Source organism: Diabrotica virgifera, chromosome 1 (genome assembly GCF_917563875.1).
Source record: "Diabrotica virgifera virgifera chromosome 1, PGI_DIABVI_V3a".
Lineage (NCBI taxonomy): Eukaryota > Metazoa > Arthropoda > Insecta > Coleoptera > Chrysomelidae > Diabrotica > Diabrotica virgifera.
In genome coordinates, this window is record NC_065443.1 from 139,293,092 (window position 1) to 139,437,270 (window position 144,179).

At 33.0% G+C, this 144,179-nt stretch overlaps 2 protein-coding genes across 4 annotated transcripts in view; one reads left to right on the forward strand and one right to left on the reverse strand.

The window, feature by feature from the left end:
* Window positions 1-17,562, forward strand: part of LOC114339816 (kinesin-like protein KIF14) — an 18,604-nt gene extending 1,042 nt beyond the window's left edge. The window contains exons 2-3 of the mRNA XM_028290499.2: window positions 1,837-2,474; window positions 14,934-17,562. Coding sequence (XP_028146300.1) covers window positions 1,837-2,474; window positions 14,934-15,872 — 1,577 coding nt within the window. The 3' untranslated portion in view covers window positions 15,873-17,562. The remainder of the gene's footprint in view (window positions 1-1,836; window positions 2,475-14,933) is intronic.
* Window positions 17,563-39,576: 22,014 nt separating this feature from the next.
* LOC114333152 (probable histone-lysine N-methyltransferase CG1716) lies at window positions 39,577-119,337 on the reverse strand. Of its 3 annotated transcripts, none has more exons than XM_050645024.1 (19): window positions 119,076-119,337; window positions 118,664-119,023; window positions 117,835-118,039; window positions 115,715-115,780; window positions 108,478-110,359; window positions 105,754-105,882; window positions 105,085-105,230; window positions 100,437-100,590; window positions 97,091-97,272; window positions 93,820-93,995; window positions 91,614-91,864; window positions 91,128-91,550; window positions 86,295-86,575; window positions 84,647-85,038; window positions 78,235-78,433; window positions 78,154-78,171; window positions 74,801-75,180; window positions 51,124-51,468; window positions 39,577-44,621 (listed from the first exon to the last, which is right to left on the reverse strand). In XM_050645024.1, exons 2-19 carry the CDS (start codon window positions 118,979-118,981, stop codon window positions 44,454-44,456), a joined length of 5,715 nt encoding a protein of 1,904 aa, XP_050500981.1. In that variant the 5' UTR covers window positions 118,982-119,023; window positions 119,076-119,337; the 3' UTR covers window positions 39,577-44,453. The 3 variants fall into 3 exon arrangements, with proteins under 3 accessions (XP_050500981.1, XP_050500973.1, XP_050500988.1); XM_050645016.1 differs by having other exon boundaries at window positions 119,070-119,282; XM_050645031.1 differs by lacking the exon at window positions 78,154-78,171 and having other exon boundaries at window positions 119,070-119,282.
* Between the last annotated feature and the right edge of the window lie 24,842 nt (window positions 119,338-144,179).

Below are 144,179 nucleotides of genomic sequence, written 5' to 3' on the forward strand. Positions count from 1 at the left end.
TTAAAGAAATCAAATTAAATAAATAAAATAAACTTTACTTACCTACTTACTTTTTCGTATCTGGATCCAACTACAGTTTTTCTGCCCAGTATCGGGCTACATTTACTTTGTCCAATCATCAGGTATTCTCTCCTCCTGCTATATTTTGTTTATTAGTACATACAGGATTTCTTCCGATGTTTCTCTATCTGCTTTCCCTCTTTTCAGCTGTTGTATTGCTATACTTACTTCTTTTTTTTGTGAATTCCGATTCGGTGAAGCTTAGTTCTTCCTTTATTTCTTCATTTTCCGTTTCGTGTTCTATTATTCTGTTGGCATATACTTCTCTAAAATGTTCGACCCATCTCTCAGCTATTTCCTTTTCATTCTTCAATATTTTCCCGTTTTTGTCTTTTATATGCTCAACATTCATTTTTCCACACGAGCTTAGTTTTTTCGTCGTTTTATGTAGAGTTCTTATGTTGTTTTTTGCTGCTGTTTCTGCTTCTATTAACAGTTCTTCGTTATATTGTCTGTTGTCGTTTCTCGCACTTTTTTTAACTTCTTTATCTTTCTCTCTTCATTTGTTCCTTATCTCTTAGATCATTTTTTAGCATTTTACATTTAAGTAGTCTTCTTTCTTTTATTTTTTCCCACATGCTTCTCGATAGCCATAGTTTATTACTTCTTTTTTGTGTTCCTATTGTTTCTTTTGCTGCTTGTGTAACAAGGTAATTAGGCCACCATTTCAGTTCTCGTTATAGAGGGAGTCTACTGTATAATCAAATTCCCTTCTACCCTATTGGTGTCGGGATACAATTAGAATAAACAAAATTAAATTAGTAACTAACTTATTAGCTAATCATACTCAAAAACCTCAACTATTTTCTTAAGATTTCTTGTAGATATTCAAATAACTCGTAAACTATTGCTGTGCTCACTGACAGTTCTTAAAATTCTTGCAATGAATTCATTTTGAACATACTATGTACATAGTTTGTAGTATCAAATAGAATGTTGAAAATCTGTGTTACAAGTTCTTTTAGTATTAACATTGAAACTTATTAAACTTAGTAACTGTATCTTGAACATGTTGATTTATAGTCTTATGAAACATAAACCTGCTTCAAACCTTCTATGATAGAGTAATCTTATTAGGTACAGAAATTATATCTTCATAATATGTGTATTGCTGTCCAATAAAACCAATTTTGTAAGCATGTGCCCTCAAAAATTTATTTTGAACTCTCTTGCTGCTGTAGATGTCACTATGATCTGAAGGAGGCCAAATGAGAGAACTATACTCCAAAACTGATCAAACTAAACTAAAGTAAAACATTTTTAAAGTTTGTACTGAAAACTGATTACAATTTCTAAGAATAAATTCCAACATCTTTAAAGCCTTAGTTGAAGTTTCATTAATGTGGTATTTAAAAGTTAATTTAGAATAAAAATTTATATCCAAATCTTTAATTTTATTACTTGACTCTAAAGGTACATTATTTATACAATAACAATAATTTACAAACTCCATTGATCTATCAAAAATAATTTTAAAGCATTTTGTATATGTAAGTATTGCATATTTACCTCACACCAACTACTTAGCTAAACTTTTAAAATCATTTTGTAATGAATGCTTTTACAACATTCAGTTTCCTATCTCTGGAAACAACCAAATCCAAAAATACATTTCTCTCATTTTATATAGAACTAGATTGATAAATTTTAAATAACCAATATATTAGAGAATGGGAAAGATCTTTTAGCTTTTTCCTACTTTTTCCAACTGATATGCTTGTTTCTCTTCAGAACTTTCTACAATATTATAAAATATTAATATTTAATATTTTTTAGGTAAAAGCTTCAGCATGATGGGCAAAGACATGTGCGAAGCTACTGATATGGATTGCCAAGTGTTTTCCGGCATCACACCAAGATTTTGTAAAGATATTTTTAACAGAATTGCTCAACTAGATAAAAACTCAATATGTACTGTAGAAGTTAGTTATTTTGAAATATATAATGAAAAGATCCACGACTTGCTTTCCTGCTCATCTACTGCAAATAAACAGCCTTTAAAAGTCCGAGAACATCCAGAATTGGGACCGTATGTAGTTGACTTAAGTGTGCAAGTTGTAAAATCCTACAAGGAATTAAGGCATTGGCTTTTAGTAGGTAACCGCAATAGAGCTACGGCAGCTACAACAATGAATGAAAAATCATCCAGATCACACAGTATTTTCTCCATTGAACTCTGTTTATCTGACGATAAAAACGGAGAGAGCGCCAGTCGAAAGAGTAGAATAAGCCTAGTTGATTTAGCTGGAAGTGAACGCTTGGGTAATTCACATGGTGCCGAAGGAAGAATTAGAGAAGGCGTATGCATTAACAAATCTTTATTGACATTAGGAAAAGTTATTTCTGCTTTAGCCGACCAAAAGAAAAATCAATTTGTACCTTATAGGGAATCAGTTTTAACATGGTTACTCAAGGTAAGATTTTTATTTAATAAAATAATATTATTTGTGTAAAAGTATGGCAAGAGCTGTTACGTTTGAATTTTTAACATATTTAATGTTGTTCTAAAAGTTTTCTGTATTTTTTCTCCCATCTGAGTCCAATTATTGCAGGTTTCTGGCACTCATGTCTCTGTTTCCAATTAGTCTGTGGTCTTCCCCTCTTCTGACGCTCAGTTCAGTTTTTGTTATTATTATTGGAAGTTTCTTTAATTATTTCAGATACTACTACTACCTATCTGTTTATAGGCCCTCTTCTATGGCCCTTTCTCTCAGCCCTTTGTTTATTCCTTCGCTCTAACTTTTTGTCGGTCTACCTCGTTTTCTCTTTCCTTTTGGTTGCCATTTTAATATTTCTTTTGGTATTCGTTGTTCATCCATTCTTTGTATATGTCCGAACCAGAAAAGTTGTTTTGTTGTTAGGTCATCTGTGATTGTCCGTTTGATTCCTATATTTCTCTAATGCGTTCGTTGGTAATCCTTTCTTTTCTAGATCTTCCTACGGCTCTTCTCCAAAAATCCATTTCCGTTGCTCTCAGCGTTGCCAGTGTTCTTTCTTTCAGTGGCCATACCTCACAGCTGTATAAAGTGATACTTTTTACTATAGTCATTATTTCAGATAAAAACTTCTAATTTTTTATCAGTCTTTCGAGACACTTCTAGATTTTACTTGATCATTTCAGAAGTTTTATTGGGCGTTTCTTTGATTATTTCCATGACTGTCTCATCTACTGATTGATGGCTGATGGCCATGTCCCTGCGATCCCTGGATGAGCTTTTTGAAACTTCAGAAATCTTCATTTTAGCAGTATCATCGACCAAACATGCATTTTTAAAACAAGATGGAGCCGTCGAAACACATTTATAACCAAAGACTGGATGGAGTGAGTAGAACAGGTAGGCCCAGAGAACGATTTAACACCTTATGAGACAAATAGACCTCATATTAGACTAACGGTTAACTGCATCGACTGTGTTGTAACATACTGTGGTAAAGGTTCACTATGGGACATACAGGGTTGCGAAAAAGTCTGGCAAAACGTTATTTTCTCAGAAACCGCTAAAACGATTTTTATAGATTTTGGTGGGTAAGAGTCTTTTAGTGCGGCGGATATCATAGTGGTAATTACATTGTTGTCAAATAATTCGTTTTTCTGGAAATGTACTGAACTTTCTTATTTCAAATGGAACACCCTGTATATTTTTTAAGTTTTGGAATCCTTAAGGCTATGGGTACATAATTCGCAAATATTTTACGTGTATCCCTACTTTTTCTGTCTTTACACGGCAAATTACGTGTAGTAAAATTCACACTGGTGTGGATATGTAAACATTACTAGAATGTCATTCTACTTGAAAATGTCATAATTAATTTAAAGAGATGGCTTTTGAATGTTCTTGGATAACTATTATTTTTATAATTGCAAATTATTAATTCAGTTAATAAATGTGATAATTTTTTCACTAACTATGTTTTCAGTGATTGTAATAATTTATTTGTACAACAAAAACTAATAATCAATGGAGAAAAGAGGAAAAGTGTTAAAGTGATTTTTTAATAATATGTTGTTATTTTGGAACGCTTACAATTTCGAACATCTCTAACAACAAAATACTTGGATCACAGGATATATCTGATGTATTCTCTGCTTGGATCTTCCACAAATAATACACAATAAATAACTTTTTATTAAGTTCACGTCTTAAATCAATTATTTATCAAATACACTATATATCAATAATATTTAATCAATTTCTCAAAATATTCCCGATGCAATGTCAAATATTTAAAATTGTCACTGATTGTCAGTATCTGACTGACAATATATGCTGACAATATTATATTCGGTTGAGTGCGTTGTAAGACAAAGACAGATTTGGAAAATATTACCACGGCATTGTGTTCATTTTTTTCAAATCCTGAAAAAACCAATAAATATTTTTGAAAAATTTAAACGCAGAATGAAAGACTAAATTATTACCGAGGGCCGAAAGTCCCTTAGAATAAATAAAAAGTTTATTTTGAATGAGATATTTGAAATTAAAAATCACACTAAATTTTCTCTTAGTTTTTTCACCCCTGTAACTTATTAAAATAAACATTATAGAAGTTCTCAGGGACTTTCGGCCATCGCTAATAACGTAATCTTTCATTCTGCGTTTAAATTTTTCAAAAATACTTATTAGTTTTCTTAGGATTTGAAAAAAATGAATCCCCATTTGAATAGCATTGCAGCCGAAAATACGTACCGATCCTCTTAAGGGATACTGATTATTTTTCATATGATATTCCCTATATGAAAATGTCATAATTTCGGAGTTATTGCTACATTTAAAAAAAAAATTTAAACAATTTATAAAAATCAATTTTTTCGGCCTGGGTAGACATTATTTTAGGTTCTTTAGATCATTGGGAACAAAAAAGGTCTTCTGTAATTTTTCTCTAAAATTAATCGTTTTCGAGTCATAAACAATTTAATACTGAAAAAAACTATTTTTTTAGACAGCAATCTTAAATGGTCCCTCCATATCGATTTGTTACGGAAGAAACTCTCTTCAACTTGCTATGCTATAAGATCTGTTTCGAATGAACTCAATTTAGCATCTTCCAAAATAACATATTTTTCTTTGTTCGAGTCACATCTTCGTTATGGTCTTCCTTTTTGGGGTTCTGGTACAGCTGCCCAATTCGATGTTATTTTCAAATTACAAAAAAGAGCAATAAGATATCTGTTTGGCCTCAGAAGAACAACACATTGCAGAAGTTATTTCAAAGATCACGGAATTTTAACGCTTCCATCTTTGTATATTTTAGAAACTGTTTGCTTAATTCGTAAACATCTACATGTCTTTCCACCAAGACCTAATCATGACTACTTCACGAGAAATTCTACGTTTGACGTCTTTTTGCCGACCCCGTCCTCGGAGTTAGTAAAGAAATCAATATTATATTCCGCAAAAAAAATGTACAACCATCTCCCCCTACAACTAAAATCTGCACCATCTTTCCACAAATTCCGTAAACTGACAAAAGCCTACCTGTCTGAAAGACCGTATTATTCAGTAGAAGATTTTTTTAGTCCATAACTAAGAAATTACAGTACCCTTTGCACAAGTAGTATTTTTATTATTTTGTTATCTATATTTGGGTGTCATATGCAGCAGCTTAACTTTTTAACTTTTAAACCTTTTTTATTAATTATTAGGTACACTATGCATTTGCAATTTATTTAAATTTTTGCAATTGATTATTTCTGTTTTAACTTCATTATTATTATTATTATTTAAATATATTGACGATTTATGTAATTTTAGTAAATTGGATTGTTACTGTTTTGTTTTTTGACTATTTATAAGCTTTGTCGATAAAATTGTAAAATTTTTCATGGCAATAAAGCATATTTCTATTCTATTCTAAAAAACGAAAAATGACGATTTTAAAGGTTCAAAAACACAAGTAAAAAAAATAATTTTTGAAATTACAAACTACTTAAATTCAAGATCAAACCTTCTTCTATCAGATACCTTTAAGAATTTTTGACTCGTTTTATTCTAAAATATTGTTTTTTTAATTATTAATGAAGCTCATAAAAGAGAACGGGCGAGCAAATGCCTTATGCATTAACAACTAAAAAATAATATTTTAAAATGAAACAAGACCAAACTGCTTATCGGTAACTGATAATAAGGTTCAAACTTGAATTTAGGCACTTTCATAGTTTTAAAAATAATATTTTTTACTTGTGTTTTTGAACCTAGAAAATCGTCATTTTTCAACGGAAACGATTCAGATAAAAATTACAAGAGACCTTTTTTGTTCACAATGATCCAATGAACCTAAAATAATGTCTACCCGGGACGAAAAAATTGATTTTTATAAATTGTTTAAATTTTTTCAACGAAAACATTTCGTTTATAAATTTGCAAAAGTCTGTGTGTTATTGCGTTGCCGCTCCTGCAATACTTAGAGCAGATGTATCGATGGATTCTTATGTAGTTTTGTCTTCTGAATCCAAATCTGAAAACGGCATTTCGATATCTCTAACTGTCTTCGAGATAATCGACCCCAAAATCTAAAATGTGACGTCACAATCCGGTTATTTCCTACCACGCACTAAACGTCAGCTGAAATCTTTGATTAGGAAGTAGGCTACTTTTTAATCTGAATTTGTTAAGCAAAGCAAATGTTATTATTTACATTTGAGTTTGACACTTCGTCAATGTCAAACTAAATTTTAAATTATTTAGCTATTAATAAAATATAAATGACATTTTATAGTGAATTTAATTATTATATAAAATAATATGTGTAATAAATGTATAAAAATACAATTTGAGTATATTTTGAAAGCAATAATACATAATATACTATATTAATAATGAATCAGTAGAAACGATTATATTTAAATTTGGTTAATTATAACTCCACTCGACCAGCGCACGACCACACAACTCAAAACACAAGTACGCAAATACGGTTGCGTGAAGCGTGGCGCAAAGCCGTGGAATTTACGAGACTCGCTCGGTCTGTTGATCCAAGTAAATTTCATCAGTAAAAAGTATCTTTTGTTAAAAAGGCAATATCCTAAGTGTCTACTATATACTAGTTCATGTTGTTTTATTAGTATGCTTTGATATTGTAAATAACTTCAATAATTGTCATTAGATTGTCTAGTTTATAAATTCTTAAAATACATTTTAAATTCAAGATCCTGAACTTTATTTAACTTCTGCTGCGCAGAATAGTATTATAAGATACTAATAATACTAATAGGTTATGGGCCGCTCCAGTTAGAAGAATATTTTGCAGCAAGAAAAAACTTAAAGATTTGTTTTTTGTATGATGGCTGAAAATGATCATTCGGGACTTGGAAGTGTTGAAAAACTCAGAGGCAGAGAAAATTACAGTACCTGGAAATTCCAAATGACTGCTCTCCTGAAGTATGATGGTTTATGGTATTGTATTCAGCCAGAGATTCAACCAGCTGGTAATAATACTAATGATGGTAATAATGTTGTTAATTTAGACAATCCAGCAAAAAAGCGTCACGAGGAGAAAGCACTTTCAAAAATAATACTTTCTCTGGATAAGAGTACATATCCTCATGTAATGCAATGCAAAACAGCTGTAGAGACATGGCTTGCACTTGAAAAAGCATTTGAGGATAAAGGTCTTCATCGTCGACTTCGTTTACTACGAAATTTATGTTCAATTAAACTGTCCAATTTTAGTACAATGGAAGATTATGTAAACGAAGCGATTGACTTATCTCAGCAACTATCTTCTATTGGAAAACCGATGGATGATGAATTTTTGGGTGTAATCATGCTGCAGGGTCTCACAGAAGCATATGACCCAATGGTAATGGCTCTGGAAAATTCAAATGTTGACATTACAGCTGATTTTGTGAAAACTAAACTTTTGCAGGACAAAAAATGGCAAAAAGGTAAACGTGAAGAAGACAATGCACTCTCGGCGCAGAAATTTAAAAAAGTGCCACATTGTTGGGGTTGCGGTTTCAAAGGACATTACAAAAGTCAATGTACTAAGAAGAATATGGACAAATCGCCAGAAAGAAGTAAATCTCAAAGCAAAAGTAACAAAAAAGGTGGTACAACATGTTTCGCTGCATTTGGTATCAACATGAAAGACGATATATGGTATGTTGACAGCGGTGCATCTTCACACATGACCGGAAAATACGAAATTTTAACAGATATTACCAACAAAAATTCTGGTCAAGAGATTGTGGTGGCAAATGACTCCAGGCTTACAGTAAAAGGAACTGGTAATGCTACAGTTACACTGAGAGAAAGTCGACAAGAAAAATTGATACAAAACGTTAGGTATGTACCAAACCTATCGGTAAATCTCTTATCAGTAAACGCCTTAGTAAGCAATGGTTGGTCTATAGTATTTGACATCAACGGATGCAGACTTTTTCACAATCAAAAGATAGCAGTGAAGAAGAGACCTGAAGCCACAGCAACAAATCTCGATGGATTGTATAAACTTAATACAATGGCTAAGGAAAAAGTTAACATTGCTAAACCTCAAAATTCACAGATGTTATGGCATAAAAGATTGGGTCATTTAAACCATTTTAGCATGGATCTATTAAAAAATGGTATGGCAACTGGTATACACTATGAAAAACAAGAAACACCTGAGCTTTGCGAAAGCTGTATTAAGGCAAAGCATGCCAGAAAACCATTTCCTAAAAATCCAAACAAAGAAGTTGCTAAAAATAAACTCAATTTGGTTCATTCAGATCTAGCTGGACCTATGGAGGTTCCATCATATGCTGGTTCAAAATATTTGTTTACCCTTATCGATGACCATACAAGAAAAGCATTTTGTTATTTTTTGAAGTCAAAGGACGAGGTTCCTGAGAAGTTTCAAGAATTTTGTGCAGAAGTCGAAACTGAAACTGAAAGAAAAATTAAAGTTTTAAGAAGCGACAATGGTGGTGAGTACTGCAATGCTCGTATGAACAAGTTTTTAAAAAGCAAAGGCATCAAACATGAACTTACTGTGCCATATTGTCCTGAACAGAATGGTGTTGCCGAAAGATTCAACCGCACTATTTTCGAAAAAGTACGTTCGATGCTGTTCGAGGTAAATGCTGAAAAACAAATGTGGGCGGAAGCTGCTAACACAGCAGTATATTTATTAAACAGATCACCAACCAAGAAACTGAAAGGTAAAACTCCAGAAGAAAAATGGTCTGGAAACAAAGTTGACCTTACAATTCTACGTATCTTTGGATGTTATGCATATGCTCATGTTCCAAAAATAAAGCGGAAGAAACTCGACCAGAAGAGTAAAGAAAAAATCTTTGTTGGGTATTCAGAAACATCTGCCGGATACAGACTGCTAGATCCTGTTACACACAAAATTGAAATTGCACGAGATGTTGTATTTTTGGAAGAAAAAATTGGAGTTGCAATGGTTCCAAAGTTGTCTGAAGTTGAAACAGATGAATCTGCTGATCCTGAAACTGTTACAATCCAAGAAAACAATCAAGTTTCAATTCGTCCAAGTACTAGTAAGAGTGTGAATGAGAATGATTGTGGCGAGAATGAAGCGAATGATTGTTTGGAAGTAAGTAATGTAGAGAGTTTCAATGATTTTGAGAGAGATATGACTGAAAGTGTGCATGAAAGTGTAAACGAAAATGATGTAAATACTAGAAAGCAAAAGGTAGATGATACATGTAGTTCGCGATATCCGAAAAGAGATAGACGAATGCCAAAAATGTATGATGATTTTGCAGTTGATAATGAGAGAGTTAGTTATGCAATGCCTTGCCTTCCTATTGATGATTTAGAACCCACAACTGTTTCAGAAGCGTTATCAGGTTCGAGAAGTTTTGAATGGATTAAAGCTATCGAAAAAGAGATGAATGCGTTCAAAATTAACAACACTTGGGAACTAGTAGATAAGCCTTCTAACAAAAACATTGTAAAAAACAAATGGGTTTTTAAAATAAAAAGGGATCAGAATGGTGACATTTTAGCTTATAAAGCTCGTTTAGTAGCCAAAGGCTTTACTCAAAAACATGGCATAGATTATAACGAGACTTTTTCACCTGTTATTCGTTACAGTAATTTAAGGTTTTTACTTGCATTGACTGCTGAACTAAATCTAGAAGCAGATCACATGGATGTAGAAACAGCTTTCTTAAATGGTAACATTGATCAAGAAATTTATATGTCTCAACCTGAAGGTTTTGAAGTGCCCGGTTTTGAAAACAAAGTTTGCAAATTAAATAAAGCAATATATGGGTTAAAACAATCTTCTAGGCTTTGGTATGAAAAGGCAACACAAGTTCTTCAAAAATTAGGTTACAAACAATCTAAAATTGAACCTTGTATTTTTGTAAAAATTTCTGATAAAATGCTAGTTATCATAGCATTATATGTTGATGATTTTTTCATTTTTTACAATGATGTGAGTGAGGTAAAATTTCTAAAATCAGAACTACAAATACATTTTCGTATGAAGGACTTAGGGCCAATTTCATATTGTTTGGGAATGAAAGTTGAGCGAAATAGAAAGCAAAACGAGTTGAAACTTAGTCAAGATCAGTATGTTGTGAAATTGCTTGAAAAATTTCAAATGACTGATTGTAAGACTGTTAGTACACCCCTTGAACAAAATCAAAAACTTTCGTTTGAGAGAGAATATCATGAAGTACCTTTTCAGCAGTTAAAGATATTTTAACAAAAGCTTTAGGTACTCAAAAGCACAAGTTTATATATAATAAACTTAGTTTAAAAGTATAGGTGACCTTAGGTATTGAGGGAGAATGTTAAAAAGGCAATATCCTAAGTGTCTACTATATACTAGTTCATGTTGTTTTATTAGTATGCTTTGATATTGTAAATAACTTCAATAATTGTCATTAGATTGTCTAGTTTATAAATTCTTAAAATACATTTTAAATTCAAGATCCTGAACTTTATTTAACTTCTGCTGCGCAGAATAGTATTATAAGATACTAATAATACTAATATCTTTATCATGTATGTATTATTTATTTTACAATATTGGAAAATTGTTATTAAAAATATGGTTTGGAATAAAAAAGTATGTTCTGATACAGTCGAACCCGCTTATTGGAATAGCCTTTGTACCAGGCAAAAATATTCTTATAACCGGGATATTCTAATAACCGATCATTGGTGGCTAGTCGAAATAAGTGTACCGAATATACGTAATAATATTATTTACATACTATGCCAATGTGTAGTTTTACATACTATGCCAATATGTATATCATATATGTACACCTACATAATCAGTATATGTAAATGGTTTTAGGTCTTTTTACGTCAATAATACAGTAGTGTAACTACTACTTATCTATGTATGTGTTAAATACCAAATTACATTATATTATATATGTGAATGAATACAGTACCAGTAGGTAATTAATATAAAATGTATGCAATATGTAGATAATATGTAAATATTTTCTTATTAAAATGCATATAACAAAATTACTTATTTTTTCTTGAGAAATTATCGGTAATTATAGCTTTTTGTTGTTAATCCGTGCGGTCATCCTTAATCCATTGGTTGAATGGAACTTTTATTGGCGGCAAGAAATGGATGAATTGAATTTAACAAAGCCATAAGCCTCTCTGGGTGAATTCTAAATAAACTGCTTCTAACAATTTTATAGCAGGCAACAGTGCCTTTGTGTAGACAAATAAAAATTACTTTATGACCCATGCATTTGTCGGCTAAAAATCGAATTGGTACTCGTAACAAAGTAATAAATATTTATTACCCTAATAATATCTAATCCATAATCCTTGACGACTGACCATAATAACCAAACATAATTTAAATTTTTAGTAAAATTGTAAAAAAAAATAGTCGTTGACCTGCAAAATATGCTAATAAGCGGTATTATCTAACCTATTCCAATAAAAGGATAAATTTATTAAGGAGTAAATGGAAACGTTTCGGGAACTCGAATTTATATTCCATAAACCGGGATATTCCTATAACAGGGATTCTAATAAGCGGGTTCGACTGTATATGAAATTACATCCTTCTAATGGAAAAAAATATTTGACGAATTTTCTCAAATTATGGATACCAACATCATTTTCATTTATAACTCTTGTATTTTTAATTTGACGAAGAAAAGTTATTCTTCATAAAAATCTCTTCTTGGTCTAAAATTTATGATGCAACCATCACGAATCAAATTTTATTAATTTTATACGAGGTATGTAAAAAAATATGAATTTCGAGTAAAGTATCTTTATAGTTCACAACATTTAAATTAGAATGATATACTTGCACATTAAAACATAATTTTTAATTCTAAACAGCTTTTCGTAATAGCAGTTTTCTATATTATGAATTTAAATACGTATATAAACAAAGTTTTCGTTATGATAATGCTCGCATTTTCAGCTTGTTTTTAATAAATGCAGCAATAACTCAGAAATTATGGCATTTATGTATAGGGAATATTATATGAAAAATAATCAGCATCCCTTAGGAATTCTAAAACGCAAAACATATAAAGGGTGTTCCATTTGAAATAAGAAAGTTCATTATATTTCCAGAAAACGGAAGATGTGACAACAATGTAATTACCACTATAATATCGACCGTATTAAAAGACCCTGACCCACCAAAATCCATAAAAATCGTTCTAGCGGTTTCCGAGAAATTACCGTGTTGCCAGACTTTCTCGCAACCCTGTATAGGCCTCATAATGCGCTCAATGTAAGTTTATAAATATCTCTAAACGCAGCCAAGGTGTTAAGGTCCATGTGGAAGACAACTTTCGAGTGTTGAGTACAAAATTGGAAAACCAAAGCAAAATATAGAAAGGAATGGAATCTGAAACTAGAACAGGCCAAGACCCACTGTGGATTGTAGAGCCAATGATTATTGTCATCCCCTTCAGTTATATTTATTATTTCATGGTTCATCAGTCCTCTATATTGTCCTTGTTCTGTTTTTATTGGGTATATATTTGGTGTAATGTGTAAAGTATATATCTTGTCATTGCTCTAAAACTTTAACTGTCAAGAATTTAGATTAGTTTATAGTGCAGTAACTGAAGGTTTTCACATTCGATTTCGTTGAACCTTCATCGATTTTCATGAAAATTGGTTAGTAGTTAGAGGATACCTCAAGGAACCTCAAGAGGATACCCCTTCCCAGGGGTGAAAATTATTTTATTAAAGATAATACCACTAATCGATAGAGGGACAAATTATAAGCAAAATTTGTTATATAAAGTTATTATTATAAATCAATACTTTTTGAGTTATTAAAGATCAAAGATTTTATTTTTTCGTAAAAATTGCATGTTTTAAAGCTGTTTTTCACGTATAACTCAAAAACTATAAGCTTTTACAAAATTGTTATTACCAAAATTAAAGATAATACAAAATTTAATGCAATCCTCACATGAAGAACTAAACTAATGTTAATTCAAAGTGGGTTATGGGTAATTGAATGTATATTTTTTTTGACGAGTACTCAAATCTAAGTATTCAATCTTAAATACCGGGAAAACTATGCATTTTATAAAATATACCTGATAAACACTTGTCAAAGAACTTCGGAATACCTATCAAATGAACTCCAGAAGAAGTTAATAACATTAAAATTACGCAAGTTATGATGAGAATAAGAGAACCCTTTCGAATTTTTTAGGAAAAAGTGAAAAATAAAACATACGACATTTCCACAAAAATTAAAATTTATAGCAATCCTTACTATTATTCCTTTATATTAGCATAAGTAATAGTTTCAACAATTTTTGAAAACTATTTTTGAAAAAAAGGTGAAATTTTAAAAAAATCAGAATTTTTAAAATTATCGTAATTTTCATTTTCTTTTGATAGTAACTCCAATAATACTCAATATACGTAAAAAATGATAAATAACCAAATTTTAGTTTCTGTATTGAATATTTGACCAGTTTTACTATTTCTGTAGGATAAAAAAATAACCGAGATAGAAACGTTTAAAGCTTAAATTTTACTGCAAGAACCATGTAATCGGGGCCATTTAACCTTTTATTTTAAAAAAAGTGAAGGGATTTAAAGATTAAATTCAAAATGGTTTAATAGCCCTTGGGACCAACTTTCAAATGGCTTTTAGATGAACCTGATATCGTAAAAATTAACGGAGTTATTAAAAAAAAAACACACATAATAACATTTTTTGGAAAAATTGTTAAAAGATAAATTTTGAAAAATTTTTGGAGCATAAATTTTAATTCAATCAACTTGTTCGGGGACTCAGTTGATAGATATTTCTAAGTAGTTTGACAAATGTTTAATAAGTGTATGTTATAAAATGCATCATTTTCCCGTCATTTAAACTTGAATACTTAGATTTGGGTACTCGCCGAAAAAAATATACATTCAATTACATATAACTCACTTTTAGTTAAAACTAGAAGGTTTTTCTAGTAAGGAGTTTATTTAATTTTTTATTAGTTTTAATTTTGGTAATAATCACTTTTTTGTTAAAACTTATAGTTTTTGAGTTATTTATCAAAAATCGATTAAAAACATGCATTTTTATAAAGATTAAAATCTTTGAACTTTAATAACTCAAAAAGTTTTGATTTATTTTAATAACTTTATATAACAAATTTTGCTTAGAATTTGTCCCTCCATCGAAGTATGGGGTCATTTTTAAGAAAATAATTTTCACCCCCGAGAAGGAGTGGCATCCACCCCCCAGGGTAAAAGCGAAAGTTGGTACAACGTCAACTTTATTCCTTAAAACATCCTCTAACCACTCACCAATTTTTATGCAAATCGATGGAGGTTCAACGAAATCGGAGGTAATAGCTCATATCCACCTTCAGTGACTACACTATTAGTCCTATTCCCGCTTGTTTATTGTATTTTATTTAAAATAATGAACTGCGTTTTTAGGAAAGTCTTGGAGGCAATTCATTAACCACGATGTTAGCAACGATAAGTCCTTCCAGCACACATCTAGATGAAACCTTAGCCACGCTCAGATACGCTTGCCAAGCTAGATCAATAGTAAACAGAGCTAGAGTTAACGAGAATCCACACGATCGTCTAATACGAGAACTGCGTTCGGAAGTTGAAAGACTGCGAGCCTTGCGACAAGACTTTGAGCGCAGTTCGCTATCTTCCTCTTCTCTTACTTCGTGTAATGATGCCCACGACGAAGAGCTAGAAGGGCTTAGAAAGAAACTAAGTGATTCAGAAAAACATTTAGAGGATGCCCAAAAGAACTGGGAGAAGAGGTTTTTAGAAACCAAAAAAACGCAGCTGAAGGAATTAGCTGAGGCCGAAAAGTACAAAGCTGAGCTCGAGTCGAAGGTTCGAGTTATGAAAAGAGTTGATGATAATGTAAAACTGTCGCCGTATAGGACTAACTTTCTTGAAGAATTGGAATGTGTACTGACTGATGAAACGGACGTCGTGGTAGATAATATCATGTTGGACGTTTTAACTGACTGGTGTTGTAGAAACGGATTGACTTGCACCTTTTCGTCAGATACTTTGATAATAAAGGATCCTGTGAAGAATAGGCACACGCATATATTAATTAACTCAATAGATATGAACGGGCATGAAAATGTTAGCGACTTTGTAGATAGTCTGACATGGACTAACACTAAGAACTCCACTAAGAAGATTAGTAAGAATGAGGTGATGTCATCCATGAATCAGATTTATCAAGCTTTAGCCACCTTACAGCCTCCAGAAAGCGAAAATAATTTGTGCCTGTTGTTTGCCAAAGTTAACAAGACCTTACAAAGTTTTGAAGCTGCGTTATTAAATAACGCTAAGAGTAACGTAGGACAAAAAGTTGTAACCTTCGATGCAGATATTTGAAGGATAAATTTGATACATTTATGAACTACAAAACTAAAAGTCAAACAATTAGGAATGGAGGTCGTAGATTTAATGACGTCATAACCCACCGGTACAAACTTGACTGCAAACAAATTCAACAAATTTTTCCTCATATATTTTAGTTTTTTTGTTACTGTCAAGTTTAACAGGATAACGCTGTTGCATTGCCAAATAAAAAACATATTTTTTTTTTTTTTTTTTTTTTTTTTGTAAGCATTTATTAGCAATCAGAATTACATATTCTATAAGCTAATTTGATAACAAGTACAATAACATATATCAATGTATTATTGTACATCACATATAAAACATATATGCATTTTCCAAAGCAGCTACCGGCTATACTGTTTCTCTTTGTCTTTAAGAGTGTGAAACAAAGATAACTAACTATCTGTACTATGTGTCAAACTGACATTGTCCTATAGAAGGTTATGTAAGATTTTTGTTTGTTTGTTTTTTTTATTTTATGGCCTTTTGGGAGCTGTGCCCATTTAGCCAGCAACATTTCTTAAAATTAACGCCTAACTAAACCTACCATACAACAAAACTATTACGAACCTAATCGGCTAATCAAGGATAGGGGAAAGTGAAGTTGGTTAAAATATAAACTAAATAAATGAAATATAATTTGAAAACAATAATTTGACACTATATTTAACCTCCAATATTATGACAGACGTCAGTTACCATTTACAATTTCACCAAATATTATAATGACGTCATCTAATCCCGTCACTAATTCTAGCCAATGAAATGCTCGCTGTAATAGGAATGGCATGTCAAAAAAAAAGAATGTGTGTGTACTTTGTACGCACAAGTCTTCTACTTTAAAATGTATAATACATGCCTGAATTGCCGATATAAATGAGTCAGATTAAATAAATTATTAGAAGAATTTTTTACTAAGCAACAACATTTTTGTTTATTTAGTATTATTTTGTATTTTGACAACGACACCCGACTTGGGCGTCGAAACGTTAATAAATTCATTTTTTTGGTAAAATTGTGGCTTATTTTCCATTTAAAATAGTTCATTTTAAACAGTTTATTTTTATTTTATTAAACTAATTTTAATACTTACCACTTTCCAAAAATTAAAAAAAAAGGCAGCTATTGTCCGCATTTGAACCCAGGACCTCTCGATCTCTAGTCGAATGCTGTACCAATGACGCTATGAAGGCTGTGTTTACACGGTTTCTCGGACATTATGACAAATCACGGTAACAAATAGACGAAGTGAAGTATTAAAAATATAAAAATGTTTTAATAATATGTATTATCTTACTCCCGAGGAAGACAAATCCAAAGATACAAAAATTATAATATATTTACTAAAAAACTAATATACTTTTTCCACACCTTTTTTGGACTGATAGATACATAACTTAAAAGATTTAGCAACGAATAACATACTGTCTCTGTGCGCATGCGCACAGAATAATAAAAATTCACTCTCTATCGCGCCTAAAGAAGTATAACTTCAAAAATCTCATTATTCCCTATATATTTTTTCAAATTTAGAATATGACAACAATGTGAAAATTACGTGCATTCCTTATTGTTTGACTTTTCCTTATAGCGATATTATTTATGTTTTATATTTTTAATGTTTGTAATAAAATAAATTTTGTAAATCATATACAATAAAGTGTATATTTTTGGTTACAAATTCAAGCGTTTTATTTTAGTAGGATTTTGACTATAGACCAAGGCTGATCTGTTTTGAGGTGACATTCTGATGTTTGCAGAAAAATTTGTGTGGTAATAATAATTAGTCCAAATTTCAAAGACAAAAAACGTAGACAAAAGGGACGAATAATAACAAACTTTTACTGGAATCAAAGAACACAAATTGTAATAGATATCGAACACGAACACAGTCCAGAAATTGAAATCAAGAGAGAAGTTAGACAAGGATGTATTATGTCTCCATTACTCTTTAATGTATATAGTGAAGCCATTTTTGAAATAGTCCATTCTTTCACGGTTTTTGCTCTAAATTTTAAAGAACCGCTTGGATTGACATGAAATTTGGCATACGCATAGCTTACATGTCAAAGAAAAAAAGTGATATTGTGCCGACGTGTGCTTTTGCCCTGGGGGTGACTTTCGCCCCCTCTTGGGGGTGAAAAAATATATGTCCAAAACAACTCCGGAAATGGGTAAACTGACTAATTTTAAGTAACTTTTGTTCTATAGAGCTTTTTCACCAAGTCAATACTTTTCGAGTTATTTGCGAGTGAATATGTTCATTTTTCAACAAAATAACCACATTTTTAGACGGTTTTTCGCAAATAACTCAAAAAGTAAGTATTTTGCCAAAAAAACCGTTCTTAGCAAAAATATAGCCTATAAAAAAGTAAAAAAAATGGTGTACGCGTTAGGTCTCTGGATCTCGTAGAACCAGAGTTATAGCCAATGAAATATAGATTCATATTCACCAAATTTCAAATAGAATATTTCGACGTGAAATATCCAAAAAATTAAGCACTTTTTGGGGAAAACCCATTTTAACTTTTTTAAAGTGTTTAAAAAAAGCTTTATTTCTGTTTTTACGAAAAGTTTCTAGCATTAAATTTAAGCAAGTTACGCTCAAAATAAAGTTGGTCCCTTTTGTTTTTGCAAAAAAAAAAATCGGGTAGACCACCCCCTAATTAGCAACTTAAATGAAATTAATCGTTGCCGCTCCATAAATTATTTTACTTATATTGTGTTTATATGGTCTGTAAGTTTCATCGATTCAAAGTGTTTATTTTTGAAAAAATTTGGTTTCAAAGTAAAATTTTTAAAAATTTAAATTTTGAAAAATATGCTTTTTTTCAAAATAACTTAAAAATTGTTAGAGATACCAAAAGTCTCGAAATACAAAAAAAGTCAGATTTGCATTTCTGAATATCATTTATTTTTTTGTTTTTCTGTTAGACAAAAATTGATCAAGATTTGGTGTTTCTAAATTTGCATACATTCGTGATCAGTGACTCGTTCAACCCCTTTTAACTACAGCCGTTTCAATAATAAGGACTTTGAACCGATGAAACTTACAGATCATATAAACAATATATACACGAGTCAAGAAACTTGTGAAGTCGTTACGATTAAGTTCATTTAAGATACTAATTAGGGGGTGATTTTCTCGATTTTTTTACCAAAACCAAAAGGGACTAACTTTATTTTGAGCGTAACTTGTTTAATTTTGATGCTAGAAATTTTTTTTATAAAACAAAAATGAAGCTTTTTTTAAACACTTTAAATGAGTTTTCCCCGAAATGTGCTTCATTTTTGGTTATTTCACGTTAAAGTATTCCACTTGGAATTTGACGAATATGAACCTATATTTCATTAGCTATAACTCTGCTTCTACTAAATAAAAAAACGTGATATATTCACTATTTTTTTAAATTTTTTATAGGCTATATTTTTGCTAAGAATGCTTTTTCGACAAAATACTTACAATTTGAGTTATTTGCGAAAAACCGTCTAAAAGCGTGGTTATTTTGTTGAAAAAATGAACATATTCACTGCCAAATAACTCGAAAAGTATTGACTTAGTGAAAAAACTCTATAGAACAAAAGTTACTTTAAATTAGCCAGTTTACCCATTTCCTGACTTTGTTTGGACGAATATTTTTTAACCCCCAAGAGGGGGTGAAAACCACCCCCAGGGCAAAAGCACATATCGGCACAATATCACTTTTTTTCTTTGACTTGTTAGCTATGTGTATGCCAAATTTCATGTCAATCCAAGCGGTTCTTTAAAATTTAAAGGTTTTGCAATATTTTACCGTTAATGAATGGACTAAAAAAGCATTACTATTTCAAAGTGAAGGAATAATAATTAACTGAAGATCTATTAACAATATAATATATGCAGATGATACCGTGATTATGGCAAGCTCTGCTGAACAACTCCAATTATTACTACTAAATAAAACCAACAGTTTCTGTGAAGCATATGGACTAAAAATGACCAAATACATGATAATAAATAAAAAACAAGCATATATTTGGGAAATGTACCGATAGAAAGGGTTGATAAATATATACAAATATCTATACTAAATTTACATTCAAGATGCAGTAGAAATAAACAAACCAAGACACGTTAACTGCTACTATAGGAGCACTCCCGAATCATAATTTACAATATATAAACTTTGGAAATCATGATTTGGGATTCACAATGTATATACATTGTAAATAATGATTCGGGAGTGCTCCTATGGTTTATTTCACGTTAAGAATAGAAAATTACGCTTACGGAGATCAGTACTACCAAACCTCTCGCGCACTGGTGGATACTCGACTGCCGATATCATATACGATTCATTCTAGTCAGTACAGCGTGGCATCGGTGCGCTTCTATCGCTCATGAGAAATGCGTGGGGCTATCTCCTCAATGTTTTATTCTTAACGTGAAATGCACATTAGTAGCATTTAACGTGCCTTGGTTTGTTTGTTTCTACTGCATCTTGATTGTAAAAGTATAGGACCCTGTATTTTAGAGAAAATGATCAAACAACAGAAATAAGGACCAGGAGAGAAATAGCAAGAAATGCGTTTGTAAAAATGAAAACAATTCTCTGCAATAAAGACCTTAGATTAGAACTGAGAGTAAGAGCCTTGAGATGCTACGTGGATTTTTGAATGGATATCGAATTAATGAAATGGACATCTCTGATCTTAAGGTGAAGGCAGGCCTATTGGCGGATACTTACAAGAAAGACATGAACAAAAAAGACTTTGTATTTGAAATTGAAAGTTTCAAGAACCATGCTTTGGCAGTATAGATCCTTACTTGAAGGATGCAAATGCTTCAACAACTCTTGACATAATTTTGAAAAATAAACTTGATGAGGGTTATCACAACAGGACTACAAATATTTCTAACTAACTATCCCAGTATCAGTTGCTTCAGGAGAAAGAAGTTTTAGCAAATTAAAAATAGTAAAAAACTATCTAACAAATTCAATGGAGCAACAAAGGCTCACGCTGATTTAAGCATCATAGCTATTGAGCACAAACGTGCATCTTCCATTAGTTTTGATGACGTAATACAAGTATTTGCTTCTAAAAAAAGCCTTCTTCTTCGCGCGACTAGGATTACTCCTGTTTGTCTGCCTCTGATTCTGTTTCAGTTGTTGTTGACTGTACATTGTCTTTCCACCTTTTCGGCGGCCTTCCAACGGGTCTTCTGCTATACGGCTTGTTGTTTTTACAGATGTTCGCTAATCTATCTGATTCCATTCGGTTTACATGTTCGTTCCAGTTTTTCTTTCTTGTTTTTATCCACCTGTTAATATTTTGAATTTTGCATCGTTCTCGTATACTTCTGTTGATTTGTCTGTCTCTTAATGATATGCCCGTAAAAAGCCGTAAAATACAATTATTACCTTTGTTTTGTAAGGTGGTTTATGAGTAATACCCGCTTTACATCAACAAGAAATTGACAAAGTTATTCAAGGCCAAATTTGACGTGTACAAAACACAATTTTACCCACAGATTACCTAAAGTGTTCTGTAACTTTAATGTGAATCAAAAAAAAATGAAGGAATTTGATGAAATGAAACAATTGGATATGTTTTATTTTGTCAAATTTCTTTATTTTATTTTTATTCACGGCAAAATTGGATGTAGAATTGTGTTTTGTATAAGTCAAATTTGACCTTGAAGAAGCTGGTCAATTTCTTATTCAATCTATTGTAAAGTTAGTATACCTAGCCCTATTTTTTGTAGATTTGCCGTAATGAAGTATATAGTAATGTTGCAAATTTGTAATAACTAAGTATATTTTTGAAACTCAAAATGTACAATTAAATTCATTCCTTCCAATAAAACTGTATGTACCTACTATTTTATTATTTACCTACAACTATGCTATGATCTACATCCATTTTTTCAATAAAGGGGGCGGCAAGTTTAAACTTGCCCCCTTACGGAGTAGCCTAGATCCGGCCCTAGCTAAGACTGATAATACGAGTTGTTCTGAAGCTATTTCCTTGTGGCATTTTTATGATTAACTATTTAGTGAGAAATAAGCCACAATTAAATTGAAAAAATAATTTTATTAACGTTTCGAAGCCCAAATCGGGTTTCGTTGTCAAAATACAAAATACTACTAAAATAAACAAAAAGGTTGTTGCTAAGTAAAAAAATTCTTCTAATAATTTATTTAATCTGACTCATTTATATTGGCAATTCAGACGTATATTATATGGCGATATCATTTTAAAGTCTTCTACTTTAAAATGTATAATATACGTCTGAATTGCCAATATAAATGAGTCAGATTAAATAAATTATTAGAAGAATTTTTTTACTTAGCAACAACATTTTTGTTTATTTTAGTAGTATTTTGTATTTTGACAACGAAACCCGATTTGGGCTTTGAAACGTTAATAAAATTATTTTTTCAATTTAATTGTGGCTTATTTCCCACTAAATAGTTAATGATAATACGAGGAAAGATAAGTAGACCAGTAAGGACCTGTTTTTAGGTGGATGTGAGAGGTGGCATTCAGATTTTTTCGGATAAAGTTAGGTGATAACTTCGTTAATAATAATTGATTTATGCTCCTTATCAAATATGCCCGGAACATTAATAAAAAAATTCAAATACTTAAAAATTTCGAATAACATCGATTTTTTTCTACTTTTTTTGTTTATAACTTTAAAACGATTCATTTTGGAACAAAGTCGTATAGGAATAAAACAAAGATAATTAAATTTTCTATCAGATACAATTGGTTAAAAATGTCCTTATTTATCACCCTTGCTGCAAAATAGCAATAAATATAAAATTAGGGAACAAAACAAGCCTGTCTTTATTCAATAATTTTCCATCACTTAGGTTACACTTGGAATCTTCCTAATTCGCTTAGAAAATTTTTGTAATGTGCTAAAACCGTACACCAAATTTCATTAAAATTGACTTACTAGATTTTGAATAATAATTTTGCAATCTAAACTTTTTTTAAAAAATTAAATTTTTTAAAAATCTTGCACAACAAAAACTAGAACATACAAAGATTTGTCAATTTTTGAAGTTATACTTCTTTACCGGCGATATGAGGGTGAATTTTTATATGTTAAAACCTATGATCCCGGCGCATGCGCATTATATCTTTGTTCTGATTGGATGTTCAAATGACATGTCAAAAATTATTCAATATGGCGGATGTGGCACAACTGTAGTTAGATTATTTATGGTTGTTGTGTTTTAAAATTTATGTGAAAAGAAACAACAAACAAAAGTTAGTTATTAATAGTTATACTGCCTTTTTAAATAGTTTTTATATACCTATTATTTTGGACTTTTGGACTATTTTGGACTAGGAAAACTCATTCTAATTTGGTAAGTAGTTTTTATTATAATCATATTGTAATTATACATTTGGATTAGGTTGAAATACAGTAGAGCGTCGATTATCCGAACTAATTGGGGGACATAGGTGTTCGGAAAACCGATTTGTTCGGATAATCGAACTACAATATATTGATACATATTTATAGTCATACATATTTATCCACAAGTGAATAAAAGCCATATTTATATACCTACGTATTTATTTATATCTTGATAATGACAACTAGCAACTAAACAAAAAAGTGCAGTCTTTGCAACAACATAATTATTTTTGGATACAATATTGAAGAAAATTGAAGATATTTTAAGCTACAATTACTAACGCTTGTTCGGTATTCGAGTGCGGGACGCGGGAGTCGATAGTTCGAATAAGCGGTCGTTCGGTTGATCGACGTTCGGATAATAGACGCTCTACTGTACATTTATTTTCTCAAGAATGGGGATTTTAGAGAGAAATCCCAAATTAGGTCCGATTTTTATTTTTAAATTATGATTTTTTGGTGTAGATTTATTTATCTAGTCGGTATGTAATGCTTTGATGTACATACTTAATTTGATTACCAACAAAAGTTTTACCAATCTTCATCTAATATATTGTTTTCTTACTGTTTTGTTATATTTTAATATTTTCTTCCACAAAATTTTAATGTAATTATATTCAAAACAACTGTCAAACAGTAAAACGTTCAGTTACCCTATTTTTCCACATGAAAAATAATGTGGAATTGGACGAGTGAGTCTAGGCTTCGATTACGAATCAAAACGTCCCGAAATTCACGGGTTCGATTCCCGATGCAAGTTTTTATTTTTTTATGCATTTTATGATTGTAAGTATATTTGTTATATATTTTTTTTTTAGAAAATGCGTATTTAAAATTTTTGCCAACAATTATTATCGTTCAGAAATCATTTTTTCTTTGTGGCATTTTTCAATGTGTTTGTGTGCGTTTTATTCTTTTATTTTTTTTAATTTTTGGTATTGTCTTAAAAATCACATAATATGTAGTAGAAGTATAACTTCTTACGTGCGTACAAAGTACACACACATTCTTTTTTACATATAAAGAAGCACTCCACCTATCTAATGCACTTTACAGAATTGAAATCAGATTATTTAAACAGCCTCAGCAATGTTTTAAAGTTATAAACAATTTTTTGGCTTATAAACAAATTAGTGCTGTGGCCAGGAGGGGTGCTACGGGCTCCTTTATTTAGATGGACTTACCCAAGATTTTTATGTATTTTTTGACCCGTAGAACACGATTTTTTTGGGTAACAGTTGATCCGGATATTGATAAGATTGTTATAAACAAAGAACTTGAGGAATTACATAACATCGATTTTTCGCAAAATAAAACATTTTTTTGTATTTCTTGGGTAATTCTAAGCAAAAAATGTTCTTACAAGTTTTTTCGTAGGATGCATAGTTTTCGAGATAAACGCAGTGGAACTTTAAAAAAATCGAAAAATTGCAATTTTTGAACGCGAATAACTTTTGATTAAAAAATAAAATAGCAATTCTGCTGACAGCATTTGAAAGTTTAAGTCAAATTATACCGGTTTTAATTATTTGCATTGCTAAAAATTAAGTGTTTTATTATTAAACAAAGCTATTTGTTTATAAGCCAAAAAATTGTTTATAAGTTTAAAACATTGCCGAGGCCCATTTAATAATCCGATTTTAATTCTGTAAAGTTTATTAGATAGGTAAAGCACCTATTTATATGTAAAAAAATTAGCCAACAAGATTTTAAAAAATTTGAACTTTTTTAAAAACATTTAGATTGCAAATTTATTATGCAAAATCTATTAGGTCGATTTTAATGAAATTTGGTACACGGTTTAAGTATGTTACAAAGAATTTCCTAAGTGAATTACTAAGGTTGTAAGTGCCGCCAAAGTGGTTAAAAACATTGAATAACAACAGGCGTATTTTGCCCCCTTATTTGGTATTTATTGCTATATTGCAGAAAAGGTAATACGTTAAGACATTTTTGACCAGTCGTATATCATACAAAATTCAATAATCTTTATTTTATTTCTGTACGACTTTGTTCCAAAACGAATCGTTTTAAAGTTATAAGCAAAGACAGCAGAAAAAAATCGACGTATTTCGAAATTTTTAAATATTTTAATTTTTTTTATTAATGTTCCGAGCATATTTGAGAAGGAGCATAAGTCAATTATTATTATTGAAGGTGTCACCTAACTTTATCTGCAAAAATCCGAATGCCACCTCTCACATCCAAAAATAGACGTTTTTTCACATATCCTTACTGGTCTAAAGAGGCAAAAGGAGTACAGGAAGGAGAGAACTTTTAAATGCCTAATGTCTAAAAATATAGAACTCTTCAGAGCAGCGGTAGATAGAGTAAAGATAGTGATAATGATATCAAAACTCCGATTGGGAGGTGGCAATTAAAGAAGAAGAATTGGACCGCGTTATGTAATAACGGATTAACCGCCAAAAGTCCAAAATCGAGATAATAGTGCCATCTTGCAGCTAGGGTGCAAATCTATGTATAAAAATATGTTTTTTGTAAAAAAATTAAAAAAAAAAAGCTGTTTTTAAATGCCTGTATTAAGAGACATTTTTTATTTTCTTAAAAAAAATCCCACACTAGGATTTGTAATATCGAACTAAACGCCAATAATGGTACATAATCCATTGTCATAAACAAAAATCCGCATCTTTGTAAGTGTAATAACGAATCAAGCGCCACGAATAGTCGGTTAATTTTTTATTACAAAACATAACATATTTACTAACGTTAAAGATATCGAATTAAAAGACATCCTCTGTAAGGTAACATCAGATTAAGCGCCAAATATGTCTCTTAATCCGGTATTCGGATCTTAACTCATGCATATCTTAAAAAATCATTAACGAATTAAGCGACATTTGATCGAATAACTTTTAAAATATAAATTATTTTTAAAAAATTTTAAACACATGTAAAAGTCTATTTACATTTGCATTAATATATTAAATATGAAACATGTCAGTACTATATTTTAGAAATACATAGTACCAAAAACAAATTTAAAATCTTTAAACCGATTTATCTCAAAACTACATTTTGGCGCTTAATCCGCTATTACATAACGCGGTCCAATTGACTTATCCTCCCTCTCAAATAGGTAGGGGAAATCAATAAAAAACATAAAAATGACTAAATACATCGTTTTTTACATTCCTTGCTTAAGTATAACTTTAAAACGATTTATTTTGGAGCAAAGTCTTACGGAAATAAAATAGCGAAATAGCGATAATTGAATTTTCTATATGATATACAGTATGTCCCTGTAAGTTGTATCCATATGGAAAACTTTTTTATTATTAATTTTACGAAAAAAAGTTATTCTTCATAAAAAGCTCTGCATGGTCCAAAACCTAAGATTTAACCATCAAATATAAAATTTTTTGTATATTATACGAGGTATGTCAAAAAGTTTGAATTTCACTCAAGAGTAAAGTAGCTTTATTTTTCACAATATTGAAAATTGCTATTATGAAAAGTTGTTTGGAATTAAAAACTATATTCTAGTATGCAATTACATCTGTCTAATTGAAAAATTTTTTTTTGAAAAATTATGGACAACTAACATTATTTTCAGTTATTTCAATTCTGATAACTCTTATATTATTAATTTTACGAAAAAAAGTGATTCTTAATAAAAAGTTCTGGATGGTGTAAAACCTAAAATACAACCATCTTATATCAAATTTTATCAATTTTATACGAGGTATGTCAAAAAAGATAAATTTATATCAAAAAGTAAAGTACAGCTGGTTCCAAAAAAAAAACTATACGACTCTTAAAGCATATTTTGTAGAAAATTGAGCAGTGTACTTTCTTCTTCTTCTTTTTGTTTTGGTCTCGCTGCAAGGCCATTACCAGCACGATTTATAGGCGATCTTAATGTAGGGCTCTAAGCCATATCAAAAACGCTGACTATGTTCTTGTAAAAAGCTTTTGATGAGGTGCGATATAATGAATATGAGTTTAATTATATTTAATTTATTATATTTTGAAGGATAAATACTTATTATTTACATACTGTCACTGTCACTACCAAATCTTAAAATTTGTCAAATAACTTCAACCTCAAAAAATGGCTGTTTGTTTGTTTATTTTATTATTTGTCTGTCATAATAAATATAATATAAAGTCAGACCAATCATACACTGCTCAAAATGATCAATTCTTACTAAGGAGTCGTATCAGTTTTTTTAGGAACCAGCTGTACACCTGGTTCTTAATGGGAAAATCGACGGTTGCTAGGCAACGTGACGTCACTAAAATAGAATTCTATTTGGCGTGCTCCCGCACCTGATACGACTCTTAGTAAGATTTGATCATGTCAAGCAGTGTATTTGATTGGTTTGACATTATATTATATTTATTATGACAGACAAATAATAAAATAAACAAACAACTGATTACATTTATATATCTGTGGCTTGGTTCTAAAAGGGCCAATGTCAAATTTTTGTTTTTTTGTACAGATTTCTTTTGAATTTAATATTGACTCTGGCCCTTTTATCATTAAGCCACATTATATGTGACTTGGTGTTAAAATGGCCAATTTCAATTTTTTGCATTTTGTTTGGTCAATATTAAATTCCAAAAGAGTTATTTTGAATTTAAATGAAAAAAAAAACACATTTAAACAAAAAACACATCAATGAGTGTTGTTTGTCTCGTTAATTTATTGACTAGGTAATATGAGATCTGGTCTATTATGTGCCACTGTTTGGTCTGTGAGCACAGTGCGGTCCCAGTATAGCTTATAGTTGTCATTTTCAAGCATATTCTCAGGAACGTATTGATAATATGGGAGATGGTCCGTTTGGAGAAGTCCCAGTTTTATAGCTATCTCTTGATGAAGGATCTTTCCTACTGAGTCATGCGGTTCCTTGTATTCAGTTGCAGCAAATGCCTGGCAACCCCCGGTAATATGTTGGATGGTTTCTGGGGCTTGACATCCATATCGGCATCTGTCGTTTTGAACCTGCGGGTCTTTGATGATATATTTCAGGTAATTTCTGGCTGGTATAACCTGATCCTGAATGGCCAGTAATGAACCTTCCTATAGGGTTGTTGTTATTATTTTTATTATTATTGGAATAAAACAAACGACTTAACTCAACAATATATTAAAGCAAGAATTGTAACCAAATTAAAAGATAACTGGGCACTATCACAGGCAGCAAAACATTTTAACATAAGCAGAACCACAGTTTTTCTATTAATAAAAAATGAAGGGAACAAGAAACTCTCGAAAGAAAGCGAGGGTCTGGAAGACCAAAAATATCTACCGCTCATGAAGATCGTACGCTTTTGGAGAGATTAGAAGAGAATTCTTTTGAAGATGCGAAAACTGCAAGAATTATGTCACAGTTTGGAAGACCAAAACTATACTAAATTTAGGTATATAAAAATAAAATTAATATTTTGTAATATCTCCATCAGCATTGATAACAGCTTGTAGTCTTCGGTCCATCTGCGTGAAAGGAACTATGAAATTGTCTTCTTCAGCGAGCTCTTCCCAAACCTGTTGTATACCGTGCCACAGCTCTTCAGCATTTTGAGGTAAAAAATTACGCCAATACAACCGTTTTACAATAACCCCCCAGACATTCTTGATCGGGTTTAAATCTGGACTGTAGCTGGGCCATGGTAAGGTTTCGATGTTGTTATTCTGGAGCCACTGTTTTATAATGTTTGCAGTGTGAACAGGACAATTATCTTGTTGGAGGATAAAATTATTTTCTGGATACAACTGTTCTACACTGAGAAACATGATGTTTTCTAGAATATTTAGATAAGTCTGCCCAACAAACCTGCCATCAATACGCCATACAATTCCCATTCCTCTAGATGAAATCCATCCCCATACATTGACGCCAAAATGACCAGCTGCTCGATATCTATCAACATATAGAGGATTAAATCTATTATTATCTGGTCTATACACCCCCATTTTGCCCTTTTTAGAAGATTGAAAAATTTTCTCATCTGTAAACATATCCCTGTCTCAAAAATCTTGATTTTGTAGCTGATGTTTTAAAGCAGATATAAGTCTTGATTGCTTTTGTTCTGGTGTAAAAGCTTGTTTTTTTTGCTGCAGTTCGGTACCTAAGACACGATGCTTTAATTCTGCGCCAAGTTGTTGTCTTTCTTCCCGGAAACTGTGACAAAATTCTTGCAGTTTTCGCATCTTCAAAAGGATTGTTGTTGTCTTTCTTCCCGGAAAGTGACACAATTCTTGCAGTTTTCGCATCTTCAAAAGGATTCTCTTCTAATCTCTCCAAAAGCGTACGATCTTCATGAGCGGTAGATATTTTTGGTCTTCCAGAACCTTGCTTTCTTTCGAGAGTTTCTTGTTCTCTCCATCTTTTATTAATATTAAAAACTATTGTTCTGCTTACTTTAAAATGGTTCGCTACGGCAGATAGTGACCAACCATCTTCCAATTTCGTTACAATTCTTGCTTTTAGTTGTTGCTAGCATGTGGAGCAATGAACACGGATGGAATGGCCCCATCCCATTCAAACAGTGAAGCGAGATTGCGGCCAACATACAAGTGAGAGGTCCTAGAGAGAGACAGAGCTTGTCAGGGAAAATTTGACTTCTTCATTGGTTGGATATTATCATAATGACCAGAGTTGCCAGATGTGATTTTATAAATCCCCCACTTAGAAACTGAAATTCCCTCAAATTGAAGCTCAAACCCCTTAAATTTAAATTTTTGCCGCATTTTAATAAATTAGTAGTCAAATCATAGAAGAGTACCGGAACTGGGGTTTAGAAGTGAATACCAAGAAAACGGAATATATGTGCGTTGGAGGTATACAGCAGGATCTAGCGTTGGAAAATGAAATAACTATTAATCACTGTCAGGAATATAAATACTTGGGTCTTAAAATTACACAAGATGGAACGTTGGACAAAAATATCCAAGAAAGGTGCACAGAAGGAAGGAAAGCTATCGCATTATTGAACAAAATCCTATGGGACCAAAGTATCTCCAAAGAAAATAAACGTAACATCTATAACAGCATTGTTAAGAGCATTATAACATACAGCAGCGAAGTTTGGCCACTTAACCCTTAAATGCCCAATCGGGGTCACTATGGGACCCCAGACATACATTTTTGGCTATAATATCTTTATTTGAAACATTTGGCAACCGCGCAATCAGGTATTTGTGTGGACGTGTCTCCTACGTTTTCTGTTAGTATACCACGAACATTCGTGAGGTGCAGTGGTCTGTAAGAGAGATTTAGATAAGTGGGGTCTCGCTGTGACCCCGATTGGGCATTTAGAGGCACCAGAATATTTTTATTATTTTTAACATTTTTCGTCAGTTTACATTGAAAAATGGACCGTAAGAGAATGAAAATGACAATAAGCGACCAAGAACATGAAAAAATTATCCGAAATATAGAAGAAGGGATATCAGACTCCGATTTCGACTATGAGATTACCGACGAATCAGATAGCGAAGAGCAAGATGTTTTTGAGGAAAATGTTTCGGAAACTGAGGACAATTTAGAAGTCAACAGTGACGAGGAATCAGATGCAGAACCTACCGAAGTGGACGATAATATTAGTGAGGTTAGTGGTCCAACATATACATCCAAATCTGGAATGCAGTGGAATAGCCTACCTTTCGTGAGATCCAAGAGGCAACAAAAAAATATTATAAATGTACATCCAGGCTTAACAAACTATAGTAAAAATTCCAACACGTTTTTAGACTATTTCAATTTATTTTTGACCGAAGAGATGAAGAATGTCATATGCCTTCATACTAATGAAGAAGCTGTTAGGCGTTATCAAGAGTGGAACGAAAAACATCCGAATAACAAAAAAGAGTGGACGGTACTTACCAACAATGAACTGGATAGCTTTTTAGGAGCACTTATCAAAGCTGGTGCTTTAAGGTGTGGGAAAGAATCGACACGAGAGATATGGTCTACAGACACCTCAATACGCCGGTCATTTTTTACAGCCGCATTAGCTAGGAACCGATTTGAAGAATTATCGAGTTTCTTGAGGTTTGATGACAAAGTGACCAGGGTGGAGCGGAAGGAACAGGATAAGTTAGCGGCGATACGAGTAATTTGGGACATGTTCGTCTCTAACTGTGACAAAGCCTTTGAACCATACGAACATATAACCGTTGACGAACAGTTAGTGAGTTTTAGAGGAAAGTGTCCTTTTAGACAGTATATAAAATCAAAACCTTGCCGCTATGGGATAAAAATTTGGGCCGCCGCGGATGTTAAAACATCTTATTTATCAAAACTTCAGGTGTACCTTGGAAAACTACCAGGTGGTACAATAGAGAAAAATCAGGGATTTCGTGTTGTGAAAGATCTGGTGGAACCATATCATGGCAGTTGGAGAGGAATTACAACTGACAACTTTTTTACCAGTGTTCCTCTTGCTCAATATCTTTTATCTAAAGACCTTACTTTACTTGGGACCGTCCGCAAAAATAAACCTGATACACCACCACAACTAAGTTTGACAAAAAGACCTGCGGAGTCGTCAATATTTGCTTTTACTAAAGAATTAGCTATGGTTTCGTACATACCTAAAATACACAGGATGGTACATCTTCTTTCAAGTCAACACGATAGTGATATAATTTGTCAAGACTCTCAAAACAAACCCTTGATGATTTTAGACTATAATAATACCAAGGGTGGTGTTGATAATGCCGACAAACCGATTAGGGAATATTCCTGTAAAAGAAGAACTGCTCGTTGGCCATTCAGGCTCTTTATGAATATTATAGACATATGTGCACTAAATGCCTATATTTTATACATTGAAAAAAATCCTGATTGGAAGAAAAATAATTTTTCACGAAGACGTATTTTCCTGTTACAATTAGGGGCTGAGCTTGCTCGAAACAACATGGAAAAAAGAGCGAAATATATAAAACATAAAGCCTATGTAAAATCTGCTCTAAAAGATTGTGGCATACCAATGGTAAACCCAACTACCGAAGTTGCAACTCAATCCGTCCATTCAGCTAAGAAACGTGCTCGTTGTTACCAGTGTCCGCGAAACTGTGACAGAAAAGTGAATACCGTTTGCTCTTTTTGCAAAAAATTTATATGCCAGGTGCACAGAAAAGAAGAAAAAACTATTGTATGTAAAAATTGCAACTAAAAGTTATATGCTTATATTATTATTTAATTTTAATTTTGTTCGAATTGAAAATAATTTGTTTCTAGAAAAGCCGTTAATTTTGTATGAAAAATAAATAAAAATTATTCAAATATGCTTAAAATTATTTTTAACCGTGTTTTCCTTTTAGTCAGTGCTAAATGACGTTACTAAATTGAAAATTTTAGTGGGGTCCCTAGGAGACCCCACATGGGCATTTATGGTTATTTTCATATCACGGGCATTTAAGGGTTAAAGAAAAATCCGAAAATATGCTCAGAACAACTGAAATGGACTTCTGGAGAAGATCTGCTGGTATATCAAGAATACAAAAAATCAGAAATACAAGAATATTGGAGATAATGGATGTAAAGCATACAATAATGGACGATATAAAAACAAAGCAACTAAGATGGTTTGGCCACGTACAACGTATGGAAGAAGACAGATTACCCAAGCAAGTGCTACGATGGGTACCAAAAGGACGGCGGAAAAGAGGAAGACCTAGGAAAAGCTGGATAGAAGGAATCCATAGGGAAATCAGAGAAAGAGGCTTGAACGAAGACATGTGCTACGATCGAGAGCAATGGCGATTGGGAATCGGAAGACGTCGTAGAACGTTATGAACCGATTATATATATATATATATATATATAAATAAAAGTCTATATATATATATATATATATATATATATATATATATATATATATATATATATATATATATATAGTAGTCAAATGTAGAGAACAGTAAACCAAAATTTTACTACTTATCAACAGAAGGCCCTGGAAATAATTTATAGGTCCTATCGTCTTCGATTATATAAGAGTATTATTATACAGTTCTATGTATATACGCAAATTTAATTTAACATGACCCCTTAAAATATCTCATAATTGTCCCTCCCCAACCCCAACCATTTCTGCTTAGAAAAATTCCTCTAGACGCTTTCAAATTACTCGAAAATTATGGAAAAATACCCCAAGCTGGCAACGCTGACTACCACTATAAATTTTTTATTTACGAAAGATGGCCATTATCTTCCCTCCTTCCCTGACTAGCGCTATCTCATCCTGGCGTCATTAAATTCACTTCTTGCCCATTCCATCGGTGTTGACAGTTCATTGATGTGGAGCCATTTTTTGAGGTTGAACAGAATAAGTTATCTGACAAATTTTAAGATTTGGCAGTGACAGTGACAGAATGTAAATAAAAGTATTTATCCTTCAAAATACACTGCTCAATTTTCTACAAAATACGCTTCAAGAGTCGTATCAGTTTTTTTTGGAACCAGCTGTACCTTTATGAATATTTCAATTAGAAGGATGTAATTCATGTAATTACTACTGAAACAGTTTTTAATTCTAAATAACTGTTCATAATAACAATTTTCGATATTGTGAAAAATAATCGTATTTTACTCTTGAGCGAAATTCATATTTTTTGACATACCTCTTATAAAATTGATAAAATTTGACTTAAGATGGTTGTATTTTATTTAGACCATGCAGAACTTTTTATTAAGAATCACTTTTTTTCGTAAAATTAATAATAAAATTTTCTGACATGAAATAACTGAAAATAATGTTAGCTATCCATAATTTAAAAAAAAAATTAATTAGAAGGATGTAATTGCATTCTAGAATATAGTTTTTAATTCCAAACAACTTTTCATAATAAAAATTTTCATTATTGTGAAAAATAAAGCTACTTTGCTCTTGAGTGAAATTGAAACTTTTTGACATACCTCCTATAATATTCGCGGTGTGCAAGTACTTGGAAAGGGAAACGAGAAACGACCGTGCGCGAGTCGCGGAGAAATATTGCAACTATCTTAAATAATTCATATTGTCAATTGAAATTGTCAAATTGACGTATATTTCATACCTTCTGTCATTGACGTAGAAAAATTATATATTGCTCCACAATATTGATATGATATGCAATTATTATATAAAGGTAAATTTAATTAATTGTATTTTGCTTGCAGTACTGCATTTTATTAACTGATTTTATTTACTACATACAATTGTTTACGTTTGCTAAACATAACCTGCATCTTATTTTTTCTTCTTATTATTTTTTTGGACTATGGTCTTGACAATTATCCAGCAACCAGGACTAATATAATTGGCCAATATAATTAAAAGTGCGAATAAAAGTACAGAGCGTAGAAATAGAGGTCGCTTTGCCGAACTTGCACGGTCCCAATACAAAAAATTTGATATTTGTTGGTTAAATCTTAGGTTTTGGACCATTCAGAGCTTTTTATGAAGAATAACTTTTTTTGTAAAATTAATAATAAAAATGTTTTCCATATGGATACAACTTACAGGGACATACTATATGTCTTGTTAAAAATGTTTTATTTTATTACCCTTGTTGCAAAATAGTAATAAATATAAAAAAGGGGGAAACAAGCCTGTGCTTATTCCATGTTTTTCAACCACTCATGACCTTCGTAATTCGCCTATAAAATCTCATTCACAACAAAAACTGGACTCCACCTATTAGTCCAGGGTAATAAGGTTTTTCCCATGACACTCGAGCAGCCAGGGTAATAAAGCGTTTTTTCGACAGGTAATACCTATAAGAGCAAATTGTAACTATTTCCTGTGTAGGATCTGGCGGCCATTTTTATTTATAAACAATTAACTGTCAAAAAATGGCATTTCCCCCTTTTTTTTTTTTCAAATCAATGGAAAACAGTGAAACTTATGGTTTTTTTAATACAAATATCTTTGAGATTATGGAAAAAGCTTTAAAATGACGTATTACAAAGTTTGATATACTCATTTATTGTTAATATAATTGCGAAAAAAGGTCGGAATTGCAAAAAAAATTAATTTCGCAATATCTATTGTAAAAATTAGTGTACAGCTTTGGAATTTTTGTCATATAAGGGTTCTTTGGTGCTTAATATGTGATAAAAATTTCACAGCAATTCATTCAATTGTTTAAATTTTATTCAAATTGTTTATCCCAGAGAGCATTTTTTTTTGCAATAAGATAAGTTAGAAAAACATGACATTAGAACCATTCCACAGGTGTCAAACCAAAGAGCATGAGCTATATTTTTAACTTGGTTTAAAAAAAGCGAATAAAAAATGCATTTATTAGTAATAAATAATTATGCAAAAGTATCGTAAATCTTTCCTTATAAACTTTTTATTTTGTTATATAAGAAATTATATATATTTATTACAATTTTTTATCAATTAGGATATAAATAACATTACTTGGTAGTTGTGCACTTAAAACAGGGTAAAAAAGTTAATTTTTTTGGAAAAAGTTATCCAAAAAGTTTATAAGGAAAGATTTACGATACTTTTGCATAATTATTTATTACTAATAAATGCATTTTTTATTTGCTTTTTTTAAACCAAGTTGAAAATATAGCTCATGCTCTTTCATTTGACACCTGTGGAATGGTTCTAACGTCATGTTTTTCTGACTTATGTTATTGCAAAAAAATGCGCTCTGGGATAAACAATTTGAATAAAATTTAATTGAATGAATCGCTTTGAAATTTTTATCACATATTAAGCACCAAAGAACCCTCATTTGACAAAAATTTCAAACCTGTACACTAATTTTTACAACATTTATTGCAAAAATAATTTTTTTTGAAATTCCGACTTTTTTTCGCAATTATATTAAAAATAAATGAGTATATCAAACTTTGTAATATGTCATTTTAAAGCTTTTTCCATAATCTCAAAGATATTTGTACTAAAAAAATCATAAGTTTCACTGTTTTCCATTGATTTGAAAAAAAAAGGGAAAATGCAATTTTTTGACAGTTAATTGTTAATAAATAAAAATGGCCGCCAGATCCTACGCAGGAAATAGTTAAAATTCTTGTCGAAAAAATGCTTCAGTACCCTGGCTGCTGAAGTGTCACGAACGGGGTATATTTTTGTCTTATTAGCCTGGTCTATATATATAACTTACTTTATAAAAATGAAATCAGACTATTTGGGCGGCCTCAGGAATATTTTAAAGATATAAACAATTTTTTGGCTTCTAAACAACTATAAAAAATAGATTATAGAATATCTTGGAAACTTAGATTAAATTAAATTTTAAAAAAGGCTCTGCAAGCTATTTTAAAAAAATTTCGTATCTTCAAGATATTCATGACATATAACAATGAAAACGATCGGTATTGCGCCTGAAAAATAAGAAAATTATTTTTGAGTTCTAAATCTGCATACGTAAAAAAATGTATTTTCTCGGCATCTAACGGAGCAATTTTTTTCATTTTTCTATCCGATGTAACTTGAATAGAGGCACTTAAATAACGCATTACCAAATCACAAAGATGTCTTAATTTTGTTATTAATAAATTAATTTATTTATAACAAGTAACGCATATGGTTTCCTATACTGTAGATATTTCCCCCTAAGGCAAATTTCCCCTCCCAAGGGATATGTCTAGATCCGTCACTGTTCGGGTCCGAATTGTCTTCCTTTTTGAAGAGAGGTATTGGGATGCTTGAACTCCATTCTTGTGGTACATATTGTTCTATTATTTTTTGGATTAGTTTTAATAGTTGTTTGGTCAGATTTTGTCCACCGTATTTTAGGGAGTTTAATCGATATTTTGTTATCTGCATCTTCAATGATTATGTCTTGGTTTGTCGTCACTTCAGGTGTTGGTTGTTCATTAATTTTTTAATGTTTTAAATACAAATATTCTCATTTGAAAGCTGTGAACTGAAAATGTGTTATCTTATCGGCTGGCTTTGAGCCAGGTTTTAAGTTTACGTGATTCTACTGTTAATAACAAACTAAGCACATAAAAATAAAATTTTCTGTCAATTCCCGAGTTATTTTGTCAAGATTCTGCCATTCTGCCTCGCAATAGTATGCGAACTTTTATGTGATAAAAAAAAAAAGAATGTGTGTGTACTTTGTACACACGTAAGAAGTTATACTTCTACTACATATTATGTGATTTTTAAGGGAATACCAAAAATTTAAAAAAATAAAAGAATAAAACGCAGACAAACACATTGAAAAATGCCACAAAGAAAAAATGATTTCTGAACGATAATTGTTGGCAAAAATTTTAAATACGCATTTTCTGAAAAAAAAAATTATATAACAAATAATATACTTACAATCATAAAATGCATAAAAAAATAAAAATATGCATCGGGAATCGAACCCGTGACTTTCGGGGCGCTTTGATCCGTAATCGAAGCCTAGACTCACTCGTCCAATTCCACATTATTTGTCATGTGGAAAAATAGGGTAACTGAACGTTTTACTGTTTCGATAGTTGTTTTGAATATAATTAAATTATGTAGTTTAAATTTTGTGGAAGAAAATATTAAAATATAACAAAACAGTAAGAAAACAATATATTAGATGAAGATTGGTAGAACTTTTGTTGGTAATCAAATTAAGTATGTAAATCAAAGCATTACATACCTACTAGATAAATAAATCTACGCCAAAAAATCATAATTTAAAAATAAAAATCGGACCTAATTTGGGATTTCTCTCTAAAATCCCCATTCTTGAGAAAATAAATGTACAGTAGAGCGTCGATTATCCGAACGTCGATCAACCGAACGACCGCTTATTAGAACTATCGACTCCCGCGTCCCGCACTCGAATACCGAGCAAGTGTTAGTAATTGACGCTTAAAATATCTTCAATTTTCTTCAATATTGTATCCAAAAATAATTATGTTGTTGCAAAGACTGCACTTTTTTGTTTAGTTGCTAGTTGTCATTATCAAGATATAAATAAATATATGTAGGTATATAAATATGGCTTTTATTCACTTGTGGATAAATATGTATGACTATAAATATGTATCAATATATTGTAGTTCGATTATCCGAACAAATCGGTTTTCCGAACACCTATGTCCCCCAATTAGTTCGGATAATCGACGCTCTACTGTATTTCAACCTAATCCAAATGTATAATTACAATATGATTATAATAAAAACTACTTACCAAATTAGAATGAGTTTTCCTTGTCCAAAATAGTCCAAAAGTCCAAAAATATAGGTATATGAAAACTATTTAAAACTTAGTAGCAGTATAACTATTAACTAACTTTTGTTTGTTGTTTCTTTTCACACAAATTTTAAAACGCAACAACCATAAATAATCAAACTACAGCTGTACCACAGCCGCCATATTGAATAATTTTTGACATGTCATTTGAATATCCAATCAGAACAAAGTTATAATGCGCATGCGCCGGGATCATAGGTTTTAACATATAAAAATTCACCCTCATATCGCCGGTAAAGAAGTATAACTTCAAAAAGAGAAGGGGGTATGGGAGCAAAATCTTGGTCCAATGTTATTTAAATGCGTTGATTTTTTTCGAATCCTGATAAACTAATAAGTATTTTTGAAAATTTTAAACGCAAAATAAAATATTGCATTATTACCGAGGGCCGAAAGTCCCTGAACACTACTACACTATTTCATTCGAAAGGAACTTTTTGTTTATTATAAGGGACTTTCGGCTCTCGGTAATAATGTAATCTTTCATTCTGCGTTTAAATTTTTCAAACACATTTATTAGCTTTCTCAGGATTCCAAAAAAAATGAATGCATTTAAATAGCATTGAACCAAGATTTTGCGCTTACCCCCGTGGGGATGGTACGAACTTTCGGCTTCAATGCTATTTAAATGCGATTCATTTTTTTCGAATCCTGAGAAAACTAGTAAGTATTTTTGAAAAATTTAAACGCAGAATGAAAGATTACGTTATTACCGAGGGCCGAAAGTCCCTGAAAACTTCTATATTGTTTATTTTAATAAGTTACAGAAGTGAAAAATTAAGAGAAAATTTAGTGTGATTTATAATTTCAAATATCTCATTCAAAAGCAACTTTTTATTCATTCTAAGGGACTTTCGGCCCTCGGTAATAAAGTAATCTTTAATTCTGTGTTTAAATTTTTCAAAAATACATATTAGTTTTCTCAGGTTTCGAAAAAAATGATTACATTTAAAATACATGGAAAATTTTTGACAGGCGTCAAAATGTTCCTTTCCTCTTAAGGAAAAAATATCTGTGGCAAAAAGTTTATCTAATGCCATCCCCTCTTTGTGAACACACACACTCTTAAGGAAAATAATAAACACTACTAACAAATCATTATGTTTAATTGTACAAATGGTTTGATAATACATTAATATGTACATTTATTACAATAACTTAAATAAGGTAATAAACAGTGGATATCTACTAAATTATCCAAAGAAAACCAAAAGCATAATATAAATTTAAGACCATCGAATTATATAAACACATTCTCCTTATTCAAATATAAAGCATACTAGAAAAGGCGAAAACGGCGGGTTCGTTGGAAGAAATATTCCCATGTGATTTTTTTTGCATAATCACATTCGTGAGACACCCCAGAATAAGGTTCAAGAAGTCGCCCACGTGAAAAATAGTTCAATTTTTTTAACAATTTTTTTAATCAAATTGCAAAAATCAATATTTTTGCCCCGGACAATTTTTTTTACATTTTTCGGACCATTCTGGACAGAAAAGGTTTCTTATAATTTTTCTCTAAAGTTGATCGTGTTCGAGTTATAAGCAATTTAAAATTTGAAAAACGCGAAAATGGCTATGTTTAAGACTTAATAACTTGGTTAAAGATTATTATTATGAAAGTCAGAAAGTGACTAAATCAAATTTAAAGCCCCCCCTCATGATTCTGAAGAAATTTGTGTCATTAATTTATTACTAAGCTGTTATTTTTATTTATTAATAATGAGCGGCAAGATCGTATTGACGCGGCTGTAAATGTGAGTGCGAGTGAGATACGCCATTGGACTGCCTGCATGGCATCTCTTTCGCACTCATCATGGACGGCCGCCTAATACGTGCATGGCGCTCATTATTTTTACTTAAAAATAACAGCTTAGTAATCAAATAATGACAAAAATTTCTACAGGATCTTGTAGGGGGGCTTTAAACTTTGATTTAGTCACTTTCTGACTTTCATAGTAATAACTTTTAAACCGAGTTATTAAGCCTTGAAAATCGCCATTTTTCGTTTTTTTCAATTTTAAAATGCTTTTACCTCGAAAACTATCAACTTTGGGGAAAAATTATAAGAAACCTTTTTTTATCCAGAATAGTCCAAAAAACCTAAAAAAAATTTGTCCGGGCCAAAAATACTGATTTTTGCAATTTGATTAAAAAAAAATTGTTAAAAAAATTTGGAACACTTTTCGCGTGGGCGACTTCTTGAATCTTCTTCTGGAATGTCTCACGAATGTGATTATGCAAAAAGATCTCATGGGAATATTTCTTCCAAAGAACCCGCCGTTTTCGCCTTGTCTATACAGAAAATAGGTCAAATATTAAAGAAAACGCAGAAACGTTGAGTTTCTATGTAAAAAGTTAAAAAGTATCACTCAGTATAATATTTATGTCATGTTTTTCATATCAATAAAGCCTAAACAGGTTACATCTGAGAAAGAATGGATGTTTCAAGATGATGTTTTTCGCATTAGAAGCATCAGACAAACTGGTCAGGCATCAGTGCCTTTAGGGCAACGTAAAATGGACAATCATTAATCATTTATTGGTAAGAAGAGTTCGGTGAAATAAAGAAGACAAACAAGTCTAGTATAAAGTCCTAATTTGACACCAAATGACGTCTTTTACTTCACGAACGTTAAGAATAAATAGGGAAGAAGCCACTGATGTATTCGAACACTATGTCGAAGAGTTATCTTATGACCAATGGAAAAAATAGTAAAAGGTCATAATGGAGAATATTTTGAAAAACAATAGAGGTATTTTCAATTAGATATTACTTGGTTTTCCTCACTCGTATTGTATTGATTCTACCGTATTATAAGTAAAAATATGAACCTTGAAAAATCGTGACATAAACATTGGAAGCGTCCTAAATGTGGATATTTCAAACGTTACTGAACATATATAACAAATATATAAATTGAAAATATATAACAAATGAAAAATTCGATGCAATTTTGTTTGAACTCTGAGACGAAAAACAAGCTACACAAGACATCTGCATACCGCACTCTTCTACTACACTAATTGAAGAATTTAAAAAGTGGAGAGAGAGTACTAAAAACCAGGTTTTACAGAACAGAAAAGTTTAAGGCCAACAACACAAAAGGTGGCGCGAAAATTTGACATTACGATCAACTGAGGACCAAGAACACAATTAACCCTCAATTAAAGAAGAACCAGTCTACAATGTAATGCCATTCTTTAAAAAAAAAAATAGTTTGTCAACGCAATTAATGAATTTGCTTGATTCTAATAGAGACAGTCACCGGATGTCACCTCATTTCTGTCAGGGTTGCAGTGTCACGCGTAACTACGATAAATCCAAAACGCATAGACTCCAAGTTGGATACGATCCTATTCATAAAACACCAACTCGCACACATATTAAGAAAAATAAGTATATGGAAGAATATATTTAGAAATTGAATTAATGATGTCATGCTATTATACAGTGCGGTGGAATAAGTGTTGCCCCCCTGTTAACTTGTTTATTTTAAAAATATAATCAAAACGCTCGGACAGGTCGATTTTTAAACTAACCATAGTATTCAAGTTTACATAGTATATTATAGCATCAACGTTTCGAACTTAACGCGATCCCTCTTCAGGTGACAGCCATAACTTTGATTTTTTTAAATGGTAAAGTACATCATGTGACACCTCATTTCAAAAATGTATAATACTTTAATCCTTTTTGAGATCGCAGGCCCAAAATTTCAGTCGAACTCTTTTTAAACGCATTTCTTTTTTTCGAATTCTGAGAAAACTAATAAGTATTTTTGAAAAATTTAAACGCAGAATGAAAAATTAGATTATTACCGAGGGCTGACAGTCCCTTAGAATAAACAAAAAGTTTCTTTTGAATGATATATTTGAAATTAAAAATCACACTAAATTTTCTCTTTTTTTCACCACTGTGACTTATTAAAATAAACATTATAGCAGTTCTCAGGGACTTTGGACCATCGAGAATACTGTAATATTTTATTCTGCGTTTAAATTTTTCAAAAATATTTATTGGTTTTTTCAGGATTCGAAAAAATTTTAGAAAGAATTCGACCGAAATTTTTCGTTTACGCTCTCAAACAGGATTAAAGTATTATAGATTTTTGAACTCAGTATTTTAAGAGCGTTTAAATGAGGTGTGCCATGATGTACTTTCCCATTTAAAAAAATCAAAGTTATGGCTGTCACTTGAAGAGGAATCGCGTAAAGTTCGAAACGTTGATGCTATAATATACTATGATTAGTTTAAAAATCGACCTGTCCGAGCGTTTTGCTTATATTCTTAAAATAAACAAGTTAACAGGGGGGGGGGCAACACTTATTCCACCACACTGTATGTATAGATAATGTATAAATATCATGACATCATTAATTCAATTTCTAAATATATTCTTCCATATATTTATTTTTCTTAATATGTATGTGAGTTGGTGTGTTATGAATAGGGTCGTATCCAACTTGGCGTCTATGCATTTTGGATTTATCGTAGTTACGCGTGACATTGCAACCCTGACAGAAATGGGGTGACATCCGGTGACTGTCTCAATTAGAATCAAGCAAATTCATTCATTGCGTTGACAAACTATTCTTTTTTAAACAATGGTAATGCTCACAGTCCATGTGGTGAGACCGCTCCCGTCTGGAAAAATTTCTGATTCGGTTTCTTTGTGGATTACTATTCAAAAATGTCCCCTTTAAAGAAATCTGAAGGGTGCCGGGCAGAAATTGTTTAAACAATTTTTTAAACAAATACAAAAGATCACGTTTTTTTGCTCGGGAACATATATTTTTAAATTTTGTGGGTCATTCTAAACAAGAAAGGTATCTTGTAAATTTTCTCAAGAATTGATAGTTTTCGAGTTATGGGCGATTTAAAATCTGAAAAATGCGAAAATACTCATTTTCGAGGCCTAAAAACTCATATTTAAATTAGTATTTTTGAGGTTGCCATACTTATATTGAAGCTTAAACATTGAGCTTCAAGATTCTGATTGCGTCTAACCTTAATTTAAACCGTTGTTTTTTAATTGTTAAATATGCATGTCCATCCGATTTTCTTGCCGGTGCGGCGCGCTCTATTTCAAAACACTCCAATTTTCCTCCGAAAAATATTTTTTCTAGATTCTTTGGGACATTCTAAATAAAATAAGTTTCTTGAAATTTTTCTCAAAAGTTAACAGTTTTAAAGTTATAAGCGATTTAAAATCCAAAAATGCGTTTTTTGGCATTTTTTGGATTTTAAATCGCTTATAACTTTAAAACTATTAACTTTTGAGAAAAATGTCAGGAAACTTATTTTATTTAGAATATCCGAAATAATCTAGAAAAAATATTTTTCGGAGGAAAATAGGAGATTTTTAAAACAGAGGGCGCCGCACCGGCGAAAAAATCGGATAAACACGCATATTTAACAATTAAAAAACAACGGTATTAATTAAGGTTAGACGCGATCACTCTTCAGAATCTTGAAGCTGAATGTTTAATCTTCAATTTAAGTATCTGGCAACCTCAAAAATACTATTTTACGCATCAAAAATGCGTATTTTCGCATTTTTCAGATTTTAAATCGCCTATAACTCGAAAACTATCAATTTTTAAGAAACATTACAACATACGATTCTTTTTTAGAATGATCCAAAAACCCTAAAAATATATGTTCCAGAGCGAAAAAACGTGATCTTTTGTATTTGTTTAAAAAAAAATTGTTTAAACAATTTCTGTCCAAAAATTCTGCCCGGCACCCTTCAGATTTGTGTAAAGGGGGAATTTTTGAATAGGAATCCACAAAGAAACCGAATCAGAAATTTTTTCAGACAGGAGCGGTCTCACCACATGGACTATCAAGATATAAACTAATTTGCCAATGTCTTTAATTTGTACATTTCACTAATTTTGAAGTACACCTTTACAAATTACCAAGTTAGAACTGAATTGCCATTTGATCACAGACCACAGTTTAGTCTTTAAACTCGGGTGAGTCGATTCGTTTGACATAAACCTCACCAAATTTGCTCATGTACTTTCTGATAAATTCGCGGGCCTTCATTTTGACGCTATCCGTGCAAGTTAAGTCCTCAATCTTCATCAAGTGTTTTATCTCCTTCAGCATGACGAAATGGGTTAACTGAAACAAAAACAATAAAACAATGTATTGAAAAATAAAATAGTTGGTCACATATATTCTGCAATCTTAGGTTTTTATGTTTTTCTCATTTAGTATAAAAAAATTGAAAAGAAAAGTAAATAGAATGAAAGGGATCTACTTTATGATGACGAGAATGTCGATTACACGAGAAAATTGTATTAAGGTCTTCAAAAATGAAGATAATGTACGTATTAATTATTATTTGTATCGAGTAATTCGCGCGCGCACCTTTTTGCTGCGAGCCGATCATGCTCTTTAGAGCGCGTTATTAACCCATTAACGCCGAGAAAAAATATTCTTGTTTTCGACGAAATTTATTAAAAATCATTAAATGTAACAGTATTCTGTACATTTGTAAATCGTAAGAAGAAAATTGTAAATGAAATAATTGTTGAGAAAAAAATTGTTTCCATATGGGACCACTAGACGCGAACCCGATATATGTTCGTTAAGAGTTACTTAGTATGAAAATTGCGAAAACAGTCAATACAACGAACCACATCATATTTGCAGCACATTGTTCTCCCTCGCATTAAAAATCCAATCCGTGCGCATCTTCCTCTTTAGTTTTTTTGGCACAGAAACCACAAAATGATTTAATCCCTTGTACCGAATATCTCCAATTCGAGAGTTACTTCTTGCAGCTACGGACACTCTTCCTGGTGCTTTCGGAGGGATTTTATATCTTATTGGATTCATTTGGATAATGCCCCGTGTAAATTTCAATTGGCTAATCTTACGACCAGATTTTTTATACAACTTCCATGCATTTTTAATGCTGGTGTCCACTAAGTATGTAAAAATAGGCCAATACCATTTTTTTGGAAGGGATTCCAATTCGATAGCAAGATATTAGTCCGTTCTTTAACGGTAAAATATTGCAAAACCTCTAAATTTTAAAGAACCGCTTGGATTGACATGAAATTTGGCATACACATAGCTAACAAGTCAAAGAAAAAAAGTGATATTGTGCCGATATGTGCTTTTGCCCTGAGGGTGGTTTTCACCCCCTTTTGGGGGTGAAAAAATATTCGTCAAAAGAAAGTCAGGAAATGGATAAACTGGCTAATTTTAAGCAACTTTTGTTTAGAGTTTTTTTCACTAAGTCAATACTTTTCGAGTTATTTGGCAGTGAATATGTTCATTTTTTCAACAAAATAACCACGCTTCTACACGGTTTTTCGCAAATAACTCAAATAGTAAGGATTTTGTCGAAAAAACATTCGTAGCAAAATTATAGCCTGTAAAAAATTTAAAAAAATGGTGTATATATCACGTCTCTACACCTAGTAGAAGCAGAATTATAGCTAATGAAAAATAGGTTCATATTCGTCAAATTCCAAATGGAATATTTTAACGTGAAATAACCAAAAATTAAGCACATTTCGGGGAAAACTCATTACGACTTATTTAAAGACTTCATTTTTGTTTTATAAAAAAAATTTCTAGCATCAAAATTAAACAAGTTACGCAAAAAATAAAGTTAGTCTTTTTTGGTTTTGGTAAGAAAATCGAGAAAGTCAGCCCCTAATTAGTATCTTAAATGAACTTAATCGTTACGACTTCACAAGTTTCTTGACTAGTGTATATATTGTTTATATGATCTGTAAGTTTCATCGGTTCAAAGTCCTTATTATTGAAAGGGCTGTAGTTAAAAGGGGTTGAACGAGTCACTTATCACGAATGTATGTAAATTTAGAAACATCAAATCTTAATCAATTTTTGTCTAACAGAAAAACAAAAAAATACATGATATTCAGAAAAGCAAATCTGACTTTTTTTTGTTTTTCGAGATTTTTAGTATCTCTAACAATTTTTAAGTTATTTTAAAAAAAAGCATATTTTTCAAAATTAAAATTTTTAAAAATTTTACTTTGAAACCAAATTTTTTCAAAAATAAGCACTTTGAATCGATGAAACTTACAGATCATATAAATACAACATAAGTAAAATAATTTGTGGAGCGGTAACGATTAATTTCATTTAAGTTGCTAATTAGGAGGTGGTCTTCCCGATTTTTTTTTGTAAAAACAAAAGGGGCCAACTTTATTTTGAGCGTAACTTGCTTAAATTTAATGCTAGAAACTTTTTGTAAAAACAGAAATAAAGCTTTTTTTAAACACTTTAAAAAAGTTAAAATGGGTTTTCCCCAAAAGTGCTTAATTTTTTGGATATTTCACGTCGAAATATTCTATTTGAAATTTGGTGAATATGAATCTATTTTTCATTGGCTATAACTCTGGTTCTACGAGATCCAGGGACCTAACGCGTACACCATGTGTTTTACTTTTTTATAGGCTATATTTTTGATAAGAACGTTTTTTTCGACAAAACACTTACTTTTTTAGTTATTTGAAAAAAACCGTCTAAAAATGTGGTTATTTTGTTGAAAAATGAACATATTCACTCGCAAATAATTCGAAAACTGTTGACTTGGCGAAAAAGCTCTATAGAACAAAAGTTACTTAAAATTAGTCAGTTTATCCATTTCCGGACTTATTTTGGACATATATTTTTTCATTATCAAGAGGGGGTGAAAGTCACCCCGAGGGCAAAAGCACACATCGGCACAATATCACTTTTTTTCCTTGACATGTAAGCTATACGTATGCCAAATTTCATGTCAATCCAAGCGGTTCTTTAAAATTTAGAGCAAAAACCGTGAAAGAATGGACTATATATCGCTATCCATCAAATCAGTGCCACCCACATTATTATTGTATTTTGAAACAATATTTTTGGCCTCGTGAAAACAATGTTTTTTTTTTCTCCTGTCCTGAAAACCTTTTAACAGGTCTAGTTGGACGGTGTAATCTAAAAAGTTCTGAAGGGCTTGAACAGGGGCGTAACAGAGGCCCCCGCAGCATGAAGCTTGGGGGGGGGGCAATCGATCGGGACCCCATCTTGTCGTCTGATATTATGTAAAAATCTGTTATTGATATATTATTTTACGTTGTGTGTTTAAATTTAAGAACGTCAATTTCTCAATAGGCATGTTCGGCAAGTGAATCATCTCACATCTATAAACTTAATCCTTTCCGGTTTTCTCAACTTTTATGCTGACGACAATAAACTAGCTTAATAAGGTAATGCTTTGTACGTGACCATTGAAAGATTTGCAATTTGCCGAATTTTAGAACAATATTTCTAAATCTAAATTGGATCTAAAGACTATGGGTCTTTACATTTAGTATTTCGATACAATATTATCGGCAGTAGTTTACAGAGGCGTAACAGAGGCCCCCGCAGTATGGGCTATCAATATTGCGTCGTCTGCATAACAGAGTATTTTTACTTCTTTGTTTCCCACTCTGTATCCTCTGCCTTTGTAGATGTTGTTGGCGATTTCATTCATGATTAAATTGAAGAGAATGGGGCTCAATGAGTCCCCTGCCTTATTCCGTTGCCTATCTCTATAGGTTCTGTAAGTTGTCCATCTATTCTATAGAAACTTCTCTATTATACAGAAGATGAATTACATGTTTGAGTCTTGAAGCTTGCGGGGGCCATAATATAAGCACTTTGAACCAGTGAAATTTACAGGTCATATAAAAAAAGTTAAGTAATTTGTAAAAGCGGTAATGATTAGTTTCATTTGGGGTGCTAAATAGGGGAAGATTTTCACGATTTTTTTTTTTACCAAAACAAGGGGTTAACTTGATTTTGAGCGTAACTCGCTTAGTTTTGATGCTAAAACTTCTATAAAAAATAAAAATAAAACTTTTTTTAAACACTTTAAAAAAGTTTTAATGAGTTTTTCCCGAAAATGCTTCAGTTTTTGGTTATTTCACAACTTTTCTTTTACTGGGTCGATAGACATCATTTTTTATGAGCTACATTTTTGCTAAAAATATTTTTTCGATCAAATACTTAATTTTTGAGTTATTTGCGAAAAAACGCCCGAAAACGTCGTTTTCTTGTTGAACAATAAACATTTTCACTCGCAAATAACTTGAAAAGTATTGTCATGACCACTTCTGTGGTGACACTGAAAATTACACGGTATCTCCGTATTTCACGTTCATGTACTAGACTATAACACACATAAGTTTTTGTTAAACAAGTCGTATTTAGTAACTTCTTAAAGGGGGCCCCATTTCCAATTCTGCGGAGGGGCCCCGACGGAGTTTGTTACGCCACTGGGCTTGAACCAGCATACTTTGAGTAATCAGACTATATAAAATCATACACTGTTGAAACCAAATCCCTTTCTTCGCAAAAATCTGCATTTTGTTGCCGCGTGAACATAATTAGACCTCCATAAGTTGGAGCAGATGTAATTACTCTGCTAGTACGGAGTGGATCTAAGTGGTTTCTTCTACAATCGTGTCTTCAGCAGTGCCTCCGATTCTAGTATCATATGAAAATACAATTTCCGAGCCTGAAGACAGCTGGTTACGATTTCGATTATCAATAAAACTCGCGTCATCTTCATCAGCCGAATCTTCGTCTGTCAAAATGTTAGTATCTGGAGATTTTATCTAAACGGCAGAAACATTATGGTTACTTTCGTTGTCCTCGAAAGCTATATCGAGATCTTCTTCCAAAGAAATTCCTCTAAAAATATGAAAAGTAAAAAAAGAATAGTGAAAACCACATATCCAGCAAACCGCCTAGCGGTTCCATATGGGAACACCCATATTTTTGGCCTAATTAAGCAAAAACCAAAAAATGAAATACAGTAGACTCCCTTTATAACGACAACTGAAATGGCGGACTAATTACCTCGTTATAAGCGGATCTCGTTATATCAGACAATAATATTGAAATATTTTGATGCCTCTTACGTAGTTTATTAGGTGTCGATGGTCGACCTGAACAATGAAACTTCGTACCATCGTAAATTGTAAACTTTCCTACAATATGTATTCAATATCGGTCGATAGATAAACAGAAAGAAGTTTATTGCAGGCGTGTTTATTACACCACTGGCCTCGAAACACAGATGTTGGAAATTTCTATATACAAGCAGTTGGGGCATTTATTTATAGCCATTACTTCGCTAAAAACAGGTAAAAAACATATTCTTGATTTCACTTTTCCTCGTTATAACCAATTTATGTCTCGTTATAGAGGTGTTATAGTTCAATAGGAATTTCATAGGACATCTAGCGTACCTCGTTATAAGCGACACCTTGTAATATCCGTGTTCGTTATAGAGAGAGCCAGTGTATTATGGAAACCTGTACAGTTTTTTATTAGGGTTTGTAGAAAATCTTTGGAAAACAAAAACGGGGATACTACTGCAAAAAGTAAACACGAAACGAATGTCCATATTTTGGCACAAACAAAACCAACCGTTAATTCAAAAATTTATTACACTGGAAAATAGGTATAAAACTAAATTTGGGTTGTTCATTCAAGATTAGGTAACCTTGAACTACAAATAGACCGAATTTCTTTGCTAAATTTTACCTAACAATATGCTAACTAGACTCCATAGTCCATATGGTACACGTAGGCGTTAATGGGTTAAAATATCGATACCTTCTAACATTACTGATAAATCAAGTACAGTGGAACCTCGATAAGTCGGCCCCCGATAACCCGGAAGTCCGGCTAACCCGGACCGATTTTCATCAGACAAACATTTCAACAATAAAAATGTATGTATTATGTTAAAACATTTTATCTGTAGCCACTTCTGGAATGTCTTAAAAATATCGAGTTTCATTGATAAAACTTCCTTTGACCATATGACCATAATATAATATTTGAGAAATAATGGGTATTTGTGTAATTTAAACTATAGGATAGTAAAAATGACTCATGCACACGATTGAGAGCACCTCATTATCTCTGGCTATCACAAACAACATGCATGTGTTATTCCTTTATTTATTTTCAACTGTTTTTAAAAAAATGTTTTTTAAACAATGGTCTTTTAAACAATGAAAGAGTCACTGTTTTTAAATTACATAACATCATTCAGATGGAAGACCAGACGAAATGGACACAACCGAAACAGATTTTTTACCTAGAAATGAACAATACTCTATATTGTCTATACTAAACTCTATATAACTATAGGTAATTTCGATGTGTACTGTGCATATATTATATTTCATGTTATTTTAATTATAATGGACTTTATCTATAAGTATGCCGTATTTTATTAATTTTTACCATGCTCTCCGGCTATCCCGGACTTTCAATAACCCGGATCGGCCGCGGTCCCGATTAATCCGAGTTATCGAGGTTCCACTGTAGTATAAATGTGTATTACTCAAATTTGTTTAAAACTCATATAAGCAAAATAATTTTTAAGGAAATTTTTAAGGAACAAATTTTTAAAGAAAATTACAACTTCAAGCCGGTATACATCTTTAATACAAATAAAGGTAAAACAATCGAACAAATATTTTTTTGAAAGTCTATAAATTAAGGTTTAAAGTGAGACTTACAGCTCATTTGCATGCGTAATAAATAATATGATTCTCCTAAATTAAATATATCCCAAAAACCTTTATTTGTGTCTTACCTTTCTTGCTAAATGTTTAAAGTCCTGGGTATTGGTAATTCTTCCTTCTGTACAATCAGGCTTCCTGTAGACGTTTAAAGCATTTACCACAGTCGAAGCCATATTCACCTTGAAAGTCTCTTTGATTTTCTTCGCGGCCTCGCTATTAAAATCGGGCTTTTCTTTCAATTTAACCTTCACCGTCGTCTTGGGGCGCTTTTCTCTGGTTTTCTTGATTTCTATTTCTCGTAATTGTTTTTTAGTTTGCAGTAGGATCTTCTCTTTTTGCCGTTTTAACTTTTCCTTATTGGCTTTGTACCTTTTGATGTCTTCTTTAAATTGTCGTTTGTCCTCTTCAGTTCTTGGCTGTAACAGTAATAAAATATATGTATCGAAATTAAGAAGGTAAGAAAGAATATTTCCATATTCCCCCATGTATGATAATGTATACCTCAATTGCAGACGAAATGCTAGCAAGAAATAATCCAGGAACCAATAGGTATACCGTTGAATCATCTGGTCATAAAAAACGAATCTTTTCTGGTGTACAAATGACCCTAACCTTAGCATCAACTGGATTTACATACCTTCTCACCATATTTGATCCCAGGTGATGTGCTAGATGAGTGGGCCGTTGTCGGCTTCTGCCGCATGACAAAAAAGAAAATTGCGAAGTCATTATCAGTAGTACATATACAGAGGGTCGATCAAAGAATAATATTTGACGAATAAGCAAGAATATGTGTCCTAATAAAAAAGCTGCTACTTTCGTATGCCATGATAAGCAAAGAGACATTATTGAAAGAAAGGACATAGATAATAAAGATCTGCGAATAATTCTCAATCTATATTGGAATCAGAAAGTTAACATCAAAATAGAAACTGAGACATCACAAGCAATAGAAATACGTAGAGGAGTCACTTCACAACAGGGATGCATTTTGTCACCACTGCTATTTAATGTATATAGTGAAAGCATCTGTCAGGAAGCCCTTTTGCAAGCAAACGAAGGAATCGTAATCGATGGAGAGCTTGTAAATAATATTCGATACGCGGACGACACTGTACTAGTTGCAAGAACAGTAGAAGAATTACAACGATTACTTACAAACATAAATATTGCTTGCAACAATTAAGGCATAAAAATATCAATATAAAAAAACCAAGTATATGGTCTTTAGTGAAAACATGACACAACCAGCACATATTAGTATAAACGGCATTCAAATTGAAAAAATATCAAGTTACAAATACTTGGGAACTTTAATAAACGAAACTGGAGACCAAAACAATGAAATAAAAAGACGTATCCAAACTGCCAGGACCACCTTCATAAAGATGAGAACATTCTTCTGCAACAGAGATATAAGCATCTCTCTACGATTAAGAATGCTAAGAGGCTACGTATTTAACCCTTTATTATACGGTGTAGAGACCTGAACTCTCAAACAGAACAACTTAAAAAATATTGAAAGTTTCGAGATGTGGTGCTACCGTTGAATGCTAAAGATAAGTTGGGTTGAAAGAGTCACAAACTTTGAAGTAATACGAAGGATAGGAAAAGACCCAGAAATTTTGCTAACAATAAAACGAAGAAAACTAGAATATTTGGGTGACCTGATGATAGGACATAAATACGCATTACTTTAAAATATAATGCAAGGAAAAATAGAAGGAAAACGGAATCCAGGCCGTAGAAGAATGTCATGGCTGCGGAATTTGAGAGAGTGGTTTGGCTGCACCCCTAATGAACTCTTTAGGTCATTTCCAATCTCCGTTAGGAGTGACACAAGAAGAAAAAGAAGATACTCTCAGATTTTAAGATAGATAAGAGTAGAACTGTTCCGCGAAAATTAGAAAAGATGGATCATATTATGAAAAATGAGCAGAGATATGGCGTGTTACAATTCGTTCTTCATGTATATAGTATGTGTATTGTGTATATAGTAGCTTGTATAGAAAACGAGGACGAAAGAGAATAATTTTTTGATTCCAGAACCTAACAAAATGGTTTAACAAGTCTACAACATGATTATTTGGAATAGCTGATAGCAAAATAAGGATAGTCATGTTAATCTAACATCCGGCACGGATATGCACCGTTTTGTTTGAATACAATTTTATTGTTAAGAATTGTTTCTTTTTTGCTGAATCATCTTTGGGTTATAACATAATTAATAAATAAAATAATATTTATTATACCTAAACTATAGAGCATTTATATACATATAATGTAGAAATTATTAAATTATAAAACCGATTTATAATGTAGAAACTCTGGAAACTCGGGACATAGACTAAACACCGTTTTTTCTCCTTAAAGAACAAAATTTATTAGTTTTGTATACAATTATAAAAACAATATTTACATACCCTAAAGAAAATCGGTTTTATAAGTCTTTAACATTCTAATATTTAAATTAACAATAACAAATAATACATTAACAAACGATAAAAATTAACAGATATGTAAGAAAATATTAAATTAGATTTTAAAATTGACGGAACAAGATGAATGTCAATAATTTAGTGTCAGAATATTTATTATTCTTCTCTTTATTTATAAATATCCTTTAGCCTTTTACATACCAGGTTTTCATTATTACATACATACGAAGATAACAAGTACAGCTAAGCACATTTTAAAATCCAAAAGATAAACAATTATTTCTAAAATAGATTGATAAAATGTTTTACCACATAAACTTTCTTCATTTTTTTGACCATCGCGTTCTTACATTCTGAAATTATCAGTAATATACTGTATACTCTGTAAATGATTAATTACTTGGCTATAGTTAAGAATCTTGCTTTAGATTTGACTAAGATGCTCTCTTGGTGGAAATGTTTGATAAAATGGAGAAAACAATACATTTTAACACTTGTGCTGGCGAAAAAAAGCAAAAACATTCAGATACTGATATATGGTGTTTATTTAAATTATACAGCTTCATGTTCCGAAAGAATGGCAAGTAGGATTTGAAGGAATACCTGTGAAGATTTGTGAAGGCTCTAGGAGAGAAAAGGGAGGAAATGATGCCTAATACATAGAAGGAAAGCTGATGGTATTCAGGGGTGGCCAAACTGTGCAAGAAATGTCCCTGAAGTACTTTTAATGCTATTCAGTTTGGCCTTAGAATATCTAATAAGTAAAATATCATCTGAGCTGACAGGAGGATTTGCGAATCGAGGATCAAAACTATTGTTGGCCTTTGCTGATGATATAGGTGCAGTCGATCATTCTACAAGAGACGTGAGAGAGGTGATTTCACAACTCGAGGAAGAAACAGGTAGTCGGGGCCTTCGAATAAATGAAGAGAACACGAAATACAAACTAGTAACCAAAAATCTAAGGTCAAGAGGTAGGCAGAATATAACTATTAATGACCACAACTTCGAAGTAGTAAAAGAGTTTAAATATCTAGGAACGGTAATCACAGATAACAATCACATTAAAAAAAGAGGTCTTAGCAAGGGTAGCTGCGTGGAATAGATCATTATACTCCCTATCATCATTACTAAGATCTAATCTGCTAACAAAACAATCTAAATTAAGACTATACAGCCAATTATTCGCCCAATTGTTAAATATGAAAGTGACACTTGGACTCTCAATCAGTGGGAAATAAATCTTCTGATGCAAATCCACTAATGGATGTTAGCGATCGCATTTTTCATTACCTCTCTGTTTCTTGCAAAATGTATCAGATATTGATTGTCGTTAATCCCTGTCCATTGCCTTGTTTCGGAGCCAGGACATTTTCTTGCGTCCCGTTCCTCTCTTGCCTTAAATTTTACCCTCGATTATAAGTTGGATTAACTGGTATTTTTTATTTCGCATTGTGCGACCTTGATACACAGTTTTCCTTTTCTTGATGGTTTCGAAAAGTGGGCTTTCTTGGTTAATTCTTTTAAGGACATCTACATTTGTGACTTTCGCTGTCCATGGTATCTTTAGGATATGGCAATAAAGCCACATTTCGAAAGCTTCTAATCTGTTTATATCCCTCGTTTTTAGTGTCCAGCCCTCTACGCCATATAGCAGCACCGACCATACGTAGCACTTAGTAAACCTTAGTCTCAGTTGAAAATCGAACTTTGAACAGGTCAGTACCTTCCTGATGCGACCTTTTACTTCCCTGTCCGATGCACAGTCTTCAAAAAGCCACGTTCCAGGGTATTTAAATTTGCTCACTTTTTCAATGGACTTGGTAATCAGTGTTATGGTGGAGTTTTAAAGTGCATCCATGTTTCTGGAGATGAGCATGAATTTGGTCTTTTTGGTATTAATCTCTAATCCCATTCTCTTACTGTATTCTCCGATTATAGTGACAAGTTAAAGATCGGCTATGTTGTCACAAATTAAATAAATAAGCTACTGGGAAATAAACAAGCTGCTTGTATTTGAAAGCAAAGTCCTCAGAATGATATTTGGTCTTCAAAGAGATAAATTGACAGGAGAGTGAAACTCAAAACATCGTCAGACATAGAACAGCTAAGATAAGATGGGCAGGCCATGTGGTAGATCAGAGGAAGACAGAGTGTTAAAGACGGTATTTTTTGAGAGGCGATAGATCAAAAGGCCATCCCAGAAAAAGATGGAAGGAGGATGAAGAATCAAAGTATCCTGAATTAGTAAAGGCTGCTTGTAGAATTATTTGCATATATTTGAAACAACGATGTGAACCATTTTATTTCACTTTAAAATTCGTGAACTCCAAACGGTAAGAGAAAATTTAATACCTTTTATACACTTTTTAGATAGGTAATTGTTTAATTGCGGCTCGCCAAAAATTTTCAAATTTTTGAAAAATGGCTCGGGCTATCAAGAAGCTTGCCACCCCTTATATATTATATCTTCAGATTGAATAAGTAGGACATTTCGATAAATATATTTTGACAACTAATAAAAATGAACTGACATAACTATATATATATATATATATATATATATATATATATATATATATAACATTACATAACAACTACTATAAATAGGGACCGCAGACGTTCGGAAACAATTAGCGTCTCTTTGCAAAGACAATGACGTCGACTTTGCAAAGTAACAAGACACTTACTCAACACACACACTACACATTACTCCCCTGACTTAGTGATAAGTTATACAATTACGTGGCTAAAGGTTCTAGTTCTAAACCAAAGCCAGAATCAGAGAAAAAAAAACTACTATAAATAGAGAAGGATACTATATTCTTCCACGCTATTTTGAACTTAAAAAAATACAAAAGAATTAAAAACCTAAATCTAAAATCTTGACTTGAAAAGTCGAATCCGTTCAGATCTTCTTAACTGTGGAAGTTCATTACGTTCTTCAACAACAGGTTCATTAATGGGTACCGCAGCAGGTTCATTAATGGGTACTAGTTCATTATCAGGATGATCAGGTTCTATCATTGGATCTACATTTTCGTTAATAAGATTTGGATGTAAATGGACTGGAGGTTGGATAGATGGCAGGAGATGCAGGGGGGGTTCTTAATACTATGGCTGATAATGAACTACTTCTGGTTCGTTTACAAAGGTTACATTCTTTTAGGATGGCATCGATTGTCTATACCCAATTCTTGAAAATTGATTCTTGACCTAGATTGAGAACGCTTCCTAATATGAAACGTTGCATTTGATCTCTGTTTAGATTGACTGATTTGGTTGATATTTAAAGAATTGTTACTTGACGAAAATTCTTTACTGTCGATAATTGAAGATTCTAAGATTAAAGCCTTTTCTTCCAATTTTTCAAATGATTTTTCATTGGATTCCAGAAGACGTTCTCTAATTAAATTATGTTTGATGCCTCGAATAAACTGAGCTCGTAAAAAATGTTCAGAAATGTTTGCCTGACATTTGCACGTAGAGATACATTCACATTCAAGAGTAGCTTGTTTTAGAGCAGTAGTATATTCGGAAATTGACTGATTTTCTTGTTGATATAAGGAAAGAAAATGCTGCAACACAAGAATATTTTTCTTTGGATTCAGGCGATTATCAAGTTTCTTTACAATGGTGTTGTAATCAAAATCTCTAATTTTGTGAGGTGCAACTAAGGATGAAAGCATTTAAAAAGTTGCAGAGCCAATAGAATTCAATAGTAAGTCTTAAGCAAATTTCTTGTCATCGAAAACGTGTTTGATTTTAAGGTAGTTTTCGAAACATTCTATGTAAATTTTGAAGTTTTCTTTTTGTTCATCAAAATTTTCGAATAGAGGTATACAATGATTAGTATTATTTGAATTTGAAGTACTTGCCAAACTTTTATGCAATTGATCTAAAATTTCCTGGTTTACCATCACAAATTGTTTAAATTGATCTGGATCCATGTTTGATATGTAATTTAAAAATCTGGTTATTCAATGATATACCTCGTCGCCAATTTATTATAATATCTTCAGATTGAATAAGTAGGACATTTCGATAAATATATTTTGACAACTAATAAAAATGAACTGACATAACTATATATAACATTACTAACAACTACTATAAATAGAGAAGGATACTATAGTATACTTTTTCTCATGAGCATCTTTCAGTGCGTCACAGTTTTTCGATTTCTTTCTAACGCATTAAATTGTATGTGACAGAAAAAAAGGCACGTCGGTGATTACAGAAATTTATAACATTTATTCTGGTTGTCGATAGATGGCGCTATAATCGAAAAAAAAATTATTTACGAATTATATAATATATCTACGAATATAATATGTACAATTTATAAGACTATCTATACAAATCAAAGAAAATACCATTTTATAAATGCAATAAACACAATTGATTTGTTTTTATGCCAAATTGCAAATAAAATGTGACAACTGTCAGATTTAACTAAAATGTCATGTTAGAATAAATGTTATAAATGTGTATTATCACGGACTTACCTTTTTTTCTATCATTTGTGACGTACTGAAAAATGCTCATGAAAAGGACAATATCACTGTATAAAGATAAAGGGAACATTCAGAACTGTAAGAAATATAGAGGCATAAAGTTAATGTGTTAATGTGTCGGTCTTGACGGTCCAGTTAGCTGGGGCTCAGTCGATCGACAAGTTTAGTGGATTTGCGATTTGCGGTCGCTGGTTCGAGCCTCAGCTAGGTCATGAAATTTATAAAAGGCCAACGCCGTAGTATAAAACTCAATAGAGTCTACGGCTTGGTCTGGAATAAACTGGCGTCTGATCGGCCTATGGAGGAGCGGTACGGGAAGGGATAAGGGCTTCCGGCTTGGTGATACTCCTCCATAGATCCCTACCGAAGGGCGTTGACGCCTAAGAACGGTGTATACATAAAGTTAATGTCGCACACAATGAAAATTTGAGAGAGAACTGTAGAGCAAATGCTTACAAAAAGAGGGAACAACGATTTTTAACTATTTTAACATACAGGGTGTCCCAGAAAATTGTGCGTTCCTTTAAGGTATGGATAGAATACACAATTTAGAACAAAAAAGTCACATACAATTTTTTTCTAAAGTTAACCGTTTCCAAAAAAAAAGATTACATTGTTTTAAAATAATTAAGTTGTACTTACTTAAAAATAATTACTATATCTAATAAATGTTCAAATTATCCCACTTTCACGATCAAGTACATTCATACGAAGAGAAGTACCGGCAAAACATTTTGAAAGAAATCATAGTATTCCTCTCCATTTACTGATCTGCCATAAATAATCAACATAATAGGTAATGAACTCACGATTCGAAAACATTTTCGGCATTGACAGTAAACAGGATTCTTCCAAACTATCTGTTTACTAACATCAAATACTATTGACTGTAATACATCCAACTCCCACAGAAATCTAGAAGCACGTTGCCACTAGCGCCACTGTCGGCTTGCGGTGAAACTACGTTGTGACAACGTAAAATTTGACGGAAACATTCAAATTTAATTTTATACATTTTTGAATAACGAGCTAATTTTGCAAAGTTAAATTAAAATAAAAATAGTTCAATGCAAACACATACAAAAACAATAATAAAGCAATTTTATAAATGTAAGGTTATCACCGCGGACCACTAGATGGCGCTATTTTTTTGCTTCCTCAAATGTAATGGGAAATGTCAAGAGTTGTATGTATTACAGTCAATAGTATTTGCTAACATGGACTGTCTACTGTTTAAATTTTCGTACCTGACAGAGTTGCCAGATTTTAATTTGCATACCAAAATGTATTTTAATTTTTTGGTCAAACGGTTGCATTTAGAAAAAAATGTTATAAGAGTTTTTTGTTTTACATGGTGCTTTCTACCTATACCTTTAAGAGACGCACTATTTTCCGGGACACCCTGTATATTCAACTGAAAACTTTTAACGAACTTTTTGTGGGTTGTAGTTTGGAATTTTAACCCATTCGCTGCCAATTACGCGCCAGCGCGTGATGTGGTTACTTAAGTCAGATAGAAAGGGTTAGAGAATGCGTCAGGGTTAAAGAAAATAAGGTCCTTTGTAGTCGAATATGGTGTCGCAATAAAAGTTTCCTCAAAACTCCAAAACTCTGTTTGTGGATACGAAACAATAATTAATGATAGAATCATTCACCTTAGGATTCTAGGCTCAACTTGTGTCTTACACATTATACAAGTATAAGCAGTATACAGCAGACGACATAACTGTGGAAAATTTTTACACAACTTTGGAGACAACACTCGACAAAATATCAAACAAAGACATTGTAATCATAATAGGCGACTTCAATGACAAAATTGGTAGAACTCAGCTTGATCATCATATGAGATTCACCTTGGGTCCTTTTGGTCTTGGGGAAAGAAATGAACGAGGCGACAGATTAATAGATTTCTGTGGCCAAAGAAAATTGTCTGTAATGAATATCTACTTCCAACACCACCCACGAAGACTCTACACTTGGAAATCCCCGGGCGACAGAACAAGAAATCAGATAGATTTCATAATGATCAATTCAAGGTGGAAGTCCTCAGTTACTAACGCAAAAACTTATCCAGGTGCAGATTGTGGAAGCGACCACCAACTCCTTGTAGCTGTATTCCGAATACGTTTTAGAAATAAACACAAGCCCACTCCTAGAACTCCCGGGTTTACAGAGACTGAACTTTTAACTTTCAAAGAAAGAATAAACCCAGTGTTAACTGGGACAAGTACTACCCCCACAGATGATATCGAGACTTTCTGGGGAAGTTTTAAAAGAGATATATTAGATACAGCTAAGCAAAGTCGCCAACCCATAAAAAACAACAGTCGTAAACCATGGATCAGTGATCAAACATGGAAAATTATAGAACAAAGAAGGCAACTTAAAGTTGGCAGTTTTGATTTAAACGACTATCGAAGCTTATCAAGAGAAATCCAAAGAAATTGCCGGAAAGATAGACAAATATGTGTCTAACATTTGCCAGGAAGTAGAAATCCACTTACATCGAAATGAAACAAGAGATTTTTTTCAGAAAGTAAAGTTACTGGCTCGGGAATTCAAACCCAGAAATTACGCTGTAGAGGATGAGACAGGTAATATGGTAAGCGATATGGATGCGGTTCTGGAGACTTGGGAAGAAATACTGCACAGAACTCTATAAAGCTGAAACCTCTAACATTAATCATATAACAGCACTGCAAGTCTCAACAACAACCCTAGAACCAGATATTCTAAGGTATGAAATCGATGAAGCCATAAAACACCTTAAAAGAAATAAATCACCTGGTTGCGATAACATCACGGCAGAACTTTTACAGAACATGGGTGAAATGGTCTCCAAGTGTCGCATGCAGACATACCTGGATAGACAAATACCACAAGAACAGGCAGGCTTCGTGAAGGGTAAAGGCACAAGAGAGCAAATTCTTAATATGCGACAACTCATTGAGAAAGCACGAGAATTCAAAATTCCGATGATCATCTGCTTTCTGGATTATCAGAAGGCATTTGACTGTGTAGACTGGACAGTTTTGTGGAAAGTTCTACATGAGATGGGGGTTCCTGATCATCTGTCAGCTCTGGTGAAAAGCCTATATGAGAACAGTTAAACCAGAATAAGAATTGAAAACCATAAGTCCGATCATTTTAAAATAGGTAGAGGAGTCCGACAAGGATGTATTCTATCTCCAAGTCTTTTTAATTTCTATGGAGAATATATGCATGCAGACATACCTGGATAGACAAATACCACAAGAACAGGCAGGCTTCGTGAAGGGTAAAGGCACAAGAGAGCAAATTCTTAATATGCGACAACTCATTGAGAAAGCACGAGAATTCAAAATTCCGATGATCATCTGCTTTCTGGATTATCAGAAGGCATTTGACTGTGTAGACTGGACAGTTTTGTGGAAAGTTCTACATGAGATGGGGGTTCCTGATCATCTGTCAGCTCTGGTGAAAAGCCTATATGAGAACAGTTAAACCAGAATAAGAATTGAAAACCATAAGTCCGATCATTTTAAAATAGGTAGAGGAGTCCGACAAGGATGTATTCTATCTTAAAGTCTTTTTAATTTCTATGGAGAATATATAATGAGAAAAGCACTCGACAAATGGAATGGCGGTATTTCTATCGCAGGAAAGAAGATCTCAAATCTTAGATATGAAGAAATGTCCAGCCTGCTGCATCTAGTGGAAGCCGAAAGCAATAGATGTGGTCTCAAGATCAATAAACAAAAATTATGATAGATTATTCAAATTCACTTCAGGCAACAGGAGCCTTAGAACAGTTTGAAGTGGTTAACGAGTTCAATTATCTAGGATCCTACATCAGTAATACAGGATCTTGTGAAACAGAAATACGTAGGAGAATAGGCATGGCCAAAAACGCTATGAGTCGATTATTGAAAATATCGAAAGATCGCTCCTTGTCGATGAACACCAAAATAAGATTAGTACGTGCCTTAATTTTTCCCATATTTAATTACGGATCCGAAACATGGACAATGAAATCGGACGACAGAAAAAGGATTGACGCCTTTGAAATGTGGTGCTGGAGAAGAATGCTTCGGATCTCATGGACGGAACACAGAACAAATCACTCAATCCTCCAAGAGATTAATATTCAGACTCGACTTTCCTCTATTTGCCTCTCCACCGTCTTAAAATTTTTCGGCCATATTGCAAGAAGAAGTGATGATCATCTTGAGAGACTTATAATTTCGGGAAACGTTGAAGGGCGCAGAAGTAGAGGTCGCTCACCTACTCGATGGACGGATCAAGTACAGAAAGCCAGTGGAAAAACATTCTCTGAATCCATGAGGGAAGCTCAGGACAGAAGCCGATGGAAAGAGATTTTATTTATTTATTTACTATCCTAACAGACCTGTAAGGTCTAATTACAAGGATAAAATGCAATAATTTTTCTAAAATTAATATACAATAACATAAAAAATAAAAATAACAAAAAAAACACAATAAATAGTAGGTCGAACATAACAGATAATACAAACCATTCTTATATAATATCCATAAGACTACACTTACTAATCCTATGCCGATAAATTAATAATGTGTCGTAACACTATTCCCCGAAGGAGACCGGCCCTGGCAAGGTATGGTGAAGTTGTACTGATATTGTACTCATAGTTTTTACTAAAAACAAGTGGTATTATCAAATAGTTTTTTAAAATTAAAGTGTTTATCTACTAGATACTACTACGTAAGTTATCTATACGTAATTATTACTTTATTATTGTGAAAAGAAAACGTCAAATAATAAATATACACCAACGTTCAATCATTTTGTGAGGTTAGCTAGCATGCGGTTGGTTTGTCACTTACCAGAGCCGGACTGAAGCTTTCGCCACCGCAGCTAAAATGACTTCACACAATGTAAACACACCTTCCGATCTAACCAGTCCAGTAAATCAACGTTCGAATATCACAAACAGTTATGCATCAGCCGCTTCAAACTCTTTTCCGAGTAAGACCCAAGCAATTGTATTTAGTTGTATCGATAATGCTAAACTGCAGGATTATTTAATTCCGTTGGGCACAATAATCAACCCAAAAAATATTATTTTTTCATCTAGATTATCTCATAATAGAATCTGCATGTATTTGGCAAACAAAACCGTAGTAGATAATTTCATGCAACAACATGGCTCTATAGAAGTACTCGGCGAAATTGTAACAGCACGGAGACTTGTCTCTCCAGCAGAAAGACTAGTCTTGTCTGGTGTCTGCCCGTCAATTCCTCATCAAGTATTAGTTGAAGAATTACAGAATATTGGTTTAAAGCTTATTTCCCCAATAACATTTCTGAAAATTAGCTCAACTCTTCCCGAATATAGTCACATATTGAGCTTTCGGAGGCAAGTTTATGTAAGCCCTATAACATCACCAATTCCAGATTCTATTCTAATAAATTTCGACCAAACACCTTACCGCATATTTTTGTCACAAGGTACACTCACCTGCTTTATTTGCAAAAATACAGGACACATATCATCCCAATGCAATAACAGTTCAGTAACGGAATCGACTCATATTGATTCAAACAATGAAGTACCAAATCAAACAGACCCAACAAGTATATTACACAAGTTACCAAACACTCAGCAGTCATCAAGTTATGCATTATCAAATCCGAGCATATCACCTACACCTACAAATCTCCATGACCAAGAAATTACTAATACTCCTACTCATAGCAACACTTTCAGTCATCCACATTCAGCGGCAATACCGTTTTCACAAACTCCTAAAGCAATATCCTCCAATCTATCAGCACCTCTTCCATTAGATACAACTGCAGAAAACTCCAATAAAACTGATACATCACCACAATTTTCCGAAACAACCATTTCAACCAATCTTACAATCAAAACTTCAAGCTCGACTTCTGTCATTACCAATGAGTCTGCTCCAGTACTTCCAAAGGTAATAAAGCCACAACATCCAAGTGAAAACTCTAATAGCACTTGCGAAAATGCAAGTTCTTCCATAAAACGCAGTATTGGTGAGATCGATACTCCTCCTTCAGACTCAGCAATTTCATCACAAAATCTGTTTGCAAAACCCAAATCTTCTAAACCAAAAAAACCGCGCTCATCTAAAGTCCCATCTACACGGGAAACTCTTGAACATTTTATTGATAATCATACCCCACCATTTGTTTTAAATTACCACCAATTGTCCTTACTGATTGATAATGTCCAAGGCTCCCCCGAAACTATTAGCGTCGTTAAAGAATTTACAACTGATATGCCTGGTTTACTCTATCTTTTACAAAGCAGCTATCAATATGCAAATGATAGATCTACAAAAACTAAGTTTACAAAACTTCAAAAGAAACTTCATAAACATTTAGGGAAAGAGATTTCTGACTTAGACAGTGACTCTTCTGTAGATAATTTCTCAGTATCATCTAACTCCGAATCTGTTAACAACATTCAACTCGATACTTCAATGGAACATTGATGGATTTTTCCATCGTCTCCCTATGCTACAGCTTCTTTTATCTGAATATTCTCCAGATATTATTTGTCTACAGGAGACAAACTTAAAGGCCAATCAGTTGTACAATTCAAAACATTTCACTTGTTTCCGCAAAGACCGTACAGATGCAAGTCGTGCAAGCGGTGGTGTAGCGATACTAGTAAATAAATCCATCGAGGCGGTACAAATTCCAATAGTCAGTGATTTGGAGGCCGTTGCTATCAGAATCACATCTACCAGTTTAGTATCTATTTGCAATGTTTACCTTTCTTGCGACATACAAGTAAGTTCTGATAGCCTTTGCAGGTTATTAGAGCAACTGCCACGTCCTCGTATAATTCTAGGCGACTTTAATGCTCACAACATAATTTGGGGTTCAGATCACACATCTGCCAGAGGTTCAAGTATTGCCGATATCTTAGATCAACTTAATATAAATTTTCTTAATGATGGTAGCCCTACAAGGTTCAATATTTCAACAGGGTATTCCTCATGCATCGATTTAACTCTTTGCGACCCAAATTTAGCTCATTGTTTCAGTTGGGATGCTCAAACCTATACATATGGTAGTGACCACTTTCCAATCCTAATTAGAAACCATAATTATTCCTCATCAGGTCCCATATTCATATCTAAGTGGAGAATAAAAAACGCAAATTGGCAAAAATTCTCCGAATATATCGATAATAATATTTCCAGTTTGGATATAACAGACGATGTGAACTCGAATGTAGAGCAGTTTAATCAACTTATCTTAAGCGCCGCCCACAAATTTATTGGTAAATCTAAATCTGTTAAAGGCCGATGTCCTGTACCATGGTGGAATGACAGTTGTGCTACAGCAATCCGTGAAAGTAAATCAGCCCTAAACCGATACAAAAAACATAAAACACCCGAAAATAAATTAAAATTCAAAATGCTAAAAGCAAGGGCACAGCTAACTGTCAAAACTGCTAAACGATCTTCATGGAACAAATACACATCGGAAATTAATAGCAATACCCCCCTCTCTGATGTCTGGAACAAAGTTAGGAAAATATCTGGTTTACACACTTCATATAACTTCACGGGGCTAAAAGAAAATAATAATTTCATAACATCGAGCAGCGATATTGCAAACATTTTTGGAAGAATCTATCAAGGCCACTCATCGAATCAACAGTATACCGCCAATTTTCTCAAAGCCAAAGAATTCGCCGAACAAAATCCCATTTATCCGTTTGAAGCACAAAATAATTCATTAAACCATCCCATCTCTCTTCAAGAGATAAACTCATCTATTCTTAACTTGAAGGACTCTAGTCCTGGGCCTGATGATATTCCTTCAGCATTTCTGAAACATCTCCCTGCTTCAGCCATAACGTATCTCTTAAACATATTCAACAGAATTTGGCTTCACCACCAATGGCCAGCTATTTGGTCAAATGAAATAGTCATTCCTCTCCTAAAAACTAATAAACCTAAATATGACCCAGAATCATATCGACCCATATCTCTGACATCAACAATCTGCAAATTACTAGAAAATATTGTTAACTCCAGGCTCTCATGGGTTTTAGAAAATTCTAATTTCTTAATCTCCGAACAAAATGGCTTTAGAAAAGATCGGTCAACCACAGACAACATTTTAGACTTGGAAAGTGAAATACATGAAGCTCTTGCTACAAACCAAAAATGTGTTGCTATATTTTTTGATTTAGAACGTGCATTTAATAAAGCTTGGAAGTACAACATTTTGAGACAACTTCATAAATGGAATATTCAAGGTCACTGCCTTGCTTTCATCCAAAACTTTTTAAATAACAGATCTTTTCAAGTAAAAATAAATAATATCTTTTCAAATATTTATAGTTTGGAAAATGGTACACCCCAAGGATCCATACTCAGTCCAACACTATTTCTGGTAGCAATAAATGACATCATCAAAAACATTCAAGCACCCTTACAGGCTCGTTTATACGCTGATGACCTAGTGGTATCTATTAAAGGTAAAAATATTTCCTCAATGTCGTCAATTCTTCAAAACTTTTTAGATACTCTCGAAAATTGGTCCAACTTTACAGGTTTTCAATTTTTAATAGAAAAATCAATAGGAGTTGTATTCTCTTCAAGCCCCTTACCACAACCTCCTAACCTAAGAATGTATGAGAAACAGCTGGAGTTTAGAGATCACCACAAATTCTTGGGTTTAATCTTCGATTCAAAGTTAACCTGGAAAAATCACATCTCACAACTCATCCTTTCCTGTAATAAAAGATTAAATGTATTAAGATCTCTCTGTAATAAAAACTGGGGCTCAGACCAATCCACTCTACTCCTCCTGTATAAATCTTTAATACGTTCTAAGCTAGATTATGGAGCAATTGCCTATTCCACTGCTAATCAATCTCTACTGAAATCATTAGATATTATTCATAATAAAAGTCTTAGATTAATCCTAGGGGCTTTCCCAACTACGCCTGTATCCAGCATTTATGCTCTTTTAGGAGAACCATCGCTACATCACCGCCGCATGTACCTCGCTCTATCACATGCAGCCTCAGTTGCTTGCAATATTTCAAAGCCAATATATCAAAACACTTTTACAAACAAATATGTAAACATATTCCAAGATATTCGCTATACTAAAAAACCATATTACGAAAGAATTAAATCCATACTTCAAAACCTAAACATTAATTTTCCGGAGGTTTTCTCCTCGGATATTAAATACCCCGAGCCTTGACTGATCGATTTACCAACCTGTGATGCATCTCTGGAGTATTTCGATAAATCTAATACACACCATTCTCTGATTCGTTCCAAGTTCGAGGACCTCATAAATAAGTACCCCGACTACCATAAAATCTACACAGATGCGTCTAAGTTCGAAGACGGTGTGGGGGCATCAATCGTTTCTTCAGAAAACAATCTTCTTTTTCGTTTACCCCCAGCATGTAGCACATTTTCAGCTGAACTCTACGCCATATACCGTGCTGTGAAACTTCTTAACGAGCTTACACTCACCAAAGCCCTGATCATAACAGATTCCCTTAGCTCTCTAAACTCATTAAAACACATTTTTCCGAAACATCCTTTTGAAAAGTTGCTAAAATACCAGCTTTCCCAAGCTCATGAACATGGAAGAAGCGTTCAATTTGTATGGGTTCCCTCACACGTCGGAATAACAGGAAATGAAGAAGCTGACAGGACTGCACGAGAGGCAATTTTAAGTGATTTTTCGGAGCCGATAGACAAGTGTGTTTCCAGTGACTTAAAAGCTTATTTTAAAAATAAAGTGTTGTGTTTGTGGCGAAATGAGTGGTCTCAATCTAATTCTAAGTTAAATAAAATAAAAAATAATGTGTCTCAGTGGTTTCCATCGTCGCGCAATAGACGAGAACAAATTGCGGTTGCGCGTTTACGTCTAGGACATACCAGGTTAACGCACTCTTACCTTTTCACAAAGAGTAATCCACCTATATGAGATCAGTGTAATGTCCGATTAACAGTCGAACACTTTTTAATAGTTTGTAGTAAATATGACCAAGAAAGACAGCGCTACATGATCCCAAACGCTCTACCACAGGCTCTAGGTCAAAACTATTCCTGCGACAATATAGTTAATTATCTAAAATCCATAAACATTCTGTACAACCTGTAGTTGTTTACTTTTGTTATTTATATTTTGTTCCGTCGCTAATAACCTTTTGGTGGATGCGACTTCTTTTTCTAATAAAAAAAAAACTATTCCCCGAAATACATTTTGTGAGACTGACCAATCTAAATCAGTTAGAGTATTGATGTTATTAGCTAGTCGAAACATGGTCACCAGAGAAGCCCTGGTGGTAGTAGATAATAGTGGAATATTAAACATTACCATATTGCGAGTTAATCTTAATGGTACATTGAACCTGATCAAAGCTAGAATTTCAGGTGAATTAATTTTGTTGTTAATTATTTTATGTAAAAAGATTAAAGCTGTAAGTTTCCGTCTGTCTTCTAATGATAATATTTTAAACTCATTTCTAAGGCGAGTGGTTCTAACTTCAGTATAATCTGGTCGTATGTTTTTTTTTTTTTTTTTATTTATTAAACACCAATAAGATGCTTAAGAACATTACAATCTGATCAAATAATGTGATCAATGAGCAACTTATTTCTAACCTAAATTACTACTAAAAAACTTAAGACTAAGGACAAACTCGATAGTACCCCCTAGGTTCTGTTAATATATTGCACAAATTTGAACTTGTACCATCACTTGCACCGTGCACTATTTTTCACTTAACTAACTCGAAGGGTTTCTTCCTCTTGAGTCTTCTAGCTAGATCCGTGTTGTCGAGGAGCTGGATGGCCTCAACATTGACGTGTTGAAGAAGTCGTTGTTCGTGACTCTTGGCAAATTTTTCTATGGTCTTGTTAACAGTATCCATGTCTAGGTCCCTATGGAGATCACTGTTCCTATAGTACCATGGAGCGTTGACAATGCTCCTTAGCACTTTGTTTTGGAATCGTTGAATGATAATTAAATTTGTATTACTAGCGCAGCCCCATAGTTGGATGCCATATGTCCATATAGGTTTTATAATCTGTTTATACAAAAGTATTTTATTGTAGATTGAGAGAGTGGATTGTCTTCCCAATAGCCAATACATTTTTTTATACTTCATGTTAAGCTGTTCTCGTTTCTTTTTAACATGGGCCTTCCAGCGTAGCCTAGCGTCTAGTGTAATACCCAAATACTTTGCGGTGTCGGCATATGGTATCTGAGTATTATTTAAGTTAACAGGAATGTATTGATTTTTCTTGTTTGTAAAATTTATATGCACTGACTTCATTTCGTTTAATTTAATTCGCCAGCGTTTAGTCCACTCGTTAAGTCTGTTAAGAGATATTTGTAATTTTCTTGCTGCTTCTTCATGGTCTTCACCTACGGCTAAGACGGCAGTGTCATCAGCAAAGGTAGCTATTGTATTATGTTGTACTTCAGGGATATCACTAGTGTATAATAAGTATAGGACCGGTCCTATCACACTACCTTGTGGTACTCCTGCATTGATTTCCTTTAGTTCCGAGTAGGCTTCTTCTTGCTTAACCCTAAAAACTCTCTCTGATATATAAGATTCCAATAATTCTCTGTATTGTCTTGGCAAAATCCTGCTTAATTTGTACTTAAGTCCTTCGTGCCATACCTTATCAAAAGCTTGCGCTACGTCGAGGAAGACAGCTGAGCAAACTTTCTTTCCTTCTAGCGACCTCTCTATTATATCCGTTATTCTATGGACTTGGTCGATAGTTGAATGACTTTCTCGAAACCCAAACTGGTGTGATGGAATTAGAGCCTTAGCATCTATGAGAGGTTTCAACCTTTTCAGCAAAAGCTTCTCGTACAGCTTTGAAATTACGGGTAGCAATGAAATCGGTCTGTACGATGATACTGTATTTGGTTGTTTTCCAGGTTTAAGGATCATTATGACCTCAGCCACTTTCCATATCTTGGGAATATATCTTAATCTGAACGAGGCATTTATGAGATATGTCAGTTTTACTATGGCTTTTCTAGGAAGTTGTTTTAAGATTTCCCCAGTAATTAAGTCAAACCCAGGTGCTTTCCTGGGATTGATGTTTGATTTAATTTCGTCGGCCACTTCTTTTGGGGTGACTAGTTTAATTTCACCTTCTTCCTGTGTGGCATTTTCCCATTGCAGTGTGTTATCACCTTCATTTGGCTGGAATGTTTCCTCGAGATATTCAGCAAATTTATTATCCTTCTCTAAATTGCTTTTTGCCCAGCTTCCATCTGTATTTCTTAGTGGGGAATTTTGCATTATCGGTCGTTTTAATTTCTTAGTGGCTCTCCAGAGGGAATAATCAGTTGTGCTATCATTTGTCAATTCTCTTAGATAGTTACTAATTGATTCGTTTTTATTTTTTTTAATTTCTCTTTTAAGCTGTTGTGTAGCATTATTTAGTTTTGTTTTATCAGATGGAGCTCTAGAGCGTTGCCAGATCCTTCTGAGTTTTCTTTTTTCTTCGATTAGCTTTCTAATTTCTTTAGGGTAATTATTACCTTTAACTCTATGAATCAGTTCAGGTGAGTTATTCCAAGCGGCTTGTTGAACTTGTTTAACAAAACATTCCGTTTCTTCATCAAGTTCATATCTAGTTTTTAGTGAAACTTTGAGATTGATTGTTTCTTCTAAGTGAAGCTGAAAACTCCGCCAATCTGTTAGTCTATTAGTCAGTTTAGGAGGTGGCTGGCTTTGAATAACAGTATCGCTAACTGTGAGAAGGATGGGTGAATGATCGGAGTTCATGTCCCAAGCTTCTTCAATATGTAAATAATTAACAGAAATATTTCTAGTTATAAAAAAATCAATCAGGTCTGGAATTTTGTTGGAATCAGTAGGCCAATAAGTCGGTTTACCTGTTGAAAGTGTTTCACATTTTAATTGCTTAACTGCCTGCAAGAGTTCCTTCCCCTTTGTTGTAATTATCCTAGAACCCCAATGGGTGTGCTTGGCATTAAAATCACCACCAATTATAAATCTTTTGCCATGTCTATTCAAAAATTCTAGATATTGATCTTTTTTGAGGTTATGTTTTGGTGGAGAGTAGACAGCGGTAACGATAAGCTCAAAAGATTTTGTTTTAACACATACTGAAGTAGCTTGGAACATTTCTGTTTTGTAGCATATTTCTTGATGATGTCTAATTGTTTCTTTTATTATGATAGCACTACCACCTCTGGCTGTATTATCCGGATGTAAGGTATGGTATACTTTAAATCCTTTAAAATGAATGTAGGTTTCATTTGTAAAGTGTGTTTCAGAAATGAGACAAATGTCTATTTTTTCAATGTCTAGGACAGTCTGCAGTTCTTTTTGATGCTGCAGTAGTCCATTTGCATTCCATTCCATTATCCTCAGACTATCTGGCATTAAAATTCTTAGGAATAGCTCCTTTGGTGCTATATTCTAATCTAGTAATACGCTCATCCATTTTGGTCAGTGTTTCCAGTATTTGTTGGAGAGTGCTCTCAATGTTAGAGCTGTGTTTTGGGTTAGTACTTTCAATTTCTATATTACCTCTAGCAGCTTGGCTGTAGGTTTTTTTGTTTTCGTTGGTTTTGTATATCGGATTCTGCTGCTGCACCCTTTGTGGTTGTTTAGGTATTGTAGTTCTCTTATTTCGATTGTCTTTTAACTTCTGCATTTCTTTTGCTACCATGCATCCTCTGTAGTTTGCAGGATGACTTTCTCCACAGTGGACACATTTTGGTTGGGCATTTTTAGGTTTATCACAATCGATAGTCAGGTGCTTTCCGGTACATCTAACACATCGTGGTTGCTTTGCGCAATATTTTTGCGTATGACCAAAAGCTTGGCATTTTTTGCATTGAGGCACGAGTCTGGATTTTCTTAACGGCAAAATCTGAACTCTAACTTGTAATATATCAGAAATTCCGAATATTTTATCGATATTTTCATCGTGTCTGAATGATAACATGAACATATTAAGAGGTTGTTTAGTATTATACTTTAGCTTGGGTGTAGCTTCGATGAGCTTATAGCCACGTCTCCTCATTTCTTGGACAATATTATTAGGCTTTACAGAATGATGTAATCCAGTGGCCATTACTTTAATGGGCCTATTTTGCTTGTTTTCATAGGAATGCCATGAATATTTCTTATCATTTAATGCTGCGGTAAGCAGTTTAAAAAATCTTCCTCTTTTTGTACATTAATTTTTATAGTTTTGTCGTTGATGACTTTTATTTGAGAATTTTGGTAGCTAAGTACCATAGCATGAAGATCGTTAAAGTTGTTCTCCCCTTCTACTATAATCGGTGGGGGTTTCTCAATTATTTTAGGTTTTTCAGGACTTTTTGTGTTGTTATATTCTTCTCGTGGTGGTGTTAGGGAAGTGTCCATTTTCCTCTTTTTCCTGTTTTTCGCACGAATCCACTCTGTTTCCTGTGCAAGATCATCTTCGTCTGTATGATACTCAACCGTCTGTTTATCGATATTGTTAGACAGTTTTTTCTCGAGCAGTGTATATTTTTCATTTAATTCATCAAACATTTTTTGCATGTTAATTAGCTGGTTTTGTAGTTGACGAGTTGCTTCCAAGGCCTTGTTCTTCTCGGCCTCAGATAATTTCCAACTGCTAAATAGCATTTGTTCATTTTGTGAACGTTGATAGTTTTCTTGAAACAGCACATTATCCTGCGGTAATGATATCGCTTCATTTTGCGATTGGTATAAATCTGGTTGTGGAAACATTTTATTGTGTTTCTACTTGAATTTCCATTTTACACTGAGTCACGAGCACAGTTTTATATGGAATCTCTATTCAGAAATTTTAAATGATTTAACAAAAACAATTAGCAAATAAAAATTAACTACTTACTCAGACTATCGACAATCTGGTAATTTTTTTCATTTCATTGACTGATCACTTTATCACTAATTGGTATTTTATCGCTTTCGATAATGATGTGTCTTATCTATTTCAATTGTTTATTAATAAATTTATTTGCAGCACTGAAAAACTCTTTGTAAACACGGAGAGCCAACACGTCCGTTTTGTTTCGATGCTCGATACAGAATATCTGGTCGTATGTGATATTTTTTAAATAAATATATCTTAAAAATTTATTTTGAATTTTTTCCAGTGATCTACTGCAGTTTGATACTCACCAAACCAAATATGAGCTCCAAATTCTAATTTTGCCCTTACTAAAGTATAGTATAAAATTTTAAGAGTTGCTATATTTCTAAAATTAAAGGTTTGTCTAATTATAAACCCTAGTAATCGGTTTGCAGACTTCGTTATATTATTTATGTGGCCAGCGAAAGATAATACATTATTATAGGTGATGCCTAAATCTTTTACCTCTGTACAACGCAGTAAAGTTTCTTCATTAATTTTGTATTCAAATATAATAGGATCTTTTAAACGTGTTACGGTAAATATACAGCATTTTTTCACATTAAAGTATAACTTGTTGCAATAGCTCCATTCAAGTAAATTATTTAGATCTTTTGTAATAATACAGAGTATCTAACAGTTTGTATGCGTTTGTAGAGTTTTAAATCGTTAGCAAATAGAAGACATTCTGAATGTTTCAATACTGATGGTAAGTCATTAATAAAAAGTACAAATAAAAGAGGCCCCAGATTAGAACCTTGTGGCACTCCCGAATTAGCTTCAAATTTACCTGACGTATTCCCATTGTGTTTAACTATAAAAGATCTGTTTTGCAAATAATTTTTTATTAATTCGATAAAATTCTTTGATAAACCAAACTTAATTAATTTTGATAATAAAACGTCATGGTCAACCGTATCAAATGCTTTACGAAAGTCTGTATATACAGTATCTAATTGGGACTTTGATTCTAAAGATTCATATGCTCGATTCATGTAAATAAATTAGTTTGAACTAATAGATTTACTGGCTACAAAACCATGTTGCCGAGATACTAAAAATTTTTCGACATAATGATATAGACTAGAATAAATAATTTGTTCGAATAGTTTAGCTGGTGCACACATTATCGATATCGGTCTATAATTTTCTACATTCATTTTATTACCTGCTTTGAATATAGGAGTTACAATACCAGTTTTCCATACTACAGGATAGCTATTAGAGGAAACTATTAAATTAAATATATGAAGCAATGGTTTTTCTAACCATTCACCACAAGCTTTAAGAATATACGGCGGAATCCCATCAGTCCCAGCTGCTTTCTTAGGTTTTATCTTTTTTACTCCATTGTTGTACTCAGCTTCGGTTATGAATTTTATGTACAGTATAGTTAGCTATAGTTAGAGATAGTTGCTCGTATTATAGGGAATCACGACACTCAGCAATGAGGAAACGACTGAGGAGTAGTCGAATATGAAAACCTTTCAGTAGAATTATAGAAACAAAAAATGCATAGGTACGGTTCTAATGACCATAAATGGAAATATCGGAGGGTCGCTTCAATTGTTTTTATGAGGCTTTGAATATATTAACGTTTCATACAAAAAATGATTCTGAAATTGAGGTATGAAGTAGGGTTGATATTTATAATAAAAATAGATTTTTATATGTGACGAGTTTTATTGATTTACGAGGCAACCGTCAGTTAAGATATAGACCCTTTTTTGCGGTAAAAATACAGTTTTAAGCGAAGAACTATTGGTACAGGGCCGCTAAATAAGGGCCGTATTAGGAAAAAAATATGTTTTTGGCTATATGTAATAAGGTTGCAACAGATTGTTAATCGTTAAAATGAAGAAGATACTTACACTAATAATTATTTCTTCGCACAACGCAGGTCTTCGTTTTTTCCTCGAAGGATGATCATCTTTAAACAGTTCAAGTTCTTTCAGTCTCATGTCTAGGGTCGAAGGCCGTTTCACCTCATCATCCGCCGCCAAACTTCTGCGTATGATTTCATCGACGTTGAACTCTCTTTCGTAGGGCTTTTCGCCATCCGGACTCGGAGTTGCTTGCGGACTGTCGTCCTGTTGCAAAGCAGGAGGTTTTATCTGCGGCAGATGTTCCATTTGCCTGCGAACTTCTAGCAGCAACTTGGTGTCGTCCACCTCGTCGTCGCTGTCAGAATTTTCTGAGCTGGAATCCGAACTGACCGAACTTGTGTCTGAACTGGATTCCGAGTCTGAAGCTGAAAAGGAAATAAACCTGATGGTTTAGTTGCAAGTTTCATTGAACAGTAACACAAAAGACCTAATCAGTTTAAAATATTTAAAAATATAGGGGCTACACACAGACATCATTGTGGTCGCTCGAGCGATTAGTATAATATAGAGAGAATGTTAAGTAAATTGTACATGAAATCATTAGAATTTTCAAGCTTCCAAGGCTTCTAACAAGTGAGACTTTTTTAGAGGATTTCTTCGAAGCTTGACACATCAGCGATATGTTGACAATATGTTAAGCTTCAATAAACCTCATAAAACTCTCGGATGCCTGGCTTGAAACATCTGTAACAATTAGACCAGGGCGGATCTGTGAAAAAACGTCTATTTTTGGATGTGCGAGGTGGCATCCGGATTTTTGCAGATAAAGTTAGGTGACAACTTCAACAATAATAATTGACTTATGCTCCTTTTCAACTATGCCCGGAACATTAATAAAAAAATTAAAATATTTAAAAATTTTGAAAAACATCGATTTTTTTCTACTTTCTTTGCTTATAACTTTAAAACTTTTCATTTTGGACCAAAGTCGTAGGGAAAGAAAATAAAGATAATTGAATTTTGTATGATAAACGACTGGTTAAAAATGTCTTAAATTATTACCCTTTCTGCAAAATAGCAATAAATACAAAATAAGGGGGCAAAATAAGCCTGTTTTTATTCAATGTTTTTCATTAAATTAAATTTCATTAAAATCGACCTGATAGATTTTGCAGAATAATTTTGCAATCTATTTATTTTAAGTTCAAATGTTTTAAAAACTTTCTGAAGAAAAAGTAGACCATTTTGAAGTTTGCTAATTTTTTTACACATAAAGAGGTTCCCTCTATTTAATACACTTTACAGAATTAAAATCGGATTATTTAAGCGGCCTCAGCACTGTTTTAAAGTTATAAACAATTTTTTGGCTTATCAACAAATACAGTGAGGACGTTTGAGTTGGCATAAATTCATTTTCTCGAGAATAGGGGTCTCTGGAGATAAATCCCGAAACAGGTTGATTTTTATTTAAAAAATTCTAATTTTTTAGTAAATATATCATACTAGTGACGTTATCCATCTGGGCGTGATGACGTAATCGATGATTTTTTTAAATGAGAATAGGTGCCGTGTGATAGCTCAATCGAAAGGTTACTCAATTCTGTGTTCACTAATATAAACATTAACATAATTATTTATACAGGGTTTGAATTGAAAAAAAAAAATTGAATTAAATTAATTCCAATATTTAGATTACGTCATCACACCCAGATGGATGACGTCACTAGTATGATGTTTATGCCAAAAAATTATAATTTAAAAATAAAAATCGACCTGTTTCGGGATTTATCTCCAGAGATGCCTATCCTCGAGAAAATGAATTTATGCCAACTCAAACATCCTCACTGTATTTGTTTATAAGCCAAAAAATTGTTTATAACTTTAAAACAGTTTTGAGGCCGCTTAAATAATCCGATTTTAATTCTGTAAAGTGTATTAGATAGGTAGAGAACCTCTTTATATGTAAAAAAAATTAGCAAACTTCTAAACGGTCTACTTTTTCTTCAGAAAGTTTTTAAAAAATTTCAACTTTTTTAAAAAAAATTAGATTGCAAAATTATTCTGCAAAATCTATCAGGTCGATTTTAATGAAATTTAGTGAACTATTTAAGTATGTTATAAGAATTTTCTAAGCAAATTACGAAAGCTCTAAGTGCAACCAACGTGGTTGAAAAACATTGAATAAAACAATCTTTTTGCCCCTTATTTTCTATTTATTGCTATTTTGCAGAAAGGGTAATAATTTAAGACATTTTAAACCAGTCGTATATTATACAAAATTCAATTATATCTGTTTTCTTTCCCTACTACTTTGTTCCAAAATGAATCGTTTTAAAGTTATAAGCAATGAGAATAGAAAAAATCGATATTTTTCGAAATTTTTAAATATTTAAATTTTTTTAATAATGTTCCGGGCATATTTGAGAAGGAGCATAAGTCAATTATAATTACTGAAGTTGTCACCTAATTTTATCTACAAAAATCCGAATGCCACCTCTCACATCCACGTCAAAACAGATACGGCCGGGTCTAAATCTCTTTATATATTTTAATAACATCTAAAAACTCTCTATTGTTTCTGCCTTCAATTTTCCCTGCATTATAGAACGTTGAAGAATGAGTTTGTCTTTATCATATCTGGTAAATACTGCGTTAAGAGTACTGTCACATTGGACTACTGACATCATAAGCCATTCAATATAGTTTCTGTTCCATCGGTGCCTTTGATGTTTGTTCTAGATTTTAGACGTTTTTTCAGATCTTGTTATATTTTTTGGGCGCTTCACCCAGTTCTCTAGCACGTTTAACAATATTTTTCGGCGCGCTTGATAAGATTTTTAGAATTCTGATGTTTTTTTCGGCGTTTTTGACATTTTTTCGATGCTTGACATATGAACGAGACGTCAGCAACATGTTAAGAGTAAAAAAACGTGAAGAGCATAAAATATAACATTGTGCACGTGGTCATAACATCAGTAGATGTGTCTAACTACTTACTAATAATATATTTTAATTATTTTAGTAATATTTAAAAGTTCTCTATTGCCTTCTACCTCCAATTTTTCGTCTAGATACTGACGTCACAAGCCACATCTATATTTTTGACAAGTTTGATGTTTTTGCGCTTTTGTCCATTTTTCCACAGTTCTGATTTTGTTTTGGTATCTTTTGGCGTTTTTTGCGGTTTTTCAAGACTCTTGGCGTTTTGCGGCTCATTTAACATATTTTAGATCACTTTGATACTTTATATTTCGTCTATTTTAATAGACCTGAGGTTTCTCAAGGCATTTTTGGTTTCAGAAAATGTGAAAAATAAATAAAGCGCCAATAACTTCTAAATTCGGTGAGTTTTTTTAAAATCCATTACTGCATGTAAAACTCTTTAAATAAACTTTTACCTTTTGGATCTGCAAAACCTAGAAAAAGACAAAATGCTTTGAAATTACACCAAGAAAAAATAAAAGATATTAACAACTTACACTCCATAGCTTCTTCAGGTGGATCGAGGGGCGGGGGTTCCCATTGACTTTTCCTAATCTTGATGTGATAGTAGTACGGCCTGCCATACTTGTCTTTGGCACACTTCCACTTCCGGGGTAATTTCACCGGGGGAGGAATAGGTCCGGCGAATTTGACTTGAGATGGATCCTCTTCCATTGGCTGACCGATCGGTGGTAGCTAAAAAAAGCAAAATTAATATCAAGATCTAGTAACAGTAATGGTGTTACTACAATAATTGGATCGAAATCATAATATAAAAATAAAATTTCTATCGTATAAATTATGTTTTTGTCCGTCCGTCCGTCTGTCTGTGCGTCTTAAGGCTGTATGACACTATGCATTTTCTTGTATCATTTCTAATATCGTTTCTGATATTAGAAAGTTATATACATTTTGCAGAACTTAGACAATTAACTGTAGAACTGCAGAAATTAAAAGCCAAATAGAACAAGCCCGAGCTACCTTTGTAAAAACGAGAAACGTACTTTGCAGCCACGATCTTAGTATTGAGCTTCGCGTTCGAATGCCATTGATGTATCTTTCTAGTCCTACTGTATGAGTGGAGGAGTGGATTCTAAGTGAGGCTATGTTTAAACGCTTAGAAGTCTTTAAGATGTGGGTATACAGACGCTTACTTAAAATAAGCTGGCCTGGGCCAACAGTGTTATAAATGAGGAGGTTCTTAGACGGCTGAACCAAACAATACAACTGGTCAGTTCATATAATAGGGAGACAGGGAAAGATTCAAGGTAAACGTCGCCCTGGTAGAAGAACAACATCAAGGCTGAAAAATCTAAGGCAATGGTACTGAAAAATGTCTACATCCTTAATCAGGACCCCAATTTTTGACCCTCCGCTTCGTTATCGATCATTCGCTATCTGTATATGTAGAGTGTACAGATATAATTAGTACAGGATAATAAGGATTTTCTCGGGACACTCAAAGATTCAGGTAGCTGACTACTTTTTTAGTAATTGTAGACCTATAGGAAGAAAACCTAACTGTTTCCTGCCTAGAGTTCGCGTCCGTTTTTTAATTATTAACAATTTAGTGTAAAAATCGCGACTTTTTCGATTTTTTTCACTCCATTCAAAAGCTAAATAGATGACATAAAATTACAAAATTCAGTTTTTTAGAACATTGAAAAACCTTCAAAATGCCGATTTTAGAAATTTAAAATGTTAATTTTTTGCTACGCAAACTGCAAAATAAGTGAAAATCGTTATTTATTAATAACTTCTACTAAAACTACCTTAGAACTTTAGTGTTTCACTTAAAGTTGGGTATTGGCGTACTTAACAAACCTTCAAAATTTGAGACCGATCCATTAATTAGTTTAAGAGTATTCTATTTGTTTATCCCAAAGACCTTTATTTTGCAATAAGATAAGACAGAAAATAATGAAGATAGGGCAATTCTGAGTATGCCAAATGAAAGTAGAAGAGTGATAGTATCAAAATGTATGATAAAAAATAATTAACATAGGTAGTCAAAAATCCTAATGCCAAATTTTTGAAATTTTGTAGTTTATAAACATTTAGAATAACTTTGAAAATGTTGTCCATAGAAACAATCTTTTAATATATTCGAAAATATAGTATTTTAACACGAATTTACAAATAAAAAAAATTAGGGCACTCGTGGGAGTGCCGACAGAAGTGAAAACTTCTTATGAAGCAAGCCCCTTCGGGTACACACTCTATCCCTCCTCCAACCATTATAACTTCGGTCGAATTTATACGAAATTAAACCTGTAGTATATAAATTACTAATATCTGCCGTGTCGATAACGATCGCGAGTTCAATGCTTTTCCCATAATACATAAACGTACAGAATTTATTTCGGCGAAGCGATGACATTCATGAATTTAATGCTTTTTCCCCATCCAGAAAGTGCACAAAATCGCTACAGAAGTTTTCACTTCAAAAATACTTTAAACACTAATCACTTATAATGATTGTAGGGACCGTGTGGTCCTTTATGCGCAAGCTCCTTCGGGTACACACTGTATCCCTCCTCCAACCATTATAACTTCGTTCGAACTTATACATACGCAATTCAACCTACAGTATATAAATTACTAATATCTCGCCGTAGCGATGACGGTTGCGAATTCAATACCTTTTCTCAATCCAAAAAGAAGTTCTATACCTATATTATACACGCGTTGCGTGCGTCCTATACTATTTATATATACATACACCTAATATGTAGGTACCACAAACGCGAAAATTTCAAACCAATAAGCCTGTTGCCACATCCGTACAGAATGCTTACCAAAGTAATTACTAACAAGCTATCAAATAAATTCGATAGTTACCAGCCTGTTGACATAGTATCATAGAACACCTATAGACAATAACGACACTTATCAAAAAGTGCAACAAATACAATGAACCTCTTCATTTGGCATTTGTGGATTACAATAAGGCATTCGATTCTATAGAACTCTGGGCCGTATTCGAAGGAATGAATAACGCAAGGATTGATTCTAGATATAGAATACTCCTCAAATACATATGTATACGACAATGCAACTATGCAAATAAATGTATCAGAAGGTCTAACAACAAGCAATATAAGAACGAAGAGAGAAGTTAGACAGAGGACAAAAACAAATAAAACAAAAGTGATGACAAATCAATATATCACAATCGACTTAGATGGAAGTGATATAGAAAGTGTCGAAAAGTATATATACCTAGGTCACACGATCAAACTAGGCAAACAGAATCAAACGGCAGAAATATCTAGAAGAATCCGAATGACTTAGGCAGCAGTAGCAAGACTCAGTGATGTGTTGAAGAACAAAAAGATATCAATAAATCTAAAGAAAAGCATATTCAACAGTTGTATTCTACCAATTATGACCTACAGAATGGAGACGATGACACTTACAGAGGTATCAGCCAATATATTGAGAACGACACAGATGGCGATCAAACGAGCTATGTTAGGGATATCTCTGAGGGAACATATACAAAATGAGGACGTGCGAAGTAGGAGGAAAGTGGAATATGTAATTGGAAGAATTGAAATGCAAATGAAACGAACCTGAGTAGGACACGTGGCACGACAAAACATCGAAACGTGGACGAGAAACACTGTACATTGGAAACCACGCGAGCACAGTCGTAGTAGATGAAGACCACAAAAACGATGGCTAGACGACATCAAAGCAAAAATGGAGAGAAACTGGCACCAAATAGCACAAAACAGAGAAGAATGGAGAATTCATGGGGAGGCCTTTGTCCAAGAGTGGATGCAAACAGGCTGAAGAAGATAATATATATACATACAAAATTTATTTCGACTAAACGATGACGGTCGCGAAATCAATTCTTTATCCCCATCCAAAAATAGGTGTTATACCAATATTATATACGCTTTGCGTGCCTTCTACACTATTTATATGTACATACACAAAATAATATACATATACGTACAAAATTTATTTCGCCGAAGCGATAACGGTCGCAATGACGGTCGCGAATTCAATGTTTTTTCCCATCTATAAAGTGCACAATGTCCTTAAAGAAGTTTTCACTTCAACAATATTACTATTACTATACGTACATTATAATAATATACGTTCAAAATTTATTTCGTCGAAACGATGACAGTCGCGAAATCAATCCTTTCTCCCCATCCTAAAATAGATTTTACATTTATTTTAAATTTAATTACTTCTACACGTTTTATATATACATACACATAATAAATATACGTACAAAATTTATTTTGCCCAAGAGATGACGGTCGTGATGACGGTCGTCAAATAAATTCTTTTTCCCCATCCAAAAAGAGGTTTTACATTTATTTTAAATTTAAATATTTCTATACAATTTATATATACATACACATAACATACATACGTACAAAATTTATTTCGCCGAAGAAATGACGGTCGCGATGACGGTCGCCAAATAAATCCTTTTTCCTCATCTTAAAATAGGTTTTACATTTATTTTAAATTTAAATACATACACATAATGTATATACCTACAAAATTTATTTAGCCGAAGAGATGACGGTCGCGATGACGGTCGCGAAATAAATCTTTTTTCCCCATCTTAAAATATGTTTTACATTTACATATTTTAAATTTAAATACCTCTACCCAATTTATATATACATACACATAATATATAGCATAAGCGATGACGGTCGCAATGACGCTCGCGATGACGGTCGCGATGACGGTCGCGAATTCAGTGCTTTTTCCCCTATCCAAAAAGTGCACAACGTCCCTAAAGAAGTTTTCATTTCAAAAAAAGTTGCCTGGTTTCATTTGGGACAAAGTTAGCAATATGTTTTTTTAATTCACAGCTAATTTGTTTATAATAATTAAGGAACCTCATTAACGCCATTTTAAAGAATGGTATTTGTGTATTTTCTTAAAAAAATTTGCACAAACATTGTACCTTCACAGCACCCTCTACGATTTTTCAAAAATGTAGTTCAAACGATTACTAGGGGGAACCTACAAATCCACCGAGTTAAAATACCGAAAAAGCTATTCAAACGAATATAATTTTCTGTATCTCCGGATCAACTCAATGGATTCTGATCTTTCTTTTTTTAATTTGTATGTAATTTTACGTGCATTACAAATATGCAATTTGTTTATAAATTTCATAATTAATAAACAGTCTAATTTGTTTAAACAATTCTTGAAAAAATATTTTTTTACAAAAATATATTTTTTTAATCATAGTATCATTAATGATCATAGAAAAAGTTAAAGTACACTTTAATAAATAAATGATTTTTATTAGATAATTATTTATTGAAGATAATTTATTTATTAAAATATACCTTAACTTTTTTTTAAATAATAACGATAGTATCATTAAAATCATGGATTTTTGGGAAAAATTTTTTGTTTTAATTTTTTAAACGAATTAGACGGTTTATTAATTAATAAATGTCTAGACAAATTGCATATTTGTAATGTACAGAAAAATTACATACCAGTTAAAACAAGAACGATCAAAATATATTCAGTAGATCCTGAGATATAGAAAATGATAGTTGTTTTAAGTTGCCTTTTTTCGTTTTTGAACTTGTGCATTTGTCGGCTCCCAGCTCCCCCTTCACTTACCACGACTAGTCGCCAGTTGAACTACATTTTTAAAAATTCGTGTAATATACCAGCTTTTCTAATATGTAAAATGATTTTCTCTACGGACAATATTTTTAAAGTTATTCTAAATGTTTATAAACTACAAAATTTCACAAATCTGGCATTAGGATTTTTGACTATATTAGATAATTTTTTTATCTTTTTTTAGTACATTTTGATAGCATCAGTTTTCTACTTTCATTTGGCATACGCAGAATTGCCCTATTCTCCTTTTCATGACCATTTTTCAGTGCGTCACAAATTATACAAAAAAAGGTAAGTCCGTGATAAGACACATTTATGACATTTATTCTAACATGACATTTTAGTTAAATCTGACAGTTGTCACATTTGATTTTCAATTTGGAATAAAAACAAATCAATTGTGTCTATTGCATTTATAAAATGGTATTTTCTTTGATTTGTATAGTCTTATAAATTGTACAGATCATATTGATAATATTATTATTTTATTTAATAAATAATTCTTTTTTTTGATTATGACGCCATCTATCGAGAACTAGAATAATTACCAAAGTAATCACCGACGTGCCTTTTTTTCTGTCACATACAATTTAATGCGTTAGAGAGAAATCGAAAAACTGTTACGCACTGAAAAATGGTCATGAAAAGGACTATATCTTCATTATTTTCTGTCTTATGTTATTGCAAAATAAAGGTCTCTGGGATAAACAATTTAAATAACTCTTGAACTAATTAATGGATCGGTCTTAAATTTTGAGGGTTTGTTAAGTACCCCAATACCCAACTTTGGGAGAAACACTAACGTTCTAAGGTAGTTTTAGTAAAAGTTATTAACAAATAACGATTTTCACTTATTTTGCAGTTTGCATAGCAACAAATTAAATTTTTAACTTTCAAAAATCGGCATTTTGAAGGTTTTTTAATGTTATACAAAATTAAATTTTGTAATTTTATGTCAACTATTTAGGTTTTGAATGAGGTGCAAAAAATCAAAAAAATCGCGATTTTTGCACTAAATTGTTAATAATTAAAAAACGGACGCGAATTCTAGGCAGCAAACAGGTAGGTTTTCTTTCTATAGGTCTACAATAACTAAAAAAGTAGTCAGCTACCTGGATCTTTGAGTGTCCCGAACATGGTCTATTTCTAGTTTATTACCCTGGACTAAAGAGCGAATGATCGATAACGATTTAGCGAAGGGCTAAAAATCGGTGTCCAGAGCGCCAGTCAATATAAAGTCAGGATAGCGAAAGAAGAACATACTTGATATTTACTTACTTGAGGCAGCGGCGGCATGGTCGTCGTTGGTAAAGGTGGCATACCTCCGGGCAATGGCGGTAACTGTGCTGGCAACCCAGTTTGCGGTAGTGGTATATGACTTTGAATTTGATTCAGCGGCATTGTTTGTTGCAGAGGTAAATGACTTGGCAGTGTATTCGGCGGCAACTGATGTGGAGGCAACTGCAGAGGAATCTGCTGTAATGGCGGTGGATTGTTTCCCATGTTGACGGGATTTCCTTGCGGAGACGGGTATGGAGGATACGTAGGTAATGTTTTTCCGTATGGGTGAACCGACGGCGGTGGGACGTGCATTGCTGGCATCTGCGGCGGAGGTGGTTGTGGTGGATATATCCGAAGATTTGTCGGTATTGGACAGTTTTGCCACTGACCTAAAATTTATTCAAAGTGTTTATCTTAATTATGAGTGAACACATTTGACGTATGTTATCTAATTATCTAATAGGTCTGGATCCCGCGTATGAAAAAAAAGTTGATTAATAGCAAGCTGAAAATTTTTTAATAGCTTAACGGTGTCTAGTCGGACAAACTTTGATGTATGTATGGGAACCCTGGAACAGGGGAAGTTTTAATTGTGGAACAGGTTAAAAATTTGGAACGTCAGACTACGAAAACGTCCCATGTATTTTGTCGGACAGAACTTCCAATTAATTTGTTACCCTTTCATTAAACTGTCCTTCAAAAATCAGACTGCTATTTATCACCAACTGGGCATTTTAATGAGTGGAACACGTAGAACATGTCAAATGACAGGAATTATGACAGGTGATAAATAGCAGTCTGATTTTTGCATGAGAGTTTAATGAAAGGGTAACAAATCAATTGGAAGTTCTGTCCGACAAAATACATGGGACCTTTTCGTGGTCTGACATTCCAGATTTTTAAATTGTTTCACAATTAAAACTTCCCCTGTTCCAGTGTTCCCATACATCAAAGGTTGTCCGACTAGGCACCCTTAAGCTATTAACAAATTTTCAGCTTGCTATTAATCAACTTTTTTTTCATACGCGGGATCCAGACCTATAACTAGTATTAGCTGAAGGTTACAAATTTGAGAGAATTTTGAGAGTCTTTATAATATGTAGCGTTGTTGTTGAAGTCAAATTTTTCTTCACGATCGAGCTCATCCTCATTGTTCCATAATGGTACACCAATTTTTAGATGAGACATTTGAAGATAGGTTGATAGCCAACAATGGTCGTTTCCGGTAGCCCACCCGACCACCAGATATAACACCCCTAGATTTTCTTTATATGGGACTGCATAATATATGAAGTATATTTCCATCCATAAAATGAAGGTTAAAAATTTGAGAGAATTTTGAGAGTCTTTATATGTAGCGTTGTTGTTAAAGTCAAATTTTTCTTCACGATCGAGCTCATCCTCATTGTTCCAAAATGGTAAACCAATTTTTAGGTGAGACATTTGAAGATAGGTTGATAGCCAACAACAAGCCAATAGTCGTTTCCAGTGGCCCACCCGACCACCAGACATAACACCTCTTGATTTTCTTTATATGGGACTGCATAATATATGAAGTATATTTCCATCCTCTTACAACAATGTCTGTCAAAATAAGTTCCTCATAACTTGTAATACGAATAAAAATGAATACATAAAAACTTACCAATCTGTGGATTCCATATCAATTGATACCCTCTGTTGGGATCGAACGGTGCGGTGAATCTGGGATCAGCTCCTATCATCATACAGTTCATTTCATGTTCCCTCCACATTTCTCTTTGTTTCAGTTTCCGCTCTTCTTCTTTTATCTCATGTTGTAACGCAAACAGCTTTCTTCGCTCCGACTTACTTAATTTTAGATATTCTGCGCTTGGCTTATCGCCAGGTTTTGGTGGTTTCTTGTGCAAATCTCTTTCGAATTTATTTTTTGAAAGTCCCCGATATCTTGTAAAAAAATAAAGTAAATTGTAATGAAAAAATAGAAAAAAATATCTTTTTGATGTTAATATACAGTATTATTATCAGTGTTAATATTAGGTTTGTTCTAGCATCAGTTTCAAACGGTTTGCAACCATCAGCGAATAGTTGACCAGCGCGAGCAGAGGGGATAACACTGGTGACTGTATAATGTTTTCTCACTGACCAACTGTTTGCTGACGGTTTTTGACTAGTTTGACTGTTTGCTAGAACAAACCAAATAAGTATCGGTATTAGAAATACATTATCCAGATACTTTTAGTGTAACACTTAAGGGGGGCTATGGTTTGATATCAATATTTCAAGCCCATGTTTGTGAATTTATGGCAAAATGATTTTATTTTTAAATTAAATAAACATATTCGGTGAAATTCACAGAATATTCAAAAAAAACTTATTTTTTTCCCTTTCGAATTTTTTTTGAATAATGAATGAATTAATTGATATTGAAAAATAAGCCAACGGTGGCAAATTTTTACTGACACCTTCAAAAATGGATTTTACGGTGGACATCAGAACTCACAAACAATGTGAAACAAAAAATCCAAAATATTAGCTTATAAGTTTCTCGCGGTAACGCTGTCGAGATTTTCTAGATTTAACGATTATTAACTTTTTGGTATCACTGAGAAGTCAAAATAACGAAATATTTTATAAAAATGGGGTGAAAATCAACATATTTATTATTGTTAAACAAAAAAGAAGCTTAAAACAAAAAATATCTCGACAGAGTTACCTCTCGAAATGTCTAAAGATCTATAAAAAAATTTCAGATGGATCGTTAGAGTGGTTTTTCAGTTGCCATGTCCAGCGTCTTTGAAAAAAGCAGTTTTGTGAAAATGCGTTTAGACCAGGAAGGATCTGTTTTTAGGTGGATGTGAGAGGTGGCATTCGGATTTTTGCGGATTAAGTTAAGTGATAACTTCGTTAATAATAATTGACTTATGCTCCTTCTCAAATATGCCCGGAACATTAATAAAAAAACAAAATATTTAAAAATTTCAAAAAATTTTGTTTTTTTTTCTACTTTCTTTGCTTATAACTTTAAAACGGTTCATTTTGGAACAAAGTCGTACAGGAATAAAACAAAGATAATTAAATTTTCTATCAGATACGATTGGTTAAAAATGTCTTAATTTAACACCCTTGCTGCAAAATAGCAATAAATATAAAATAAGGGGGCAAAACAAGCCTGTCATTATTCAATGTTTTTCCATCACTTAGGTTACACTTGGAACCTTGCTAATTCGCTTAGAAAATTTTTGTAATGTGCTAAAACCGTCCACCAAATTTCATTAAAATTGACTTACTAGATTTTGCATGATAATTTTGCAATCTAAACTTTTTTTTAAAAATTAAAATTTTAAAAAATCTTGCACAACAAAAACTAGAACATACAAAGATTTGTCAATTTTTTACATATAAAGAAGCACGCCACCTATCTAATGCACTTTACAGAATTGAAATCGGATTATTTAAGCAGCCTCAGCAATGTTTTAAAGTTATAAACAATTTTTTGGCTTATAAATAAATTAGTGTTGTGTCCAGGAGGGGGTGCTACGGGCTCCTTTATTTAGATGGACTTACCCAAGTTTTTTTTATGTATTTTGACCCGTAGTAGAACACGAATTTTTTGGGTAACAGTTAATCCGGATGTCGATAAGATTGTTATAAACAAAGAACTTGAGGAATTATATATCATCGATTTTTCGCAAAATAAAACATTTTTTTGTATTTCTTGGGTACCTAATTCTAAGCAAAAAATGTTCTTACAAGTTTTTTCGTAGGATGCATAGTTTTCGAGATAAACGCGGTGGAACATTCAAAAAATCGAAAAATTGCAATTTTTGAACGAGAATAACTTTTGATTAAAAAATAAAATAGCAGTTCTGCTGACAGCATTTGAAAGTTAGGGTCAAATTATACCGGTTTTAATTGTTTGCATTGCTAAAAATTAATTTTTTTATTATTAAACAAAGCTATTTGTTTATAAGTCAAAAAATTGTTTATAATTTTAAAACATTGCCGAGGCCCCTTAAATAATCCGATTTTAATTCTGTAAAGTGTATTAGATAGGTAGAGCACCTCTTTATATGTAAAAAAATTAGCCAACTTCTAAATGGTCTACTTTTTGTTCAGAAAGATTTTAAAAAATTTGAACTTTTTTAAAAACATTTACATTGCAAATTTATTATGCAAAATCTATTAGGTCGATTTTAATGAAAATTGGTAGACCATTTAAGTAAGTTATAAGAATTTTCTAAGCGAATTACTAAGGTTCTTAGTGCCACCAAAGTGGTTAAGAAACATTGAATAACAACAGACGTATTTTGTCCCCTTTTTTTGTATTTATTGCTATATTGCAGAAAAGGTAATACCTTAAGACATTCTTGACCAGTCGTATATCATACAAAATTCAATTATCTTTATTTTATTTCTCTACGACTTTGTTCCAAAACGAACCGTTTTAAAGTTATAAGCAAAGAAAGCAGAAAAAAATCGATGTTTTTCGAAATTTTTAAATATTTTAATTTTTATATTAATGTTCCGGGCATATTTGAGAAGGAGCATAAGTCAATTATTATTACTGAAGGTGTCACCTAACTTTATCTGTAAAAATCCGAATGCCACCTCTCACATCAAAAAATACCGAAATATGTTTTTGAATCGCGGAGTAATTTACAGAAGAGTAGGTGAACAGCTGTTGAACGTTTCTCACTACGCTCAAGCGCGCTAGCGCAAAGGTGCTGCAAAGCGATCCGAAGGTAGGGATATTCAACATCTTTATTTCCGGTAATTTTTCACCGATCAATTTGACATTTTCAGGGAGTATTTATGAAGTTATGTACTTTATACTTTTTTTAGGTACTTTTTACCAAAAAAAAGTAGCTAACAAACAAAAAGAGGAAGCTTCTAGAATCAAGGGATAATAAGCTAATATTTCGATCTTCCCCTAATCAACTTAGAGGTTCTTCAGAGGTTTTCTACCGAAACAAGATACGAGAATATATAACACCCTTATGTATTATTATGGCATAAAAACTGCCTTTATGAAAGATATACCATGGTTTGGAATACTTGAAATAGAAAATAGTCAAAAACATGATTCAGACTTTCGAGAGACGTTTAAATTATTAGTAGGGACTGGTCCATAAAGTATCAGTTGATAAACGTCAGTAATGCCTGGTTCACATTATTCTAGTTTAGTAATCCAGCGAGTTATCCAGTACAGTGTTTATATGACAAAATTAAAGATGAAAAACTTGTTAAAACACCCCAAACAATAACAAAATCTAACAATAAAACACTGAAAACGTTCGTTTCCTATACTTCCACAAAATTTATTACCACTATGTGACTACACCACTCTGTAGTTGTTTTCTCTTTCGGCTCTTATTGTTCTTAATATATTTGCTTAAGTTGTTGTTAGTTCTGAAAGCTGGTGTTATTCATTTCTTTTTTATGTATCTGGCTATTTTTGTTGTTATCTTGCCAGTATATGTGATAGAGCAGAAGGTACTGGAATCTTTCTGTGGTGGTGGATAAACTAATTTCAGGGCTTTCTTATGGAGTTTTTGGTTTAAAATTTTGTTAATTGTTTGTTCGTTATAGCCATTGTTTACTGCTACTTGTTTAATGATGTTCAGTTCTATCTCGAAGTTATTTTTTGACATGGGAATTTCTGTCAGTCTATGTATCATGCTATGGTAGGCTGCTAATTTGTGTTGTGTAGGATGGGATGATGAATTGTGTATAGTTGTATCAGTATGGGTAGGTCTATGATATACAGAGAACTCATGTTTGTTGTGTAGTCTGGTAATTGTTACATCTAGAAAGTTTATGAACTTATTCTGTTCTGTTTCTATTGTAAACTCAATATTACTATTAAGTGAATTAATGTATGATAGGAATTGGTCAAGTTGCCTGTTAGTTCCTGTAAAGCATACTAGCATATCATCCACGTGTCTCCACCAATATAAGAACTGTTTAAATATGGGATGTTTAGAAATTGTTGTTTCAAGCTGGTTCATGAATATATCTGATAGCAATGGGCTTAGAGGATTACCCATAATAAGTCCTGCACTGTTGTTTGTGTATATTTGATTATTGAATTCAAAATAGTCTTGATTTATGCAAATTTCAAGAAGTTGTAAAATTTCAAATGCAATGATCGGATTTGTACTATTATGGTTTAAAAGATTCTTAACTAAAACAAAAGTTTCTGTTGGAGGAACACTAGGAAAAAGATTTTTACGTCAAATGAAATTAGTCTGGAGTTGTTGGACAATTGAAAATGTTGTATTTTATCAACTAGTTCTAGTGTATTTTTTACGGTGAATTTAGGAGAAAATTTAGTGTATAATATCTGACAGTTTTTTTGAAAATTTATATGACGGAGCCGTATAAAAAGAAACTACAGGCCTTACTGCGTGGTCAGGTTAATGTAGTTTAATAGAGGAGTATGATTTAATCCATCAATTATAATAACAAAATCAATAATTAATAAATAGTCACATACCTATCGGCTTTCCTGTCCTTATCTTCGTCACCACCATAAGTGTTATGGCTGGTCTGCATATTATATTTCTTATTAGCTTCCCTTTCGTGCTCTTTCATTTGCTCTATACGCTCTTTCTTCGGTATCCTAAAAACTTCTTTCAGATTCTTCCACTCCTCCAAGAGTTTGCTGGCTAAGAATTTGATTTCTTCCTCTTGATCTTGGATGGTCTTGTCCGAAACCAATTCATCTTTCACTGGCACTTTGATTTCTTGTTTACCGTTAGAGTCCGTTTCTGTTTTTGGTGAGTTGCTTTCGGAATCGAGCGGCGAAGTTAAAGACTTACTGGTGGCCCATTTTTCTACAGTAGAAATAACTTTGCTATCTTGAAGCATCGATTTATTAGGAATGGGCAGTACTGCTAGTGTTTGAAGCATTTCCAATCTGGAAAAACACCAAAAAGATTGTTATAAGCTAGTGTAACGATGTCAATCAAGTCAAACATACCTCAATGATTCAAATTGTTTGTTTGTTAATACCAACTGCTGAGCATCGATCATGTATCCATGCATTAAACGAAGACCGTGATAATCCAAGAACAACCTCCTACAAGGTAGCTCTCCTCTTCGCAAAACACGTAAGAGTTTCGCTCTCTGTTGAGGTTCTTTAGATCGCACCATCAATCTGCTCAATTTGAGAGTATGAGCTTGATTTTTCAATCCAGTGGTAACCAACATCTCTATTTCTTCATTTAAGTGCTAAAAAACAAATATATAATAATAATGATTGGGTTGCATGTGTGTGTCCTTAGTATTGTAGTAAAGAAAAGAGAGACGTTCTCACAAACAATTTATTTTACAACTGACGACCGGTTTCGCTGTCTACACTTTGCACAGCATCTTCAGGTCCCGGCTAAAGTAAAATTAAATGCTACAAACAACAAAAAACCAGAGTTAGTTAAGTGGTCTGGTTTAAATCAAAAGTTAATGATAAAGCCAATATCAAAGTACAAATATTTATGCATACATATAAATACCCACATGTACGTACGTATGGTGTGTAACCCTCACACTCACATACATGCACGCATTCATATGCAGTGATAACAAAAGTATGTCAAGTATAAGATATATACTTACTTTCCGATATAAGGGAAGAATATAGTAGTATTCAATATCATACTTTTTCTCTGCACTTTGCTGAAGGGAGGTTTGGTAGAGGGATAGATTTGAATGTATTATATTAACAAAACGTTGGCAGGATCTTGAGGGGATTAGTAAGAAAACACGACATTAAACCGAGAAACGAAAAATTGTTAGTTATATATAAAGTGATGTTATTTTTAATTAATTGTGTAGATTTTATTTATATAGGATTATTAGATGTTGTTCAGGATATTCAAAAACTTATAGATGTCAAATTGGGTGTGCAATTTTTTAGACAACATTGGTCGGATATGCTATAGTTGTGATCTGATTGTGAAAATTTGTTTGATTTGTTTGAAACAATTGAAATTGAAAAATTGAACAATAGTAATTTGCTAAAATTTTTTATATTAAAAGTGTCAATCAATAAAATTATTAATAGCTAATTCAGAATTAAAGTCAAGTGTATAGGTAATGCAGTAGGTGATATTAAATTTATTGTAATATAAAGTTATAATTATCTGTAGAGCAATGAAACTTTATGGAATATAACTAAAAAAGTTGAAAAAGTAATATATGAAAAAATAATAAATGAAAAAATCTTTCATTTCTGTTAATATCTGTTGAATTTAATAAATTGAGTAGGTTAAAATTATTTTAAAAATTTTTGAAAACATTACCTGGTTGAGTTGAATTAAAAGGTTTCTTTGTAACGATAATTTATCATTACAAAGTCTAAATTAGTTATTAATGACTTTATTGATTGACACTTTTAATATACAAAAAATTAGCAAATTACTATTGTTCAATTTTTCAATTTCAATTTTTTCAAACAAATCAAACAAATTTTCACAATTAGATCACAACTATAGCATATCTGACCAATCTTGTCTAAAAAATTGCACACCCAATTTTACACCTATAAGTTCTTGAACATCCTGAACAACATCTAATAATCCTATATGTATAAATAAAATCTACACAATTAATTAAAAATAACATCACTTTATATATATGTAACTAACAATTTTTCGTTTCTCGGTTTAATGTCGTGTTTTCTTACTAATCCCCTCAAGATCCTGCCAATGTTTTGTTAATATATTACATTCAAATATATCCCTCTACCAAACCTCCTTTTAGCAAAGTGCAGAGAAATAGTATGATATTGAATACTACTATATTCTTCTCTTATACCGGAAAGTAAATATATATCTTATACTTGACATACTTTTGTTATCACTGCATATGAATGCGTGCATGTATGTGAGTGTGAGGGTTACACACCATACGTACGTACATGTGGGTATTTATATGTATGCATAAATATTTGTACTTTGATATTGGCTTTATCATTAACTTTTGATTTAAACCAGACCACTTAACTAACTCTGGTTTTTTGTTGTTTGTAGCATTTAATTTTACTTTAACCGGGACCTGAAGATGCTGTGCAAAGTGTAGACAGCGAAACCAGTCCTCAGTTGTAAAATAAATTGTTTGTGAGAACGTCTCTCTTTTCTGTACTACAAATATATAATATTTAGACATAAGAGTTTCCAAATTTTACTTACATCTACTTCTTCGAACATTTCAATTCTCGGTTTCTTCTTCTGGAGTTTTTTCTTGGCAGGTTTTGGCTTGATCTCTGTAACAATTTGAGGAGTTTCTTGTATACTGGCGGCTTCATTATCTTTCGGAATTTCCGGAACACCTTCCACTTTTTCTTCGTCTTTAACTTCTGCTGGAACTATAAAGCCAATAAATAGAACAATATAAATCTTATATATGGAGTAAGTCTTAAAAAAGCAGTTGGGATTGAGTGAGTTTCCTTTAATCGGTATAATTATTACTAATCAATTTATTTATAACAATTAGTCCAAGAAATGAGAACTATATCAGACGAAGAATACAGCTGTTAGAAGTTGAGGAAATGAGAGATATAGGAAAACCGAGCAGAAGATGGATAGGTCAAGAAGAAAAAGGCTTAAATAATGTGACATAATTATGTCACCCGACTGTTTTCAGCTCCCGGACTAACAGACGCCGAAGATGTTTACCAAGTAACCTTTTTTATACAATGATTTATGAGGGACCCTAATTTATCGAAAGATCTCGATCGAGTTGTTTACATACCTTTTTCTAATAATTGTTCTTTTGTTATTGTACTAGTTAATTCGATTTTACGTGCTTTAAGTTGTTATGTAAATACTCGTTTATTCTGGATAATTCTTTTGTATTCGAGATTCAGTGGCGACGCGTGACTTTTTCTAAAGTGTTACCAAAACAGATGTAAAAAAATCTTATTTAAAAAAATATTTTGAACCTCCAAATATAAGTATTTGTTTTCAATCCTGTGGGATAAAATTAAACAGATCACTATTCCCAAATTATATGTATGTAATTATGTATATGTAACAGGTATAACAATAAATAATAAACAAACTAAACATATTATTCTACCATAAAATTAACATAAAAAGAAGTAGGAAAAAGAATAGATTTTGAAAACTATTGTTTATATTTTAATTCTTCCATTTTCAATAATATCATTTTTTTTTCTTCAAAATAACTTTTCAAGTAGTTGATCAATTACGCAATATGTAGCAACAATCTTCCATGTTTAAATGCACGCACACTGTAATCTGTAATAGGTACTAAACTAATGTTACCAATCCTCAAAATGGTGACAATACTGATATACACAGCGTGCCCGCCGTCGCTCTAACAGAGCCGTCGCTCCTTCAAAATTTTCAGAAACGAGCTAGTCCCGAGCGATAGCGAGGTTTCTCCTGCGTTACCACTGCCAGTATTGGTAACAGCATATAACAAAGTGCAATGGATTCACATATATCTCGCCAATATTTTCGTGCGTCTAGTTGGCTATTTACTGAATTAGGTACTATTAACAAATATTTCTGTTGGTAAAAAATATAAATGGAATTATTTCACAACAGTCATAAAATATTTATTGCAAGATTTTTAACTGTTACCAATGGTAACAGTGGTTACCAATGGTAACAATGGTTACATGGACGCTTCGCCAGTGTCGAGATTATTAAGCATTGTATAAATAAGAGGGATTTTGAAATTAGCAGTTAGTTGTGAATTTGAATACCTCGGTGTACTTGGACATGTATCGGGTGCGGTATATTTTTGAGTTTGTAATTATGTAGATAAAGTATTAGATTTAGTGTAATAAATAAATTGGATATCGTAGTTTGTAAAATAAAAGATATAAATTCAGTGTTTTTCCTTTGTTTAGAAGTAAATTATTAAAAATAAATAAAGTCAACTAAAACTAAACATTAGTGCCTAAAAGATCATAGAAAAGAAAGTTTTGTAACTATAAGATACGCTGCTACATATTCTCCACATTGCTGTATGGTATGAAGAGCTGGACCATTACAGTGATACTAATGAAAAAATTGAAACCTTTGAGATGTGAATCTACTGAGGAATATTGTGGATAAGGTGAGTTGATCACATAATAAATGAAATAGTTTTACACTGAATGAAAAAGAGCACAGATATACCAAAAACAATAAAAATTTTACAATATTTCGGCCATTTAATGAAACATCCAGAGATGTATAACTTTCTACACCTTATAATACATGGCAAGATCGCCGGAAAGGGAGGACCAGGCCGAGGAAGAACATCTTGGCTTCGAAATCTGTCGAGTGGTATCAAGAGACATCTGCTAATCTATTTCGAGCTGCCGCAAACAAAGTTATTACAGTCGAACCCGCTTATTGGAATAGCCTTCGTGCCAAGCAAAAATATTCTTATAACCGGGATATTCTAATAACCGATCATTGGTGGCTAGCTGTAATAAGTGTACCGAATATACGTACTAATAGTACATACTATGTTAATATGTAATGTATATGGTTATAATAATATGGTCTTTTTAGGTCAATAATACAATAGCGTAATGTATTTATTAAAAACCCAAATTACATTATATTATGTGGATGCATACAGTAATTAATATGAAATGTATGCAATATATAGATTATGTAAATATTTTCGTTATTAAAATACATAATATACTTAATAAGAAAATTACTTATTTAGTCTTGATAATAATCGGTAATTGTAGCTTGTTTTTTTGTTACATAAAATACTAGTCACTTACTTTTGTTGCTCTGAATTATAAAAATTAGAAAAATTTACAATGGTTTGGCCATCCCGAAAACGTTTTATAACTTTACAAGCGATTAGGATGGGTGAAGTGTTTTTTAAAAATTTTATAACAGGCAACTGGGTGGCAATATGTATAGTTTGTAGACAAAGAAAATTATTTTACGACTGAATTTGTCGGTAAACGATTGAATTGGCACTCATAACAACGCAATAAAATATTTATTACCTATCTGACAAACCCAAATAATATAAATAAAACAGCACTACAGACCTTCGAAGCCCTTGGCGGGAAACCATAACACAAGACATAATTTAAATTTTTAAGAAATTCGAAATTGTAGGTAAAAATTTATTCGTTGATCTGAAAAATATTCGAATAAGCGGTATTGTTTTATTAATACGTATTCGGATAAATTTATTAAGGACTAAATGGAAACGTCTCGGGACCTCGAATTTATGTTCCACAAACCGGGATATTCCTATAACCGGTACTCTAATAGGCGGCTTCGACTGTACTGCCAATTTGATATTGCCAAATTGAGAAATGGTACTAAACGAAGAAGAATAAAGTCATTGTGTAGTTTTACCAACGTAAAAAGTTTTAATTTGTATTATTTAGTAAGTCTTTTGTCATTACTTCCCATAACAAACCCCACTCATAAACAAACTGCTTTTTTATCATTTAGATTAAGTTACCAGGTATTTCCAATATTCCGGTTTTATCTGGTAGAGGAAGCTCAGGTAGAATTGGTTTAGCTTCTTCAACTTCTTCTTCTTCCTCCTCCTCCTCTTCTTCCTCTTCTTCATCAGAATCTGGTTGTTCGCCAAGCCAACCTCGGCAAATACCTGCGCCACAATAGCATTTTTGGGCTTCTTTGCTATATTTTATAACAAAAATTGTTAATAGAAATATAATAAATACAGGGTGTAACAAAAATACAGGTCATAAATTAAATCATATATTCTGGGACCAAAAATAGTTCGATTGAATCTAACTTACCTTAGTGTAAATGTGCACATAAAAAAAGTTATAGCCCCTTGAAGTTACAAAATAAAAATCGATTTTTTTCAATATATTGAAAACTATTAGAGACTTTTTATTGAAAATGGACACGTGGCATTCTTATGGTAGGAACATCTTAAAAAATAACAGTGAAATTTGTGCACCCCATAAAAATTTTATGGTGGTTTTGTTTCCTTAAACCCCCCCAAATATTTATGTACGTTCCAATTAAATTATTGTTGTGGTACCATCAGTTAAACAAAATATTTTTAAAACTTTTTTGTCAAACATTTGTCAAACATGTCAAAACATTTTTTGTAAAATCCAACACAAATTTTTACATGGTAAATTAAAGAGACCTGGTAATAATTTGAACATTTACTGTGAATTTACATTTTTTAGGTATATTTTAAAACATATTAATATCTCAATAAAAAATCGTTTATCGAAAAAATACTAAGAGGCAAAAAAGTTTTAAAAATAATTTGTTTGACTAATGGTACCACAATAATAATTTAATTGGAATGTACACAAACATTTAAGGGAACAAAACCCCCATAAAATTTTTATGTAAGCATATTAAAAAAGAAGCCGCATCTCGATAAAAACGGACTTATCGAAAAAATACTAAGACGCAAAAAAGTTTTAAGAACATTGTGCTTAACTAACGGTACCGCAGTAATAATTTAATTGGAACGTACACAAAAGTTTGGGGGGGTTTAAGGGAACAAAACCCTCATAAAATTTTTATGGGGTGTAAAAATTTCATTGCTATTATTTTTTTGAGATGTCCGTACCATAAGAATACCACACGTCCATTTTCAATAAAAAGTCTCTAATAGTTTTCAATATACATATTGGAAAAAATCGATTTTCATTTTGTAACTTCAAAGGGCTGTAATTTTTTTTATGTGCATATTTGTACTAAGGTATGTTAGGTTCAATCGAACTATTTTTGGTCGCAGAATATGTGATTTAATTTATGACCTGTATTTTTGTTACACCCTGTATAAAGCTGAATATTCTAAAAGCGGTGCAGAGAAAAAATCTGTGTCAGTTCGTACAACATAAATTTATTTGTTATCTCCGAACTCCGTTTTCGTTAATAGGTCCAAAAATCTTTCTTAGAACTTTTCTTTCAAATGTCTCACATCCATAACATACTATTGGCCTGATAATAGTTTTGTACAGCCTGATTTTTTATCTCCAGTGTGTGTTTTTGGAGCATATGGGCGAGTGCAAAATATGATTTGTTTCCCTTTACTGTTCTTGTTTGAATGTCTAGTTCTTCTCTTCCCTCCGTGCTTAATGGAACTCCCAAATATGTGAAGCTTTCTACAGTTTTAATATCTTCCTCTAATTCAACTATGCGTCTGTTTCCCCTAGCTCTTGCCTTTATTAGCTTTTTTGTTTTTCTCGGAGACTTATCAATGATCTATTACTAGTATGAAGAGGAATGGAGAAGTATTAACGGTTAAAATGTTCCTGAGAACAGCCAGCAGGTCTTCATTACAGTTGGAAAGTGTATAAACTGCTTTATCTTTGGAACTTTATATATACCTGCCAAATCTTCAGTACAGATATACATACTCAATTTTCTCAGAAACTTTAGATGCCCTAGCCCTAAACATGTTTAATTTTCCATTTTTTGGTGACTAATTTGAGGAATTCTATTTTCCGGTCATTTCCTACCTCCCCAGGACCCTGTGTGCATGTATAAAGCTTTTTTTATTCTACATAATAGACACATTCAACATACAGTAGAGAATATTTCAATAACAATAAAAAGGCTCTAGCACAAGCTCTCTGTATTATACACATAATGGACCCACAAATGTAAAAAACAAAAAGTAAAATCAAATTGAAAATATTACAAATAATAATGATTTTAAAAAATTCATAATCATCATAGAAGAGACTTTTGCGTCGTCTCCTTTTTATAAAATTCAAATTGTAACAAAAAAATCAAACCTCAAAGATAATTTCTAATCAACCATTTTTAATAAATTTCCGACTTAAGAAATCTAAAAGATTTCTCAAAATTAATAACCATTTTCAATTTCGTTGCAACATGAAACTACAGCCGCATCATATTCTAGTTCAATCAGAGAGTGCAGCAAGCACCTCTACCGGTTTCGAAACTTATTAGTCTCTCATCAGGAGGCACATATGTTGCTCTCTCCGACCCAACCAGGACAAACCCCGGCGTGCAGTTACGGATTGCAACGAACGAAATGGCAGGGATGCCCTAGCGGCAATTGTTAGCAAAAGACTAAGTTTTCAATCTAATAGCACATAAAACAACACTAAAAATATTACTCTACATCCCACCAGATTGAAAACAATGGGAACCATCTCTGGTTACACCTCCGAGGCTTCTAAAATTTGCAAGCCATAACGGATGCTGAGACTAAAGAAGATGAGGGAATTTTACAATTTATAATTCACGTCCCATCTGCTCAGCGCAGTAAAGTTTTAACGAGAATGGTTCCCATCGTACTCCAATTAGAGTAAACATGTAAATAAAAAATGAATAACCATTTTCCATTTCGTTGCAACAAGAAACTACAGCCGATTGAGCAGATGGGACGTGAATTACAAATTGTAAAATTCCCTCACCTTCTTTCGTCTCAGCATCCGTTATGGCTTGCAAATTTTAGAAGCCTCGGAGGTGTAACCAGAGAATGTTCCCATTGCTTTCAATCTGGTGGGATGTAGAGTAATATTTAGTGTTGTTTTATGAGCTATTAGATTGAAAACTTAGGTTTTTCTGAAACATTTGATTCCTAGTACTCAATTCGTGAGAAGAACGAAGGTAAATGAAAGACAGTTAAGATATAATTTCGTTTCATAGACCACCACCATCTGTTTACGTACATTTCAACTTCTTGGTTTCTTCAGAACAGCCTGTAGTGTGCTCTAAAAGAAAACGTATGTAAAAAAGATGGCGGTGGTCTCCGAAAACGATGAAATCTTAACTGTCTTTAATTTATAATTTCTAATCTTTTTTAAATACTGTTCGTATGTAAAGGTACTTACCCATATCTTTGGAACCGATAATCAAAAGTGATTTCCTCGCCTGCCAAGACCGTCCTGGTACTAAAAAACCCAATCCTCAACTCACCGTTAACAGTCCACTTCTGTGTTTCCGCATTTGGATCGCAGGAGTGATTGATAAACCTGGAGATGTTTCCTAAAAAATTTTTTTTAAAAAAGTAAGGCACGGCAACTACATGGGGTGTTACTAAGCGGTCACCCATCCAAAACCACAGTAAACACTACTTGACTATGTCGGGCGAAACCGTTTACGTCAGCGTGATATGGCCGTAAAATTGATACCAAAATTATTACCAAAAATTATTTTTGACAGATTGTACAAATAATGTTAAGATTGCTTTATAATCTTATTATTTAAGCGTTCAATCATTCAAGCTTAAAATGGATCCAAACCTCGCAATTCCAATTGCCTCCATCGATTTCTTGAAAATCGTGAAAACTACCCCTTACTCCAATAAATTGAAAAAACAAATATGTAAAATGTTGATTGTTTTGAATCATGACTTTAATATTTTGATATTTTATAGCTCACCAACGCTTAAAAACAATCCCTCATACAATGATTATTTCAAAAATATGGTTAAGAAACATGGATTTTTATTATTTTGGATCGTAATAGGAGAATTTATTTCCTTTAAATACAAGAAATATGACACTTAATTTTTTTAATAATTCAACCAGCAAAAACCACCTCTAAGAATGAAACTTGAAAATTAATATTTTGAAATTGGAAAAAATTGAAAATTAATAAATGGAAGCAGTTATAGACATCAATGTGTTTAAACATGTTAAATTTTTGTTGGCTTTTTTTACAATGTAACTAATAGTTCTATATTTTTATATGTAACTACTCTTAAAAACTACCCCTCATACAGTTATTTAAAAAATGGCTGAGATTATGAAATCATTTTATTTTCGATCTTAAATAGAAAAAATATATATTATTTAAATATATAATCGAATATATCATTTTAACTAGTTCTTCTGGTGCAGGAATATCCGTCATTTTGTTTGGTACCAAAGTGCCATTCACTTTTGTCCATCCCCAATCAGCAAAATTGAGAGTATTGTTGCCCAATATGTAAATACATAGCAGACACTGCATGTATAAAAGAACAAATTCTCAAAAACATCAAAATTTAGACGCTCCGTAATTTTCAAACATTATCTCTAGAAAAATGTATTTGGTTTTTAACAATAACTCGGCTTCCCTTTAAGCTTTTTGCATTCACTTTCGCATAATTTTGTAGGGAATTTCATAAGCTATAAGATCATGAGAGTTGCAATCTTTAGACCCTTTTGTTCAGAGAATTTTAATTTTAAATGGCTAAAAAGACGCTCCCTTTGCATTGAAATCAATACTTTATTTAAACGCTTATCTCGCTTAATTTATAAGCTACGTGAGTTAAAAAAGCAAAATTTTCAGTAAAAAAAAGCTAAATTTTTGGTCAGAACACTTTTTTCATAAATCTAATAGTTTTTGAGATATTTTGAAAAAATAACGTATTTTTTGAAAAATCGAAAAAAAAAAGAAAATTACTTGAAGCAAGTTTTTTCACAATGTAATTGTTCTAAATAATTCAAACTTTTGGAACATGTTTTCGACACATAAATAAAGTTAATTTTTACATAGGCTACGATTAATATTAATTTTTTCTTTTATAAATTCGAGGTATTTGATTAATTTTCGTCATAACTTGCTTAATTTTCTTGCTAGACGCTTTTATCAAAGCTTATTTTGAAGGTCTAAAAAATTACTTTAAAAATGTTTATTAACATTTTCTATGAAAATGAATCATTTTCCGTTATTTGAGCTCAAATCTTTGCATAAATTTACAATAAACAAAAAATTCATTTTCAACGACTCAATAAGTTGTTTAAATTATCTAAAAAATTTAATCAAAACTGACTAGTTTCTTTGTTTTTTTATAAGTTTCAATTTTAATAAGGATGATTTTTTCCTGAAAATGCGTAATTTTCAGGAAATGCGTAATGAGTTATTCGCGAAAAACTATTGAAAAACGTGTGTTTTTTTAAATCTTCAATCGCGAATAACTCAGAAATTAGTAAGTTAAGTAAAAAATTGTATTCTAAATTTTCTTCATAAAATTCAATTCTCTATCGATACCCGGTGTCATTTTAAAATTTTAAATTTCCACCCCCGAGAAAGGGTGGCATTCACCCCCGGAGTGGAAGCATACATTGGCGCCAAGTCAGGTTTGTTACTTGAATAATTTTTGAGCTACTTTCAAAATTTCAAACAAATCCATGAAGGCCTTTAGAGTTGCGAGATGAAATACTTGAGTGAATGTACTATCACTAATTACAGTATATTATATAAATACAGTCGGAAAAATGAAAGAATACCCATGAACGATCACATCATACACTTATTTTGTATTTGCTGTCTTTTTCTAAAACAAACGTTTGTTATTTATAGAAAAAGACAGCAAATACAAAATAAGTGATTGATGTGATCGTTCATGGGTATACGCTCTGAGCTTCGCTGGTGTCGCTCCTAGCGGACTACTAATTCAACTTTCACTGGTAATTTTTAAATTTATTATTTTATTGTTATTGCTTAATATTTACAACGCAAAAAAGTAATTAAATTGTAATCGATTTTTTTAAGATTTTGCTAATCATTTTGACGTTCTATTGATAAAATATAAATTTCTTACTTCGGATACTTTCACAATTATCGTGTAGATGGCGCTAAGATTAATTTATAATTACATATTACGGAACATTAAAAAAACTTAAATTCAGTATTTAAAACGTAAGTATATTTAAGGTAAAAATATATACCACAGCTTTGACCAACTAATATTTTTTATAATTAATGTTTTTAATTTTAATTTTAAATTAATCACTTTGACATTTATGTCAATTTTCCGGTAAACGTTTACAGACTTGCCACTACTGGCGCTCGCGAATTTGTAAATACCCCCTCTACGTACGAGCTCACAGCGTATAGGGCTTTTCATTCACAGTCATTTGTTTCGAGCTTCTGTCATATTTAGTATAATCTGTGTATATTAATATTATACACAGATTATACAACATCTGACAGAAGCTCGAAACAAATGACAATCGATGAAAAGCCCTATTCTTTCATTTTTCCGACTGTATATTTCCTTCAATATACTCTCCTGACCGATACCTACAGTGCTCCATTCGAATTTTTCATTAATAAATGCAGTTATTTAAGTCCGCTTCTGTCAATTTTCTGATAACCTCTATTACTTTTGCTTTCACTGATTCCACATTATCAAATTTGTCCACTCAAGTTCGGCTTTAGGTACTTTGGGAAACAAAAAAAAATATCACACGGGGCTAGTCCCATGGGGTTCATGATGAATCTCGTAATCTACATATTTCGCAGCGTGTCTACTAGCTTACTACTAATGACAATTGGAAAGACGTTAGTGAGACAGATATCCATTTTACATGCTGCAAAATTATGTTGACGATGGAAATCTTACTCTGGAATTTTTGGCAACTATAACGTATTCGACTATCATTATTCGATCTCTGGTATAGTATAAAAAAATATAAAATAAAAAAAATGTATACACATTTTCAATTTCTTTGCAAACACGAAAATGCAGCAGCTGCATAATACTCTGGTTAAATCGGAGAGTGCAGGAAGAGTCTATACCGGTTTCGGAGGTTTTTTCCTCCTCATCAGTAGTCCCATATCCTCTTCTCTCCGATTTCCCCAGGTATCACACTTTGGGCCTTTCCGAATTGCAAAGAACGAAATGTCACGGATGTACTAGAGCCATCTACCGAAAAACAAAGTAAGTTATCAATCGAAGTAGCACAGAAAACGACAATAAATATCGTTCCCATATAACAGATTGACAACAGGTGGAATACTTTCTTTGGTTACAACCTCCCGAGATTTTCAAAAATTATAAATCATACACAGGCTGCCGAGGAAATTAAAATGAGAGAATTTTAAATAATTCACAACACATCTGCTCAGCGTGGTAAAAGTTCCAACAAGAAAGATTCCTTAGTACTCAACAAAAGAGTAAATGAATTAAAATGTATAAACATTTTCAATTTCTTTGCAACACGAAAATGCAGCAGCTGCATAATACTCTGGTTAAATCGGAGAGTGCAGGAAGAGTCTATACCGGTTTCGGAGGTTTTTTCCTCCTCATCAGTAGTCCCATATCCTCTTCTCTCCGATTTCTATGGATATGGGACTACTGATGAGGATGAAAAAAACCTCCTAAACTGGTATATACTCTTCCTGCACTCTCCGATTTAACCAGAGTATTATGCAGCTGCTGTATTTTCGTGTTGCAAAGAAATTGAAAATGTTTATACATTTTAATTCATTTACCATTTTGTTGAGTACTAAGGAATCTTTCTTGTTGGAACTATTACCACGCTGAGCAGATGGGTTGTGAATTATTTAAAATTCTCTCATCTTAATTTCCTCGACATCCTGTATGATTTATAATTTTTGAAAATCTCGGGAGGTTGTAACCAAAGAAAGTATTTCACCTGTTGTCAATCTGGTGGTATGGGAACGATATTTGTTGTCGTTTTCTGTGCTACTTCGATTGATAACTTACTTTGAAATATAAAATAGATTAAAATTCATTATATTTACCTTTCATGGTGGCATCGATGATGGCGTCAGCTCGCAAAGCCATAAAATAGTAATGAATATTTTTATCCTGAGAATAAACTTCAGCCCTTTTGTCAAATTCATCACTGTCCAAGACCTCTCCCACGTATTCCAATATAAATTCACCGCTAAAATATTTAGAAAATAAAAAAAATGAAAATATTTGTACTGATTTCTATAAATATTAACAGTTCACAGAATATAAACAATACAAATATAAGAATTCATTGTATAATGATAAGTACAGTTCTTCAAAAAGTTATAGGAAGTGATATACAGGGTGTCACAAAAATATTGGTCATAATGATACCACGAGTTTTATCTATATGCAAGTGCATCCCGGAAAAATCACGGGTTGTTAGAGTATCGAGGTGTCTCAGAAATTTTTCAGTAAAAGTTTATACCAAAGAAATTTCGTTCATCGTTCTCTTCTCTTTCTTGACCTCCACAAATGTAAAAAACCGTCGTCGAGGGAGAAGAACACAATGTATGCTCTATTTACTGAACTCAATCTCAGTAAATTTTCTAGTAAGTTTAGTAATTAATTTTATTCTATATTGGTCAAATTATAACTATCAATTATGAATGGAAGTGGCTTGAACATAGTACTATAAATCCAAGAATAAGATAAATATTAAAAAATGTACTTACAAGGGAATATTAGCTGCAGCTCTAAGTCCCAGACCTTTCTTGTCGGTATTGAAGACTTCGACAGGAGCAAAAGCATTTTTCTGGAATCTTTTGTTTGTGCACCTGTCTCCAACAACACATAAACTTCCGCTAAAAACAAAAGATTTATCATTTTAAACTCAATACAAATCAGTTAGGTATTTAATTAATATGGGATTCAGTTCCAAAATTAGCGTTATTTCTTAGTTATAATTAACTTGTCCCAAAAGTAGCGGAACGGTCGAATATTTCGCGAACTAAACATCGGAACGAAAAACTGAAAAATACGTTTTCAATAATTTTTAAAAATTTATCCAATGACACCAAACGCAATCCCCCACTCCACCCCCTAGAGGTGGGATGAGGGGTAACTTTAAAATCTTAAATAGAAACCGCCAGTTTTTATTGCATATTTTGATTCCTTATGTAAAAGTAAGCAACTTTTATTTGAGACATTTTTTCAAATTGTGCATAGATGGCAAGGGCGGATCCAGGGAGGGGGCCATGGAGGCCATGGCCCCCTCCGAGAATATATAAAATAGAAGTTTTTGAGTTTCAAACACACGTATATTATTTACAAAACAGGGGATAAATATGTCTTCAGAAGTAGAATTGAACAAAACCAGTAACAGAAGCTTCAATAATGACATATTATGATGTTTTGTAAATCCCAAATGTTGATAATTTTACAAAGTACCAATTATTAGAACGACCTTGGCAACCATCAAAATCGTATTAATTTCTATATTCTGTACACACACAAAGAATAAAAAAGAAATGAAGCGTTAATTGGGTCATCAGCAATTATAGAACAAAGGAGTTGGTTAGTACTTTTGCACATTCAAAAGGGATTGTTGTGCAAATATTGCATTTTATTTTTCTAATAAAAAATTTGGTCACAATAAAGGGATGACAATGACAGCCCAAAGCCTTGTCACGAAACCTTTAACATTTTTCGCCAAACGCATGGGCAAAGACGGATCCATACAAACCCATGAAAAAACATCATACCACATGGAGTGCTTTCAAGTGGGCCTGGATTTTCTATAAAGTTGTCGTACTCGCAAAAGTCTGTCATTAAACAGATAGACTCTCAGAGGTCTAAACAGATACAAGAAAATAGAAAAAGACTACCACCAATAGTAAAGGCCATCGTGATGATATTCCTCTAAGAGGCCGTCGTGATGATGGCCTTCTGCTTCTGGACGAAGATGCTGGACCTAGCAATGAGGGGAATTGTTAAGGTTTAAAATCGCATTTGGAGATAAGGCTCTTAAACAACACATATCCACAGCATCTTCCCGAGTGACATACATTAGCAGCCTAGTCAAATATCAATTGATAACATGTTGTCGTGAAGAAATAATTGAACAAATAATGAATCAGGTTCAAAGTGCAAATTATTACTCTGTCCTATTTGACGAAATGACCGACGTATCCCACGTGGAACAGCTTTTTCTAAATTTGTGATACATACACAATAACAACATTCGTGAAAACTTTGTTAAGTTCATTGACGCTTATGGGAACATAAAAATAAATGAAAATCAAAAAAGAGGGAAAGAACAAGGTCTGAAATGAGAAGCATTGGGAAAAGTAGTATTAAACTTGTTGAAAGAACTGCACTTGGATCCGAAGAAATGTGTAGAAATTGGTACTAGCTTTAATAAGGATAAGTTTTGAATGTTTTTATGGCACTCAAAAGTGTATGGAAAGTGCCTGAAAACTCACCATTGTAACCGTAATTTTTAAAAATTACCCCCAGACTCCCTAATATCCTTTCCCAAAAAAAGTTAATGGCCCCTCCCGAAAATCGGTCCTGGATCCGCCCTTGATAGATGGCGCTGTAATCGGAAAAAACAATTTATTGTAATACCATAGGTAAATTATAAAAACGGTCTAATATCTCGAGAAATACACTTTCAAATGAAAAACCAAAAACATGTGTTTAATTTTTTTCAAAAACCTATCGAATAACACCAAACATGACCCTCTACCCCACCTCCTACAGGTGGGGTGGGGGTTAACTTTAAAATGTTAAATGGCAACATATATTTTTTATTGAAGATTTGGATTAATTATGAAAAATTGAGCAACATTTATTTAAAACATTTTTTAGAATTGTTGATAGATGGCGCTATAATTGGAAAAAGACTATTTATTAGCACCATCTATCAAGAATTCTAGAAATTGTTTCGAACAAATGTTGCTTAATTTTTCATGACGAATCCAAATCTGCAATAAAAAATGGGGGTTGCTATTTAAGATTTTAGAGTTACCACCCCCACCCCACCTCCAGGTTGTGGAGTGGGGGCTCGTGTTTGGTGGCATTCGATAGGTTTTTGAAAAATATTAAATACGTATTTTTTGTTTTTCCTTTTGAAGTGTATTTCTCGAGATATTAGACCGTTTCTATTATTTACCTATGACATCAGGATAAATGATTTTTTCGATTATAGCGCCATCTATCCATAGTTCAAAAAAATGTCTCGAATAAAAGTTACTTACTTTTACGTAAGGAATCAAAATCTGAAATAAAAACAGGGGGGTCTCCATTTAAAATTTCAAAGTTACCCCCGCCCCACCTCTAAGGGGTGGAATGGGGGGTCGTGTTTTTTGTCATTCGATAGATTTTTGAAAATTATTGAACACGTATTTTTCAGTTTTTCCCACCCTATATAAATAAATAAAGTATGAGAAACTTACCACTCGATTAATAGCAACCTATTCAGACAATCTTCCCCGCATCCGTACTCGTTAGCAAGTAGCTCTTCGGAAGTTAAAAAACAATCACAAACCATTTTTTTAGCTTCCTTGCAAACCATCCTATCGGTCCTGTATTGATTCTCTTTGAGATGCACGAACTGCTTCAGCCTGCCTTCTACCACGGGATCTTTATGAGGTCTTTTGTTGAGATCTACGGCAGATTTGAACGGCATCATGACCTTATTATCTGACTTGATGGTAGGAGACTGAGTGTCCGAAAAAGGCTTCCATTTGCGGTCCTTTGAATTTACTTTGGGAGATGCTGTAGGTGTGCTCTTATCTGACTCAGTTTGAAAGGAGTTGCTATCTGAAACGTCGCTTTCGAACACAGAGGATTCTGATTTTGATTTAACCAAGCCCCAGCCAGTGGTTTTCTTATTAAGGACACTGATGGATTTGATTCTCGAAGATCTCCTCACTTTTTCATCATCTGCTTCACTTTCAGATTTATTACTGCCGATTTTAGCAGGTTCTTCACATTTTGCGACTTTCTTGTCGCCCTTTCCCAGTTTACCAGCTTCTTTACTGTCATCTTTTTCTTTCTGAGGAGTTGTCTTCTTACTTTTTGGCTCTTTTGGTTTGGTGTCCTTTTTCATTTTAAAAGTAGCTTTATCGGTTTGGGCCTTTGTTGGTTTAGTGACTGGTTTACTTTCAGGTTTAAGTGAAACCGGTTCGTTTGTTTTAGATCTTGACCTGGGCTTTCTTTTATTTTTAAGTACCGGAATATTGGCAATATCTTCAAGAAATAATGAAATCGGTACCAGCGTTTTAGCTTTAACTTCAGGTGATTTCGTATTTTTATCTTCCGATGAACTCCTTGTACTTTTATTTTTAGAACTACTTTTTTTGTTGTCTTCACTGCTTTCTATTTCTAATGTTCCTTTAGACTTGCCTTTTTTTGGCGAACTATTTTCGCTAGATTTTTCACTTTCCGTCTTAGTAACTATATTATGTACGGATACTTGGCTCTCCTCTAATTTCATATCAGCTATTCGGCTTTCTAAATTATTTTCTTCGTCAACTTTACTAGTCTCGTTTTCACTATGGTCCATTTTTTCGCATTCTTCAATGTGCTCATCTGTATGTTTATCTTCATTGAAAAACATATTACTACTATCTACTTCCATTGCATTATCCCCTATGAAAGATATATTACTATTTCCTTCATCCCTTGCATTATCCAACAGTACACTTCTATGTTCTGCTTCTTCAATTTTACTATGTTCTACATCTACAATTTCTTCAACTTTTGCATCCTCCACAAATGACGGAAGACTAGTTTCTTCTTCTATTTTATTGTTTTCTATAAATAATTCGGCGTTTTCCTCGACTTTTGCATCCATGCTATTAGATCCTTCCGTTCCTTCAGTTTGTAGCTCTAAATTGCTTATATCATCACTTAAATTTTCTTCAGCTTTCATAGGCTCCTCTATTGTATATTCCATATCAGCACTTTGCTCATTACTGGCGGGCAAGCTGCTCTCTTCATATTTATTAGTCAAACTGTCAATACTTTCTGGTTGATTCGCGTCAGATAATTCAGCTTGATCTTCTGCAAATCTAGCATTTTCTTCTGAAATTTCAGTATCATTGATATTAACTTCAGACGAATTTTTTGTAGATGATATTTGAGAGTTACTATCGGATTCTAAGATGTCCGGTTTTTCAAGTGGTTGCTCATCCACGATCATATCATCTGCAAACGGAATCGAAGCTTGTTCTTCTATTATGAACTCTTCTTTTTCTGGTCCAGTCGAGGCTGAGGTCTCATCTTTAGATATTTCAAGGTTTATATCCTGGACAGATTCAATTTGATATTGGTCTGAAAAAAAAACAGAATTTATTGTAGTAGTTTGCTACAATCCATATCAAATATAAATTATGTGCATCCAGAGCTGGTCCGGGTACTGATAAATTGTACTCGGGTACAGAGTACCGGGTACTTTTCATAATTGAGGAACGAGTACAGAGTACCGAGTACATTGCTCAAAAAAAGTACTCAGAGTACAATACTCAAAGTACAATTACCCGAATTTCTCGGGTACTTATTTCGGGTACATTTGAATATAGAACCCGAAAAAAGGTAAGAAGGTACTTAATAATTATCTCTGCCTCTCTAAACATATTTATTTATGAGTCATGAAAACATAAAATAACGTAGGTACAACTCCAACTTAAATAAAAAAAAATAAGAATTTTAAAAATTGATCATTGATTAATACAATAAAACCTGTCAGTAATGGCGACTAAAAATAAAGGAACTATTGACCGATATAGAAAGGTGGCCGGTATTTCCAGTTTTTGTAGTCCACAAATACATAAAAGATAATTGGAACTTTGTTTATTTTGTTAATAAAAGCAAATATAATTCTATACATAAACGGAAACGTCGGAAACTACTAAAACTACTTTAATATCCTAATATAAAACAAAACTATACTACGGAAAAAACCTATTGATGTTAAGCTTTTTTAAAGAATTTTGTTCAACCCACTTTTATTTTTTTATATTCTTTGATAATTTGAGATTTTACACCATATTTTTCGGCCAACTGTGTGAATTGTAATCATACTTATAAATAAACCTTTCTCTTTTACAACACTTTTAGGACATTTTATTATAGGATTTTAAGAACCTATATTGTGACCATCTACCAGATGAAGGTTAATCTCCTGTTTAGGTACATACAATGGGTCCTAATAAATAGTACTGGGAATTTCCATCAACAAATAGACAAAATTATTTTAACAAAATTATTTTGGCTAACATTCACATTCAATTTCTATAAAATGGGCTTTAAAAATATGTGATTGTGATTATTTGGCCGTATTATAAAGGTGGCCGTAGATAGTACGTCATAAATAAGTGAGTATAGTATATTGTATTACATATGTATAATTGGTTTGCGGAATTTTGAAACAGACCGTAAGTACAGGTGGCCGATTTTGGTAGGTGGCCGGTAACACAGGTTTTACTGTAATCAGTATAACACCACTTACGCACTCACACTCACTGATTAATTTTATTGGCTTTTAAGATATCTAATTTTTCAAAGTTTCATCATTTCTTTAGAGCATTTCTTGAAGGGCTATTAATTATTATAGCATAAGAGAATAGGCGTTTGCTTGACTTTGCGAATGGACTGATATTGAAAACGGCGTTTTTGCGTGTTGCTATTAATTTGCTCTCCCACATGCAGTGACAAGTTTATACTTGCAAAAAGTACTCGGAAAATGTACTCGTATAATAAACGCGGGTACCGGGTATTTTACCCATATGCTACGGGTAAGAGTACCGAGTACTTTATTGAAAATGTACTCGGGTACCGGGTACTGAGTACCCAAAATGTACCCAGAGTACAAAATTCGGGTACTTGTACCCGGGTATTGCCCAGCTCTGTGTGCATCTTAGTGGCAACAATAGATTGGTTTATAGGGCAGTACTGCTAAAAGTAACTTATAAAGAACTAGAGCAAGAATGGGAGAAAAGATAAAATAAATGGGAGAAGGGATAAATTGATTATGTAAAATATATAAAGAGCAGTGGAAAAAGCAACAAATCCCTAAATAATAGGAAAACAACTTAATAGTGCCGATATAGAAATTGTAACATGTATTCTGGCATAGTTATACAACAATATATTTGTAGGTAGGTTATACTACTATGCTATCAGCATGAGAGCTGTTAGACATTTTTGAGTAGGTATTTTAGGCAATCTGAAAATTTTTCAGGTGACTCTTCCATAATAGCCTAATACAAAAATGCCGGTCTAGCTGGAGGGTAGCGGTTATCTTCTCCAAAAATCCCCCCCCCCCCAAAGTTAAAAAAGGGTAAAAATTGTTATTCCAAAAATTATCATTGATGTGACTTTAAAGTAAATTTAGATATTCAAATATAAAAAAATAAACAGGCCTGGAGATTTACGAGAGATTTTAACTCTGCAAGATGAGTACATGGGTGCCCCAGTATTATTTGCAGGGGGTACATCTGAATCTGTAGATATATACTATTAACCAGCATAAACTATACAACTATACATGCATAGCTATGTACTTTCTTTCCAGGCAGGGGGGTGCAATTGTTATTTTGACAGGGTATTTTTTAATATTAAAAATAAATATTCTAAAAAAGGTTTTTTTTGGTGAAATTTTTTAACTGCCATAACAAATTACGCTTGCATGTGAATGTAATAAGTAAGCAGTAGTGTGAGAAAGAGTGTATACCGATATCTGTTTGCGTCCTCTATCTCAGCGAGTCTTCTGAACAATCTTCAGCAATCTGATAATCTTCTGAAGTTCAGCTGCACCCCTGAAAATAATCCTGGGCACCCATGCAAGCATCTTGCAGAGTTAAAATCTCTCGCAAATCGCCTGGCCTGATTATATTCTTTATATTTGAATATTTAAATTTACTTTAAAGTCACGTCAATCTTTTTTGCAAAAATAATTTTTACCCTTTTTTTAACTTTGGGGGGGACTTTTGGGGAAAATAACCGCCACCTTCCAGCCAGACCGGCATTTTTGTATTAGGTTATCATGGAAGATTCACCTGAAAAATTTTCAGATTGCCTAAAATACCTACTCAAAAATGTCTAACAGCTCTCGAACCATATGAAGAGTACACTGCAAAAAGGGGAATGTCAGTTTTTTTCATTTTTCGAGTTAGGGTTGGTAACGGTTACTCTGAATATAACAGATTAATGTCAACTGTCGTTCAAGGCTGAAACGGGGACAGTCACTGATAAAAAAGCATTTAAATATATGTGGTACCAATCAAAAACGGGGATAGTCTAAATCTTTAAAACCAGTTTTCTCACAATTGTACTTTATTGACATTCTCCCTTTTTGCAGTGTGCTCTTCATATACAATACATACAAAATAGTACAGAAGAAGCTAAGACAATCTGAGTAGAAAAGAACTTAAAGAAGGACAAGCCTCATTCAAACACCATCTACTTGCATATGACCAGCCAAATTTAAAAAAAACATTGTATCCTATTGATCTATTATCTGATTATTCGATTAACGATTCTATTGCCTCCAATGGAAATAACATATTCAATTTATTTGCCAATCATTTTTCATCTGTGTATACTAACCAGACTAAATTATTACCATAACCAAATCCACTTCAACGTTAGTGTATCTTCCTACCACATTCAAATATCAAAAATATATGATAGATTGTCACAACTGAATATTAATAAGGGACCTGGACCCGATGGAATTCCTCCTATTCTTCTAAAAGAATGCAGCTTTATACTGTCTAGACCACTTTATCATATTTTCAATGCCTCTCTCGATTCTGGTGAATTCCCGACTTCTGGAAACAATCTTATGTAACCCCTATTTATAAATCAGGTGCTAAATCTGATATTAAGAACTATCGCCCCATATCTATTCTAAGCACTATCCCTAAAGCATTTGAAAGCATTATAACTGAATTTTTTACTTACGACTGCTCTAGTGTTATTACTAACTCACACTTTGGGTTTTCTTCCGGTCAATCTGCTGAGCTAAGTCTACTTAATTATACTGACTACCTATCTGAAGCCCTGGAGGAGGGCTTGCAGGTTGATTCAGTGTACACTGATTTCTCTAAAGCATTTGATAAGATAAACCATGACCTTCTATTACATAAATTACTTTCTTATGGTATTGATGGTCTGGTATTTAGGTGGTTAAGTAGTTATATAGAAAACAACTCAAATGGTTACAGTAAATCACTGTTATTCCAACATTTTTCCTGTAACTTCAGGTGTTCCCAAGGTTCACACCTGGGACCGCTACTATTTAATCTATTCATTAATGATATTACCACTTGTTTTTCCCATACAAAAGCTCTCCTTTCTGCTGATTACCTTAAGTGCTTTACAATAATAAGATCTCATGATGATACTCTTGGACTACAATCTGATATTAATAAATTATCCCAGTGGTGCTCTCTTAATGGCATGGAATTAAATGTTGGTAAGTGTTATATTATGCGTTTCTGTAGGAATCACCATTTGCTAACACATGACTATACTATTAACGATCAAACATTGCAATTATGCACACAAATCAGAGACCTAGTCATAATATTAGACTCTTCACTCAGCTTTCAACACCACATTAGTGCCGTTGCCCAAAAGTATATGAAAATGCTTGGTTTCGTTAAAAGAACATCTCGTGATTTCACAGATATAAACTCAATGAAAATTTTATATTGCTCACTCATTAGATCTCATCTTGATTTCTGTTCCTCTGTGTGGTCTCCATATTATCTAGTTCATAAAAATAAACTTGATAGAGTTCAGCATACCTTTCTCAGATACGTAGCTTTTAAACAACATATATATCGTAGCTACACGGATATTGAATTATTATTAAATATTACTTCATTAGAAACCCGTAGAAAAAGAAAAGATCTGACAATCTTTATTCAACATTATTAATGGTAATAGTAGCTGTCCCGATCTTCTTTCAAAAATTAGTCTTTTTGTACCTACTCGGTCAACAAGACAAACCCAAACTTTTCACATAAGCTTCCATAGATATAACTATACTTACAACAATTTTTTACCACGAACACTTAGACTTGCGAATTCTCTAAATGACTTAAATATATTCTGCAATTCCGTGGATAGATTTAAAAACCATTTGTTGAACATACAATGTTAATGATATAATTTCTATCAGCAATTTTTAAGCTTAAACTTTGTTTTTTATATCGTAATGTTTTTTTCCTTTAACTTATTAGCTTTGTTATCTTATAGATATTGTAATATTTGTTCTTTGTGTTGACACTGTTTATGTTTTTGCTTTTGTCTTTGTAATATTTTTTTTTGTAATAATATTTTCTGAATTGGGCTTGCCCGTAAATAAATAAATACATAAATAAATACATAAATAAATAAATTATTGAATACAAACTACAGAATGACAATAGGAGATTAGTGTCTGGTTGCACCAACACATTTTAAGCTTAAGACGTGCCTTAAGCTCAGTTTACAAAACATTCGCGTTGCATGATCGAGTCTTAGATCAATCTTTAGCTTGCCACGTGGATTGCATAGATAAGAATCGAAAATGATGGTGCAACGTGAGACTTGAAGCGGCCATGTCCTATAAGCTGAGCTGGGCTAAGCTGGAGCTTAAGAATTGTTGGTGCAACCAGGCATTACAATAATAATTACCTGCTTTGACTCCCATTTCACTCTCTTTGGAACTCTCGTCTGTAGATTCCACTGTTTTTATTGGATCTAAACAAAATTCTAAATTAATATCTAAATTGTATAAATCTAAAGTTATCTTCTACTCTTTACCGACAAATGACACTATGAGATGCGATGTGGCCTAACCGATAACCCACAATTTTACCAAAATGCTTATAATAAGGGATTTTAATGTACTAAAAGCGTTTTGGTAAAATTGTGGATTGTAGGTTAGAATAGAACAGAAATGTGCTTTATTGTCATAAAAAAATTAACAATTTTATAGACAAAGCTTACAAGAATCATAAATAAAAACAATAACAAATACAATTTACTAAAATTATATAAATCGTCAATATAAATAAAATATAATAAAGTGAAATGAAAAATACTAACAATCTATTGCAAAATTTAAAAAAAAGCGAATTGCGTAATCTACCTTAAGAAATTTAATAGGCCACTTTATATTTCAAAGCGTTAAATATTCCTGTCTTTTATAACAAATAGGTGCTTAAAGAATCTATCATCATCATCATCAGTCGCGTTACAGCTCTTTATGAGCCAAAGCCTTCTTCAGAACAATCCTCCAATCTCCCCTGTCTCTGACCACAGAATAAATAACCATAACAACTATAACCTGACAACTCTTCTCCATACTCTAATTCCAATAGATTTTAAATCGTTCTCTCAGCCTTCCTCTTGCTCATTGTCCTATCGGTCCTCTTCAGGCAAGAACTTTTCTGACTACAGCACCTTCCTCTCGCCTGATTACATGCCCTATCCATCTAAGGCATGCTACCTTAATGAATTTTACAAAGTCAGGTTTTTTAAAACCTCTTTACAATTAAAAGTTGTAACACCTGCACCACAAACCTTGTTCTTTTATCCCTCCATATATTCTTCTTAGGATTTTTTGCTCAAAACGTTTGAGCAATTCTTGGTCATTCTGTGTAAGGGGGGTTCAAAAATCTTCAAAAACCGTGTTACGTAATACTTGAACGCTCCCTATGATGTCTATGTCATCTACTTATCTGACAATTTGTACTGATTTGTTAAAGATAGTACCATTCGTATTAATCTGGGACTCCCAAATTTTTTTGTCTAATGCCAGGTTAAATTATTTTGCGCATATAGAACATTGTTCCATGGAAAACCCACATATGAAACTATTGGCAGTTACAACATTGTTCCACCATAGCATTCAATTATATAGGTATACAACATAATTATAGTACATTTACAATCACTGAATAGTTTACACCTAATTTTTATATTGTAATACTCTACAATTGCAGTGTTGTTCGGATTTAATAAATGTCAAAGTCAAAAAATTTCAAAGTCAATGCTTGTCAAAAATTTCGCTAGTGTTGAAAAATAAAATAAAATAAAACGATATCAAACTCCTCCAAAATGGTTAGAATGTATTTGAGTGATATGCAAAAAGCAAGAGCAATTGCCAAACTCGAAGAATGTTGTTCACTAAGGAAAGTTGCTGCAGATTTTTACGTGAGCCATATGTGCATATGGAAAATCAAAGAAAGATGGGACTCTACAGCAAGGTTGGGCGGTTCAAGAGGACAGAGATCTCCATAGATCAACAGGAATGAGTTGTTATTAGATTATTTGAGAGAATCTCTTTTTGCCTGAGCTCAAAAAGGTAACGAAGAGACAGCGTTTCCGGGCAGTATTTGCACTGCACAGCGAAGCATTACACAAATTATTGTTTATTATTTAACATTGTTTATCATTATTTAATATGAAATAGAGTTCAAATAAAATGAATATTTTAAATCCATACTTCCCTATTTTCGTTACCTATTAAGACTATAATCCATTTTATTCAAAAAAACTTCTTTTTATACTATAAATGTTGTTAAATTTTGTAAAATTTATTTATATTATTTTGATTTTTTAATTTTAATCAACCTATTGTAGATACACCACTGTTAACGTCACTTTGACATAAAAGGTGGGTTTACACGAGGCAAAAATTTAAAAAATTGGCTCCTAGATACGTAAGATTGTAAACTATTCAGATCGTAACTGTACCTCTATACATCAACTAGTAACACTATAAAGATGTAAAAGAGCACAAATCTTACCATTTGTTGTTTGAAGAGATGTACTTTCATTATCTTTATGTTCAGTCTGCAAATTAGATAAAGTCAATTCAATCTGGTCAGTATTTGAATACTTTTGACTAGGTTTGCTTTGAACTACATCTAAATTAAATCTTCTAGTTAAAATTTCATTGCTAAAGCTATTCTCTGATGATTCATCCTGTTCTCCATCATTATCATCCCAATCCTGAAAAAAAAATGAGTTGTTATAATTTCTTTTTGGGATCAAACAGCGTGTGTGTGTGTGTGTGTGTGTGAAAAAATGGCTTGGATGCGGGTCCGTTAGCCACAGATTTTTATTTTATTTTTACCTCAATTTATTAGTTTTGTTATATTTATACCTATTTCACTTAAATGACTATATTTGTTTCTTTCAAGTAGTTTATGAGTAATTTAAATATTTCCATTTTATGACAACTTAGTAGATATTCTATACTAATTGGAAAATGAACTTGTGTTTGTCATAAATTGTAATATAATTGTCAAACAGCAATATGTTATATTAACTGTGAAGGTATACCTTTAAGAGGCAATATCTCAATGTTTGATATTGCCTCTTAAAGATACACCTCTGACAGAAACAAGAGAAATATAAACCTAAAAGTCTTAACACCTTGGCTGCGTTACTTGACAAATAGACCTCGTATTACATGAACAGTTGGCTGTGTCGTAACATAGGTAAAGGTTCGCTACAGACGACACACAACGCAGCAAAGGTGTTAATCAACAAATACTTGAGACTAGCAACAAATCAACCTAAAAATAAAAGTACCTACTACAGAATATTTTCGTCAGAGAATTGGACACCTACCTGTAATATTTCTAGTAAAGCTTTCTTATCCTTATCAGAAGAGTGTGAACTCTTTACTGTGGGTTGTGCCTTTTTTTCATTTTTCGGAATCACCTTTAAAAAAGACTGTTTTATTTTGTCACTAAATTGATCAGTTTCTGGTGCCTTAACATTGGTTTCGACTTTTTTTGATCCCTTTATAGCTTTGGGTGCTGACTTATTTGATCTACTTAATTTTGGAATATCAATATTTACAATGCTTTGCCTTCTTGTTGATCTAGTGGACACAGTACCCACTACAGCAGGGTTTGTTGTTGATTTTTTCTTCTTTGGAGGCATTTTTCTTGATTAATTATTCTAGCTACTGTGAAATAACTACAACTAAATTTTAAATTAATTAAATAACCTAACTATCAATTCAAAATACCTTTACATTTACAGTTTATAAGTTAAAAATTTCGTAATTGGCTGTATTTGGATTAAAATTATATCAGCTTTAGGACATCATTCCTAGACATTATTTCTATATCATATAAAATCAACATTTTGAAATTTCTCTTCCATGTTTATATTTGATTTTTGATTAGAAATATTTTCCTTGCATGGATGTTTTATTTTATCTTTATGTTGGCTATACGGTTGCGTGAAGCGTGGCTCGAAGTCCTTGTTGCAAAAAATACTAATACTGCCATCTATCTGCCAACTGCCAGTACAATGCCTGCTCTATTTAGTGCTTTTGTGCTTTTCATCGATTGTCATTTGTTTCGAGCTTCTGTCATATGTTGTATAATCTGTGGCTGTGTAATGGGGGCTATGATACGAGCCGTTAAATACCACGGTTATTAGACTTTTTTTATTTAGGCCCGATTGTACATTGGTGGCTTAAGCCATCGCTTAGTTGAACCGGGTTCAATTTTGAGCGTCGGTTTAACTTCATTCGGGTTGTTCAATGCCAAGTTCAGTTAAGCCGAGGTTCATACAAATTTTGGTTAGGTTGGCAACGTAAGGCATGCGTATTCAAAGCAATTCTCCTCAATTCTTGACATAAATTTTCCCGCCATTTATGTATTATTATTTGGTTTTTGTCAATATTATTCTTTTATTACTGTTATTAGTTTAATCGGTATTTTTTATCGTTTGGTTTATTAGTTTAATCAATTTCCTACGTTAAATTTGTGAACAGACCATTTGAATAGGTATTATAAATATTAGGATATTATTGGAATGTGTTTATTTTCTTTTTGTAAAAAATTGTTTGTTGGTATTTTTTTCTACAATGGACGCAAAAATACCTTCCAATTTCACCTCTCAAGAAGAAATATTGATATCATTGGCCAAACAAAACAGCAAAATTGTACAAAATAAAATGAAACAAATGTCAGCCCCCAAAATTTTAAAGAAGTTCATCAAAGCCATTGATTGTAGCAGATATTAAGATATTTTTATAAATAAATAGTTGTATGTATTAGTTTAAATTTCTAAATTTTAAATTAACAAAGTATTCATGCAAAAGATTTTCAACCTCTTCCTACGTTTGACAAAATGTATTGCTTCTCATGATTCTCTAGATTTTCTAAATTTTTGGCTAATGCCATTGCTACTTCCTCTTCTTCATGTAGTATGGCATAGGGTTATTAAAAAGCATTGCAATATTGTCTAACTTTGATGTTCCAATTACAGTTGAATGGGTCTACCGAATAACAAGTGCCATGTGATTCGTTTTTAAGAAATCGAACAAAAACTGTTAAAATTATAATAATGGTAAATTTATACATTTTAAGGATTAGTAATTAATTACTTCAGCTTAGTACCATCTGTTTAATTTCAGTACTTAAATTACATCTCAACTGAACTAACTTTTCTTCGTTATTGATATTTTATGAAGTTTACGGTCTTTAAATGTATATTCTTCTTAACTAGTCAAGTTTTGATTGGCTGATTGACATATAGTCCATGCCATTAAAAAAGGATTAATAATACAGTACAGTTAGTTACAAACTGTATTAATAACTAACCCTTAAATGTATAAATTTACCATTATTCCAATTTTAACAGTTCGATTTCTTAAAAACGAATCACATGGCACTTAACAATTGTTATTCGGTATACCCATTCAATTGTGTCTCTGCATTCACATTGTGCCTCATTAAATAAAGTTTCAGCTTGTGATGAAGGATTGTGTAATGGTGTTATTAGGTTTTTCTTGACTCCGTAACCACTATCACCAACGAAGATACTAATTCAATCTTCACATTCTCTTCTCATAAATATTTAACTGTTTACAGCTATGATTTCAAATTTAATCAAAAATGTTAATATTTGCCTTATTCTAGTGAAGTAGGAAGTAGGTAGGGTAGGTATTTAAATAATTTTAGAATGTAAATTAATTTGTAATCATTATTAAATAAAGTGATATGTACCTATACATAAGCATGGTACAAATATAATTAATTTTAAATTTATTAATAAATTATGTACATTTAATTTAATAGATTAACAAAATCATTTTCTACATTTGCTTCAAAATCATCCACAAGTTGCAAACAGGAGCCTGTTGCTTAAAACTGATATGGGTCCACTTCACTGCATAAAACCTCATAATTTAGGGCAATAAAAACCATGTTCTTAGAAGATACAGCTTGGTTCTTGAAATGTCAATAACAAATTTACCACTTGTTTTCGTTCTTACCTATCTGTTCGATTTTTTATTCTATGACTTCTATGAGCAATAGTTTCATGCAAATAGTGAACAGCATCTTAGATATCCAAAATCTTTGCAAAAATTCATTATCATTCCATTTTTCAAAATGATTTTCTCTAGCCCTACACTGTTTTCTGTGTTCTCCTTCCTTCTACAATATTTATCATTTCCAGAAAATCTTCATTACTAGTTAAAATTTTCAGTGAGGTTCATTTTTAAGGTGTAAATATTATGATTTCCGTTGACAATGACAAAAATGTGAGGTTAAAAATCCTTGAACCAGCGTTAAACTGCCGAACATCGACCGCTCAGCTGAACCCGGGCTTAAACCGAGTTCAAGAATTAAACTTTGTATGTACAACGCACTTCTTGCCCTGAACTCGGTAATGGCGCTGAGCCGGAGTTGAACTTCGATTGTACAACCGGGCCTTAGTAATGTCTAAGAACCGTGGTTAAATACCGCTATGAATTCCACGATTTTATTGGTTAGAACTACCCACGTGATATCTGTGTTCGTATTGGCACCGAACAACGTTGTTCGGTGGTATTGGTCAGAGTGACAATTGGTGACAATCAGCTGTTAGACATCATTATAATTAGATGGAATTTTTATTTTGATGTAAATAAATATTTATTACTGATAATTTGTATAAGCAAAATTATTGTACTGCACTGCACCTACAGTAACTCACAGCCTCAATTCTGAAATGATACAGTCGCTACTCAATAAAACTGTAGCTTGTGTCAGTGACTCAATATTAGAAAAAAATTACATACTGAAAGTAAGGTACTAACTATAAGTCCTCTAAAATAGCATAAGCTATGTTTTGGGTTTCAGATATACCATACTTAAATAACAATAATCCTTTAATTATTTTGTGTATGATTTTGATATCAGCTAAAATTAATAAAGAAAACAAAACTCCTTGTTGCTTATTTCTTTGGCTGATAGATTTATTTCTTGAAGTTCAGCTATGTCGATTATTATTTTGTAATATCTGTCTAATTGTTTCAGGATTACATCTTTTTCCAAACTGTCTTTCCACCTCATCTCTCAATTTTGGTGCACTTTTTTGGGAATATTTGCTATTTCTCTGACAATACATCTTATTGTTCGTCCGCTATAACTTTTCCCATGCGTCACGATTCATTTTCAAGCAAAATAAGTCAAAACATTAAGGTGAAACGAATGTTGATGTGTATATTTATACATTTTGTATACTATATACTACACACATCGGCATACGATTCACTTTATGTTTTGGCTTAATTTGTTTGAAAATGAATCGTGACACATGGGAAAAGTTGTAGCAGACGAACTATAGCTATTAGGACTTTGGAGACGGCTGCTCTGAAAAGTTCGTTTGATGTACATCCGTACAGCGTATAGCATCTCCCTATGCTTCATTTTCCTTGAATCCTTCCCTGCATAATGAGTTGGAGCAAATTGTGTTGGCCCATACATGGCAACATTTTTCATACGAATTTCTAGTTACATACAACCTATCTTTTCATGTCGTAAGGCCAAACCCAGTTATACCAGGAAATTGTCTCAGGCCATAGCATTATTCTCTACATATAAAAACTTAAGAAAGTGTGTCCTTTTAGGTGACACAACAAGCCATGTGTATCTTTTTCGGTACACAGTGTTGAGGACAGTGTGTATCTAAAAGAATACACTGGCGCTGGGAGTGTTAATTATTGCATATTTGAAACCCAAAACATAGCTTAAGCTATTTTAGAAGACTCATACTAACTTACCTACTTTCAGTATGTAAGTTTTTTCTAATAAATATTGAGCCACTGACACAAGCTAGCTTTATTGAGTAGCGACTGCATCATTTAAGCTGTGAGCCCCTGTATATGTTTATCAATCGTGGCCTAGCTACACATTAAAATTGTTTCGTTGATCATTCCCTGCTTTGCTTTCTTCAGCGTTCACACTGATTTTTGTACAGCAGCTTTTGTAGCCAATAGTTACTCTTGTTTGTTTTCTAGATTTTTCCTAATCAGGACTTGATTTCTTTTTGGTTAGTTACTGTCTCCCTTCTCCAATAGAGAGAGAGTTTGGGGCTTATTATTCGTTAAAGTGTTGGAATGCTTGTGGGTTTTGATATATGTACATACTACCACAACTCTCAATACAAAATTTGATCAAACTAAACTGATAGTGTGACCACTAGATTTTTATAATTTGAACAAACTGCAGTTGTGGCGTCACTTCCTGAGTTTGCTCAAACTGTGATCAAATTATTTGATAGTGAAACCACGACTTTAAGGATTTAAGTAACATCAATTTAATTTGCAATAAAAAAGATCATGAAGATTTGACGATGCTTGTAAATAGGGCTTTTCATCGATTGTCATTTGTTTCGAGCTTCTGTCATATGTTGTATAATCTGTGTATAATATTAATATACACGGATTATACGACATATGACCGAAGCTCGAAACAAATGACTGTGAATGAAAAGCCCTATACATCACAAACCATACATACTCATAGACGTTTCACGACCATGTTAATCTTTCGGATCGAATTAACGCCATCTCTTGATTGGAATGGGAACTAAATTGACAAATTTTAGTTATGTAGGAATTTCAAGTTATAAATTTTGCGGGATTTTTGATGAAATTTCGCAGGAAATTAAAACAACAGAAAGACAATTCAATGTTTTATTCAATGTTTTACTGAAAACTTTAAATGTTCCAATTTGTTTTCAAAATGGTATAAACACTACTGCCTACTGCCATGTGTCACTTGAAAGCACTGATGTGTAATATTGAGTTGAATGAAAATCTTTGAAATAATCTTGTAGGATGATTGTTTAGATAAATACCTTATAATCTTTTACAAACTTCCAAAGGCCAAATATATAGGCTCGAAATGTTGATGACACACTTGTCTATTGGAATAAACTGTTTCAGGATCTATTATGTTGTTTTTTAAATGTGGAGAAACACAACACGGGATGATCAATGTAAACTAAAAATTCTACTCACAAAAACAGAGAGGAGGTTAATACAATGATCAAAATTGTGATTAAATCTAATTAAAAACGTAACACCACTATAATAAAATATTTAAGCCACAAACTGTAAAATAGAAAGTAAATAACAAATTAATTTAATTGTCAACTGTCAGTTGTTAAATATGACAAGAGAATTGACTGACAGCGACATCTCTGGATTGGAATGGTAACTAATTTTCTGTCTTGACCTTGACAATTTACGTGAAATGTCTATGAGTATGTATGGTTTGTGCTATACATACACCCGATTTAGATAATTTAAGGGCCGGTTGTTCGAACGCTAATCAACATTGATCACTATCAAATATTTAATTACTGTCACAACTGTCAATGTCAACTTTGGTTGGGTTGCTGAAAACATAGTTATTATAATTATGAGATTAGTTAATCAATTAACATAACAATTATTAACATAATTGATTAACTAATTTCATAATTGTCATCAATAATTATGTTTTCGGCCACCCAACGAAAGTTGACATTGACAATTGTGACAGTAATTAAGTATTTGATAGTGATCAATGTTGATTAGCGTTCGAACAACCGGCCCTGAGTGACAGAAATTTTTAGATTGTCTTGTCAAATATACCTACATGCAACAAAAAATTGAATCAAAATTTGCATAAAAAAAATTGAAGTGTTTTAAAAGTTTCATTATGTAAAAACATTGAACCGCAGAAACGGATTTTCTCCACTAAAAAACAAAAATCGTAGCAACATATTAATAAGTGATACATACGTTTAAAAATCCAAATGTAAATGAAATATGAAATTTCAGACATTTTCAAAGGACACAAGACACAACATGCCCTATATTTCACAAAATGCCGAAGAAAATCATAATTATATAATATAACATATAATTTCCCCTAAATTACTTTTCCCCATATCCAGTATATATATTTACTTTTATGTAAATTATCTGTTTTTAATTTTCATGCATTTATAATTTAATTTATAAGATCTATTCTAGTGCTGCTGTGTTTGCATTGAACAACTGAAATAAATTAAAATAATATTATTACTATACAATAATAATTGTTTATATTTTTTATGAGATAAAAGAAATATTTTATGAGACTAGGTACAGTCTAGAAAGCAGACTAGTAGAAACGAATAAATAGTGTTTTTTTAATCAATACTGTTTTTCAATATTGATTTTCTACCACACTTTTATTTCTATCACAAAAATTGTCAATTGTAAGATAAACAAGAAATAGTTATCCGTTATCCTCGGTCAGCAGACTTGTTTTCTTGAAACGACACTTTGCATACAATATTGGTATGCATTTAAATATCCCGCTCTGTCATTCTTAATCATTTGACCAATACGAACACAGATATCACGTGGGTAGTTCTAACCAATAAAATCTTGGAATTCATAGCGGTTATTAACGCTTCGTGGGTTATGAGATGTTAGGTTAGCACCTCATTGATCGAATTTCGTAAAAATAATTATACCATCCTTTTGCTCACGGTTTGTACAGCAATGATCACTAGGTTTCAGATTTTGATCACCTGTAGTTTATTTTTTATTAAGGGTTGAAAATTCAAGGACGAAAAAAAAATGTTGGCACCTCATTGATCGAAATCTTTAAAACAAATGACTGTATTCGATAGGAAATAAAGCGCTGAGCAATGATCACCTATTTTGAACATTGATCAGGCTTTTTTTGCACTGACAATAATTATTAAAGTTGCAATAACATTACCACGCACGCGCAGTCCATTAAAAATTTTATATCTAACAGGAGCCCAGTTCTTTAGCGCGGTAAAAATTTTAAACCTACTGTGAAATCAGTGCCTTCCCGAGTTTTGCTAAATTACTATGTTACGGCTAGTATTTCTGAAATATATTTATACCATCTGAAAGTTAACAAAGTGCTCACGAAAGGACACACATTTCCAGGGTTTAGTCATTAGCAGATAATTTTGTATTAATTATTTGAAAAATTTTCAAGGACAGTAACTCTTCCATCTCATCAAAATTCTTGCAAGCTTTTTACTCTTCGAACGAATCTTTTTCTTACAGTGTTGCGCGATTTTGAATAAGTAATAAATTATAAGTTCTGACCTAGAAAACTCAGAATTGATTTTTTACATTATAATCACACAAAGCGGTTATAGTTAAATTTGTTGCTATCTAGAGAATGTAAAGATTATTCGTGATAATAAGAATTGTAATATATTTCTTTGTTGTGGATATTAGGACTAATATAATCCAAGGAGACTAAGTCAGATCACACTATTGGCAACTGAGCATCTTAAAACATATGTCTTATTATATGCATTGTTGTCAGGTCTAAAAGTTACTTTTTCTCTTAGAGTTTTTTATACCTACCTAATAATATTATTATAATTATTATACTATATTATATTATATTATATTATATTATATTATATTATATTATATTATATTATATTATATTATATTATATTATATTATATTATATTATATTATATTATATTATATTATATTATATTATATTATAATATAATAATTATACTATCATTTTTTAAAAAGGAATTTCTTTTTTTAAGCAATGATACTATTATATAAAACTGGTGATTTTTTCCTTCGCCATGCGACGGGGGATACAATCAATTGCCCTGTACAGTCGCTGCACTCAATTTTTTTCTGGCATCCTCTAATTTTATTTGACAACCAACGTTTTCTGACTCGTACTTTTTTTTTTTATTTTATAACTATGAGAAAGACTGGATTGATTTGGCTAATTTTGATTTTGAAATATTTTTAAAAGTCGTGTTCTCACCATAGATATAATAACACAATAGATTAGGCCAGGTCCGAAAAATAGCCTAACGCGTTCTGGTCGGTGGTCTATTTATCTCTCTTTACCGGCGCTTAGCTTTCTCTCTCTAGCATATGATGGCTGCCGCTTCTGTGTCACTGTCGTTCCATTAAACCCACCTCTTGGTAGATACGCTCACACTCGCACGACAGACAAATATAGCTAGACTACTGTACGTAACCCGCGAGTAGTCGCGCCGTTAGATAGAATCTCACATTATAACCTTTTTCGCGATAACTTGATGAAAAATTTTGCAATTTTGAAAAAATTTCGTAAGTGCCTCGAGGAAGGGTGTAGTAATACGTAGGACTTTTTTTATTTTTTTTCTTCTTCTTCTTTTGTGGAAATTATGGTTATGGGGACAGTAAATTAGCTTTAATAATTGTTATAAATAATATTTTTATTATCTGGACCAGAATAATATTTCATTGTTTATATAATATAATAGGTACAATAAAAAGTATTTTTCAACATTTACTCTGCGATAAAGTTTAAAATTCAAAACCCTCCAGTGATTGACAGACTCCTAAGCCTAAAAAGACTTTGGCCAGAAGACCAAGCTGCTAGGTCAATTCCAGAGAGTCGTCAATCGTCAATGGACGACACCTGCCACAAGCCAAGAACTTATACCATATAATTACGGGTGATTCCATTTCAAATCACTCAATTTTGGATCAAAAAAACTTTTGGATCTCCGATTTGTCTGAAAATTTGTATATATATATAGCATCTGAGAGATGTAGAAATAAAACATTTAAGGTCGAATTGTCTTCTTCTTCTTTTCTCAAATTGTTATTTTAAGCGATTTTATAGTGATTTTGTATTTATTTAAACAAATTTGCATTTTCTATCGTAAAGTATCAATGGAAAACATACTATTTTAATACAAGGGACTCAAAAATGTCATTTATGTGGCATTATAGGTATAGGTAACAAGTTATTTGGATTCAAAACAGGTTTTTGATCAAATTTTATAGTGTAGAAAACGTTAAAATACCGTCATTTTCCTTCATTTCCAAAATACATCATAATCGATTTGGCTGAAAATTTCCCCACAGATAGCCAAAACATAGGACTTTAAGTGGTTAGAAGGATTTGAATTATATTACAATAATAAAAAAGTTACATGCAATATCATGGTCAAAAATATAGGCGGTTACTGTAAGTACAATTAACTCAGAAAATATCGACCTCACGACAAAAATTTTTAAAAAGAAATTGTAAATACGATTTATTTTTAACAATTTCAGTTTCTACCATTTTTGTGGAAAAGTTAAAAATGGCGGAGATATTGTGCAAAAACGGTTCTCCTTTAAAATCAAGATGGTGGCTAACGTAACGGAGGAATTCATTCGCGATTTTAAATTTAGACTACTTTTGACCCCCCTAAAGATAAGAAAAATAAAATTTTGAGCAGCTCGGCATGCAAGGTCAAATGCTATCCCGACTGGACTAATTATACTTTTGAGTATTTTGAGTTTGTATTGTAATGTAATTCAATGCTCCTCCTAGCGGCGCCGCTTGGTACACTTCGCGTCATATAAAACTGGTACACTTTTTTTCCCAATGTAAACCTGTGTTCAGACTGACAATTATTGTTCGTGAATCACTTCGTTGTTGCCATCACAGTTAACGCAAATACAAAACGCAAAGATAACGCAAAAAAATATCGTTTAAAATGTATATTTCGAATAATTGTAATACATATATTTAAATTACACACTTGTTCACTGTAAAAGTTATTCATTTTGTATTAATTTCAAATTAAATTTTTAATTTTTCCAGTGTGTTTTATGTATTCTACACAACTTAATGCAGTTTTGTCCTACAATTTACGAGAAACCAATCACACCTCTCGATTTGACATTAAACATAATAATTTAAAGTCATGCCAAGATTTATTTATTATCTATCATTATTTTTGAATTGAAATATTTTTATAAATTATAATAAAAACCGAATCAATGTATGGAAGTCTTATTCTTTATAAAATGTGGTGTGTTCGTTGGAGAATTGAGTAACGTAACTACTGAAGGAAATGCACAAATTTATTGAGATGTTAACAGTTAGAGATACAAAACGATACTGCCTTACTGCCTAAATTAATGAATACAAACTACATATTTCTTAAAACCTTTCATAGTCCATGAACATTTCGCTGACACCGCGAAATTACAAGCGTTGGTGTTTATCATGTCACGTAGTCTAAATATTGAAATATAAACACACACAGTGGCGTGCTCGCCATAACATGGATACTTAATTTAGATGACGGAAAATTACAATTGTTTTAGTTTTTAGTGTATTAAAAAATGCGGTCTGTCGCACAGCCCCGTTTTTACCTAGTTTGATATAATATTTTCGTTGAACTGGCAACTTTGCCCTAGAAATTTAAATGACACTTGTGACAAGATCAACTTACACAACTTGAAAAACACGATTTTCGGTTATAAGAGTTGTACCAGTTTTTTTTGACGCGAAGTGTACTATCGTATCTCGGTTAACAGAATCCTGACTCTTGGTCGAAATTTATTTTTATTCATTTTGTCATTCCCCGTTAGAGGATAGTCTAACCACACTCTGCTGCAGATATTTTAATATATGCAGTTCTTCTTCGTTTCGAGTTGATTCAATTCAGTCTACTTGCATAGCCTCTTTGATAAGGGGTAGAGACCCCGAAACACGGTGTCAGAGGATGGCAAGAGACTCGAATTGAATCAAAACGAAAACGATTATTTTCTTTTCTAATTCAAATCATTCTAACCACTTAAAGTCCTATGCTTTGGCTATCTGTGGGCATATTTTCAGCCAAATCGATTATAATGTATTTTGGGAATGGAGGAAAATGTAAAAATAGTTATTTATGATCATCATCATCATTGGCTCGACAGCCCTTTCTGGGTCTTGGCCTGTTCCAGGATTCTTCTCCACTCTGATCTGTTTCGTGCTTTTTTTCTCCAGTTTTTTATTTTTAAGGTTTTTATATCATTTTCTATTTGTTCTAAATATCTCAGCTTCGGTCTTCCTCTTGTTCTTTTTCCTACTGGCATCTGTTTGAATATTTTGTTTGGTATTTCGCCTTCTTCCATTCTTTCTACATGTCCCATCCAACGCAGCCGTCCTATTTTAATGAATGTTGTGATATCTGGATCCTGGTATATTTCGTATAGTTCAAAGTTGTACCTTCTTCGCCAAATTCCATTTTCTTTTGTGCCGTTATATATGTGTCGCAAGATTTTTCTTTCAAAGGTGGCTAGCAATGTTTCCTCTCTTTTAGTGAGTGTCCAGATTTCTGAGCCGTATGTGAGTACCGGTCTTATTAGGGTTTTGTATATTTGGCATTTTGTTTTCCTTGCGACGTTGTCTGATCTTAGTTGCCGAATTAAGCCATGGTAACTTTTATTGGCAATAAATATTCGCCTCTTCACTTCCTCTGCTACGTTATTATCAGATGTGACTAGGGATCCCAAGTATGTAAAGTTTTTTACCCCCTCAATGTTGTATTCTCCTATTGTTATATTTTGTGGCTGCCTTATTTCTGTGTTTTTACTTACCTGCATATATTTCATTTTGTTCTGGTTGATTTTCAGGCCACTATTTTGTGCAGCTCGTTCTATTTGATTGAATGCCTCTATCATTTCTCTTCTTGATCTTGCGATTATGTCAACATCATCTGCAAATGCTAGTATTTGCACGCTTTTATTAATTATTGTTCCTCGAGTATTGACTGTTGTGTCCCTCATTATTTTCTCGAGTACAATGTTAGTCCCTGGCGTAGTCCCTTTTTCACATCTATTGTTTCCGTTAGTTCGTTTTGTATCCGGAGTTATTTATGATATTAATATTAAAAGTACACGTTTAAGGCACGCATGTGAAAATTTTCAGAATGAGCGAAGCGAGTTCTGCAATTCACATGAGTGCCTTAAAAATGTACTTTTTAACACGCATATCATACAATATTTTTTCTACAAACGTAATTACAGGGCAATATCCACAAAAACTTTTACTTGAACTTGACTGACATTCCATTTTTATATTTTTTTGACATTACATCAAAATTGCCTATACGGTCAATACGAACTGCAGTGCCATACAGATTTTAAAGCACTAGTGCCTTAAAGTTGCATAATGATCGTATGGAGTGCTAAAAATTGCATTTTTAACACGGTTGTAGAAAAACGATATTTAAACGTTTTATACACTATAAAATTTGATCAAAAACTGATTTTCCATCAAAATAACTTGTTATAATGTCATATAATGATATTTTTGAGTCCCTTGTACTAAAATATATTTTTTTCATTGATACTTTACGATGTAAAATGCAAATTTGTTTAAATAAACACCAAATCATGTATAATCGCATAAAATGACATTTTGAGAAAAAAAAAGAAGAAGACATTTGACCTTAAATACTTATTTTGTATTTGCTGTCTTTTTCTATAACAAAAGTTTGTTATTTATAGAAAAAGACAGCAAATACAAAATAAGTGATTGATGTGATCGTTCATGGGGCTTTTCATTCAGTCATTTGTTTCGAGCTTCTGTCATGTGTCACATAATATTAATATATCTACGTCATACGTTATTGGTATTGCCAATGATACAAACCAAAGACGTATGACGTAGATATATTAATATTATGTGACACATGACAGAAGCTCGAAACAAATGACAATCGATGAAAAGCCTCTTTCTACTTTTTTACATACAGTAGGAAAAATGAAAGAATACCCATGAACGAACATATAAAATACGCTGTATTTTCCTCTCACCGTGTCACACAAAAAATTGGCCAGCGCAAGCACATGTAATAATTATTGTTACATGTACTTGAGCTGGGCAATTTTCTTTGTGACACGGTGACAGGAAAATACAGCGTGTTTTATATGTTCGTTCATGGGTATTCTTTCATTTTTCCGACTGTATTACACAGCAATTTTTTTGTATGTTTGTTAATAAAGACAAGTTACATTTTCCTACTATTCTTTGTATGTCCTGGTGGCCGGTGGGAGGGGTTTTAACACCCAAACCACCCCCTGGGTGCGCCACTGGTGCCATTAGTATGAGATTAGTAACAGCCATAACAGGATGTTTCTGTCGCAGCTTAAGGTCTGTTAAGAAGACTTATTCTGTCTGTCGATCTCACTCTATCTATATATTTAATATCGTTCTGTATTTTCTTGTTTGATAATATCTACGTACCCAATCGTCATTATTATCATGCACATTACCTTTTTGGAATCCCTAGTTTGTCCATAAATACCTATATAAGTAGTACACGTTGTTTTTTAATGCAACCACATTTTAAAAATTACGTTTGTTTTCTGTTATCCACCTTGTTTCAAAATATAAAAGATTGAATATAAGAAATAAAACAAAGCAGGATTCGTCCTTTAAATCGCTGATACGGTAGCGAGGTTTGATAATTGCATTGCAATTTGCAACCCAGAAAATAAGCTAGCTTCCAAAATAAGCAACTTTTTACAGAATATGTTTGTCTTCAATCAGAATTGTATTGATAATTTTCAAATAACAAGTTCAATAGTTAATTTCAAAGTAAGCTGCTTATTATTACAATGTTAATAAATGCTGAAAGTTATACCTACTAAGTGAATAAAACGTTAATGGAAGCCATCGAGATGAATTATTACATATTATTTATAAATATTTACTTAAAAACGTAACTTATTTCAAACAATTTTATACTGTATTGTTCTGAAGCTATTTTCTTATGGCAACTTAGGATAAAACGCCAAATAAATTTAATTTCACACTTAAATTGTGGCTGATAGATAAATAAAATAGTAAATTATAATTGGTTTAACGATATATACTGAAACTTAGGCAACAAGGCAACACTGTATAATCAGCTGTCTATCAAGTTAGCCAACTTGTACATTCATAATAATCCAGTAGAAGGGATAGAACTATTAACAGAGAGAGAAAAAAATTACTTCTAATGCAAATTGTTGTTACCATCAGCAGTGTTGCCTGAGTTTCAATATTTATTTAAATCAACGAACTTGGTTGAAATATTACATATAAATGTAAATATTTACAAGTTTATCTCGATGGCTTCGATTAATGTTTTTTCCATATTATATATAAGTTCACCATTTATTAACATTTTAACAATAAGCCCCTTACTTACAAATTAACTATCGAATATATAATATATGTATTTATTAAACCGATTAAAGGCAAATTATGCACCTATATAGGTATATTTTTTTATTTTTAAAAATAAAATGCAAATATTGAGCATAGTTATTTATTAATATTATCTTGCCCATGCATACTTTCGATCTAAGTATACCTTCCCAGAATGAAGACATTTACTTAAAATTAACGATACAAATAACATACACTGGACAAAGGACAAACAGATTAAAATATTTGAACGAGATAACATTGTTCAGAGTTTGGTGGTAAAAATATACGGTGATGAGTACATTAATAACTGGCAAAATAACGGAAAACATATTACGTTGTGAAATAAATAGATATGAAACCAGTAGAGGTGGGAAATTATATATAAAAACCTAGAAATTTACCTTATATTGATAGTTTGGCCACGTATCGGAGTCAAATTATGACAGAATTTATAAAATTTTCCTGCCACAGTTTGACTCCTATACGTCGCCAAACTCATCCGATACGTCTTAAGGTGAGAAACTATGAATATAATGTAAATTTATAGATGTCTATTGATAATTTCCCACCTCTACTAGTTTCATCTCTTTTTACCTCTCAACGTATTATGTTTTCCGTCTTTTGCGTTATTTTGCCTGTTCTTAGTGCACTCATCATACTGTATACCTATTCAGCAAGAATGTTGTTATTATAGAAACTAGCTTCAACTCAATTCAATTATCAAACCTTGCTTACGCATGATAACGCAAAAGATTGAAAACATAACACGTTGTGTAATAAAAAGAGTTGAAACTAGCAGAGGTGTTAAACTATCGATAGGAACCTATAAATTTACATTACATTACATACTTCACCATCTTTAGACAATTTTAGTATGAAAGGAGTAAGCAGAGATATGTAAAGAAAATAGATCAGGCTAGTCATATGCCACTCAATGCATCGGGGTGTAACGCCGATATCAGGTACGGTGGTCTAGCTATCTTTGTCTGTCGTGCGAGTGTGAGCGTATCTACCAAGAGGTGGGAATAACGGAACGACAGTGACACACAGGCGGCGGCCATCATATGCTAGAGAGAGAAAGCTAAGCGCCGGTAGAGAGAGATAGATAGACCACCGACCCGAACTGTTCCGCGTTACGCTACTTTTCGAACTGGCCTAATCTATTCTGTTATATCTATGATGGCAAGTGCCACACACAATTTTATAAAATTCTCCTGTCACAGACGTCTAAAGGTGAGAAACTATGTAATATAAATTTAAGTATAGCTTCCTATTGATAATTTTACATCTCTGCTAGTGTCATCTCTTTTTATTTCACAACGTGTTATCTTTTCTCTCTTTTACGTTATTTTGCCCGTTATTAGCTCGCTCATCACTGAATATTTTATAAATTCTTGGCTTGTGGCAGGTGTCGTCCATTGACGACTCTCTAGAATTGACCTAGCAGCTTGGTCTTCTGCTTCTGGCCAAAGTCTTTTATAGGCGTCTGTCAATCATTGGAGGGTTTTGAATTTTAAACTTTATCGCAGAGTAAATGTTGAAAAACACTTTTTATTATACCTAATAAATAAACAATATTTTAAACTTATTTTTATTTATAAACATATTTTCCGTATATTAATTTTCGATATTGTCAAAAATAGAGATATTCTTGAACAAGGAGCACATTATTTAGACACTTTCTATACAACTAATAACGCATTTGATATCTGATGAGATTCAATGTATAGAGTAGGTATAGAGATCTTCTTCCTTACGTGCGGTTTCATAATCAGTTAAAGTGGACTTTAAATTTTAAGTTGGTAACCTTATCATATGGGGCTTTTCATTCACAGTCATTTGTTTCGAGCTTCTGTCTTATGTTGTATAATCCGTGTATATTAATATTGTACACAGATTATACAACATCTGACAGAAGCTCGAAACAAATGCCAATCGATGAAAAGCCCTATGGGTAAATGTCAATTTTAAAGTGTTAAACATCAACAAAAGTTCACTTTAACGTTGACATTTACCCATATGAATTATTGCATTGATAAAGGTAATATGAATAGTCTCCCGTTTTATACCGCTCACGTGGCTTTGGGAGTATAGCAGGGTAGTCTGCTCATAGAGTTATATATTAGCATAGAGAGAGTGTCTTTCAGAGCGAAGTGACGACACCATCTTTTTTATTTGGATTAGTGTTGTTTCACTCTTACGCACAGTAAAGCTGCTATAGTTGTCCTCCTCTTCCGTGCCTATGTTCACACTGAATGTCATCATAGATTTTCGATACAATGTGTTAGAAAGAGATGCAGCAAACCAGTCCATGAGATCTTGTCGTCAGGAAGCGCGGAAGGTAGGCTCCCTCTATGTTAATATATACCTCTATGAGTCTGCTATTGACTCCGTGCGTCTCCCCTCTACTTACAGTCACGTGACACGCTGTCAGATTTTGTCAGGACGTTTTAACATTGAGTCTTATGGGATTATTTTGTTAAACTTGAATATTTTATTTTGTAGTGATAATAACCGAATACAATTGTTAGAATTCATTAGTTATTAATTTATACTGTAATTTATAGTGCAACAAAAATATTTTCTTTTTCGTTAATAAAGATTTATTGACATAAACTGCGATAGTGAGGTTATGTATACAAAATCAAACTGATAATCAATATTGGAAATAGAAGAATTTATATCAGATTAAGTGCGTTTTTATTTTCTGTTTATATTAATACATAATATCACTAGCGTGACACGGCATTTTTTTTAAATGTCTCATTTAAACATACACAAAGCGTCCTGATAAAATTTCAAAAAACCGCCACCATGAGCAGGTCGGTCGATTTTGTTTTGACACTTTGTTAACGCTCAGAGCGAATATCTAGGGCCTACGGTATACAAGGAAGGTAACACCTTCAACCACCTTCAACAGCGTGCCACGCTTCAACCGCCTATTATTACCCCTGGTTTTACCCAAGGTACTCATTTTATTCAGGCTGAGTCGACCTGGGGCCTATAAAAATTTTAAAAATGTCTAGTTGTTCTTGCCGGCGGTAGGATTTGAACTCCGGACCACCGGCACGCGAGCCAAGCACACTACCGCTTAGCTACGCCGGCCCCGACGTAGCCTTAGCCATTTATTTATTAGCCTTAGCCTTTATTTACAGTATCATGGCCTTAGCTATTGATAAAGGTACCAACTTAAAATTTAAAGTTCACTTTATCTGATTATGAAACCGAGCGTTAAGTCGTGTTCTCACTATTAAATAATTTGATTAAACAGTTTGAGCAAACTCCGGAAGTACGTCAAAGTGGCGTCACAATTGCAGTTTGTTAAAATTTTAAAATCTGTGTTCTCACTATCAGTCTAGTTTGATCAAATTTTTTTTATTGAGTTGTCTAACTTGTTTGTACTTTACTTAAAATTAAAATTTTTCATTATTATCCTTATTATCTACAATGAAAACTCAGAATGTGACGTCACTAACTTTCAGTTTGCTCAAACCAGTTTGATCAAGTGGACCGTCGCGTCCCACCATCAAATAATTTGATCAAACTGGTTTGAGCAAACTGAAAGTGACAGTTAGTGACGTCACATCCTGCGTGTTCATTGTGGATAATAATGAAAAATTTTAATTTTAAATAAAGTACAAACAAGTTAAGGCTCCGTCTCACCATCAAATAATTGACAGTTATTTGATCAAACTTGACAGTTAGTGACACAAAGTGACAGTTAGTATGTATAGTTTGTGTCACTAACTGTCAAGTTTGATCAAATAACTGTCAATTATTTGATGGTGAGGGGGCCTAGACAACTCAATACAAAAAATTTGATCAAACTAGACTGATAGTGAGAGCACAGATTTTTAGAATTTCAAAAAAACTGCAATTGTGACGTCACTTTGACGTACTTCCTCAAGTACGTCAAGTTTGCTCAAACTGTTTGATCAAATTATTTGATGGTGAGACGCGGCCTTGATAGTCGTGACGTCAAATCAATGTTGGCTACTCTGAAAAGTTTCCAAACAAAGCAAAAATTCACACGTGGTGTTTGTTTTGGTTTTTATAATTGGAATATATTGCTTATTGTAAGATGTTTAATTTTTACAAAATGGTAATGTGTTGGGTGTTGGGTACCCGTGATTGTAATCAATGCTCATAGTATATTTCCCACCATATTTCCATATAGGACTGGTTAAGAACCTGAAGAGCAGTAAGTACTATGTAGTGTGTAAATCCTTGATTTTGTGTAAGGACATTTATAAAATTAAAAGCAATATGATTGATATGACTAACAAGGATTGTGTCTTAAGAAAAAATGTGCAGATTATTGTTAAAATAAAATAAAATTAAAATGGATTACACAAATCACGTGTATAAACAATTCACAGACGTCAAACCTTTGCTTTGTTTGGAAACTTTTTGGACCTTTTGACGTCGCACTATCACGGTTCATTATTTGATAGTGAGAACCAGAGATATGTCAACAATAGATCTGGCTAGGGATATGCTACTCAATGCATCGGCCTCCTATACTGTGGCATCGAGGGGTAACCAAAGATATTATACACATAGATTTGGTAAACTCCGAAAAATAGCGTAACGCGGAGCAGTTCGGGTCGGTGGTCTATCTATCTCTATCTACTGGCGCTTAGCTTTCTCTCTCTAGCATATGATGGCTGCCGCCTCTGTGTAAAGGCCGCGTCTCACCATCAAATAATTTGAGCAAACTCCGGAAGTACGTCAAAGTGACATCACAATTGCAGTTTTTTTGAAATTCTAAAAATCTGTGCTCTCACTATCAGTCTAGTTTGATCAAATTTTGTGTATTGAGTTGTCTAACTTGTTTGTACTTTATTTAAAATTAAAATTTTTCATTATTATCCACAATGACCACTCAGGATGTGACGTCACTAATTGTCACTTTCAGTTTGCTCAAACCAGTTTGATCAAATTATTTGATGGTGGGACGCGGCCTTAACTGTCGTTCCATTACTCCCACCTCTTGGTAGATACGCTCACACTCGCACGACAGACAAAGATAGCTAGACCACCGTACTTGATATTGACGTTACACCCCGATGCATTATTTAGCATATCCCTAGCCAGATCTATTCTTGACATATCTCTGGGTGTAACGCTAATATTAACCCGGAAGTAGTCGCGCTCACTTCTGTAACGTGAATAGTCGCGTGTTAGATTCTATCTCAAAATTGGAATTTAAATACGGATTTACAACAAATTTTTATTTTATATTATTTCTAACAATTATTAAAGCTAATTGGCTGTCCCCATAGCCATAAATTCCACAAAAAGAAGAAGAAGAAGAAATAAATAAATAAAAAAATCCTACGTATTACTACACCCTTCCTCGAGGCACTTACGAAATTTTTTCAAAATTTCAAAATTTTTCATCAAGTTATCGCGAAAAAGGATAAAATGTGAGATTCTATCTAACGGCGTGACTACTCGCGGGTTTTTTTTTTTTTTTTGTGTGAGAGTGGGAATCTTCTAAAGACCGTACCAGGCGAATCGTACCTGGCGTGTGTTGGATTCAGAGTAAACGGAGTACATCCGAACGCAGTTCCCCCTCTGGGGGCCTTGCCTCCGGATGCATCCGTGTTACAATGCCTACCAACTAAACCCACTCTCGGCTTACGCGCGTGGCACGTCTTTCCAGACCGTTCTCTCGCGCGCGCAGCCTCTCCTTCTCTACTATTTTCTTTTTCTCTCTGTTGCTTTATTGCTTTTGTTTACCCCTGTTGTCTCTCTCTTTCTATAATCTCTTTTCTTTTAATGATTTTTGTCACAGCCTCTATCACTTCTTTAAACTCCCTTTCCCCCCTTGTCACTATGGCCATAAAATTGTTTGCTCCTAAGATGCCTACTTTTGCATGTAGCTCCGCTCTTTCGTCATTAAACTTTCTGCATTCAAACACGCAATGTTCTGCTGTGTCGCTTACTCCGCAATCTACGCAACTATCATCTATTATCTTGCCTATCCTCTCAAGGTATGCTCTAAATGATCCGTGTCCCGTAAGGAATTGCGTGAAGAAGTAGTTCGTACTTTTATATTTGCACTTCACCCACTCCTCCACGTCAGGGATCAGAGTCCTTGTCCATGCAGCCCTCCGCTCGCTTTCCCACTCTTCTTGCCACTTTGTAATGGTTTCTCTCCTTTCTTCTGTCTTTTCCTCGTTAGTCTTTCCGTATGTTTGGGCTCTCTCTTTTACCTGCAGGTGTATTGGTGGTACCCCAGCTATAACTTGTAGGGCTACCGTCGAGGTCGTTCTGTAGGCGCACACAACCCTTAATAGGGCTTTTCTTTGGGCTTTCTCTAAGATGTTTTTGTACTTTTTCTTGTTTGTTACTTGATGCCACACCGGTGCCGCGTATAGGATTGTGGAGTGTATTACTTCCATTAGGATCCTTCTTTTCCCCGTACCTGGGCCTCCTATATTAGGCATGATTATTGCCAGGGCTGTTGCTCTTTGTTCTGCCTTATGTGCAGCATATTTGACGTGTTCGCCAAATATCTGCTTACTGTCCAGCATCACTCCCAAGTATCTAACCTTTTCGGCCGGCGTTATTCTTTCTCCTTCGAGGGTGAAGGAGATGTGCTCTCTGTCTCTAGGTCCTTTTAATATCAAGGCTTCCGTTTTATGCGTAGCGAGTGTCAACTCTCGATCATTCAGCCACGTTTTCACCCTTTCCAGTGCAGCATTCGCCGTGTTCACTATGAGCCTGTTTTCGTTTTGCTCTACTAGAACGACCAGGTCATCCGCGTATGCTATAGCCTGCGTCCCCTCTCCTAGATCTTCTTCTAGTATGTCATTGTAGAGGATGTTCCAGAGCAACGGTCCTAAGACCGAGCCCTGTGGCACCCCCGCCGATGTCTGCATAACATCTCCCCTCGCTATGTTAATTTTTCTACTTGTGAAGTATTCCTTCACTATATTTTGTAGGTATGGGGATATTTCCAAATTCTCCAGTATTTCGGTTATTACTCTCCAGCTTGCACAGTTGAAGGCATTTTTTATGTCCAGAAAGAAGGCCACCAACCACCTGCTCCTACATGTGGCAGTTAATTGCGTGATCTTACTGACTGCATCGATTGCGGACTTCCCTTTCCTAAATCCATATTGGCGTTCAGACAAGCCCCCTTTCTCCATTACTTCTTTTTCTAATCTCGTCTTTATAAGTATCTCAAAGACTTTGCCTATCGTGTTTAATAGGCATATCGGTCTGAAAGCTCCCGGTTCCCCAAGTTCCTTCCCAGGTTTGGGAATAAGTAAGAGGTTCGCCGTTTTCCATGCCTCTGGGAAGTTTTGCCTTCTGAGGAGGTCATTCATGATATCTTTCACCCACGAAGCTTTTTCCTCTATGATTATCTTAACAATTTCTGGTAGAACTCTGTCGGGTCCGGGTGCTTTCCTGTCCTTGAGTGCTTTCCCTGCCTCCATCACCTCCTCCATAGTGAAATCATCTGCCGGCGTTTCTACATGCCAAGGTGTGAATTCCCTAATCTCTCTCTGTGGGAATAGCTCTTCTGCTATCTCTCTTCTCCGGCTTTCTTCGATTTTGTGGATACTACTTCCTTTGAGATTTTTTGTCACTATCTTATATGCATCACCCCAGATGTCATTCTCGAGGTTATCGCACATTTCTTTCCAGCACCTTTTCTTTTCATTGTTGATTTCCTTTGAGAGTTCTTTCTTTAAAGATTTTAATCGCTCTATCTCTTCCTCCACCGGTTGATTCTTCTTTTTATCTCTAGTGACTTTCCTTCTTAGTTCGATATATCCCCTTCTTATTCCCTCTATGTTGTCTGTCCACCAATATGGGCGGCTGCTTATTCTTCCACCTTCTGGGCAACACCTTCTGGCAAGCTCTTTGACTTTTTCGTATCCCTCTTCATAGTTGTTGGGATATTCTTCCATTGCTCTGATTTCTTCTTTTAGCTTCTGTTTATCGATGTGTTTCGTTCTTCTGCCATCGTTAGTTTTCTTTACGTTCTCTCTTATCTTAAATAGGATGTGTCTATGGTGGGTAAATATTTCCCCTTCTAATACGTCCCATTCAGCCGTTTTCCTCCTCATCGTCGCCGTTGCTAGCGTGACATCTATGTGAGTCTGACTTTCTCCTCTAACAAAGGTTGGTTTGCCGTTATTAAGGGCCGATAGGTTCATTGCTTGAATTATCTCATTCCACATATCTCCTCTGTGATCATTTTGTGGTGCTCCCCATAGCACAGATTTAGCATTTATGTCGCCCGCAATAATCAGTCTCTTTTTCCCTCTTGCATGACTAGCTATGTCGTCCACTACTTTCTTGTATTCCCTGAGTGTGATATTAGGAGAGATGTAGGTCGCCAGCAGGACAAACATTCCAAGGTCCAGGACCACAAATCCCTCCTTCCTTATGCATGTTCTTATTCCTATTTCTCTGTTTCTAATATAGACTGCTACGTCTTGCTTCTTGTCTACAATCCATCTCCCTTTAGCTGTAATCTTTTTATTGGGTTCAGATACTATTACTAAATCCGCCCCCGTTTCTTCCCCTCTTAACGTGAGTATGTCATGTGCCGACCTACATCTCCCCAGGTTTGCTTGTATTATTACTACCCCTTTAAATGCTATTGTTGGATTGAATTTATTGGCTGACTACCCCCCCACTTTGTGATGTGGCTGTTCTATCTTCATTGAAACATTTCCTGTATTCAGGACAGTCGTTTGTGTCCGTTCTGTGTTCGCTGTTACATATTCCGCAGTAAGGTGTGTTTTGGCAGTTTTTCGCATCATGCCCTTCTTTCCAGCAGTTAAGGCACTTGTCTCCCCCTTTTCTTTCTTTGCATGTACTTCTTGTGTGTCCAAAATGTAAGCATGCATAACACCTCTTTGGCCTATATTTGGGCGCCACAATTTTGCTTGTGACCAACCCTATTCTGACCCACTTCTTATTTATTAGGGTTTGGGCTGCTTTGGTGTTTGCCGTAATTATTACTGTTTGACCTCCGCTATATCCCGCCTTTCTCTCCAGAATTTTTACTGTATCTCCTTCTCTCTGCCCCACTTGATCCTTCAATGCTTCAATGACCTCTTCGTCATCCATAGTTTTATCTACGTCATATATTATCAGCGTTTTTTCCGGGAGTTTGGAATTAACTTCTAGTCCCGTTTTGCTCGCTATCTGTTTAGTGAGGTCTTGTATTTTATTTCTTTCTCCTCTTATTTCCAATTTAAGATCTCCCTTCGCCGTTTCCTTTAGAGTTTTAATTTCTACTCCGCAATTTTTAACATCTACTTTATTTCTTACTTGTTGTACAAGTTGTGCATATGTTGTGTCGCCGCGTTTTATTAAGATGTTTCCCCATTCTGTTTTTCCTTTTAGATTTGGGACCACCACCGTAATGGTCGTCCCCATATCCTTTAGGGAACATTCCAGGGCCTTTCTGTAGTTCTCCCATGCTATACCTTGTCCAATTATGCAGAACAAATTTTGGTTTTTGTTCTCCCTCGCTTTAACTTCTTTTATGGCTTCAGCTAAATCTATTGCCGCGTCAAAACTCTCTGCCTCTCCCTCCTCGATCAATGTCGCATATGCCACCTTCGTATTTAACTTGCTTCTTCCTCTCCTTGATTCAGATGTACTAAGGACATAGTCCGTACTGCTTTTGCACTCCCTTATTATTCTGTCCAGACCGGTATGGCCTTGAACCCATTGCGTGGTGTAGTTGTCTATGTCACCTTTCTCCTTGTCTACTGTTATTATTATATCTTTGTCCCCAGTTGGTGTTATCTCTCTTCTTTCTACTATTTTGGTTATTCTGTATGCCGTTTCAGGCCATTCTTCTCCAGCATATCTTATAAATTCCTCCTTTGTCATCCCTTTTTCTAGGGTGGCAATAATTTCTCCCTCAATTCTCTTTCTTCTTAAGTCAATGTCTTTTTCGATGTCCCCTTCATTCGCTTGCGTCCCCATTTCTGTCTTCTTCACTGGTGCTTGATTACTGGGTTTTTCTTTATATGACTGCATAGTGCCACGCATTCGCTTTGTTTTTTTGAACATATTCTGAATCATTTTCTTTATTTCCATCTTTGTGGTTACGTAATATTCATTACGTATTCTATATGACTGCATAGTGCCACGCATTCGCTTTGTTTTTTTGAACATATTCTGAATCATTTTCTTTATTTCCATCTTTGTGGTGACGTATTCGTCATGTCTAGTAACGTTTGTGATATTTTATATATTTCTTCCATATTTTCTCTCATCACCGTTAATTCTTCACTTTCCATATCATTTTCTTCATTTTCTTCTTGAGTGACCTCCAATATCAAGACCTCCGCTTCCTCATCACCGCTTTGGTCGTCTAATACTTTCTCTGCGTCTGTTCTCGTTTCTATTACCGTTTCCTCGCCGTTTTCGTCATCAGATATGTCCGTTTGGTTGTTTATTGTTTCTTCTGTTTCCATTTCCGTCCCACGAGTTGGGAAGTTCTTTTCGTCCGGCTGGGCAGTGCTCCCTTACCCAGCTAAGGCTTTTGTTTTCCCCGCGAGTTCGCCTTGTTCGCGGGGGCACCGTTCGAAGCTACTTCCGCGTAGCCATTCATCCCCTGGTCACGGTGGCTCACGAACCGAGATTGCGGATTTTTTATTGAGGTTTACTCCTCTCTTTGCAGTCTACCTGGAATTTCCGCGTAACTGCTGCGTCCCCAATTACGCGGGATTGGATTAGGAATGTGACGGGAACAGCGGTTAGGTGGGGGTAAGACATGTCGGCTACTCATTTTGGGTGTGGTGGTCATTCTAAGAATGAAAAGTTTGACGGAGGTCGAGAGAACCCGG

Coding starts and splice junctions, on each gene's coding strand:
- LOC114333152 (XM_050645024.1), bottom strand. CDS start 118,981: ATGCCTCCAAAGAAGAAAAAATCAACAACAAACCCTGCTGTAGTGGGT. Junction 105,883..108,477: donor AGGTTGCTATTAATCGAGTG/GTAAGTTTCTCA, acceptor TTTTGTTTTTAG/CGGAAGTTTATGTGTTGTTG. Junction 44,622..51,123: donor TTAAACATTTAGCAAGAAAG/GTAAGACACAAA, acceptor TTTTTGTTTCAG/TTAACCCATTTCGTCATGCT.